The 144,179-nt window shown below is 39.0% G+C and overlaps 1 protein-coding gene across 5 annotated transcripts; it reads left to right on the top strand.

Annotated features, from left to right (window-relative positions):
* The first annotated feature begins 38,411 nt into the window (after positions 1 to 38,411).
* On the top strand, positions 38,412 to 107,827 carry TLE1 (TLE family member 1, transcriptional corepressor). 5 transcript variants are annotated; one of them, XM_030466884.1, is made up of 21 exons: positions 38,412 to 39,692; positions 40,342 to 40,442; positions 42,045 to 42,108; positions 42,201 to 42,245; positions 60,203 to 60,265; positions 61,156 to 61,230; positions 76,102 to 76,125; positions 79,763 to 79,967; positions 80,714 to 80,730; positions 87,872 to 87,988; positions 91,176 to 91,229; positions 92,660 to 92,812; positions 93,646 to 93,790; positions 94,497 to 94,687; positions 96,025 to 96,101; positions 100,194 to 100,443; positions 102,173 to 102,420; positions 104,378 to 104,525; positions 104,904 to 105,054; positions 105,484 to 105,560; positions 105,727 to 107,827. In XM_030466884.1, exons 1-21 carry the CDS (start codon positions 39,669 to 39,671, stop codon positions 105,832 to 105,834), a joined length of 2,337 nt encoding a protein of 778 aa, XP_030322744.1. In that variant the 5' UTR covers positions 38,412 to 39,668; the 3' UTR covers positions 105,835 to 107,827. The 5 variants fall into 5 exon arrangements, with proteins under 5 accessions (XP_030322744.1, XP_030322742.1, XP_030322743.1 ...); XM_030466882.1 differs by lacking the exon at positions 76,102 to 76,125 and having other exon boundaries at positions 61,156 to 61,260; XM_030466883.1 differs by lacking the exon at positions 76,102 to 76,125 and having other exon boundaries at positions 61,156 to 61,260; positions 79,766 to 79,967.
* The last annotated feature ends 36,352 nt before the right edge of the window (positions 107,828 to 144,179 follow it).

Consider the following 144,179-nt stretch of genomic DNA (forward strand, 5'->3'; position numbering starts at 1 on the left):
GCCTATACTTGCAAGCCAGCAATGTATAAAGAGCCACAGTTCTGTGGCATTCAAATTGAACTTACAGGCTTCTGTGGAAGTGAATCGAAATTTCCAGGACTGATTCTCCATTCTGGCTTATCATCATCAGACACATCCCTGATATTACTAAAAGGACTCTACACCATGTCCTTTCCCTACCCCTCACAGAAAGAGATGCAACTCTTTTCTGTAGGCAGCTCCCACATCTCCTCTCTCACTTGAACCAGCAAATCATGTGGTCAGTTTTTGTGGCTGTCAGGTACTGGCAGATTTTTTGCATGCAGTCCACAGGGTCAGAATCCTTAACCACTCATGCACTATACAACTCGTCCTTCCCACAAACTTCTGAAAGCTTCAGTTTGGAAATAGCTTAGGGAAAGGACCAGCATCTTAAAGATTAAAACTTCCATATATCCTGTTTCTGGCAGTTCTGCATCTCAGCAAAATGTATTGTATGTATGAGCTTAGTCTTGAAAGGTTTAGAGGGAATATGACCACATCCCTATGTGCACACCCAGGTTTGAGAAAACAGCAGTAAATACTCTGTCATCAGGGCTATTCTTACCTTTAATTTGAAAATTATTTAACATGACAATGTTAAATAAAACTGTATCTTTGAATTATATTTTGCCATTGAGTCATTCACTTGTACTTGTAGTTTTTTTCCTGTTTCCTCCTGAACAGTTTTTCCCAGAGTTCCTCTTTGATTTTACCTCACAAGTACAGAATTTTGCATTCATCTTCCTAGAAGTAAAGAAGTAAAGAAAAATCTCTTTAACAGAAAAATCATTGCTTTTCAGTGAGTCAATGCCATTTTACACATTAAAAGTTACAAATGACATTAACATTTGTGGGAATTTAAGGAAGCAGATACTTACAAAACTAGGTTTTAGTTGTAAGAGAGAGGAGGATGATTATTGCTTTTTTGCCAGATTAGCAGTCATATTCACTTCCCAGTTGTACTCAGACAGTTGCTTGTAATCAAATCAATGTTGATGTTCCCATATGTTTTCTACTTAACTATATTGTGCAGCTCCTGATATAAAAAGCAGACTTCACCTATGGAGTTTAGCAAAGATCTTGGGATATAAAATAGCAACACATATGATGAAGTACTTCAGATAACCTCCAAGTATACCCAGGAGACAATAAATAAATTTTTTTTTTTTTTTTTTTTTTTTTTTTTTTTTTTTTTTTTTTTTTTTTTTTGTGGGGTGCATGGTTCAGACATGTGGCAACAAGACACATACACCTCCAGTTTAAAGATCACTGGTACTGTCCACTGGGATGGACAGTAAGGGGATCAGAAGTCCTATGTGATTGCTTCTGTGACAGTATTTTATCAGTATGTCATTTATAAAGAGATGTCACAAAACCTCTAAATCATTGAAATTTAGCCAAGACAGGCTAAAAACAGATGGCATTTAATTTTTTTTTAGTCCTGAGAAGAGTCTATAAAATACTCAGAAGGGGTAAAGGCTCACAAAACTGATTTTTATAATGCTGGAAATATGGTTTCAAGAGAAAAAGGAAGGAACTGTTTTCTACTAATTTAAATGCTATTACTCATATGGATTACGTAGGACAGAGTTGATTTTAAAACTATCACAGTCCTTCAGTGTCTTAGGAGCTAACGATTCATGTGAAGTTTTCATACTTAGGACAAATGCAGCCCTATTACAACCCCAAAGAAATCCGTGACATTATACGTCTTGCATCAGGTTTGATTTTAGCATGTACATGCTTATTCTAATGAGTAGATATGCTTCTTGACTGATATTGCAGTCATAAAAATATAAACATTTTTTATCTGACATAGTGTAACACTTGGAACACCTCTTTATATGCACAAAATGTAGCCATTAGGCAGGTTTCTTCATCAAAGTTTTATCTGGAGGCTTATAACAAAATGTATTTTCAAAATAACAATTTACTAGTGATGAGGTAGACAGGAAGAGTTCAGCAGTTTTGTTAAAACAATTTGGTCAGATTCTAAGTGAACTATAAAGTTCCTCCAAAACATACATTTACATGTAGAAGGGCAAGAGACATTCTCTGAGAGGGCAGAGACAATTCTCTGAGAAATGCTGCTGTGGTTATGAAATAGTATTTCATCAGAAGATGCAGGAGTACGTTGGGAGGTTGAACTGTAGGATTTTTATTATTTTTTTTATTTATTTTTAATCTACTCCAAGGGTGGCAGGGTAAAATAATGTGAATATAAAAGTTTTACTTGAAAGTAACTTTACAGTGGAAATCCTGGTAGTCCAAAAAGGCAAAAGCTCCAAGCCAGATTTTTCATTTTAAGCATTGTGGTGTCTCTTGCCACTTTTGAACTTTGCAACTGTCTTCATTAATTGTAATTGCCTAATGTACACACTGAATGAAGTCTCATAACTTAGTGGATGGCAGGGAAAAAACAGTGTTCATTCCTACACTACAGTTTACTGAAGAATTTGTCACATAGGACTTCTAGGTCTTATGATGGAGCAAGAACAGAAAATAAGAACATCCTTGCACAAGAATAGCTTTGAATTCTTCAGGCTGAACAATTTCCTGGGAGAGTCTTGACAGCTGGAGCTGAATGGACACAGGTGCAATGCACTTAAGAAACTTTGCTTTGCCCAGCTGTTAAAAGAAAACACTAACGCCCTGGACTATGGTTGTAGGTGTTCCATGTGAGAAATATGCCCATCAGTAACCTTAATGCACAAGATAAAACTGCATTCAGTAAGGAATAAAAGGGATAAGTGCCTAAAGGCAAGAGTCTGCAGAAGTCCTAAATTCCCACATGAAACAAGGTCTCTGTTCCTGTTGTGATCATGTACCTACCCAAGTAACAAAGAATCAAGCTTCATTACAAGCAAGATTTCAGTTTTACTTGATATAGGGGAAAGTGAACTAAAAAAGCACAGGAACAATTCTTCTCAACCTGTAAGGCTCTTCAAGTTATTTTTCTTCATAGTTCCTTCAAAATCCCTGTGATTCTGGTCTTCATCTTAGCACCAAACCGTCACTGCACAGAACCGATAGTAAACTTGCCAAAGCAAAAAATAATCATCTGGAAGTCCTGGTACCGTGTAACAATGTACTTTGCAAAGAAACAGGTCATTTTAATTATGAAAAATAAGTGTAATATATAATACTGTTACTGTGTTTTAAAAACTTTAATTGCTCTCACTTTCCCTAGGAAGATCAATGACATTTTTCTATAAGAAAGTAGGTGGTGATGAAATTGGGGGGGTGTGTGCAATGAGATATAATTGTTTCCCTCAGTTCAGAAGTTTCTCTGCCTGCAGAAAATTATGAAAAATATCCAGTATCTGCCAGAAATTCAATTCCAGGTGTCAGCTTTCTGCCTCAGAGCAATATTTCCATTTGCTACTCCTCTTATGAACATGCCTCACAGCAAGGCAAGCACTGCTGCTGACATGACCCTGATAGGCTTACATCCAAACAAAAATGAAAATTATGATGTTCAGTCTCCTGTTCATTGGCCTTATAATAATACTATTCAGAATCCATTTTCCATGCTTACTATTAAGAGTGGGTGTTTGCTCTGTATGTCTTGCATAAGATTGCCAACATATTTTGTGTAATACAAAGTGATTCTCATTTTTTTTTTTTAAGTCCTGAAGAACGAAGATTAAAATTAAGAAACTATTTCTCTTCTATACTCTTACTCCAATCAAAGTTATCAACAGAAAAATCACTTTGACGGTCTGAAACTCATTCTTGTAGCTCAAAGACCACATCTGTGCAGATAAAAATGAATGATAGGCATAATAATTTAGGATATTATTCATCAGATAGCATACTATTAATCAGATGTGTGACTAAATAGGCCTTGAATGTCTGACACAGCATCTGCTACAGTAAAGGCTGGTGTTAAAAAAGCAATGACCTTGATTTGGGCAGAACGTCAGTTACTGACCAACTCTGCAAAATCATCAAAAATAGCCAGAGACAGCTAAGAATAATTAAGAAGCTCTTTCTTTCTCTCTTTTTTCCCCATTTAGAAATAATTTCTCTCCTCCATTAAGTTTTTCAAAGATAATCCACTAATTAGATGATTACACATTAGCTGGTTTTGCAACTGGATTTCATAATGTTGGTTCACCTGGACATTAAGTGTGCAGTCATTTAATTCAAAGAGCTTACTCAACATTTATTCATTAGGTGCATTTATGAACAATCCATGATAGCAGAATACAGACCTTTGGCAAGTATTTGTTTTGTGCTGTTCATGGAAAGAGGTTTAAGGAGAGCCCACCTTTCCCTTTGCTCTTCATGCACTAACTACATCTTTCACAGTGTCTAAGGCTGCAAAGAACATAGACCAGATTTTGTTTGTCAGGTAGAAGCGTAAATATTTTACAGAAGGGATAAATGCAAAGTCTAATTTAGAATCATGAGATACTGAGGCAGAAAGTGGCTTGGTTTTTTTTCTCTGCATTGTGTAACTCAAAAAGTGATCCCAAGTCTCACTTGGGGTCACTAAAATAACAAGACATTAATGATTTTCTGTGAGATATGTAGCATCACAACCACGAGCATAGATTTTGCAGCATAAAATACCTATCATACATCTAAGAATATGGGGTTTTACACCATCAAACAATTTTTGTTTTCAGAAAAGAAGAAAAGATAATGCTGCAGGAGCAAAGTAAAGCCTGCAAAATTTTCACAACCTCTGTGAAAAAAAATACTGATAATTCCAGGATAAAGGCAATTGCAAACCCATGAAAATTAGTTCCATATAATGTAAATAGCAAACATGAGGCTCTAGTAATTATCTCTAAGCCAAAGCCAAAGTTTAATTTTGCAATATTTAAAAGAGAAATATTTGAAATAATAAAATTAAGAAAAAGTATTTAAGGTAAATGCAATATAAAGAATTTTTATCTACTAAATTTTATTCTAAAATGAATCATCTACTTTCAAATACTTTCTTTTTCTTTAAGTAAATAGAACTTTAAATTTAAAGATCAATCAAAACTCAATTGTACTATAGCATAATGAAGTCTCATACTATAAAAGTGATACTCAGAACTGAACAATGCATGTGGGCATTTTTGTTTAGGTATTAACTGCAGAGTTCTCCAGGCAAACAGTTTAATCTTAAGATTCTTGCAAGTAATCAGTCCCTTTCTGCCATATCCACCTATCAACATTTCTCATTCACAGAATCACAGATTCATAAACTGGTTGGAAGGGACTTTAAAGATCATCAAGATCCAACCCCCCTCATGGGCACAGACACCTCCCACCAGACCAGGCTGAACAAGGTCACACAGCACCTGCAGGATGGGCAAGGGATTAGACCCAGCCAGCACGGGTTTAGAAAGGGCAGGTCCTGCCTGACCAACCTGATCTCCTTTTATGATCAGGTGACATGACTGGTGGATGAGGGGAAGGCGGTGGATGTGGTCTACCTGGACTTCAGCAAAGCCTTTGACACCGTCTCCCACAGCATCCTCCTGAAAAAGCTGTCAGCCCGCAGCTTCGACAGGAGCTCCCTGTGCTGGGTTAAGAACTGGCTGGAGGGCTGGGCCCAGAGAGTGGTGCTGAACGGGGCTGCATCCAGTTGGAAGCCGGTCACTAGTGGTGTCCCCCAGGGATCAGTGTTGGGCCCAGTTCTGTTCAGTATCTTCATTGATGATCTAGATGAGGGGATTGAGTCCATCATCAGCAAATTCGCAGACGACACTAAGCTGGGGGGGAGTGTTGATCAACTGGAAGGCAGGAGGGCTCTGCAGAGGGACTTGGACAGACTGGAGAGTTGGGCTGATTCCAATGGGATGAGGTTCAACACGACCAAGTGCTGGGTCCTGCACTTTGGCCACAACAACCCCATGCAGCGCTACAGGCGGGGGACAGAGTGGCTGGAGAGCAGCCAGGCAGAAAGGGACCTGGGAGTCTGGATTGACAGGAAGCTGAACATGAGCCAGCAGTGTGCCCAGGTGGCCAAGAAAGCCAATGGCATCCTGGCCTGGATCCGGAACAGCGTCGCCAGCAGGTCCAAGGAAGTGATTCTGCCCCTGTACTCAGCGCTGGTGAGGCCACAGCTTGAGTCCTGTGTCCAGTTCTGGGCCCCTCAGTTCAGGAAGGATATCGAGGTCCTGGAGCAGGTCCAAAGGAGGGCAATCAGGCTGGTGAAGGGACTCGAGCATAGACCCTATGAGGAGAGGCTGAGGAAGCTGGGGCTGTTAAGCCTAAAGAAGAGATGGCTCAGGGGAGACCTCATCGCTCTCTACAACTCCCTGAAAGGAGGGTGTAGCCGGGGGGGGGTTGGTCTCTTTTGCCAGATGACTTTCAACAAGACAAGAGGGCATGGTCTTAAGTTGTGTCAGGGGAAGTTTAGGTTAGATATTAGAAAGAATTTCTTTACGGAGAGAGTGATCAAGCATTGGAATGGACTGCCCACTGAAGTAGTGGATTCTCCTTCCCTGGAGATATTTAAAAAGAGACTGGATGTGGCACTCAGTGCCATGGTCTAGCAACCACAATGGTGGTTCAAGGGTTGGACTTGATGATCTCTGAGGTCCCTTCCAACCCAGCCGATTCTATGATTCTATGATTCTAAGGTCTCATCCAACCTGACCTCAAACACCTCTAGGGAGGGGACATCAACAAACTCCTTAGGCAACCTATTCTACTATCTTACTACTCTCATGGTGAAGAATTTCTTCCTCATATCTAACCAAAATCTATCATCTTTCAGTTTAAAATCATTATTCCTTGTTCTACCACTATCTTTCTGGTGAAAAGTCTACCCCCATCTTTCCTGTAGGATCCCTTCATGTACTGGAAGGTTGCTATAAGGTCTCCCTGGAACCTTTTCTTCTCCAGGCTAAATAGCCCCAACTCTCCCAGCCTGTATTCACAGGAGAGGTGCCCCAGCTCTCTGATCATCTCTGTAGCCTTTCTCTGGACCCTCTCCAGCGGGTCTTTCCTGTGCTGGGGGCTCTAGAGTTGTACTCAGTATTCCAGCTGCATTCTCACAAGAGCAGTGGGGCAGCACCACACCTCTTGCCCTGCTAGCCAGGGATGCAGTTGGCCTTCTTGGCTACAAGTAGGCATTGCTGGCTCATGTCAAGCTTCACACCTAATGCCACCCTGAAGTCCTTTTTCTCAGGGATGCTCTCTATCCATTCTGTCCCTAGCCTGTATTTGTGCCTGGGGCTGCAACAACCCAGTTGCAGAACCTTGCATATAGCGATGTTGAACTTCATTAGATTGGCATAGGCCCACCTCTCCAGCCTCTCCAGGTCACTCTGGAATACCTGCCTTCCCTCTAAGGTGTCGACCACACCACAGAGCTCGGTATTGTCAGCAAACTTGCTGAAGATACACTCTATCTCTCTGTCCACGTTTCCAACAAAGATGTTAAACAGCACTAGTCCCAATACTGACCCCTGAAGAATACCACTTGTCACTTGACTCCATCTGGACACTGAATCACTCTCTAGTTGTGACCACACAGCCAATTACTTACCCACTGAGTGGTCCACCTGTCAAATCAATGTCTTGTCAGTTTGGACAACAGGATGTCATGTGAGACAGTGTCAAGAGCCTCACACAAATCCAGATAGATGATGACAGCTGCTCTGCCACTAACCACCATCTCCATAGTCTTGTTGTAAAAGCCCATCAAATTGATCAGGTATGATTTGCCCTTAGTGAAGCCATGTTGGCTGCCACCTATCACCTCCTTACTTTCTTTGTACCCCAACAGATTTGCCAGGAGGTTCTGTTTCATGATCTTGCTGGGTACAGAGATGATACTGACCAGCCTATAGTTTCTCAGGTCTTCCTTTCCCCTTTTTTTGAAAATAGGGGCCATATTACATTTTTTCCAGTCTGTAGGAACCTCACCAGATCACCTTGACCTTTCAAATATGACAGACAGAGGTTTAGTAACTGAATCTGTCAGCTCCCTCGGGACCTGTGGATGGGCCCCATCAATCCCATACACCCTCAGGTTCTTTAAATGGTCATGAACCTCTTCCTCTCCTCCAGTGGGGGTTTTGTTGTTCTCACAGACCCTGTTTTCACCTGCTGTGGTCTTTGCAACATGACTGGAGCACTTGCCAGGGAAGACTGATGCATAGAGGACATTGAGAACCGCAGCCTTCACAGTAGCCTGTGTATCTAGGTATTGCCATTTCCTTCAAGAGAGAGTCTAAATTTTCCTTAGTTGTGCTTTTATTCCAAGCGTATCTATAGAAGCTTTTCTCTTTACATCCCTGGTGAGATTTAATTCTAACTGGGATTTGGTTCTCCTAACCTGATCCCTGGCTATTCAGACAACTTCTCTGTAATCCTCCCTGGGTACCAGCCCCATCTGATATTCTCTGCATGCTTCTTTAAGTTGGAGTTTTTCTAGGAGCTGTTTGCTCATCTATGCCATCCTGGAGGTTTTACCAGACTTTCTCTTATTTGGGATGTATTTCTCTGGGGTCTGGAGAAGGTGATCCTTAAATATTGCCAGCTTTCATGGGCCCCTCTTCCTTCCAAGATGTTATCCCATGACACTCTCTTGAGCAGATCCCTGAAGAGGCTGAAATCTACCCTCTTGAAGCCAAGAGCAGTAAGTTTACTGTGGACCCTTCCTACTGCCCTGAGGATCTTGAACTCTGCTATTTCATGGTCACTGACCACTTCATTCCCCTTCTCTTCACCTTCCCTCCCTCATCCTCCCCTGGCAGACAGTGAGACTTAAGGGAAAATTCAACACCCAACTGCTTTTACACATCCAGAATATATATCTATATCCGTATTTTTCAGAAACAAAAGGTAATATAGCTACAAAGAATATAAAAGAGATGTGTTATTAGTAATAAGAGACTTTGAGCAGTACATAAGTTAGTTCATTTTCTGTGAAGGCGGGTTTTTTTTAAAACACTGTATATTGCACATAGAAGTGAACTTCTGGAAATGAGAGACAAGTAATTGTTCTTTCAGTGGTAAATATGAATTCCAACTTTGTTTCTGAAACAGTTTCATATGCCCTCTAAAAGCTGGCTGGTTTGTAAGGTGAACTGCAAGATTGGAAAGAGATACAATTGGTTGTTGATTTGGAGCTTTGTGAAGACAAAGCAACAACGTAGCCATGTGTTGGCATCAGACATGCACAATGCAGGAGCAATAGTCACATAAACAAGGGAAGCTGGTAAGATTAATAAGATAAATTATACCTTAGTTATCCTTAGGTGAGAATCTGAACAAAAATATTCTACTTAAACAGCATGATCCACATTACACTAAGGATGAAAGGTGATAATTTAGCTAATAAAACAGATCTTTACAGCTGTTAGAGGTTAAAAAGGAATGGAGTCCATGCTCCTGGATTTGCACTGCTATACATCTGCCTGCCTGCCTACTGGCAGACATTTCTCTTTTAAGTAAAATATGATCATTTTCCTTCCACTAATCAAGAATGTGGGCCAGAATTTTCAGGCACCAAACTTCTGTAGAACCTATTCTGCAATTTATAGTCAGCATGACAGGATTTCATAATAGTTGAAATCAGTTGAACCAAGCTATCAAAATGTGTGCTTGCTTTCTTATTTGTCAAACTGGCACAGTTATATAATATAGAATGTGTTAACATTAGTCCATAATAAGTATATTTAAAACTTAATCTTTTTCATTTAAATAGCTTTTCTGTCAGAGTTTGAAAACTACATTTCATGTACCGTAACTGCTTGAACCTACTGAGGGCCTGATTATTAATCACTTACTTTCTACAATTTTTTGTCATTAACTGTGGCAGGCATGAGATTAATCCATGCAGGGAAATGGACAGATTTGTTTTCCATAGAGATACATACAAAAGGAGACTGTGAGAGCAGAAACTCCACAGGAAACCTTTTGCAGAGATTTTGCTAATCATTGACAGACCAGTCAGTACTGAGCAGACCATAAATTTTGGTCTCACCTTATCATGTGTGTTTTAGGAAGCATTCTGTGGACTATCTTGGAATAAAGCATTCACAGCAGAGATGTACCTGAAACCCCATAGCTCAAGGAATCTTAGCCACAAAATGGAAATTTGGCTTCTCACCTAGCTTCAACTTCTGTATAACATCTTGCCCCACCCAGTAGTAATCCTGGACTACCTGTCTGCCTGGTATCCACTCAGACAAAAGACATGTTCTCACGGATTTTTTTTTTTTTCTCTTTTGGAAAATCAGCATTTTGAGAAGAAATACTGTTTCAGTGGAAGTTTTGTAGTGAGTTCGAAAGGCAGTATCCTAATCTCACAGATCTACTACAAGAAACCAGGCTACTCATCTGTCAGCTATGTGTCTGAGCACAGGCTCTGTGGCTTTATGCCACGCCTAGGTATTCCCTAGGAGTATGAGTAGTTTCATTCCTACTTTTTTATTTTGATGTGGGATCAAAAATTTTGCCTTTGCTTTTCTACTTTTGAGGCCTGCCCACACAGTTTGCCTTTGGGACTTGCCTTCCTTCTCTGCACAAACCCTTCAAAGTCTTCCTAAAGCTGTGCTTCCATCTAACAGGCAAATCCGACAGAAGTGGAAGCCATGTGCCCCACCTTGCCCAGTCAGCAACCAAATATCTATGGATTTTAAGACTGCATTCTATTTTGCATAAACTCCCTTATTGACAGTCACTGCTTTGAAATTCTTACAGGGGTCTGCCTCTAGGGAGCTGTGACAGGGAATCATGCTTACTCAGGAGTCCTGCAAATTGGCATCACCAGAAGTAGGATTCTTCAGAGGAGCACTCAGATGTTGCTCTAGGTTCTTTGTGAGTGAGTAGATTTAAAGCAGTTTTTACAGTCTTCCAGAATTCTATACGAATTAGTTCTTTGCAGGTAAAGCCAAGTTTCAGAGACATAATGCTATGGTAAAGTACCTTTTCCAGTGACTAGAGTCTAGAGGGTCTATCAGTACAACAGAAGATACATCTGATGACATACTGGAACAAATTGGCATTTTCCACTTAAAAGTTACAAAATTTGCTTTTAAATTTATGAAGTCCCAAGGGCATTCATCATTCTCTGAGTGAGGCTGAATACAGCATGCTATAAAAAAAACCTCGATGTGCTATTTCATAAATACCTTACTTTACTTGTTATCTAGTCACTTCTTAATGTTCACTCCTCTCATAATAATTAAAAGACCTTTTTTTTTTTTTTGAAGCTTAAAGCAAGCAAGACTTCTTTTTAACTAGAAATCTTGGACAGTGGCAAAAAATCATTCAACAGAATCATACGGAAGACATGAAAGCAGCCTATCCTTCCAAACATGAAAGGCTATAGATCTTTCAACAGTTAATGCCCTTCTTGAGCTACTGTACTATAACTTCTGACTTTTCAGTGCTTGCATGTCTTTTCTTGGTATTTCTACATACTGATGTGTATCAGTGATGCTAGTATGAACCAAAATGTAGATGACTTAAAACAACATCAACACTTCAAAAAAAATTACCTGATAATTTTAATAAAAAATATTTTCCTTTAGGAAAAATGATATTTTTAATGGTAACTTTAAAATTGTAAGTGCTTTTAACCCTATAATGTGCAAATCTGCTAATAGGTATAGTGGGAATATGCTATCGGGAAGAAATTACATTACATTACAAGATGCAGAAATTTAATGTATCTTCTTTCAAGCAATTTGGATGCACCTGCATTTCTATATCAAGCCATTATGTTTTTATAGAAAGAACAAGAACAGTTGATTTCTGAAGGGCAAGGAAGTAAATTTAAGGTAATAGCAATAATATGTTAGAAACCACAGTCAAAGTCATTGAATACTGGAATAATTTTTTGATTAATCTACTAATTCCAGCTGAGAGTACTACAAAAATTTAGGTCTCAGTCCTGTGGAAATGTCATCTGTGACTGACTGAGGGATATTTTTTCCTACTAGAAAGAGTCAGACTTCCTTGGGGACAGACTAACTTTGCTTTTCCCCACTATGCTGGATTTCAGATATGGAAATGTAAATGAATGACATCTGGTAGAGATTTCAAACAGGGTCTTGGTGTTTAGACAACTGAAGCATTGAAAGATAATTGAGTTTGACTTATACAGCCCATAACAGCAACTCACAGCCATTAAGCTCTTCCCTTATTGAAGAAAGGTTTATCAATTCTCACTAATATTCATTCACAGGATTAAGAAATGTGTCGGTGCTTGTAAAATAGATAATATGAAAAAAAAATAAAATCCAGAAGTTCTTTGTTAAATAATGCATAACCTGAACAACAGCATAGAGAATCATGTACTAGAAAAGCTTTATTATTTCAAACATAAATATAAATATGAGAATATTCAACATATAATTGATTTAAAACCTAGGTTTATTTATTTATTTTTTCATTCTTTTCACTGTTTTTATCATTAAGTATACTTTAAAAAAAGAGCTTTTTAGTATACATAAACCAAACCATGCACTCTGTATAAAACGTTGGAGTCATTTAAGTAGTTTGAATTAATCATTAAGGAAGAGTTGCTGTCCCATATGTCAGTAACAGTAAATGCCAAAGAAAAAATTCTGCACTTTGACTATTGCTTTTTCCAGTGGAATCCTGTGACCTTTAGAAATTATTTTAATATATAGAATTAATATATAGAATTAACATATAATATATATGTAATATATATAAATATATATATAACTATTATGTAATAATAATAATATATATGTATTATAATATATATAATAATATATAACATTAATGCCCAGTCACATTTCTTCAGTTCTCCAACATTGTTTTGTGTTTATTCCAGTAGGTTATCAATTTTAAAGGGCTGGACTAGTATGAGAATGAGCTCTTGTACACACTTAGATGTAAAAAGAAAGTCTACAGAGAGTGGATGCAAGGACAGGTTGTTTGGAGCAAATATGAAGAACTTGTCTGAGCAGGCAGTGATCAGGTTAGGAAAACTAAAGCCTAACAGAATTAAATCTGGCCAGAAACATCAAGGGTAACAAGAAAAGCTTCTACAGGTACATCAGTGATAAAAGGAAGATTTGGGAAAATGTGGTCACTTTCCAGAAAGAAACAGGAGATGTAGTCACATCAGGATATGTACAAGACTGAAGTATTCAATGACTTTTTTGTCTTGGTCTTCATTGGCAAGAACTCTGGACACACCATACAAGTTTCAGAAGGCAAGGGGAGGAACTGGGAGAAGGAAGATCTGCCCACTGTAGAAGAGGATCAGGTTCACAACCATCTAAAGATCCTGAAGGTGCACGAGTCCCTCCAATCATCCTGGTCTCTAAATTAGAAAGATATGGATTCAATGAATGGACCAATCAGTAGATAAGGAATTGGCTGAATAGTTGCACTCAAAGAGTGCATCTTGGTCAATGGCTTGATGTCTGAATGAAAACCACTGACAAGTAGTACTCCTCAAAAGCCAGTACTGGGACCCATGATGTCTTGGTGTTACAGGAAGGCCATTCAGAGGGACCTTGAGAGGATGAACAGGTGGGCCCATATCAACCTCATAAAGTTCAGTAAGGTCAAGTGCAAGGTCCTGCACCTGGGTCAGGGCAATCCCAAACAGAAATACAGCTTGTGTGGAGAATGGATTGAGGACAGCTGTGAAGAGGAGGACTTGGGAGTGTTGGTTGATGAGAAGCTCAACATGAGCTAATAAACGAGCTCTTGCAACCCAGAAAGCCAAGCATATCCTGGGCTGCATCAAAACAAGTCAAGGGAGGATATTCTCCCCCTCAGCTCTGCTTTCATTAGACCCTACCTGGAGTCATGTGACAAGCTCTGGAACCCCGAGAAGGGTAGCTTTTGAGGCAGGTCCAGAGAAGGAAAGTCCAAAGATGATCAGAGGGCTGGAGCATCTCTCCTATGAAGACAGGCTGACAGAGTTTAGGTTGTTCAACCTGGAGAAGACAAGAACAGAAAGAAGAGGAAGGGAAGAGGAAGGGAAGAGGAAGGGAAGAGGAAGGGAAGAGGAAGGGAAGAGGGAGGGAAGAGGGAGGGAAGAGGGAGGGAAGAGGGAGGGAAGAGGGAGGGAAGAGGGAGGGAAGAGGGAGGGAAGAGGGAGGGAAGAGGAAGGGAAGAGGAAGGGAAGGATCTATAGGAAAGTTGCGAAAACACTTTTTACAAGGACCTGTAGTGACAGGACAAAGAGGAGTGGTTTAAAACTAAAAGAGGGTAGACCTCGTTTAGATATTATGAAGACATTCTTGACAGAGTGATGAAAAACTGGGCAAGCTGTATGTGCCACTTACATAGACATGTTCAAGGCACAATAAGATGAGACTTCAATCAAGCTTGTCTAGTGGGAGGCATTTCTGTCCATGGCAGGGGGATTGGAACTATGTAGCAAGATGAACCTCTTTTAGGGTACGGTGCTTCAAGGTCCAACCAGGTGTTCCAGCAGAGACTCACAAACAGTGCTCCGAGCCTATAGCCACAGGGTTGACTAGCCTGGACCGGTGCTGTTGCTCTGAGAGCAACTGATCTCTCTGCTGGCTAGCTCAGGAGTGAGCCCCACCTGTGTCTCAGGCCTCACCTTTTATTGGCCCCCTGGTCCTGCTCATGCACAGTGGGGGCCCACCCTAATTGGGCACAGGTGGGCTTGACACAAGCTCATGCTCACTCCCTGGCAATTAGTGGCACCTGGTTGCCTTGTTACACTACAGAACTAGATGATCTTTAAGGTCCCTTCGAATTCAAGCCATTCTATGATTCTGATTCTGTGAACTACCTCATCCTTACTCCACAATGTAAGCCAGTGCACTGCCAAAGTACACCCTATCACAAAAGTTTCTTCTGGAAGAAAAGCACCAAGGAGTAGTTTCCACCAAACTACCCACCACATGGTTTATAATGAGCTCTAAATGAGGCAACATGGATACTGTAAGTGATCTACCTGTGAATACTAATTGCTAAGCAGGTTCTGAACTGCACCTCTTTAGCGTATTTTAGCATGGTTACTAGTTCAAGTCCTTTTTTCCCACAGCTGTGATGAGCATGTATTTTGAAGAAAAAACTTAAATAGAGTTTGTGAAGAACAGTTAGGCTATATGAATCTTGGTTGGCTTGGTGATCAGCAGAGGCAGTAACAGCAGAAGACCAAGGTGAGCCCAGGAGCTCACAGCAAGATCATGCTGTACAGGCAGGTACTGGGACCAAGGCTCTCCATACAGCTGTCCAGAACTGCAGGAAGAAACTCATAAGCTCGCTTGCACAGCCCATCAGATGCAGAGGGGTCATGTCCAGGCAGCCGTGGGGGGGTTTAAATGTCCCTGAGGAGCATGAGTAACCCTAAGCGTGGCGATCAGGAGTGGGAAAATGGGGGCACAGCAGTTTACTCGAGACATGAGCTGAGAGAGCAGCAGGACTCTGGGAACCTGTGGATTCTAGAGGCAACTGATCCTTTGATTGTTGCCCTCTCAGAAATTTTAGTATGGTTACCACTCAGGTGAAAGCTGCTGCAAGAAAGACTGTGGGAACCCACATGGAGGTCACCCACAGACACGATGAGACAGGTGCCTGACCCTGAGATTGGTAGGGAGACGAGCTGTGTGATGTGAGCAGATAAATGATCTGCTCAGCGTGGTTACATGGCTGAAGGAGGAAGTCAAGAGAGAGGCTGTGGTACACCAGGGAGTGTGAAAGGGAGATAGATTGTTGGCATCAGGACTCAGCCTCCCTGAACCAGGTTCAACCATCAGGTCAGGCTCATTCCCCTAGCAATCCCTGCCCCCTCTCCACTTGGTTGAGAGCAGTGGACTACAAGATGCTGAGCAGTGGCAACAAGTCCCTGCACAGCGTAAACACCATGGTAATTGTGTCCCTGGGGTCTCTGTTCCACCCCCAGGTGACCTTGAATAATAAGTTCAGTGATCTGCAACGGGAGCCAAATGGTAATGAGGATAGTTCTCCAAACTTGGAGGTGCCCCTAAAGGCCAAGTCAGATTGTGCCTCACATTAAAACCTCTGCAGATAAGAAAAAACTATGGGCCCCTGTCATAGGTGGATCGGTCCCAAGAGGGTGGAAGGCCCTATATGCAGACAAAATCCACATCTTAGAGAAGTGAGATGTGTAGATGTGTTGCCTCCCTGGAGGCAGGATTAAGGACATACAGGATGAACTCCCCAAATTAGTTAAACCCACGGATTATTACCCATTACTTATATTTCAAGTAGGCAGCGATGAGGTAACCACCAGAAGTCTAGGGCCAATGAAGAGAGACTTCAGAGCCCTGGGTCAACTAATTAAGGGATCAGGAGCACAAGTCATGTTCTCCTCTATCCCCCCAGTTATGGGGAATGATGAAGGACTAATCACAATGAGCCAACAGATCAATACGTGGCTCCGAGCCTGGTGCTACCAGCAAGGGTTTGGCTTTTTTGACCATAGCGGAAAAGGGTCCTAGGACAGGAGATGGCAGGGCTCATAGACAGTCTTTTAAATTAGGTATGAAGTGGGGCAGAGGTGAAACTGGGGATACTAGAGAGGAGCCAGGATGCAACATGACAGTGCTTGTGGAAGAGGAGGGCACTGGTAAGGTCTTACAGTCTTGGTTCTCTATGCAAGAGGAGATGATATTCCTTGTGACAGGATGAACAAAAGGTTTGTTGTGAGGTTGGTAACTTTGGAGACATCCAAATATGGTCTAGAGGGTATTAGGATTTGGGTAACAAGCATGAGGAGATGGAGGTTATTGTGCAGATAGAAACTACGATAGAGCTGCCATCAGAGAAACATGGTGGCATAGCTCACAAAATTGGAATATTGAGATTGATGGCTTTTCAACTGATGCCCAACTTTTCAAAAGAAATAGGTATAAAGGAGAGGTGGTGGGGTTGCCCTTTATGTTAGGGAGAGATATGATTGTCTAGAAATTAATGATGGTGATGACAAGGTTGAAAGCTTATGGATTAGAATCAAGGGAAAGGTCAGTAAGATGGACATCATCGTGGGAGTTTGTTACAGACCATCCAACCAGGATGAAGAGGTGGATAAAGTACTTTATAGACAGTTGGGTGAAGTTTCAGTCTCTACCTCTTGTTCTCATGGGGGACTACAACTTCTCAGATATCTGCTTGAACTACAATACAGCAGAGGGAGAGCAGTGCTGAAGGTTTCTAGTCTGTGTAGCAGATAACTACTTGTAGCCGATGGCGAGGGAGACAAAAAGGGGAAGAGGGGAAGTGCACTTCTATTTGTTAATAGAGGTCTTGTGGAGGATGAAATGGTTGGTCATTTTGGGCAAAGTGACCATGAAATGATGAAGTTTTTGATTTTAGTGAAGCAAGGAGGGCAGTGTCCAGGAGGCCAGGAGGCCACCTTGGACTTTAGGAGAGCAGACCTTGATCTCTTAAAGACTATGGTTGGGAGAGTCCCTTGGGAGGAAGTTCTGGAGAATGTAGGAGCACAGAAAGGCTGGGGATACTTTAAGGAGGTTTTTTAGAGGTGCAGGAGCTGACCATCCCCAAGTCATGGAAGATAAGCCAACAAGGAAGGAGGCTGGCCCAGCTGAACAGAGAACTTTGGCTGGAACTCAGAAACAGAAAGGAAGTTTATGTCTTTGGAAGAGATGACAGGCAGCTTATGAGAATTACAAAGATACAGTGAAGATGCGTAGAGAGAAAATCAGAAGGGCAAAAGCCCAACTGGAACTAAACTTGGCCACTGTGGTGAAAAATTACAATAAATGTTTCTATAAATATATCAACAAGAGAAGAGCTAGGGAGAATCTCCATCCTTTATTAGATACAGAGGGAAACACAGTGACCAAAGATCAAGAAAAGGCTGAGGTACTTAATACTTTCTTCGCATCAGTCTTCAACAGCAGGACTATTTGTTGTCCAGGCACACAGTCTTAAAATAGAAGACAGATATGGGGAACAGATTAGACCCTATGTAATCCAGGAGGTGTAGTGGAACAGAGCGACCAGGTGCCTCTGATCATCAAGAAGTGGGTGTGAGCCGCTATCAACCCCACCTGTGCCCAGTCAGGGCAGGGCCCCTATGGAGCATGTGCAAGACCATGGGGCCAATAAATAGTGAGGCTCACACCCACCGAGGCAGCTCATTCTAGAGCTAGCTGAGAGAGTGGCTGGTTGCTTCCATAGCAGCAGACCATCTTTGCTAGTTCCACACTGTGGGCAATAGACTCAGATCACATCCTACGAGTCTATATCACCGTATCAACGCTTTGATCCCGGACAAGAGACTCCTTTCCGGCTACATCTGGTGGACCTTGGTCTAGCCCAAATTTCCGTCGGATCAAGAAAAAACAGGACCTGACCCAGGGCAAACGACAACCGGCATTCGGGTAAGAAGATCCATTATCCTTCAATTATCACTAAAAATGGGACTCTCTTCCAGCACCCCCTCTGCACAGGGACCTTCCTACTCCCCATCCGCTATCACTGCACGGGCACTTTGGAGGGAGGTCGGAGACTTGCTAAATGAACTCCACGATCAGGAGGTCCAAAAGAGTATAGCGGGGGTAGAGGCCACCTGGAAAGTGATGGCTAACGCCCTAGAAGGGATAAAGAATGAGGCAAGGGCTGCCGTCACCGCAATAGCGGCAATGCCACCAAACGGCAGCTTTATTAAAACACCGCCTCCTGAGGTAGAAACCAGCGTGGTTCCCTCGGCACCCCCACTGCCGCCTGAGGACGAAGGAGCCCAGAAGGCATTCCCTATCCTAAGCAACAACAGCTTCGCCGTCAAGGGCATGAGAGGGAAGGTACATCACACTATAGCCGAGTTCCTCTCCGACCTCGGATTAAAGGAAGAAAAGGCTCCAGACAATGTAAAGCCATCAACAAGTGACTCTAGCGACGATGTAAAACCTTCCCTACCGTTACCTCCCAGCCCAGAAAATAAGTGTGACAAAACAGCAGTCACTCCATCAGCCATACCCGTTGGGCCAGAATCAACGATAAAAGCATTATTAGAACAATCCACCCAAGCAATGAAATCCTTGGAGAAGAGAATATTGAACCTAGAACAACGGTCATCATTCCACACTTACCGAGACCCACCCTCCCTCCCCGATGATGATGAGGAAAGCATACCAGCACCACTGTTGCCAAAGCAGAACAACCAGGGCATCGGCAAATCCCGACCCGGAAGATGGTCCGGCATCATTCGTGATGCCATCATGGAAGGAGATTGGGAGCCTAACACCGTAGCCTACCCTATCCTGTATGATAACAATAGGCCGCCTATCTACAAGCAACACAGCTGGAAGACGCTCCAACAGGCGAAAAAGACCCTGAGGGAGGGGGGACTAAGATCGGAAAGCGGCCAAGCCATCTTAGACTGGTTATTCACCACGGACACTAACTGTCCTCATGACTGCCGGAATCTAGCCATGTACCTGCTTACTCCGTCCCAACAGATTGTATGGGTAAAGGAGTGGGAACGCCTGGCCTACATAGAGGCGAACCACCCGCGAGCAGCTGGTGACCCATTAGCAGGGGTAACCGGTGAAATGCTCACGGGCGCAGGACAGTACGCGGACATACAGGTCCAGCTCCAGCTCGAATTCCCGGCCGTACTACATCATATTACGGCGTGTTTGGCCCGCCAGGCATTTAACGTAGTCCCTGAGCCTACCCCGCTCCCTTCATTTACCGCCATGAAACAAGGGATAAACGAGCCGTACCAACACTTTGTTGACAGACTCTGGCAGTCTGTCACGGCTCAATCTGAATTAGGGGCCGAACAAAGGGACTCAATGTTCAAACTTCTGGCATTTGAAAACGCCAACCCGAAAATGAAATCACTATTTTCTACGTTACCAAAAACAGCAGGGGTCTCAGACATGCTGGAGGTTGCTGCCAGAGCCACCCAGATGCAGCAGCACCAAGGGATGGCTAATGCTTTTGCTGCCGCCTTAGAGCCCACCCAAAAGCTTCTTGCGGCAGTAGCGCAGAAACTAGGTGGAAGAAGAAACCATTTTAAGAAGAGAAGTCGACCGAGAAATCCCATCCCCGTCTGTTATCGCTGTGGGACATCGGGCCACTCAGCGAGGGAGTGTTCAGCCACCGTCTGGTGTGACCACTGCCAGATGGATAATCACAACAATCGGGCGCAAGGCCCCCGCGCCATGACACAAGTGGCAGGGCCAGCTTCGATGTGCCCTGTGCAATAGATATTACAATGACAACAAACCAGGTCTACCGGCTACCGTCAGGGATTCACGGACCAATCCATCAAGAAAATGGCACGGTTGGGGCATTGCTAATAGGGCGTTCATCAACTGGAATGGCAGGACTTGTTGTGCTTCCTGGAGTCATAGACGCAGATTCAACAGGGGAGATAATGATTACATGTTTCACGTTAACACCTCCCCTAGTAATCAAGGCAGGAACCCGAGTAGCGCAACTAGTCCTCCTTCCAAAAATGAACATAGGGAAGAACGCCCACACGGCGCGAGGCGACCGAGGTTTTGGGTCTTCGGGAGGCATGCTAGTAAGCTTAGTACAACAGATGAAGACTAGACCCATTATTGGTATAAAAATGGTCGCCGAAAACGAGGCAAAGACACTTTCAGTGATGTTGGATACAGGAGCCGATGTTACAATTATCAATCTCAACGTATGGCCACGTCACTGGAAGCTCTTCACAGCCCGCGACGCCGTTCAGGGAGTGGGTGGTGGTTCCACGCCCCAGCAAGCCCTGGAACTGATTCAACTCCACTTTCCTGAAGGTCAAAAGATATCTGTGCGTCCCTATGTACTAGCCTTGCCTGGACAACTCGGAGGTTTGATCGGGAGAGAAGTGATGAGTCAACTCGGAGCTGTCCTTTCCATTCCCGAGCCCACCCGATCCCTCCAGAATTTTCAGTAGGGGCCACTGCAAGAGTGCCGCCAACACCCAGACTAAAATGGAAATCAGACACCCCTGTCTGGGTGGAGCAGTGGCCTTTACAGAGAGAGCGGCTACAAATTCCTAAAAACTTAGTAAAGGAGCAACTGGATGCGGGGCACATCCAACCATCAGTAAGCCCATGGAATACACCAATATTCGTGGTCCCCAAAAAATCGGGAAAATGGCGATTAATACAAGATCTACGAAAGGTCAATAACCAGATGTGGCCAATGGGCGCCCTCCAACCCGGGCTGCCCCTACTCACGATGTTACCAAAAGACTGGCACCTTCTGGTTATCGATCTCAAAGACTGTTTCTTTAATATTCCCCTGGATCCTAAAGACACAGTGCGCTTCGCATTCACGATTCCGTCCATCAACAAAAGTGAACCCGCGGAAAGATACGAATGGGTTGTCCTGCCACAGGGGATGAAAAATTCCCCGATGATATGCCAGATGTATGTGGCCTGGGCATTATCGCTGATCTGCAATGAGATGCCAGATACATTAATATATCACTATATGGACGACATACTGTTTTGCCAAAAAGCCCCATTCCCCGAAGATTTCAGTCAAACAGTGACCAACCGACTAAAGACCAAAGGATTAATAGTGGCTCCAGAAAAAGTGCAAACGAAATCGCCTTGGAGCTACTTGGGGTGGAAAGTCACCCACGCGATGGTAAGACCTCAAAAACTGGAAGTGATAAGTTCAATCAAAACTTTGAACGATGCTCAAAAATTAGTGGGTGAACTCCAATGGGTCCGACCCATAATGGGTCTTACCAATACAGATATCCACCCCTTCTTGTCACTGTTACGGAGCACGCATCCAAGTACGTTAGTACACTGGACAGATGACCACACCAAGGCATTAAAGCAGGTCGTCCATAAACTGGCAAACGGCTACGCGGATCGGCGGGATGCCGCACAACCCATTGGGATCTGGGTATGCAACCATCCATCATACCCATTCGCGCTACTACTCCAGGACTTCTGCTGGAATAAGGAAAATGGGGAATATTCTCACATCACCGAAAAACGTCAACATGAGCAGAGCTCCCCAACTTCGGACTCTATAGCCATCTTGGAGTGGCTATTCACACCACACACTCCACAGAAGGGTGTTTGGCAGCAGACCGAAATAATAGCACTTCTGATACGGAAAGGATGGCAGCGTTGTTTAGAAGTAGACGGTCAGGAGCCGGGATGGATTAGCATCCCCATAAAAACAGCTGATTTTGACTGGCTACTACAACGCTCTGAGCCTCTACAACTGGCACTATTCGGTTATTCTGGGGAAGTCTGGTCTGCCACGGAGGCCCAAGACATAAACGTCTGCAAGCGATCAGCCAGTTCCAGTGGATCGAACGTCCATCAGTTTCAGAGCGCCCAGTGTCCGGCATTACGGTATTCACCGATGCCGGAAAAAGATCAAAAACAGCCGCCTGCGTATGGCAAGACAAAGGTCGGTGGAAACATCATCTGATTCCAGGCACTGCGGAAGACAATCTACAAACGCTGGAACTACTGGCCATTATTTGGGCTCTCACACAGTGGCAACGGGCTCCCCTCAACATAGTCTCCAACTCACAATATGCAGTCGGAGTGGCAAACCGTATTGAAGATGCTATCATTAAACCAGTACGGAATAAGCGTCTGCTAGAACTCTTTTACATGTTACAACGTGCACTAAAAGTCCGAACAGAGCCCTGCTGTATCCTTCATATTCGAAGTCATAAAACATCCCTGGGACTGGGTGAGGGAAACGCAAAGGCTGACTCCCTGGTCAGCCTAGGGATTCAGAGCCCGGTAAGCCAGTTTGCAAAGGCTCGGGACAGCCACTCCCTATTTCATCAAAACGCCAGGGCATTAAAGCGCATGTTCTCTATACCATGGGAGGATGCTAAAGGAATTGTTAGAGCATGCCCCCAATGCGCGCAGTTTGGTCCGGCCCTGGGTATGGGAGTAAACCCGCGTGGACTGCAAGCTGGCGAGACGTGGCAAATGGATGTCACCCATGTCCCAGAATTTCGACGATTAAAGTATGTCCATGTAACAGTGGATACTTTCTCTGGAATGATTTGGGCAACAGCTCAAATGGGGGAGAAAGCTCTACATGTGGTCCGTCATTTAACAAACTGTTAAATGTTAAATTTGACAAACTGTTAAACTGTTTTACTACTTGGGGGTCCCCCAAGTAGTAAAAACCGACAACGCACCCGCCTATACAGGCAGGAAAGTCCAACGATTCTTTGCTACTTGGGGGGTAAAGCACATCACGGGAATCCCCCATTCGTCTTCAGGTCAAGCGATAGTAGAAAGAGCTCATCGCACCCTGAAGACATACCTACAGAAACAGAAGGACAGCAAGGAGACGGACCCACAGATGCGGCTGGGCAAGGTACTTTTCACACTAAATTTTCTTAGCCCAAGCCGCGACTCAGAGCAACCCCCCGTGCTGTTGCACTACTCTTCACAGAAGATCAATCGCATGCCGGACGTACAGATCTATTATAAAGATCCTTCGACAGGCCAGTGGCTAGGGCCAAAACCGCTGCTGTTCACCGGGAGGGGTTATAGTTGCGTATCCACGGACCACGGACCCCTCTGGGTGCCCAGTAAGTGGATGCGCCCTGCCACAAATAGGCCTCCAAGGAACGACCAACATACCTGATTTATGACTTTTGATTATGCCCCCCCCCTTTTTTTTAACAAAACAAACAAAAAAAACAACAACAACAAAAAAAAAACACAAAAAAAACCCCCAAAAAACCCCCCAAAAAAACCAAAACAAAAGAAAACAAAATTTTTCCCTTAAAATTGTCATTGTAAAACGTGTAAATTGAAAAAAAAAAAAAAAAAAAAAGGGGGGGGGGGAATGTAGTGGAACAGAGCGACCAGGTGCCTCTGATCATCAAGAAGTGGGTGTGAGCTGCTATCAACCCCACCTGTGCCCAGTCAGGGCAGGGCCCCTATGGAGCATGTGCAAGACCATGGGGCCAATAAATAGTGAGGCTCACACCCACCGAGGCAGCTCATTCTAGAGCTAGCTGAGAGAGCGGCTGGTTGCTTCTATAGCAGCAGACCATCTTTGCTAGTTCCACACTGTGGGCAATAGACTCAGATCACATCCTACGAGTCTATATCACCGTATCAACGCTTCGATCCCGGACAAGAGACTCCTTTCCGGCTACAAGGAGGAAATGGTTATGGACCTGCTTCATAAACTAGATACTCATAAGTTGATGGAGCCAGATTGTTTACACCCAGGAATGCTAATAGAGTAGGCAGATGTGGTTGCCAAGCCTCTCTCCATCATCTTTCAGAAGTTCTGGCTAACCAGGGATATCCCATTGGACAGGAGACTGGCAAATGTGACAGCCATCTTCAAGAAAGGCCAGAGAGAGGATCCCAGTAACTGCAGACCTGTTAGTCTCACCTTGGTGCCAGGGAAGGTCATGGAAGAGCCATTATAGATCAGTTAAAGGTCAACCAAGACAATCAGGCCCAGTAAACATGGATTCATGGAAGGCAGATCCTGCTTGACAAACCTGATCTTGTTGTATGATGAGGTCACTGCTTAGTGGATGAGGGTAAGGCTGTTGATGTAGTCTACCTGGACTTCAGTAGAGCCTTTGACACTGTCCCCCATAACATCCTAATGGAAAAGCTGGCTGCCCATGGCTTGGGCATGAGTCATATACTCTGCTAGGTTGAACGCCCTCTGGATGGCCAGGCCCAAAGAGTTGTGGTCAATGGAGTTGAATCCAGTTGGTGGCCAGTCATGAGTGGTGTACCCGAGAACTCAGTGCTGGGCCCACTCTTATTTAACACCTTTATTAATGATCTTGATGAGGGGATTGAATGCATCCTCAATAAGTTTGCAGATGACACAAAACTGGGAGAGAGTGCCGATCTGCTGGATGGTAGGAAGGCTGTATGAAATACAGTAAGGCCAAGTGTTGGGTCCTGCATTTTGGTCACAATAACTCCAGGCTTGAAGAAGAGTGGCTGGACAGCTGCCTGGCAGAAAAGGACCTTGGTGTATTGATTGACAGTCAGCTGAATATAAGCCAGCAATGTGCCCAGATGGCCAAGAAGGCCAATAGCATTCTGGCTAGTATAAGAAATAGTGTGACTAGCAGGACCTAGGAAATAATCCTGCCCCTGCAGTCAGCCCCACTCAAGTGCTGTGTTCAGCTTTGGGCATCTCAACACAAAAAGGACTTTGAGGTGTTGGGGAAGGTCTAAAGAATGGCAACAAAGGTAGTGAAGGGTTTAAAAAACATCCCTTATGAGAAGCAACTGGGGGCACTGGGGCTGTATAATTGGGGGAAATGGAGGCTGAGGGGAGACATCACTCTTTACAGATACCAAAAGGAGGTTGCAGTGAGAGTGGGGTTGGTCTCTTCTCACTTGGTGACAGGTGACAGGACGAGGGGATATGGCTTCATGTTGCATAAAGGGAGTTTTAGGTTGGATATCAGGAGAAACTTCTTTACAGGAAGCGTTGTTAAGCACTGAGACAGGCTCCCCACCCTGAGACAGGGTGGTGGTTGAGTCTCCAACCCTGAATGCATTTTAAAATTGCCTACATGTAGTGCTTGGGGACATGGCTTAGTGGTGGGTCATTGGGAATAGGGTAATAGGGTTAGGAAAGGCTAAATTTGATCTTGAAGGTCTTTTCCAGCCTGAGCAATTCTATAAAATTAAATTTTAAAATAAATTTAATCATTGTTTCTGCCCCCTAAAAGCTCACATCTGATGACATGGAAGGAAAAAATAAATATGCACTACTTTTTTCAGTGTTCTGAGCCCTATCCTAAGTTCCTACAAAGAATTTACCTACAAAGGCACAATAATAAGTGAAGAGAAAACCTCAGCACTTTGCAAAATACTCCTAAGCAATTATTTAAAAATACCTTAAAAGAAGTATTTACATTTCTAGCAATATTTCTTCATTTTATTCTACTTGCCAAAGATATAACCCTACATTTAAATTCTATGTGTTTTCTTTTTGGTAAAAAAAAAAAATCAAAGGGGATGAACATCAGCATTCATTATAGTGTTGTTTCCCTTTAATAACCTTCAATACCTACAGATGTTGAAACTGGGTAACACACTGGATTGGATAACTGGAACCCTGGCTTCAGTTTCCAAACTACAAATTTCTTCCTTTTGAACTAAAAGGAAAGATTTCTTAGCATTGAGGTGTAGTTGGACCTTTTAAGTCCTTACTGAACTGAAAACAACCTACTTGTAACAAAATTATTAATTAATCCACTTGACTAAATCCTCTTTCTTAAATACCTCTGGCACATGAATATTCAGCAGACTTAAGTAAAAGTTAAGTTCTAAGTGGTAAGAGAACAGCAGACTCTTTGATCTAGACTGACAAAAGAACCCCTTTGAATTAGAATATTTTTAATATAATAAGAAAAAAAAAAACTTTTTTTTTCTTGCTTTACAGAAACATTCTCACTTCCCTTTAAAGTATGTGGGTTAGATATTGAGCCAACATTTCTTTCAATCTGGAATTACAAGACTGGATGAAACAAGGTTTTGTGACTTTGGCTGTTTTTACTCTGAAACCTGGGGGCATTATTTGTTATGCTTAAAATAAAAATAAACAACCAAAAAAAACCCCAACTAAAAACCCCGCCACAGTGCAAGTTGCTGGCTTCCCCTGATGAGCCACTAATTTTAATTTTGTTGTACAGTAGTCAGAGAGCAAGACGCAGTTTTTGAGAATGTCCCAGCTGTAATGCTTTGCAGCCTTGCAAGACAACTCGTTTCCCCATCTAACCAGTGGGCAGCAGCAGTAATGTAAAATGGGAAATGAGGGTGTGTGGAATAGAAAAAGTTGCATCCCAAACACCATGTATTATAAAAATGATACCTGAGAGTTTCAAATTAAAGGAGGAAATATAATATTATCACTATCCCACATAAACTCTAGCATGACATTCACTAAAATCTTGGTCTGATACTGAGCATAGCAGTCACTTCCACTTTGCCTACCAGACCCAGTGTGAACCCATAAATAAAGTAGCTCTTCACAGTCTCACAGTCAACCCTTTGTGTGCTGAAGGAAAGTACATCTGTTCTCATGCTCTCCTTTAACCAGATGCAAGGATGAAGATGAGTTTACAGTTCACATATTTAAAAATGGGAATGTTAAAGCCCGTCTGAGTGAAGGATATTATCGCAGAAAAAGAGAGACTAGCTAGAAAGGAAAGTGCAACAATACAACAAATACTCTAATGCAGAGCTTTGAATTATTATGATGGCAATTTTACAGCTGAGTTTGCATTTAATAAAATTAGATTCTTCACTGAAAAGGGAAAAATATACTTTTGTCATTTTTTTTAGTAAAATTTTTGGGAAAAAAGCCCCCCAAAAATGTAACTTTTACACTGCTTGAAGAATGTTTCACAATTTTTATCATATTATGAAAAGTTAAGGTCTTTGGGACTCCTAATTGCAGAATTATCTCAGATAGCTTTTTTTCTTCTTAAGCTATCATCAGATATTTGCTATTTCATTTAAATTATTCTCCAAGTACTGATTTGGTGGCAAGAGCTAAATTAGTATGTATGTTTTCATGGGTAGGCACATTTGAAAACAGATGATCTAAATGAAGGTGATATTCCTTCAGGCAGGCTGTTTGCATTTATCAAAATATCTCCAATACTTCCAGTGTGTTTTAACACTTTCTCAGGTGTTAGTTGCAGTTTGCCATTTACACTGAGGAACAGAAGGTACAAAATGGCAAAAGCATGAAACAACAGCATTCCCTGGCACATTCTTAAGCATTCTGTATTAATTTTCAATAATCATTTGCAATAGGGAGGATAAGAGAGAAAAAAACCCAAAACAACAGTGAGGTTACATTGGTTTGACTTGTAAATAATCACAGCATGAACTGAAAATCATACGCTTCTGGATCAGGTTTTCTCTTTCCAATCTTTTGTATTCACTGAACTCCCTTGCTGGTAAATTGAATGGATGAGCTGCTGCCCCACGCTGTAGTGTATGTATGTGTAGACATAGGTATACTACCAATCTACCAATATGTATGTACGTAGGTATATATAATTTCTTGTTTACCAATGAATATTTGTCTTTTTTTTTTTTTTCCAAAATGATCAAGAAACCCTGTATCATGCCAGCTTTTATATCAAAACTGTAATTTTGTATATACCACATTTAGTGCCCTAAATTCCTGTGAGTCTCCCTTTCTTATCTGATGTAAAACAAAGATCAGAATAATATCTATATACTTTTGCTATTGTTTTATTTCTACAGGATGTTTTTAAAATTGTGTTTTTCAAGAAAAATTGTGAACAGATACAGATAACACACTTTCTCATTCAACTAACACATTAAAAGTCATCCGTGTTATTCACAAGTGGGCAACTAATTGCCACATACTAGATAGAAAATGGAGTCCAAGCATATGCTTATTTCAATACAGTCTATCTTCTAAAAAAGAATACTCTTTCTGGCTGGGACCAATGCTAGAAGACTAGATTTTTTGTAAACATCTTCCACTCATTAAGGAAATATCTAACTAGGCCCAAGACTTCATGTAATGGTTTGTCAAATGTCTTCGGTGAAAAGAAAAATCCAGTAGCACTTAAAAATAAGTTAAACTTCATTTTCCACTGTCTCATGCTGAAAAACTGATTATCCAGATAAATGTGTTCTTTGCTTTTACTGGAAACGTACTGTGGAGTTTCAACTTGTTTCAATGACATAACAATATTCCAGGTGACTGTTGACATAATAAGCTGGCTGGTTTGAAGATTTGTATTTCTAAAGCTCCACTACATTACCATTAGAGATTACAAAGGTGGCATTCAGGCAGCGCAATAAAACTATGAAAGCCCTTAAGATTAGAAAGAGTGGACTAAGATGGACAATTATTGCCTACAGTAAAATTCTACACTCAGCAACATTTCTGCAGCTGCAGCGGGTTTCTTGAGAAGAAAGGTTTGCTTGGCAATAGGGTTAAGATAAGTGATAATGTGTGGTTGCTTTTCTCCATCCTCACACATCCCAAGCAGGAAAACTTGTGGTATGTCTGGTGGTATGACATTTGTGTGTTTTACTAGACATGTCATGTACCTGAGACTAAATCCTACCCCAGCTGAAGTGGGACCTGTTGAATTCATAGATCAAGATACGTACACAGATGGTATTCCTACAGTTAGGTCTGTACTCTTTTGCATTGAGAGTCTCCCATGCTTTATGCCCCAGGGGAATGAGATGTACATCAGCTTGATTTATGGTATTAAAGAAGACAGGGAAATGTATGGGGCAGAGAAAAGGAGGCTGGGCTTATGGCTGTGCTGCAGCCACATTCAAGAGAAACCGTAAGACAACCATCCTGGTGCTGTACCCCTTCCTCCTTACATGACCTGTTTTCGTCCTATGGCCTTCTGTGAGGTGTCTCACAGCTTGGGACAGAAATAATTCGGGAAATATGCTCCCCATCCCTATTGTTTCAAACACAGGGGCAAAATACTCCAGGCTTTGTTGAGTAATTTGCTTGCGGGTGTTTTGCTCAATTGAAGATTCAGAATTTGTCTTGGGGTTTGGCTGGCTAGTAGGGATAGAAACAACCAATATTCAAAAATTATTTAAAAAGATGTGTGACCTTGTCTGTACCATCTGGCCAGTTCAGCAGGAGCCCTGTGTGAGCCACTTAAAAGACAAATGGTTTAGAACATGGCCTTTTCCCTTTCTGTAGTATCTCAGCCTGTGACAGACCTTGAGTTGAACACTGACCTGGGATTTGTTTTTTCTCCCTACATTTTCTTGCCTTTCTTTCCCCAATACAATTGATAGTATAAGAAAATAAACTGTGCAACCCTCTAATTTAAAAGAAAGTATCTGATTTCTAAATAAAAATATCTACTTATTTAAATGCCAAATTGTGATAGATGTTCAGATGTCTATCTACGTTCAGACATACCACAACTTGTAAGAAACATGGGCACAATCAAGCTGCTGAGAAAAGGACATAAATAAAAACCCAAAATGTACGAAGTTTTACCAGATTAATCAAATGAATGAAATATCTCCATGCTTTTAGGGAGGAGTTGTATTGAAGTAATTGTCCTTCACGTCAGGTAGGATATTTCTCTTCATAATTAAATGACATATTCTGACTGCAGAATTTTGCTATGCAGAATGTATGTAGAAATTATCCCTAAATTCTTACCCACTTCTTCCTTTCATTAGACAAATATTCCCCAGCTTTCTTGAGGAAAAAAAATAATCTGAAATAAAATAAAATAAATTATAATATTGTTGATATGTTATGATGCAATAGAATGTTTTTAGAAAAGGTGTCTGACTTCATGGGACTTCATTAATAATGGTTTACACAAGCAGTGGCTTTGGCTTTCTACAAATCCCCAAATACAATTCTTGTCTTCCAAAGACATCTCACAAGTGTAAACAGCACTGCTAAAAATGCTTTTGTATTGAACAGCCTTCAGAAGACTAACCTTATATCTCTTTCATTTAAGTCCAAGTCCTTAATTCAGCACTAAAACACTGACACTTAACTGCTATCTGTCCATACGGGCAATATGAAAACATTTAATCCAATGTATAATTATGCTAAATGGTGTATAAGTACATCTGTATGCTCTTTGCTGCTCACTCTTGGCTTTTCATGCCATTGGTGAGATTTGCAAAGTATTTTATTGCAAAATTAATGATATTATGATTTCACTTATGTAATCTAGTTTATTCCCAGAGTACTACTCACTGCCAGTTTTAGAGCATAGACATTCTCCTGAACTATGCTCTGGGGTCATATAACATCAAGAGTTTCTCCTGCATGGATGCTACTTGACTCAGACAGCTGAGCACCTGAGTATGCATAAGCACATTAACAGACAGTAAAGTTACAGCAGAAGATGTGGGAGGCTGAATAGAATATACACTACTACCAATGGTTTAATTTATAATGGTAAATTGTGGATGTACACATATTTTTAATTGCTTTTGAGCTCAGGGAGATAGATGGCAAAAATTCTTGTGCAAACCACAAAACAGACAAACAAACAAACAAACAAAAACAAAAAAGAAGCCCCAAAAGAAAAAAAAAAACATACCCCAAAAAACCTTCACAGCTATTTCCTCTATCCCCAAGCAATTTAGCATAGAACACTTCATCTCTTCAGTACTCCTTAGGCCTCTGTTTTCACAAAAAAATGTCCTTTTGCTGAATTTGGCTTCTCTGTCCTCAACAACAGGTATAACTCTCTAACACTTCATTGTGTTTTCCAACTGCCAAATATTCAGATTTTTAGATTACCAGTGCATAGTTACTCTAATATCTGTGTAGCCATCACATGATTTTCTGCAGTAAGTTTATTGGCAACTTAGAGGCAGTATCATACAAGTGAACTATCACATGATGTATCTATTTTTCCTCGGTTTTACACTGGGTGATGCCACTGATAACAAGTAAACCACTCTATCAGGAAAGCCTATGCCAAACCATGGAATTTATTATTTAATATTTTGCAGGGTGGATATGTTCTGTGAACCATCACAGTTGTCATTGAATATTTGCCCTTCAGGACATAAAATGAGACACTTGTATTCAAAGTAGTGGAAGAACATTAAGTTTAGAGTGAGAACTAAAACACAGAAGTGGATAGTGCTGGATGGCTGTGACATTTAATTATTTTCTTTTTATGCTCTGAGCAACTGTAACTGTTTACAATCTTGCCTGAAGTTCAACGGTGTTTTTTTAAGGAAATTTCCACATTTGTTATGAACTGTGTCACACTGGTACTGAAATGTTCCCTCCCTGTGTAATTTCTTTCCCTCTTTCCCTGTCCAGAAATGTCTTTTTTCAATCTCTTCATTTCTCACTGGATCCGAACAGATTTATTGATAAATCCATTCCCTCAAGAATCTGGGAGCCCAAAGCTTTTATGGCATGGGGAAAGTTGGAAACAGACCTAATGCCTTCATGCCACCAGTACTGGAAGAGCATCTTCACAGATGTTGCAGCTGTAGCATGCCAGCACATTACAGCATCTGCATTATGAAGAGACAGCAGGACAGCACAATCTGCTCTCATCTGGACTCCACCAGACTGAAATCTGAGGTCTGGATTGGAGGCTGGTATGAGAACAGCTCATATGGGGTTTATAACCTCATTGCAGGCAGGAACTAAAATTCTGAAGAATTGAGAGGCAGAAATATTAGAGAAACAGCTGCCAAACTTCAGAGAAGTTTTAGTTGAACCTCAGTCCTACTGGCTGACAGTCATGATTCTGCACACAATAGTTCTGCATCACATCTGCACTTAAAAGACTTCTGAAAGCTGTTTCTTTAGTACACAGAGAACAGATACTAGGGAAAGTGACAGGGCTTCATGCACCTTTGAAGCAGCAAGCAGTTGCTTTTCCTAACCCTGAAGTGTCAGAGCACTTGGAGCTATGTCTTGCTCTCAGATAATCCCTTCCTTTTTGAGATTAAACTTCCTTCATTCATTTCAACAAATACTGTGGATTTCCACGTGACCATTTGTGTCAATACTATTACCCCTGTGGTTTTAAGTCTACAAATATTTGATAATCTGCATATCATTCTAAAATGTTATTGGCATCTTAGAGAAAAAATAAAATTTAAAAAATTAATTAAAAGAATTAAAATCTTCTATTCGTGTCAAAATGCAATATATAAAGAACCCTAACAGGCTGAAAAAAAGTTTTAGGATTTTGCAAGTCAAGGAAAAATAGTGTACTAGTCCACTGAACTGAAATGGTTAACTGTTCTTCTGTGACACCACCCCCTCCAATTACCCCGCCCCTTTTAGTTAACTCCCAACAAAGGAGATAAAAAACAGTATTCTAAACTTGCATAGCCTCACTGATAAAAAAAAACATGTTTTGCATACATATATCCCACACAACCTACATGTTCTCCATATGTGGCCCTGATCTGGTGAGGTCTGACACAGAGATATCCTTTTTTTATTGAAGTGTTGTCATTGACTTCATAGGGACTATTTCCACAAGTAAACTTAGTCATGTGTGTGATGACAGGATCAGGTAGCAGCTATGAGCATGTGTCCTCGCTAACTGTACAAAATAGACACACATTGCTCTTTTTGCTATCATGTCTGGTGTTGGAGATCTCATTCTACAACAGACTGAAGTGTGATATACTGGCAAGTGGTCCTTATTACGAAGGTCATTGACATTGTCAAGCATCTTTTGAAAGGTGACAGTCTTCCGAGAAAGTTATCAAGCCAGAGCCACAAAGTCTAAACCAATTTCTCTGACAATATTGTAAACAGGTAGTATCTCCGGCCCCTTTTTAGACTTAACAAAACAGAGGAGATTAAAGTTCTTCTGTACCTCTTTCCTCCCTGACATGCTTGTATACACTTCCCCTGTCCTTTGTCTTGAAGTACCCTGCAGAAGTAGTGAAGTTGTGAAAGAGTTACTTTAATTACAAGTACCAGAGTAATGAATTCAAGTACACTCATTTATCAAAAAGGGCTTCCTCATCTGTCTCTAAAGTGTGCTCAAAACCACCGTGTATTTGATAACATAAAGCTTGAGAATTTGACAATTTTTAGTTTTAAACACTTCATCTTGGTTAGCTCTTTTTAAGATCGTACAACTGCATTTTAAAGGAAAGAGCAGATTTGGGTGTGTGCTTGTGTGTGCGTGCGTGTGTGTGTGTGGTCTCTTCCTAATTTATTTGCACTTCAACCCATTGGGATCAAGCTGCAATCCCTGTAGGCAAAAGAAGATTAGGGAAAGCAACTGACTGTTTTTTCCCAGACACAGAAGGGAAAGCGACTTCTCAAGTACCGCAAGTTTTTCTGGCCACTGTACAAATTGTTCCTGTGTATGGAGAGTTTCCAAAAGACCTAATTAGCAACTCGCTGCAAACATTTCTTTGCATTAGCTAATGATCCGGCTACACTTGTAAGCAAACAGTACCAACATATCTAATCAATGCAGAAAAACCAACAGAATGCCTATTAAACATCTGGATGTAATTTTCTAGTTAGACTTAGAACAAAATGAAAACATATGCAAGTCTCTTTGATCTATGCCTCAACAAAGAAATTGTCGATAAAAAAGAAAACCACACTGGCTAGTCACTGTGTCATTTTCATAAAGCCTGGTCATTTCTTTTCAAATGTTCCCAGTTTAATTTTGTTGGTTTCCTGCAATCTCTAACTCTACCACATTGCATGAAACCACATGGGATCCTTTGGATCTGTCTGATTTTATTTGAGGTTTTACTGCTGCACGATCTGCTACTGCCTTTTTTTTTCTTTTTCTTTTTTTTTAATTCGACTCAAGGAATTTTAAAGTGTGAAAGAATGGGGGAAGAGAACACAGACATGATGGTAAAATGATCTAGTGCAACTTTCCGAACATTCTTGCCTACAAGGAAAGGTACTAATTAAAAAGAAACCAAATTACAAAGAGGGTATGCAATGGCTATTAGCCAAAAGATAGCAAATAATTAGAAATGTAATTACTTTACCCTGCTGACATAATTTGCACTTCATAAATAAAGGAATAATTTAAAAGTGATACTGTTTTGCATGCCCTCACAATAATTACTATTATTGTATCTGTATAGTATACCACATCCACTGTATGACTCAGATACTCTTTTTTCTCTATTTCACCTGTGTTGCCCGGCCTTAAAAAACCCAACAAAACTAAAATAGAACACACACACACGCACACACCATGCACATAGACACAATTTTAAACATACTCTCTTTCTCTTTCAGCTGAAAATTCAGTGAACCCTTGACATTAAACTCTGAAAGCAAAAAATCTATTGAATTTTATAATTGCTTCTTCCACTAATCTGCTCTCACTGCAAGGTAGTAGAGCAGTGGGATAAATCACAGATCTGCTAAATTGTTTCCTACCCACCTCCAGCAAACTCCTATCGATTAATAAGCATATATAATATTATACAATAATGTATTCATCACATAATCAATATTTTTATCATATGTGAATTATATGATTTTATTGCATGTGGGAAGCAAAAAAAAAAAAATATTGCTTGTAAACATTACTGTCGACAGTGAAGAAAAAAATTATAAATGCATAGTAAACAGAACATCATGCAATACATCATTTCCCTAAACAGCAGATGCTACATCTGAAAAACTTTGAGAATAGTGAAACTACATTCTAGAACCAATACCGCCTATTTTGTTTCAAAGTTCCAGCTGTTTCTAGCTTGAGTTTTCGGTACATAGTCAATGCTGGATTAGGCCTTTTGAGGTAGGAACACTACATTAAAATGCTGAAAGTAGAAACAAATTGATTTCAGACAGCGAAGTCAAATGGATGATTAAACAACGGTTAGGGGATGTTATATACTGAAGGCAATCTACTGTATCTTTAAACCATGCAGTGGAGGTTTAAACAGAATTATTTTTAATCCAGTTTGAGAACTATGAAGAGCATGTACAGTATTGTGGCATAGTGGCCTGGTATAAATTACTACCTTGAGCTGAATGCAGCTCTCTGCAACACAACCGTATTTTGGCCTGTCTTTCAGTGGTGTAAATAGTGAATGTTGCCATGGAATGAGGATACTCACTTTTCTGAGCTACTAGGTACACACACAAAGTACATAATAATAGATTGCATTTTATGGTATCTTTCATCTAAAGATCTAAGCACTCTATAAGCATTAATTAATTAAGCTTTCTAAGGTCATGAATGGAGCAGTGAATCGGTTTGTCCAAGACTACAAGGAAAGAGCTGGGAACAGAACGCAAGACTTTTTTAGCTTTACGTATGTATGTGGAACACCAGACAAGTTTACATTCCTGTTCTGGGAACCTCAATCTATCAAAGGTCACTATTAAGGGTATTTTGCTTTCTGTCTTAAAAACACATTTAAAGTGCTCACATTTATTTCTGGAGTCACAAAGATGTATGCACCTGTTCATTATACATAGGGATATGAACACATACATGTGTGCCAGACTGCATGGGGCTTTGGGCAACCTGGTCTGATGGGAGGGGTCCCTGCCCATGCAAGGCAGTTGGAGTTGGATGATCTTTGAAGTCTATCCCCAAACCATTCTATGATTCAGTGATTCTATACATATGTATAGGTACAGACACCTCTAAGTACAGACACTATTGCATGTACACATATATACACACAGACACACACAAGCAGACATACATGCATCTGTTTTCAGTGTCAAAATTTTGTAGTTCCAGAATGAAATCCAAATTTAATTGCAGGAGACTGAGGGAGTTTTTTCTTTTGTTGTTTCTATGTAAAAATTGGGAATAACACAGCATGGAAATCCCCACCATGAGTAAAGCTGCATCTTGGTATTTGCAACGTAACAAATTTCCTACCCAATTTTGAATGTAGACTGTTCTTTTTTTAGGACACAACATGAAGCACAGTACAATTACTTATAAGTGTATCTACTAAAAATTAATGGCGAATTGCAAGAAAATGCAAATTATAAAATGATCCTTAGTGTTTAAATGATGCAATACAAATTCTAAAGGCCCCTTTTCAGGTAGTATACATAAATTTGTCTTAAAGCATTTTTTAAAGTCTGAAGGCACCAGTATTTAACACTTTAATGTATAATTATGCCATGAATAAGGTGGTTGTTAATAGAGGATATGTTTTGAAGTTTACTTCCCACTGCAAGCTGTGTCACCGTTTGTCATCTCAGTAGTCACACAGAGTCTGTGGAATTTGACCCACATCTGCCTTAAGTGGGCCTTTACACGACTTACAACAGCAAAGTGCTTGGCAGCTTTCCCCTAGCAGACCCCTTTTTAAAAAAAAGGAGCCAATTTAGTCTAAAGGAAAACTTCCCTCTGATCAGAGCATTGCTCTAAAAAGCACTTATTCAGCTTGGGGTGCAGGGCTGAGCAGCACCTCACCGAAGCCCGTGGGACCAGCCCCTCTACACTCAGTAACTATACCCCCGCCAGCTGCTGCAGCTAGACTTTTTCATCTCAGATTTTCAGATGATCATGATTCACAGATAACATTGGATTAGTAAAGTTCTGAGGTCTTAACTAGGCGGGCACTGGTCTCTTCTGCCAAGTTAAGAGAGAACAGAACCAGAAAATGGCCTCCAGTTGTGCTAAGGGAGGTTTAAATTGGGTATTAGGAAAAAAATCTTCACTGAAAGGTTCATCAAGCTCTGATACAGGGCTACCCAGGGAAGTAGTGGATACCTCCACTGCCCCTGGAGATATTTAAAAGATGCATAGATGTGGTGCTTAGGGGCATGGGTTAGTAGTAGCCTAGACAATGATAGAATAATGGTCAGACTTGACTACCTTAAAGGTCTTTTCCAACCAAAACGATTCTATGATTCAGTGATACCGGAGCAATGGAAACAAATGTGAGTTTTAATCCTTCTCTACGGTATTTTCTGCATAGCTGAGAGCAGTGCCAGCTGCTGCTCTAGCACACACCAGGCCACACAATGTAGACGGGAGAGGTGCCGTATGTGCCCGCCCGCGTTACGATGCCGATTCTCGGGACAAGGCGTCTTGTCCTCTTCCCTCAGCGCCCCGGACCAGGACTGCTGGGGGGCGGCTTCTCCGCCGGGCACGGCAGCGGCGGCCCAGAGACGGCAGCTGCCGCCAGCACCCTCGACACAAGCCCTCCGTGAACCTCCATGGGGGTGTCCTGCCCCTCTTCTCGCAGCGCTCGAGGGACCCTGAGCCTGGCGGAAGGCGCGGAGCTCCGCCCCGGGCAACTTTTAGCCACGGCCACCGGCGGCGACAGCAGCTCTGGGGGGGGGGAGGAACACGGCGCGCGCAGGAAAGTGGACAGGAACCCCGGGCAGCTCCGCGTGGCTCCCGCGCAGACCGGCTCCACGTCGCCGGGGGGCCCGAACGGCCCGGCTCCGTACGGCCCGGTTCCGAACGGCCCCACCCCGCTGCGGCGGTTCCTGCCACGGCTGCGGGCACGCGCGGCCCCAGAGCGCGCAGGGCTGGAGGGGAAGCCCCGCCCCCTTTTCCCCGGTCCCCCCCGTGCCCGTCCGTCTGTCCCTCCGTCCGTCCGCCCGCTCGCCAGACCCACGTTACTTTGATTGACAGCTCAGCCTCTCCACTCTCCTTCCCACCGACCTTCCCCTCCTCCCCTCGGCTCCGAGCACTTCGCGCCCGCCTATTGGGTGGCGCGGAGGGCTCCTGCCTCGCCGCCAGAAACGGTTCCCAGCGAAAGGCTGAGAGGCGGCGGTACTCGGGCCCTCACCATTGGTTCGCGGAGCCGGGTCGCGTCACGGCCCCACGTTGGTGCCGGAGGTGGCGATTGGACGTCGGCGTCTGCGGCCTCCCTCCCGCGAGGCGGCGTGGCGGGGCCGGGCGGGTGGTTTGCTGAGCGGAGTGTGAAACCGCGTGCTAATGTAAGCGGGGCGGGCGGGCGGGAGAACTCGCGCGTCCCGCTCCGCCTGGGCCGCGCACTCGTCCCGCCGCGCCGCCTCGGCCGCCCCGGTCCCTCGGCCGCCGCGGAAGGGAGGGGAGGGGGGGTGAAGCGAAAGGGCCCCCGGGGGCTTCTCCGGCCGCTCGGGTCCGGATTTTTCAGCCGGAGAGAACTTTGTATCCCCGGCCGGCGAGGAGCGGTGGGGCGGCGAGCAGGAGAGGGAGGATGACGATGCTGCCGCGATGTTTTGCGCTTGGGGGGCTCTTGTGAGACGCGCAGCTTCCCGATGCGCTCCCGCCCGGAGGAGGCTGCAACCAAACTGTGGCACGAAAGAGCTTCCAGTCTGATTTAGCCGAGAGATACGGACGATTTCGTCTTTTTTGAAACATTTTTTTTCCGTGTGTGTTGTGTTTTTATGGGTTTCGGTTGGTTGGTTGGTGGGTTTTTTTCCCCCGACCCGACGGGGCAGGCGGCTTGGCTGGTCGGGCCAGCGGGCAGTTTGAGAGGTTTTGTTTTCCTTTTGTCCGAGGAACCTTTCTGCAACTAACGGAAGAGTCTCCGCTGCCTGTGTGGTTCCCCCTATGCCCTCCTGCGTTTCGTGCATGTGCTACTGGAGCTGCTCCGATCGGGGCCGGCTGTGCGGATTCCCCCCCCTCCTCACCCCCCGCCCCTTCATTCTCCTCCCGCCTTCTTCTCTTGTTCTTCGCTCCGTGTCTTGCCGATGACCTGGCCCCTCCGCCGACGCTCGGGAGCTGCGCAGCCCTCCCTGAAGACTTTCTTTCGCCCCCCGGGCTTACGACGGTCCCGCTGCTGACACCGCGTCCCGCTCTCTCGGCTGGATTTTCCCCTCTAGGCAAGAGGCAGAAGTGGGGAGAGGAGTCGGCTCCGCCCGGGGTTTCCGGCCTTACGATTGCATCGGCAACTTGAGAGCCCTAGAGGGGGATTATTCGCGGCCGCGCCTCGCGCTCTTCCCCCTCTCTCCCCCCCAAATACTCCCATCGGGTCTCGTCCCGTCCCGCCGCGCCCGGGCGCCCTGGGCGCCTCCGAAGGAGCGCGGACCGGTGGTGAACGTCCCGAGCGCGGTCCGCCCGCCTGTCCCGGGCACCCCCAGCTCTCCCCGGCACAGCAGCAACAAAGGACTCCGCTGTCGGAGGATGTCCCCGCAGCGGGGGCACTGAGCCGCGCCTCGGCCCCGCTCCTGCCCTCGGCGGCGGAGGGAAAGCAGCCGACGGGTGTCGTCGCTCCTGGCCCCTCGGCGCCCCGAGTGTGAAGCCGGGACAGGGCGAGGGGCTCTCTGCGAGAACCGCGCTGCGACGGAGCTCCGCCGAGGCCGGAGCCATGTTCCCTCAGAGCCGGCACCCCGTAAGTAAAGCCCGAGTCGCCGCTCCGCAGGGGTGGGGGTGGGGGCTGGGCGCTCCGGGCGGCACCCACGGCTCCTCCACTCGGCTGAATGGGGGAAGCGGGCGGGCGCTTTCTCAAGTTCTCCCCCCGGGAGGAGCGGCCCATCCTGCCTGCCGGCGCAGCCCGGGAGGGAACGTGCACCCTTCCCTCTTCCGACCCCTTTTGTTTCGTGGGATACTTCATTGCCATGGGAATGACGGCCGGGGGGTCGCCGCCGCCGCGTCGGGCAGCGTCCCCTTCCACGCGGAGCGCGGCGTCCGGGCCGGGGTAGGTCGTGCCCCCGAGGCGGGAGTCGACAGGGAGGAGTCGGCACGCCCCGCTTTTAGGTAGACAGCGGCGGCTGGAGCGGGTGGGTCGGGGCCGGAGTGCGATCAGCCTCGCCCCTCGCAGATGAGGGACGGGAAGGTGGGTAACAAGTGCGCAGCCCCTCGGGGCAGGGGCGGGCCGGGCCGGGCCGGGCTGGGCTAAACTAGGCTAGGCGCTCCCTACTTGCCGATATCCCCGCTGCCCGGCTGTGGCGGGCAGTGCCGCCCCAGCTCCCCGCGACGTGGGGCGGCTGCACTGTGTCTGAACGTGCCTCTCTCTCCCGTGCCGGCTGCCGCCGCACCAGACCCCGCACCAGGCTGCGGGCCAGCCTTTCAAATTCACCATCCCGGAGTCGCTGGATCGCATCAAGGAGGAGTTCCAGTTCCTCCAGGCGCAGTACCACAGGTGAGCGCCGGCGGGCCACCTCGGGGCCGGGGGTCGTTGCCCCGTCCCCGGCCAGGCGCGGGGGGCTGCACTGAACGGCGGCGTCCAGGCGGTGGCGTGCGGCATCGAGGCTGAGCCCCGCCGCGGAACCCGGCCGGCTTAGTACGGGGCAGCACGGGCAGCGCCGGACCCCATCCCCCTTGGCGGGGGATGCGCGGAGGACGGAGCACGCAGAAGGAAGCAGCCCTGCTCCGTGCGGGTCCTCCTGCCTATGTGCACCTGCGGGTGGCAGTGTCGAAGCCGGAGCGGCTCGGCAGTTGTATGCATTAAAAAAAAAAAAAAAAAAAAAACCAAAAAACCCACCCCAGTTCAACTTTATTAGGTGTCCTTACGCGGAGGATTTTTTAACATGATACCGAGAAAAGACCTGCGCAAATTCTGTAGCACAAAACGCAGGGAGGCTAGTTGTCACTCTGTCATGTCATTTGCATTTGGTTAGTGTAATATTCACGTGCCGTGCTTAAAGAGCAAAAAGGATTTTTAAAACGCACACAGGTTTCGGAGTACTAACACAAACTTGACGTGAACGTTACTGAAGCTGCGGCGTGCGTTTCCATTGATAATGCCGCCCCTCAGACGTTCTTGTTGCGTTTGTGTTTTCTGCAAAGATTTGCGTTATGGGTTCTTGTCTACACAGGACTACTGGTGTTAAGGGGCCTTCATCTTCCTTAACTTTGTACTTAAGTTTCAGCTGCCAGATCTGGATAGCTATAAAAGGTTTTCAGGTTTCCCAGTTCCAAGTCTTGGTTTTGATTAGGCTTCCTCTTTCCTACCGACGGTACAGTAGTTGTACAACCACCAATCTAAAATCATTAACTTCTTGATGCCATTTATTACTTCAGAACTATAAATATTTGTATTGCAGCTACAAGTGAGAAATGCTGGTTTACATACTAACTGTTCCGTATGACGTCCTTAAAAAAAAACAAATCAACAAAACCAAAACAACAAAAAACATCAGTTTGCCGGAGAACAAAGGGAATGTGGAAGCACCTCTCAATGAAAGTAGTCAAAATTATACCACTTCTAGAGAAATGCAAGTGCCAAATGCAAAATGTTTTCATTTACAAAAACAGAAAACAAACTTCCTAGTAAATGATAGGCAAAGTTTGCTATGGGCAAGTTAATAGTAGTTAGAGCGTACTTCAGGTTCAGAATTACAGACATACTCTCAATTCTTAAAGTTAGTGATGTTACCTGGCATTAATTTACAAAGTGTCATCTACAAGAAAATGCATCCATTTTACTATCAAGTGGCATGTCAAAGAGGAATTCAGATCTTGCAAGTTGTAGCACTTCATGGCAGTGCTTTGCAAAGGCATGAAGACTGGGTATGCTTGAATACTGGAGACAGTTATAATTTAATACAGCACCCATAAAATACCAGTTAAATTTACTTTTCAGCCCTTGTATGTAGGGTATGAATTAAGTTTTCTTTCTGCATTTGCATGTTAGTTTTTGAGGTTTTTTTTAATTAGCTGCTTCTGTCAAAATACATATTAAGTGGTTAGATGTCAGAAAAAATGACACAACAGTTACATTAAAGTGTGATCTATTTTGTAGCCTTAAATTGGAATGTGAGAAACTGGCAAGCGAAAAGACAGAAATGCAGAGGCACTATGTTATGGTAAGTTTACTTGGTTTTAATTTGTTTCAGCAAATACTCCTTGTACAATGTAAGCCGACATAAGAAAGTAATGTGTACTCCTTTATTTGCAGTACTATGAAATGTCCTATGGATTAAACATTGAAATGCATAAACAGGTAAGGCATTTTGTTTTCTAAACCACAGAATCTGCAGTCTCTCTACTGTATTCAAGTGTAGTCATTCTTTTTATATTTGGATGACTGTGTTATATGTCTGAATCAATAGGCTGATTTGTAGCTGTGATAAGTATACCTTTGTCTACCTGCTGTCAAATGAGGTGTAGATTAGGTTGAGTGACAAACATTTCTTGTCATTGGTCCTGAAAGATGTTGGCAAAAATGGGAAAGTTCATGTGTCTAATTTCAAAAGCATAATTTGGTGCTTTACCTGGTTTTATTTTGGTAGTGGTAGAGTTTGATATGTAGAACTGGTGTTCCTCATGCATAAGGTATGTGATAGTTGCTCAAATCTTTGCCATTTAAAGGAATGAAAAGATTAGTGACTTGGAAAGATCTAGTTATAACTATGAGCTTGCAAGTTCCCATAAAATTCACACTTATGGCCACTGTAATGGTGAATAAAAAGAGTATTGTACTGGAACAAGACACTAAGGACCTCATAAGAGAAGAAAAGCTAAATGATTGCTCAGCCCAGAGGACCCTTGATTGAGTAGTCATTGTCTGCCAAATAAAGCATTAGTGGCAGGGTGTAAGTATTCTGTAGATATGCTGACATACACTTTTTCATCAAGATGCTGGTACAATAAGTCTTTCAGAAATCGATGGCCTCTTAAAAAAAATTATCATTAGAAGAAGTTGCACAGTTGGACACATTTCAAAGTGCAACAATACAATTCTTTCTTGATGTGTATGTGCTATTTCATCTAAAACTCTTGTTTCATTAAATTAAAGAGCATGGCTGACCGGCTAGGGCACAGCGAAGAAATTGATTAGTTCAGGCTTTGGATTTTCAGTATATTCAAAGACATTCATTAAGCTAGTGGACTGCACAGTTGAATTTTGGTTTTGTAACTCTGAACTCTTTGATTATTTTGTTTGTTTGTTTTGTTTTCCCCTAAAAATATTATATTCAATAAGGGGATACTGTAATTCCATAATAACTTCCAGTCTGCAAAGCTGGGTATTCTCTTGGATTGTTTGAATTAAAAATGCCAGTAAAAGGAGAAACAATATGGCAGCCTTGGTTTTTTGCTTGGGTTTTTTGTTTGTTTGTTTGGTTGGTTTTTGTTTTTTCTTTTAATAGTGCACAGAATGGGTAGATGAAGTTACTAGAGCACTGCTTGACTTGGTTCTGTACTGTAGCTGCATTAGTCTTTTTGTGTTGTTGAAGAATGTTAGCTTTTCTGTGAGGTGACTTTTTTAGACTTTGTAATTTGGAGAGTTCTGTCTTGAATTCTTTTTTTCCTCTCCTAAACTTTCTGGCACACTGTAACCTGTGAGGAATCCATCATCTCTGCAGGTTCGTCGTTTGGTGTGGAATGGATGTTGTTTTCAAGAGATATTAAAAAAAAAAGAATGTGTGACTTGAGTAAATGTAGTAAAAATGAACTTAGCTTGCAAGATTAAAAAGACAGTTAGAACTGAGGTTTGCACTTTGACCTTAACATCTGTGTATTGCAAAGGCTTAATGTTTTTTAAGTACAGCAGCTATAACTACATACCAAGTAGGCAGTGATACTTCAGGAGGTTTTAAGAATCATGACACGATTCACTGTGTGGGTTCTAACTGGAGAGAGTAGAGCACACTTGCTCTGTGTGTGCTGTTAAAAAACAAGAGTAACCTTTTGAAGGAATAAATGCATTTCCCTGAGTGGGTCTCAGGTACTGTGCTTTTACATGTTAAGTAATTTTAATGTATATTAAAAGTTGCATCTTTATATTAAAAGCTCTCCATTTAGATGCCTGCAATGAGGATGGTAAATGGTGTTACAGTTCAGTATGTAGGTGGTCTTGGATGACAGGAAACCAACAAGCCAACAAACAAAAACTACCAGTGGCATTCGTCTGAATTTCCACTGCTGACGATAAGTTCTGAGGAGGCTTTTGGCAGATAGTAATCATAATTCTTATTAAAACTGGTGATGTCTAGCCCCAAGGGGGTGTAGCCAGGCTCAAATTGATGCTTTTTGCTGGCTGATCACCAGCATGGCCTAAGTGCTCATTATGTTGTAGAGAGGGCCTTTGGAGCTCTCATTACTTTTGAAAGAAATTCTCTCTAGGGGAAAACTGGGCATTAGCTAGACTCCTGACAGGCTGAAATTATTCCTGCTCCATGGCTTCTAACCAAATGCTAGCAAGGCATCATCAGGGGACACGAAAAATTGTCATTTCTGACAACATCTTTGTTACTGAAAAATGCAGTGATGGGGAAACTTTCCACTGAACAAGCTTTAACGTGTTTAAGGCCTGCCTCCTGTGTGGATGCTCGCTTACTCTGTGTGAAGCCCTTCTGAATGTTTGGGCTGTTGATTGAAAACCAAAAAAACCTACAGTGCAACAGTGTTTCTTCATGTGGTGTGTACCTCACTGTTCAGGCAAGGTCACTTGTATAAGAGGGAGCAGTTGAAGTTTTCTTGAGTATGAAAGGGTTGACTTCTTGTACTGATACAGTTGCATCAGCAGTTCCCTTTTCATTTAATTTAGTAACCTGTTGTGTTTTGAGTAAAACAAAGTTAGTCAGGACTTAAATGTCGCTACAAACAGACTTAATTGAGGTGAGATTTCCATACACAAACAGTTGTACTGCAGAGCTTTCCACTTCAATGCATTGCCTTTGAGTCCAGAAACAGCCATAGTAAGGCTTCCTTCACAGCTTCATCTTTGGCATTTTGCAGTGTTTAATTGCATCACTCTGTGCTTAAATCAAGGTACTGCTGCTGCGTGTAAACCTGCTGGCTAAGAAGTAGTTGGCACATTGTAGCTGGTGGTGTCGATTTTTATTTATTTATTTATTTATTTTATTTTTCTCCTCATTTCTCAGTGAGTTTTTAAATTACATATATTTTTAAGAATTTTAGGTCTTTGTTCTAAAGAGGATGATAGCGTGCAGATTTTATGGTGTTTTCAGATAAAATATTTTAAGGTGAACGGTTAAAATTTTTCGCATACCTGAAACAGAAATGGATATCTGAGGATAGCTTTAGGATAAATGCGCTTTGTTCAGATATTGGTTTTGTATGCATCAAGAAGACAGAATGAATAAGCACATTTTGTGTGATCTTAGGTTTTTCTTCTGTGTTTTGCTGTCCAAGTCAGATTTTCCCACTGTGACATCTGTGGCTGGCAAAGCAGATGCAGCACTCAGCACAGTGCTACAGTGCTGAGATGTAGCACTGATAGGGTGTTAAAATCCCACTGTACTTAAAGGGTTGCTGCCCTTGGCTATCAGAGCAGTGCCTCTCTCTTTTCACGAGATCTGTCTGTCATCTTATGTCATAAGTCAGAAGATAAGACTTCCTGTGTCTAGATTGTTTAGGTGCAAGATTAGCTTTTGTTCCATGGCATACAGCCAAAGAAAGAAAAATTTATCACTATATAAACGACTACAGTATGTGGGTTTCTGCTATCCCAAGGGTGACAGCTAGGTTTCCTTCTCTTTGGGTGGGTTGTTATGATCACTGTGACCTGCCTGGAGGTAGACCTGTCATTCACTGCCACGCCTCTTGTAGGAAAGTATATAAACTCCCAAACTGCATTATGTTAACCAGCTTACAAGAGTTAAATGTCTGCTTTAACTTGGACTGTTTTGTTGAATAATTTTTAATGCTTTATGGCAAAGGACAGAATTTCCTACTGATATCTCATTAGAATATCAGATTTCATGAGTGGGCTAAATAGAAGGGAATTAAAGAGCTTAGCTAGCTTGCTGCACCTCCTGAGCAGGATGGCTGTGCTGTTGAAAGAGATTTGAAGACAAATTAATTTTTTTTCTTCTTTTCCTACTTGCATTTTAATTATAGGAATGAAAAACTTAAGGTTTTGGTAGTTTGCAGTGAGTGTTTCATGAACATTTTATTATTGGCACTGTCACAAAAGATATGCAAGACTTTGTTTTATTGAACAAAAAAATGGTAGGGTTGATTTGGATATTTTTAACTCAAGAAGTTGTACCTATTCTGCAGATACTTGTTTTCTGAATAAGTGTGGTTGTGTCACCAGTGCACCCATTTTTCAAACCCAAATGGAGTTGTCAGTTTGACCAGAGGGAAAGGACCAGTGTAATGGCCTCAACTTTCTATACTTTTGAGCCACATTCAAGCTCACCAGCAGGGAGAGTGAAGGAATTACCTGACAGATTCAGGGCACCATGTGAAATACATCTCCATGTAACTTTTTGATAACCATATGGTCAGATACCATCTGATATGTCAACTCCATATGCAACTTAATCTAAAAGTGTGTCACAGTGGAAACTCTGTACATATGGTGTATGCATCTTAACATAACATCTTGCATTTTAGACCTGGTCTACCAGAGTTTGGGTTCCTGATGTTGAAGGGAGAGAGGAAACATATATTTCCCAGCCACACTGTTAAACTCCCCTTGAACTGCTGAAACTTCCGTTGTCAAATGTCCATTTTCTAACTTTATGGATTGGTTTAAATGGGCCAGAAAAGTGAGAAAAGTGTCCTGGTAGGACAAAAACTAAGAGGGAAGGTGCTCTATGAATGTGCAGTATACTTCTCTCACAACAGATTCCTTGGAAAAAGTCTTAACACTTTTCCTCCTTCTGTTTGTTGTTTTATAAAACCTAGCTGAGCATTTGGAATGGACTTCCCAGTGTTTGACACACCCTCATCATAAATAACTTTTTCCTTTGTGAACTGGGACTTTGTATTTCTGTACTTGTGACTATTGCCTGCCTTCTATTCTTCTGCTATACCCCTCTAAGAAGAGTCTGTCTTGGTCTTCTCCCGCATGACCTCTGTCAGCGATCAGCTCTCTTATCTAATTCATCCTCTTCTTGAAACTAAACAAACTGAACTTTTCCCTCCTATGTTGTGAGCTCTGTTTGCCTGATCATCCTCCTTGTGTCACTTCGGCTTGCTTCAGCTTGGCAACATCTTTCTTTTTTGCCAAACAAAGAGAACATAAATGGGAACAAGTTATTATAATCAGTCAGCTGGTTTCAGTCATACTACTGCATCCTAGTATGAGGTGTATCCTTCATCAGGACAAGGTTGTGGGGCTGATGTGTATTCAACTTGTCCTCCAGGACACCTGTGATCTCTTCTGAAAATCTTCTGTTTCCTCCCTGGTGCTGCTGTTGTGGATAGGAAGTTGTCCCAGGTGTTGGTCAAAAATAAACCTTTCTTTGCTTTGAACCTGGTTTCCACAATCTTGTTTGTTCTCGGAATAGGTACAAAGTCAATGCACTTAAAATTTTATATCTCTATCATAATATATCTCTGCTGACTCCTTTGCAGGTTGAGCAGTCCCAGCCTGCAGAATTGTGTAGCTTGCTTTGATTATTTTCCTTTCTTTTCCCACAAACATTTTTGGATTAAACTTAGCCTGTTGAAATGATGGGGACTAGAAATACGTGCAGTTTTCAGGGTGCGGGTAAACCAGAGATTTCTATTATTATGCAAATCTGTTTTCTGGATATTATTCTTGTTTTGTTTATTTTTCCCCTCCTTTCAATTTTTTTATGTTTTATTATGTAGTAAAGTTCCCAATATCTGATTTCTCATGTCTGCCATGAAATGCTAGACTGCTGGAGTCACATTCCACATTTGAGTTCTTGTTCATGAATGATGATTAGAAGCTCATGAGCCATCATTTTACAGTGAGGGTAGGGGTGGCTACTCCCAGTGTGCATAAATTTTATTTATATAGATTTATAAGGTGTCTTTGCAGTTCTTCAGTCACTGTTCTACTTTGAATTCTCTCATGGAGCAGGCTTTTTTACTTGCTTGTTGCCGTCTTTTCCAGGCTGCTCTACTGAACATGTTCATAAAACAGATTGCAGTAAAGGCCCCTGTGAAACTCCACTGGTCACCTGTTCATGGTATACCACTGGAGATGATCAAAGAGTGGGTTAGAGCTTTGTTGAAATAGAGTTTATTCTTAACTGAACTATAGTTTAAATCTGACCAGGTTTAAAAATTAGTTGTTTGGCATTGTCTCTTTCAAAAGAAAGCCTCATGATGCATGTACTTTGATATTTAAAAATGCAGCCCACCATGTTGCTGTGTCAAGGCTGGTACAAACCAATGTTGAATTGTCTTGCTTGGAACCATAAACACAGCATGTTTAAGTGAGGTTAAAATAGAAAAAGGTTTATAGCATTATTTCATAGGGTAGTAGTATTTTAACTTTGTAAGTGCTGAGCATTATTTTAGTTGTTTGCAAGCCTAGTTATACTTTCCAGTATGGGAAAAATAGTTCAGGAAATTATTCACTTTGGTATGTTTCACTGAACTTTTTGTAATGATAATAGTATTGTGTGGCTAATGCTAAATTGCACAGTGTTTAAGAAGAGACTGACCTTTAATTGGGCTGAGTTGCTCTCACCTTATCTTGTTGTTTGTCAGATCTGTGACTAACTTGGCACAGATAATTAAATTACAGACTAAAACTCTTTGAGGGGTTTTGGGTAAGCTTTGTGTCAGGCCTGCTTATCTGGAAATATTCTACTTCTTTAGTGATCTGAAGAGTTAACTATCCTTTTAGCTATGTGATAACAAAAGTGAAAACTGAAGTTAATCTCTGTTTTGGTGTAGGTTTTTGTTTTGTTAAGTTTTGTTGTTTTGGGGCTTTTTTTGATTCTGTTCCGTAGTAGGAAGGATGTTCTTTTTTTTCTGTTTAGTCTTCTTTTTACTCCTCTTGAAGGTTTTTGATGTTTGTGTAAACAGTTGGTCAAAGCAACTAACTTGTAAGGTGACCAGTCAGTGCATTGACAAGAACAGACACAATAGAAAACTGCACTAGAAGGCAAGCCGTTGGGATTTGCAGTAAATATATTACAGAACACAAGTGAATTGCCAATACTGCTTGTTTAGCAGTTTGCAAGGGCAATGGTAGTATGGATTTTTGAATTAGAAGGGAAGGACTGTTCTTTCTCTGTTGGAACATCTAGTTGATGGCTGAGGATAAAATTGATCTAGAGAACAAAATGCTGCTTTCTCTATTTGTGCCATTTAAAAGGCTTGTATGGATTAGCAAGCAGGACCAAAAAGATGGCTTTCAGTTTTGGAGAAAGGAGCAAGAATAGGTACGGTTGTTCAGCTGCATCTTGAATTAGTATTAAGTTTATGAAGAAACCTACTTTTGTTAGGTTAGTGAAAGGATAGGATACCTGAACCTGCTGGGGTTTTAGTGGAAATCTGCCTGTTTATGAAATTGTCCTTCAGTGTTCTAAAACCCCTGAATTCCTATCCTGTCTGCTTCATGGTGCGATGTTCTGAATTTTTTTTTAAACTTAACAGTTTGAATTAAATCCCTGTGGGGAGAGTATGCAGCGAATTTCTTGGGAAAAATAAGTAATAGGTCATTCTTTTGTGCTGTTGCCACTATAGTTTCCATTTAGAACAAACTATGAGTTTTTTTGTTTTGTTAAAAAACAAAACCAAAAAAACACAACCAAAAAACCAAACCACACTTTAAACTTTTATCACTCTCTTCATATGCAAGTTTGGGTGTGAAGTAATTCTGAATTTCTATTTTTGTATCTGGTTATAAGGTTTCCAGATATTACTTCACAGGCAGCTAGCTGTCTGTGGCCTCAAATGATGGACATAGATTGCAAGTTAAGCAAACACAGAATCTTTAAGTAACAAGACCTATGGGAAGTGTTTAGGTAGTTTCTTTAAACTGAAAAATGAAGTGTAGACTCATAGCACTAGAAAGGACCTAGTGCTTCCCTGTGTCCCAACAGGATCAGCTGTACCACTTTCTGGTAGTTTGCTTGTCTTTTCTGTTAGGAAAGTCTTCATAGTTAGTGGCAATTTGTGAGCTCTCCAGGTAGCAGAGTACTTTTAAAGTGCTTCTTCAGTTACAACTTGAATCTTTTTGTTTGTAGTTTCAGCTCTTTTCTGTGCACTTTCCTCATTCTGGATAGATAAAGCTGATCATTCCACTGCCTTGCAGAAGCATTTTGTATACCTCTGCAATCTAATGTTGATTCTCTGAATGTTGTTGTGCAGTTGAAGTACAGTGCCTGAGATAAGTGCAGTCCTCCAGGGGAGGAAATGCTGAGCTGAGTTGCATAGAAGGTTTACTTAGTGTATGGCTTACTGTGGTGGCAGCCTTTTTTACAACAGCATGCTTTTGACTTGTGTTAAACTTCTGATCTGCTGTGACCGAGAGATTCCTTCCTGGCCCATTATTTCCTTTTCCTTTATGTTCCTGCTTAGGCAAGCTATGGTCTTTTATCCCTATTTATCCCTATTCTTTTTCCTTTATAGTCCATTTTTCCATTCAGTGCAAAGTGAGTTCTGAAGCTATTCTCCAGCATATTCTGTCTTTCTCAGCTTGAAGCTCTCTTCAAATTAGGGATTAGGGCAAATGAAGAGATCTTTATGCTTGTTAGTGGGAACTACTGAAAAAATACTGGACCTATCATGCATGTAGAACTTCCTAATTTGCAGAAGAGAAGGATGTATTCATACATGGTTAAATCACCAAGCAATTTTGTACTTGTCCCCATGAAGTTTTAGTTGAGCTGTGCTTTTTGTGTTGCTCTGAATGTCAAATTCTTTGCAAAGACATTAATGTCTACCTCTCTGAGCCATAATTACATTACCATTTTGGACACTGAATAATTCAGGTATTGTTCACTGCTGAAAAATACTTCTGAGTTGTGATTTATGTCCATGTTTCACCTACATGTTTAGGGACAAGAGTTTTTTTTAATGCCCTAAACCTAGAAGAATTATAATTAAGCTGAAGTGTCCTTGGTCCTTAAATTTGCTATTTTCTGTCTGTAAGACACTGTCCTTTCATAGTTGCCGATCCCTTTGACATTTGCAGGTCTGCAAGGTGTCCACCAGCTGCTCAGTCTCATTAATGTGCTCTTTTTACTTCAAACCTAATGAATTTGAAGACATTTTACTTGGAATGCTTTGATCTGTTCCTTTCCTGTTCAAGCTGCAGTGTTGGCCTTATGAAACTAGTAATTTATATTTATTATGGGGTTATTAATGATTTTGCATAGCTAAGGTGGATACAAAAATACATAATGTTTTTTTGGCCTTCTTTGTGTCCTTTGACCATATCCTCACTTTTCTAATTCAGGTATTGAACCTTTTTTGTTGCTGTTGTTGTTATCCTCTGGCAATTTCAACCCACAGAGCAGTAGCTTTATCTATCTATCTCTTATTAGCGGCATGTGGTTACAAAAAGAGGTGCTTGTGCTGTGTGAATTTGTACTGCCTCATCTGACCTCCTTTCCACTTCCTGTATGTTTTGCTCATCTTCTTCTGTTGTCATATGTATTAACACACATCCTTGTTGCTTATGCTGTTTCATAAAGAAAATGTCAGGTCTCTGTAATGCCATTTTTTCTTCCTTCTCAGTAACAGGTCATGTAAAGATGATCTTACCAGTTGGCATTTGCTTTCCTCAAGTCTTACTGACTTTTTCATTCTTTCTTCCTGTCCCAATGATGGTAAACTGCAGTAATTGTCAGTCTCAGTCAGATTAGTTTCTGTTTGGAAAGATTCAATAACTTTTTCTTTCTTACACTGTACTTAGATGGTTTCTTTACTAATTTTTTTTCTACTGTGAGCATTAGAATATTGTAAGTGTTTGTGTGTTTATATATTTGCATACATAAAAAATAATAAGATTGGAAAGAAACTTAAATGACATGTGCCGAAACTTCTGTTGAAAGTGTGTGTGGTGAGCAATTCTGCTAGCTGCTAACAAGAGAGTTGTTAATTAACAACTTGTTGTTCATTAGCAAGTCGCCTGATGGCACCTGGCGCATTGATACAGACACCTTTTAAGACCTTAAATTGTTTCTCTAACTTGACAGATTTTTTTAATATGGTCTGGGAATATATTAAGTATTGTAAAATGGAATACATGTTAAATTGTAACATTTAAGATACAAAATTGCACACATCTTCATAAATTTAACTTAGCAGTTATTTCTGAAGTCCTGTTGAATGTAGCTTACTGAATTTTTCCCCCATATTTCACACTCTTGTCCTAGCAAGTCTTGTTTTTGTTGGATGATATGCCTACTGTTCTAATCAGGTCCAGATTGTAGTCATAGTCCTAGCTGAATGTTGGGAAAGATTGAATCCTGACAGTGAGCTTTGTTGTTAACTTGCATTCTGTAAACATAAATGCTTGGCTTGAGACACTTTATGCTGTGATTTTTAGAAACTGTGTGGTTTGAGGTACTTCTCAGGCTATGCAGGATCTCTGACTTCTACTGCCACCTCAGTAAAGTGGCTTAGTGTGCAATTTCTTTGAGGATGTATGCAGAGATTTGGATGTGGCTTGTAAAATAGGAATCAGTTTTAAAATAATGTCCTAAATTACATGAAAAGCCATTTACATCTGATAGGTATCTAGCAGTTACAGATAAGCTCCTCTTTTTGTGCCTACTTTCTTTTTATCTTTTTTTTATTTCCTCCTTGTTCTTGGGTAGTGTTGCTCAGTTGTCCAGAGTAAACTAAGCTCTTAATGTTCTTAAAAGTAAGAATACAAACTGCTGGATGATTTTATAGACTCTGGTTCTTCTAGAGCATCATAACAACACACAAGAGTACAGTCTTTTGGGAAGAGAGGGAATTCATCCATGTAAAACCTCTTAGTTTCCACGTAAAACCTCTACTCTCAGGGAGGTTTTCCTGGTATTCAGCTGGTTTGCTATCTGATGGATGCCTTTGGTCAGCCTATTTAACTTGTTGGTGTGGTGGCCTACTAGGCTGGCCCTTTCTCTCCTCCTTATAGTGATGTTTTCTGCTTGACCAGTCAGTTGAGATGTTGGACAGATGTCTCCAACCTGGCTCAAAAATGTGTGCCTTTGTAAGCGAAGTTGGCAAGACCTCTTCTGGATTGGAGTCAGCTTCTGACTTCCTCAGCACCTCATGGAATCTAAGTAAAAGTGGAAACTTTGCTGGAAAACAACTTTAAAGTAAAATAAAGCTTTGTTCTTACTTCAGAGATTTAAATACTTCTGTTTGTATTGAATGTTAGCTTATGCATGAAAACTTCTCTGTGGAACTAAAATTTGGGTAAACACACTTTCTGTTGTTGTGAGTACTTGACCAAGATGGGCTCAAGTTAGATTAAGGGAGAAATGTGATAACTGTCCTCTTTAGCCAAGTTTAAGAAGAGTCTTGACACAGTGAAGATATGTGAAAGGAGCACTTAGAGGTCCTGACAACAGCTTCTTTGTTGCCAGTTGGCTTTGGTTCAACAGGATTTATAGCTGCAAGTGGGATGGGCACTTGTGTACAGTGGTTCATTGAGAGCTACACAGCAGCCTCTCTCTATTATTACAGAAAGCATTGAAATTAGACATCTGAAATATATCCAGTCATTTCACTTTACAGCTGAATGAAGTCCAAATCTGTAGTAGATGTTTGGCAAATGTAGCTGTTGACTTGTACATCATATGTAGCTTATGCTTGCATTATTGTGACCTTTCTGTAATTTAAACTGTCATCTGAGAGGACTCAGATAAATGTACTTTAGGTACTGAATTAAAAAAAATACTAATTTCACTTTGGAAGCTTTCTAGCATTATGTAGCTTTATGATTCTAAGCTTTTATTCTGCTAATATTTCTGGTACTTCTTCCTCTCTCCACTCCCACTTACAATATGGTGTTGTTTTTGTTTTGGTTTTTTTTTTCATAGCTAAAGATTTTTTTATGCCAGTCTTCTGGGATTTTAATATAATTTTCTTGTGGGTGGCTCGCCTCGTAACTAAAATGAGTGGTACAAATGTGAGGCAGAGGAAAAGCTGTGTTTGTTAATGATACATCATGTTAAAGATACATCATGTTAAACTGACAGTTACGCCCAAAATACAGAGATAGTTCCTCTCTCTGAAATGAACACTACCCGTTGCTGCTTGTCAGATTGAATTTCATGTATCTTTTGTGAATAAACCTTCCCACTCCATCCTATTGGTGAGAATATCAGTAATGACAGTGTTTATGATTTAAAATAGAGCTTGAAGGCCAACTTCCACAGTTGTTGCAGGGTGGTTAAAATGGCACTAAAGAGGAGATGAATGTGGCTACTTGTGTGAGTCTTTTACTCGGGAGGCCTGTAAATTTGATTGGCTGCTGCAGTGCTAGCAGAATTACTCGATTTGAGAGCAATAGAAAGATAAGATATCCAATTACCCAAATGATTTGCAGGGTTAGCCAGCGTTGTCATGGAGATGCGAGTTGGAACAAATTAAATTTTGAGCAATAAAATAATCTTAAAGCACGTCTGGGAACAGGAATATTTGGCAGTGGCACTTACCTGAATTGAATCTTAGCTTGACACACTGTTGTTTGACATTGATATGCTGTGGGGGCCTAAACATTTAAATGGCATGTTGCCTTTATTTTTTCCATTTTGCAGCCATTGCCAAAACAGATTGTAGCTTATTAGTTTTAAATAAAAGGGCATCAATAATATATATGTATCTTGTTGCTCAATGTGGATTCAATAAAATCCATTGAATGATAGTCTTAATCATTTAATTTAAGGCGTTTGAATATTTAAATACTGGCATTTAATTATACCTTCAACTTCTGAATTCTAAGTGACAAATTTTAGCAAGTGTTTGAGTCTTTCTGTAGTAAAGTTCTAACCCAGCGTGTAGACAGCTAACCACAGTGAAATGTGTCTTTTTTTGCAATTGGTCTGTGAACGTGTACTTTTTGTTGTCCTAGAAGATCTCAATCACAAAAAGAATAATGGCTTCATCATTGTACATGTACTGCTTGTTTCAATGATTCTGCTGGAAAAATGAAAATCTGAATATATTTCGTTTAATGGGTACTAATCTTGGCTCAAGATGTAGAATTCAATTGATATCTGGTTTGCAACAGGGGTTAAAAAAATGGTGAAGCATGTCCATAAAGGGGGCTTTTATCCACATATCTGTTTGACAGATGGAGATGAAATTGGTCTGAGGTCAAGCCATTTGCAGCATTTTCATAGCCTTCAATTTTCTTCATATCCCATGATTCAGTAATGACCAAAAGTGCAACATTGACCTTTGTTCCCCAGTGGAATACTGTGTTACATACTGTAAATGGCAGGCAGTCCATTCTGTTCTTGCAGAAGGAGTTCAGTGTTTTGCTTGGCTTTCTACGTGTTGAAAGTGTAAGTGTGAGAGCACTTAAGAATTAATTTCTAAAGCTTTTGTGAATGTGATTTAACAGCATGGTCTTTTTTGTACATTAAGGGCTGATTCTCCGATTCTTCTGCTTTAAATGAGTGGATTGGGGCATGCTGGTTTTGGTGGTGTTACAACTTTGAGTTTTCTTACTTGTTTTTTAATTGTGTTATTCCTAAAAGCTGTCTTCTTTCCAACATAATGACAAAAGTGATTCTCATAATTGGGCTGAAATAACTGAAGAAAATAAAAATGTAATGAATGAGAATACATAAGCCAGTGGTAATAGATTGCTTTCAGGTACTGATCTACCTTAGTGATACAGAAAAGTGCAGTTTGCAAAAAAAGAGTTACAAGCTTTTGACTTAAAATGGACATTTTTGGCTGAGTATTTTTTTTATAGTTAGGTCTGGACAGCTTGGAGAAATAATAGAGCAGTTGTCACGATACAACTGATTGTTAAAAATAATGTGTCAAGTTTTAATTTTTGCTTTAAATTACCATGGATGCTATGGGTAAAGTCTGTACTGGGACATGTATAGTACACACTGGAGCAAAGTTGAAGCTGAAACCTCTGAATCTGAAAGTTGATTAACTAATTTTCTCCAGACAAAGGCTATGTTCTCCACTTAAAAGTGAGAGTGCTGGTTTCTGTAGGTTAGATGTTCTAGTGTTAGTATTAAAATTCTCATGGCATTTTGGTGTGGTGAGAAATACAGTTATAGTTTGGATACTTGCATTAGACATCCTTATTTTCAACCTAGTGCAAAAAATGTGTAGTTATTTAGAAATTATGTTGATTTAAGTATGTTATCTTACATGGTGCTTTGGACAGTACTGGCAGTCAATGCAAAATAGTGCGGAACAGACTACTGTAGGAGAAAACACTTCAGCACTTTTTTTAAAAAATGCAGAAGGGAAAAAAACAAAATGCTATATAGAAGCTCTTTCTTAACTGGTTAGTAATATATCTTAAATGTGTATTCTATTTAGTAACTAGTCTGGCTTCTTTGTTTTTTGCCATTAATGTTAAGAATTAGCAAGAGACAAACTTAAGTACCAGCACTTGAATTTGGCAATGATTAGGTCAAAATATTTAAATCCTTAATTAAATGGAATGGAGGCAAGAAGATTACATGATTGAAGAAAAAAATTCATTGACTCAACTTAATTTTACAAAATGCAGCTGAATTCCTTCATGTTAATTTTTAATGATACTTCAGAAAAGAGGGCTGCACTTCAGTCAGGGGTCTGACAAGCTCATCATCTGCAAATAAATCAAAAGACAATCATTACAGCAGCAAGAACCAGTGAATGATGTAGTTTTGTCATTGTTTGATGGGTCCCACACTCATGTCCTCTATTAAAAATGAATGTATTCAAGAGGCTCTGCATTAAGAACACAAGCAATTAAAAGCACTTCAGATGCTTTGCTAAGAGCTGCCATAGAGCTAGGAGGGCTTTCATAAGCAATGCAAGCTTCTACAGTCTGCTTTACCACAGAGCCAAAGAACGTGGGCAATTAGCCATGTTTGTCTATACTCCAGCAGCTTTAAGCAAAATTTTCATTGTTTACTGATTCTTCTGACTGCTTTACATGTGTCAAGATGGGTGGTTAGATAATAACTATACTATATTGGGTGGCCTCTAGAAGTAACTGGTACCTCTCTTCTAAGACTTTGAAATATATGAGACCCAAATGTGGAATATTTAGCTCAATCTAATGACACCAATTACTGATGTCTAGTCTTTATTAACGAAGCTCTCCTAGACTCCTCCAGAAAAGGTTTTTTCTTTCAAGAGTTGATTTATATATACACACGTGTGTACATATATACTCAAAGATATTTTGCTTGGATAGGTGAACAGACATTACCTTTTGAGCAGGTAGATTTGTACTTAAAGGGATGAAAGTTCCCATTTCTCAGTTCTGCAAATAACCTCTTGCAACTCCGGATAGGAAGGATTAGTTGAATTATGCATTAAAATCTTAGTTGAGAACAAAATTAATTTTTAAGTGTTTGTGACTAAGGATAGTTTTAACTAAACATACGAGGACAGCAAACAGGAGATGTACGAACTACCAAATTAGATAAATAATTTTCAAGTACTTTTAAAAATTATGTATGGGAAATAGGCTAGTTGGCAAAGTATCTTCTAAAATATAAGGCTTTTGCTACAAAATATGAATACTCTTCAATTTTTGTTCATTTTAAAGTCTCTTAATTTGCACTTTTAGCAGTAGTGACAGATGTCAGACTTCTGGCATGCATGGTTCAGGTTATGTAGCATTGTGTATGAATGTTAAGGATACTGTTCATATATGGTCTTTAATGTTGTCCTTCTTTGGTAAAGACAAACTCTGAAGAATCCTTTTTTTTTTTTTTAGTTCCTATATAAAGTAAGTTATGATAGTATAGAGACAATAATTTTAAAATAGGAAAAAGAGAAAGATGATTATGCCCCTTTTTTCAATAAAATAAGTGCAAATTTAAATTCTAATTGACCTTCATTGGGACTGGTAGTTACTGTGTGACGTTGTGTTCTCTTGTCTTACTGTGTGCTGTCCTGTAAGCTACATTATTACAGAGAAGCTCAGATACATACTGCAGAATAGGGAGATTTATGTGTAGGTCATACAGTCAAAAGAACTTTTCAGTAAAAACCAAATTATTTTATTTTACTTCTTTCTTTCCCCGCTATGTCATACTATGATTCATTGTGGCTTCTGTCTTGAAAACAAAGGTAATCCCATTGTTATAGGGCATTTAACTTTTTGGACCCTAAACATCTTATTTTAGCATCAGAGAATTACATTTTTGAGGTAAAAGACTTCCTTTCCATGTCTGATATACCTTACTTTCTAGAGAGACATGCTAGGTATGTGAAAAAATGCCCTGTATTACATAAATCCTCAAAATTGTGTTTTCTTGCTTTTTTTCCCCCTTTCTTCTTGACAGACACTGGAAATACCAATGGATTTGGCAATAGTTAAGTCTGATAAGTTGTAACAGTTAAGTGGATTTCCTTGTATTGCCTTTGCTGATATGTATATAGCACCGGTCCTAAAGGCCACTCACAGAATGATGGGTATTTTATGGTTGTTGCCCAAACAAAACAGAACCAAACTGCTGTGAAACTGTCTGAGATCATAGCTGCTTGTTGCTGTCTATGCTTATGTCCCTTGTTGCAGGGGCAGAGGGGTTTACTGTAAAGCATCTGTCATTTTGTTTCCCTTATAGAAGGGGAACATCTTTGTCCCAGGAAGAAATCATACCAGAACTGTTTCGGGAGACTCTTGGCTCTGTAGAATTTTAGAGTGGGTGTTTTAAACCATCAGATTTGGGTCCGTTTATATCAGAGACACCTGGTGATTTTACAAGTATCAGTTCTACCAAGTATTTCCTCAGTGTCTGTCAGAGTCGTTAAAGCTTGCCACATGTCTCCTGAGACACAAAAGATCAGAGGGTGGCTTTTGTATCCTGATTGCTGCTTGACTGATGTACAGAGATTAGCATGTTGTGGTGTCTTCCTAAAACATAGCATGATGGGAAGGCTTGGCAGTTGAGTTAGCAGTCTTCATCCGATTTCTTTCAAAGAGTTTATCTTTTCTTACGTTTATGTATGTAGTTCCATGAAAGATTTTCTGATTTTCAGCAGCAAAGGAGAAAAACAAACAAACAACTGTACAACACTAAGAATAAGCCCCCCCAGAAGTATCAATATGACTAATGATGTGACAGAGACTGACAAGAGCTGTTCAGAGTGTTTTGTGTTTACATCTGGATGCTAATCTTGATTTTGTGCAGCGGTGCTAAGTGCAGAAAATGTTTCTAAGGAAAACTGTAGGAGCTGTGCAAGTTTCTTGAGGGTTAATTATAATGGTGGGTCTGAATGGTAGATACATCGGGCTGAAAAGCTGTAAGCACAGGTAAGACTACATAATGAGAGAAGAAGGTCCCTGTACACCACCTGAAATCTTGTGTTCAAGTTAGTGTGCCTAAACTGGGAGATAAAGAAGTGGGAGATACATAAAGCTGTCAAAAAGTGGAACTCCAACACTCTCTCCTGCTAGAGACTTGTCTGCTGCTTTCAGTGAAGGGTTGTTCTGTCCTCTGCTGGATCCCAGCCTTATTGTTCTCCTGTTACTCATGGTTTCACTAATTTGCTGTTACTGAGTACCCATTTTCTGATCCAGTTCTTTCCCTTGTCTGCATTGCTTAAATTCTCTCTGAATATGGATGTTTTAGAAATCTATACCTTTTGCCTCCATTCTGCCTTGCTTTTGTTTCGGTATTTCTTTTGTGCTCCCAATGGTGTGTTTCTGTCAGTAAAACTAATTTTACCTTCTAATAGGCAGATAAAATTGATCATGAAAGAAACATTTTTTCTCTATGCCTGTCATGTTACGCTTCTTGATAATCTGAGTAATAATAAATGTATCTTTTAAAAGGATTTATTTTGGAGTTAATGGTTTTCAAGAATGCCTTACCTGTTAATGAGCTATGTACGAGGACCAGATTTGTGCCTTAATGTGTATACAAATTAGGTGCTTTAGACATGGCAGATGTTCTAGGGCAGCTAACTAAATCTGTCCTCATATGGGTTTACATATTAACTATCTATATTTGCAGTAGTATTAGGATGTGGATTTTTTGTTAGTTTCTTTACTGTGGGAACTTAATGTAATTCTATATATTAGTTGATATACAGCACCAAACCAGTTTTAATCACAATACTTTTCCTCTATAGACAGAAATCGCCAAGAGATTGAATACAATTTGTGCACAGGTCATCCCATTTTTGTCTCAGGAAGTAAGTAAAACTGTTCAGCTGTTAAAGTGCAATTATGTTGCTTTTCTGTTTGCAAATTAGCTAGCTTTAAGATGTTAATTTTATCACAATACACATGTGTAAGGAACATCTGTTACAGCTGAAGTATACAAACCCCCTGCTAATTTGGTCTAACAAATCTGAGTTCAAATTAGTGACAATGGTTCACCCTCATTCATTGCCTGTGAAGAGTCGGAATCTGTAAAATATTACCAATGCAACAAAATACTTTAATTTTTAATAATGGTGATTAATTATTAGATATTCTCATGTCGAATACAAATCTAGTAAAATAAGGATGCAGGTTTTTTTCTACATAACCTGTATCAAGTTTTAAGTGTAAAAGGTGAGTAGTTAGCTCAGACGCAAAACTCTGCTTAAGGTTACAAACCTTTATCTGGTTTTAATGGGCAAGCTGCTGTTACATTTTGAAGCCTGCTAGTGTGGATATACCTTTTCAATCTGCAGTTTTCAGAGTATTTGTAATTCCTGTTGAGTTCAATGAAGCACTTCTTTTCCCTCTTTGAAATTTCAGTAGGTTGTGCTGTGTGTGTGTAGAGTGTATAAAAGTTAAAATTGGCAGTAATGTGAATTTGACATTATTGTCCTGTCAACTTAATTAGAAACTCATTATTCATTTGCCAGCAAATTAATGTTAAAGTGGCATGTAGTAAGAGATGAGATGGCTCTTGTCTGCTTCTGAATAGGTGAGAAATAGAGCACTGTTACCTTTTACTTGAAAGATTCTTACAATAGGTAGCCAGAGCTTCTGCAGACAAACTGGTCATTCAGCTGTTTGTAAGGTTGGTTTGATTTGGTGCAGTCAATATTTTAATACAAATTAATCCCTATACCCCTTTTTCTTTTAATAGCATCAGCAGCAAGTGGCCCAAGCTGTAGAACGTGCCAAACAAGTGACCATGGCTGAACTGAATGCCATCATCGGGGTACGTGGCCTTCCAGGTCTACCTCCTACAGTGTGTATAACTTGCTTTCATATATTTCTGCTTTTCTTTTTTTTTAAAATGAGCTTAATGTTTTGATAGATAACACTGTTTTGATGCCCAGTGCTGCTGAAGTGCTTGTCTTGCTTCACACAGATTTAGCAGAGATAAAGATAGTAGTTTACTTTGTTATAACATAATTTTGTGCATCAACACCATGTGGAACAAAACTTCCCGCAAGAAATATAATGGTTATCAGAGTTGCAGATTTGTACGTATTGTATGTCAGTTGTTCTCATTACCTTTGCCTCATACTTTTTGTGACACTTAAGTTCTTGGAGCCTGTACAGCTATTCATTGTTCTTTCTTTCTCTTTCTTGTGAATCTTTCATGAATTTTAAATTAGCAAGCTACTGAAAAGAAACTTCACTTGCCTTTGAAGTAGTATTAATTGTCTGACACAGTGTTCTAATAGCCTTTCACCAAGTATGTAGTTCTAAATATGCTGAAATAAGTTAATACTATTTGCCTGTGACTGGTTGTCAATCACAAGTCATTTGCTTTGTATTAATGAACTTTCTGAACCATACATTCCTTCCCCTACATGAGTTCATTTCCCCTGCCACTAAGTCTAGAATATTTCTCCTGTTTTCTGCCCTTCCAGACTAAGTGAAAGAAATAGCCGAAACAAAAACCAGTCCTTTCTGATTTTATTCATATGTGAGCGCCTTGAGCGGATTCAAATTACTCATTTATCAATTTATGTTAATTGGTTGTGAGAAGATGCCCTGCTGGTCTTTATAGTTCTCTCAGACACTTTGTAATGATAATTAGACATGCTGCTGTACGGATTAACAGTGCCATAGTCCAATGACGTCTACAGACAATGGAACCAGTTAATCCATCTGTGCTTAAAATTACATCCCAACTGGAGATGGAAAAAAAAAATAGGAGTGAGGGAGGATTAAAAGAATGAGCCTCAGCTTGAAAACTCCTCTTTCATCAGTTTCTCAATTGCAGATCTGCAGTTGGCTTGCCTGTGGTAGGCGATTGGCAGTCAATTAGGTGAAATAAACTGGGAGGGTGACCTTCATTTCCTTTTAATAGCTTTTCCTCTCTGAAATGGGGATCTTCGGTGGATTTTCAGCTTAAATTTTATTCAAGCTGCTTTATTACACTTGACAGATTAGCTTTGCATAAACATAACCCCCCTTCAAATCTGCTGGTTTTTCCGTTCATATCAAATTTTGACTGTTACTTAGTTGATTTGCTAATCACGTCTTAGAAACCCACACAGTTGCATCTGTATTTGTCACAGTCTCCTCTATGCTTTGCTTGTGTAATGAATTACTTTATGAATACCTGGTTTCATCTTTGAAGTACAGCACATGTGCATTTTTAGTATTTGATTAACAAAGATTAGAGAACTAATTGTTCTTGCATTCTTTTTAAAAGTTGTTACTTTTTAGGGTGAAAATGGAAAACTCTTTTTCACGAACTAGTTTTAAAGTATATCGTATTCAGTAAATGGAAAAGTGTGTTAAAATGTATTAACACATTCTTGCTGGACTTGACAAAACTGGTTGAGGCTAAGTAGCACATCCTGTCATGTATCTCTTTTTAAAGTTTGTGCAGTATAGTCTGTCAAAAGCAATAGGATCTACAAGACCACATGCAATTAAGAACTTTTTTGGGGGGCGAGGTACAAAGCTCTTTGGAAGGAAGAATAGAAGCTACCTCCTTTTATTTTAACTTATTTCAGATTTGCCAGAAGAGATCATTTCCCATGTTTTCTGAAAGACTTCTGAATGGTGCCACACAAATCCAAAAGTGCAAATGAGGAAATGAATGTGTTGGGCCATGTAGATGCATGCATATACATAATGTTAAAATTAGATGTATGTCACAGCAATCTTTTACAGTCTTATGTGATCAGTAATTATCCTGTGCTGAACAGTAAGTTTCATACTCTGACATATGCTTGATATTGTTCAAAGGGGATGGTATGCATCCTGGAAAATCTGAATGGCATAAAATTGGGTTGACAATTCAGTGGACCTTTGCTTTCCCTCGCTGAGCACGCAGCATGTCAAGCCCTCTCCCCAGAGGGGAGGACACATCAGAAGCCTGTCTGTTGCTACAAGCGGCAGCTGCACTGAGAGGGAGCACAGCCCAGTTTGATAGCAGCTGTCAGTATTGTTCTGGGACCCGACTTAGTGTGAAGAACAATGGAAGGGCCATGCTGTTAAAGGCCAGTGTCTTTCAAGATAAGAAAAGAAATAGTAATTTAACGGTTTAGACATATATTATGAGCAAGAAAGGTCGTGGAACTTATTTTCAGAATGCAAACAGGCTGCAGCAATCTGTAGCAGTAGAAGATGCAGTTAAAGTACTCCCTTGGCATCATAGTGCCAAGGATTTTTATGTACAGTAAAATTTGAGGGTAGGAGGGAGGTTTCATCATTTTCCTAGCTGATGGTCCAGTTGAGGAGTTTCTCTTGATTAGATAAAATCTGCATTTCTATCAGGGTTTGACTTCTTTCCCTCCTTCCTTTCTGCCTGTATGCCATTGCTTTCTGACACCAAATGATTCAAGAGTTTACCAATTAACTTGCCTGAATCAGAGCAATTCCTGTTTCTGCAGGGCCATGTATGAATTCTGGAAGGGAAGTAAGCTTTTAATTAGCAGCAATAACGTTTTGAAATACAAGATGACTTTGAACTAACTTTATTTTATACTTTCATTTAAGGTTGAAAAGGTGGAAGCTTGTTAGAGGACAGACTGTGAGGGTAGGGACTTGGTCTCACAGAACTGAGATTTTTCAGATAATTTACCTGGAAAGTCCAAGGCAAGGCTTTGGAATCAGTGTGCATTAAGCCAATGCACAAAAGAATGAATTGACACATTTTTTAAAAATAGTATTATGGTTGGACTCAGAGAGCTTGGAAACAGTGCTAATCCTCTGCTGATTAAAATTCTCATTTCAGGAAAGAACTGTAGATGATACTTGGTTATTAACAGTCATATGTGTAGCCTTATGTTTTTCTTGTATGTTCTTGAAGGCATTAACTTCCAGTCACAGGGTAACAGTATGGCTAAACAACCTTCTTCCTAAGTTTTTTAAATAAAAATGTTTAATATTTGTTATACTAGAGTTGAACGGAGGAGCAATTTTATTAAGTAAATAGTAAAACAAACCTTTACTTAAAAGTGTACCTGTTAACTTCTTAGCACAGCTTCAGCTCCAAGCAGTGTCCACCATTGAGACTAAGGGATAATCCAAATGATAATATGAAAGCATTTGGTAGGTTATAATTTTTTAACTTAAACGTTTTGTAGTTTGTGGTTTTTAGGTTTTTTTTTTTTGAGAGATATGATCTGGCTGAAAAAATCAAAGGTACTCAAAGTTCATGCTAGGAAGTATAAGGGACAGTTAAATATGTCTGTGTAGAGGTAAACAATGCCAAATTTCAAAATTTGTTAGATTTACTTTCTAATCAATAACTAGGTAGTTTTGTGAGTGGAATATGCAAACACATTAATTTGAAGGGCAGGTCATGCCTGACCAACCTGATCTCCTTTTATGATCAGGTGACCCGACTGGTGGATGAGGGGAGGGCTGTGGATGTGGTCTACCTAGACTTCAGCAAAGCCTTTGACACCGTCTCCCACAGCATCCTCCTGAAAAAAATGTCAGCCTGCAGCTTGGACAGGAGCACCCTGTGCTGGGTTAGGAACTAGCTGGAGGGCCGGGCCCAGAGAGTGGTGCTGAACGGGGCTGCATCCAGTTGGCGGCCGGTCACTAGTGGTGTCCCCCAGGGATCAGTGTTGGGCCCAGTTCTGTTCAACATCTTCATTGATGATTTAGATGAGGGGATTGAGTCCATCATCAGCAAATTCGCAGACGACACTAAGCTGGGGGGGAGTGTTGATCAACTAGAAGGCAGGAGGGCTCTGCAGAGGGACCTGGACAGACTGGAGAGTTGGGCTGATTCCAACGGGATGAGGTTTAACACGGCCAAGTGCCGGGTCCTGCACTTTGGCCACAACAACCCCATGCAGCGCTACAGGCTGGGGACAGAGTGGCTGGAGAGCAGCCAGGCAGAAAAGGACCTGGGAGTCTGGATCGACAAGAAGCTGAACATGAGCCAGCAGTGTGCCCAGGTGGCCAAGAAAGCCAATGGCATCCTGGCCTGTATCCAGAACAGCATTGCCAGCAGGTCCAAGGAAGTGATTCTGCTCCTGTACTCAGCCCTCGTGAGGCCACACCTTGAGTACTGTGTCCAGTTCTGGGCCCCCCAGTTCAGGAAGGATATCGAGGTCCTGGAGCAGGTCCAAAGGAGGGCAACCAGGCTGGTGAAGGGACTCGAGCATAGACCCTACGAGGAGAGGCTGAGAGAACTGGGGTTGTTCAGCCTAAAGAAGAGGCGGCTCAGGGGAGACCTCATCACTCTCTACAACTCCCTGAAAGGAGGGTGTAGCCAGGTGGGGGTTGGGCTCTTTTACCAAACAACTTTCAACAAGACAAGAGGGCATGGACTTAAGTTGTGCCAGGGGAAGTTTAGGTTAGATATTAGAAAGAATTTCTTTACGGAAAGAGTGATCCGTCATTGGAATGGGCTGCCCACTGAAGTGGTGGATTCTCCGTCCCTGGAGATATTTAAAAAAAGACTGGATGTGGCACTCAGTGCCATGGTCTAGCAACCGCAACGGTGGTTCAAGGGTTGGACTCGATGATCTCTGAGGTCCCTTCCAACCCAGCCAATTCTATGATTCTATGATTCTATGAAAATATAAGCAATAAACCAAATCTTTTTTTTAGTATTGCATTTTAGATGCATGATTTCAGTGTACTGATGAGTAGTAAGGTGTGTCTTATTTTTGCCTTATGAAACGGGTGGCAAATGGTTCTGTGAAATATGTATCTTTTGGATTGATGGTACTCTTGAGACAGATTGAGTTGTAGGCCTCTGAGAAGCCTCTCCACTGTTGCAAGAGGTGATTGGCTAAAGGATTAACAAAATGTGGGATTATTTTTTCTCTCCTGGATGTGGTTTCCAGCTATCTCTGGGATTGTAGTGTGTGAATCTTAACAAGATGAGGTTAACCTCTTGAGGGTTTATTCTTATGAGCGTGTAGTTAATCCTTAGAAAGCCTATAAATAACTAGGCTGTATGTTTCGTTATAAAATAGAAATGCAGACTAGACCAGAAACGAATGCAGAACTTTGTGCAAGGGAAGAGCTAAGCAGCTGTAGCATTACTTTAGATCCTCCTTGGCTATAATCTGTATTATGTGCTGAGGGAGGGAAAATTGCCTAGGTTTTTTAATTAATTTAATAAAATGAGATGTAGTGAGCACAAGAAACTGTGTCTCCACTTTTAATATGATCTAGCTAACGCTAAGTCTAAATTACTAGATAGACTTTAAAATAGGAACTTTTGTGTAGCAACATCTTCATATTTTTTGTTATTCTTCATATTTACTTTTTCAAACTATATTGTAGCTGTAATTAAATGGTAGAATAATGGTGTTATTTTTTCTTTTTTTTCAGAATACTTGGTGAACTACCAATGTTGATGTCTTGTATAACACTTAATTTCCTGAGAATGTCCACATCTAGATAGATGCTTTTAGAATACAAAGGCTACAGACTTAGTTTTCAAGTTTAAAATGGGTAACAAAGTATGAAAGGTATTTGTCAGCATGGCACTCAGTATTTTCAAAATACTGATAACCCCAAAATGATCAGATTTTTATTGCTAGTGCCACTAAGTTTTGATTGGAAAAAAAAGTGTTCTTAATGTGTTTGGGCAGTTTGTTCTACTCAAAACAGGTAACCTGGGAGGAAGGTATGTAAAATGTAAAAAAATGTAGTTGATAGTATCAACCAAAGATGCTTTCCACATCTAGATGTAATATCCAAGATAAGTCAAAGATGAGACCCAGTGTACAGTTACACATTTGTGAAGCTAAACAGCTTTCAGGAATGGAGTGAAAGGGAGATGGCTGAGCTCTTGCTAATGACATTTTTTTCCAAAACTGAGGATACATATCTGCAACTGCAGATGGAGAGAGAAGGCAGATTCTGATGAGTTGAGTATGTGAGGTAACAATATTTAGTTGGTAGTACTTTCTAGATTACTGTCTACTGAGCAGGTGCTGGAAATAGGGACTGTACATGTTGAAATGGTGTTGAGCTGTAAGTCAGTCTGTTCTGCATATTGACTGAGGTGCAGTAGGGACTGGCAAGATTAGAAAAACCTGTGTGGCTGGTGGAATAGTAAGCAGAAGACCAGGAAAGTTAATGGAGAACATGATTTCAGGAGGGGTTAGGTAGAAGCAGAGGAAAATAATGTGCTGTGAAGTAATGATTCCTTTTTTTTTTTGAGAACTTGGCTCCAAATGGGTCTGTTAAACAGACTGGTTCAGAAAGAATAGTTTTGGTGGAATGGAAAGGGCTAAAGATGGCTTGAAATGCTGGAATAGTACGGTTTAAGGCATGGATTTACAGCAAGTGTTTTCGTGAGCTTTAATAAATGGAATGTGGAAAGTCTACCAGAAAGTCAAGTGGATGTTAGTACTGGTTTGCTTTTGAAAGTGGTTGAAGCAGAGGAGAATCAATACATAGATACAAAAAAGTAATTGATACAAAAAGGTAAAAGGTAGGTCTCTTAATCCCAGAGGAGAGGATTACTTCCTCAAGAGGGTGATTCAAAGCACCTCTGTTGGGTAAAGCATGTACAGACGCAACAGCTTTCTATGTCTGAGGATAGATTTTGTTAATGTTCACTTTTTCCCCAAGTTATCAATGAAGTAGAAGAGACAAGCTGAAAAGATGAACATATGTTCTCTTACAAATGTATTTTTTTAAATTCATACTTTAAGGGAGACAAGTATGGGAATTGGGGTAGGTGAAGAGTCATGTAGGCTGAGATAAAAATGTGGACCTTCAGTGCTCCTGTTGAAAGAAGTCTATCATAGGTTTCCAAGAGGAAGGAGTTGGACAGGAGGAATGAATCAGTTGGCCCAAACAAAAGAGAAACTCAACTAGGACTACATGAGTCAAAATCAAATGCAAAGAAGTTAGTTAAATAAGCATGAAGCAAAGCATGGAGCTATGCTGCAGTACAAATAGGGATACAGAAAGGTGTTGGGAGTTTATATATTGAATGATGTAAGGGTGTAAGTTACTTAGATTTAAAAGAGAGAAACGCAGAGAATGAAACATACAGATCTGAAAGAAACTAAGACCTAGTTTTGAGAAGCAAAGATACGCTGATGTTAGTTACCTGCCAGTGTGCTGGCAGGAATGATAAGGAATGCACGGGCAAAATATACATGTAACTGAGTGACTGTGACAAAAAGTAGAGTCACTGGGAGTAGGAAAGTGCAGAGATGCTGGAGGAAGATATAGGAGGATGTGAGTACTGTAAATATTAAACACTGGAAATGTGTGAGAAAACAGCAACCCACTATGTTTTTCATGGGGGAAGAGAAAGGCAAATTGTTGATTATGGGGGCTGTGTGGGAGGATGGGAAAAGAATGGAGAGAAAGTTAATTTCCTTGGTTTTGAACAGTATTCTTTTTCTGAATACTTGCTGATTTACCAAAGTTGCTGTCTTGTATAACTTAATTTCCAGCGAACTATTGTTTTTAAAATGTACTATCTAACTGAGGCACTTCAAATTGAACACTTGCAAGCAATAGCATTGAGGTAGTTAAGGCAAGGATTAAAAAGTGGATTACTGAGCATATGTTCAGAAGTGATCATCGTTTGATAGGCAGGGTGTATTACAGAATCTACAGGTAATTACCAAGAATCTGGTTGTGACTTGGAACAGTAAAAATCAATTTAATGTTTTTCTCATGATTCACATCTTTCATTCTTTGATATATCTTAAATTTTTATTTATTTATTTTCTTTAGTTAATAGCAGCTGGAATGAAAAGGTGATGATCATGATTTAAAATACTATACTGTACTTCTGGATTTTAATTTACCAAAAAGCCTTTCGGCTCCATTATTACTATCTTTATGTTCACCAAGTCTGGAGTCTAAAAGAGCCTCGAAGGAAAATAAATACCTTTTAAGATAATCATATGCTAGTAATAAAATCCCCCAGACTAATAACTTTTAAGTAATTTCTAAATTGGTGCATGCTGGAACTAGTTGTTTTTTGCTATTGTGGCAGCAGGAACAAGCTTTTGGAGTGTCATTGGATGGCAGTAGCATACTAACAGTAGCTAAAAAGCCAAATAGGCAAATTTTAGGTTAGAAGGTGAGTAATAGCAGGAATTGATGGTTGCCTCAGAAAAAAAAAATGTGCTGGCAGCTTCTGCAAACCAGAAGCAGTGTGTGCTGACAGCTTCATTCTAGAGACCTGAGGCTAGCATCTGAGTCTTCAGAGAAAGCAATATGTACTTGTCTAAAATTAAAGGAAGGCTTTGTTCTTGAACTGACACTGACAGTGTTCAGAAGAATGTAACTGGTTTTAGAAAAACAGCCTTTCTTGTCTGGACTAAGAGAATTTAAGGTTGTCTTCTGTAGGACTTAGAATGTGGTTTTGAATAAAAATGTGGACCTACTTTCCTTTAAAGTCTGGGAAGTCCTTTGGGGAAGACATGTTTTCCTGCATAAGCATAATTTTTTCCACTTTGTCCCTCAACTCCTTCCTTCCCTGTGGTATCTGTCCCTTATAAAGGCTTCTCTGGTTCCTTTGTTGTTGAGTCTTTCTCACCCAGTGTAAATTCAGCTTTGTTCTTTGTCTCTTATTTCTTCAGAATTTAGCCTAACAAAAAACACTCAACGTAAGGAAAAATGTTAGTGTTATTAATACAGAGAATCTTAGAACTTCTGACTTGTTTCTGTTTTCTTCTTGCTATAAAGCCCTTGAGACAGAAAATGTTCTTAAGCCAGGCCTATAATACATATTTTCAGATGGATAGCTATCAGTGAAAAAGTTACATATAGAAATACACAGAAGAACTTTTGTATATTTATATATATGTGTAAAAAATCTCTCTATGTAATACGTAAGAGTAAATAGTAAGTGTATGACTGTATTAATGATATCTACATGATACATATCTTAATCCATGATATATAAAATGTTATATATGTGTGTGTGTACATAGAAGGTTGTGCCAGCAAAAGGGCTTTAGTTCCTTGGCTCCTTATTGTGATGCCACCAGAGATGCAGATATAAACATTAACCATGCTTCAATGGATCTGCACTTGGTACAAGCTACTAAGTTTTAGTTTGATTGGCAGTGTCTAAAAGCATTGAGGAGGGAAGAAAACTCCTGTGTTGGCAAAAGCCCTTATTTGGATGCAGCTACACCAGCAGAGTGCTAATGCACCTTGGGGAGCCGATGTCACCAAACTGTAAGAATTCCATCTGCTGGTAATACCCTGTGTCCTGACTGCAGGGCTCTGCTGGTGTGGGATGATCTGCAGAGGTTCAACAGCACAGCTAGGCTGCTAGTGCTAGATCTGCTCTTGTGAAGATGCCAGTCATGATGGCAAGTACCATATAATTATTTTCTTTATGTCAGTGGGATGTTAAAAATCATACCGTTTAAACAGTTATCACTAAACTTTTGCTGAGTTGCTGGTTCCTTTAGAGGAAAAACAGCTAATATGCTCATGCATTGAGTGTGGAGACAAATCATTTTGGTGGGGTCACCCAGTTCTGTCATTACTGTTTATAGGAGTGGACTTTGTGAAGAGCCCTGAAGTATAATGTCTTTGTATATTTCTAATGCTGGTGCCTGGGTATGCCCTCCAAAATGCCAGAAGGAAGGGTGGAGAAGCCTAGCTGTTTTAAGTGAGACAAAAAGGCACAGCAAAGATTAGAGCTGCTGCTCAGCTTAGTGCTTTTTAGAAAAAGATTTCTCCCTTGCTGTCTGTGTATCTGCAAACTGTAGTGGGGATGTGGGAACTAATGAATGGTTAATAAGCTACTCTTGGAAATAATTTTTATGGTTGCTGTTCACATTACATCGGGGAGCACTGAAGATCTGTATCTCAGTTCTATAAGTACAGAACTAGATGGAGTATTAAAATTAAAAATGGGGTCTTGTGATTCAACAACAATACTGTACTTGTAGGTAGGCTGGCACTGGTTATGTAATTCAAACTGATAGAAAACCAAGCCAAACCAAGTTTCTCGTGTTGAAAAACTTCATTTTCCTTGTTTAAAAGAAAATCCCCATGAACTACAGAACATAATCTAAAATACAGGCTAAATATATATTCAGTATTTCTATATCTTATGTAATGACTTTGAGGAGCTTTCAAAATTTTTTTCTACTGTCGTAATGAAAAAATTAATACAGAGTTTTGCTAGGTAGATCCAGGCTCCAGTATAGCTGCTTTGACCCTTGCTGGCTGTCTCAGTTGCCTTCTGTGGTCTCTTTGGAGGTGACCCACCTATGCCACCAGTTTGCTGGTCCCACATCAAAATCTGTCATCTTCCTGTGTTGTGATTTTTCTATGGCATTGGATTATATCTTGAACTACAACACCAATCAATAAATATATGTTTTTGTTTCAGAGAAGTTAGCATGACAGCTTCATGACTGCAGCTAGTTTTTCTTTTCTTTCTTTAGGCAGAAACGAACTTTTATCCTTATAGAGCAAGTATATGGAGAATTATCCTTGTAAGTGTTTATGCTAACTTTCCTTACTTTAGAAAGATTAAAGAATGTAGTTAATCTCTAATGCAAGGGAAAAACCAACAAAACAGTCTTTGGAGATGGCCAGTTTTAGTATTCTGTGACCAAACTGTGTAGCATAAATCTGTACAATAAATATGTCTTATATTGAAATAGGCATATGTCATTGGAAAAGTGTAGTGAGAGCACCAGAGCCTGAATTGGTCTCTTTATTTATTATTAATTTTATTTTTATTTATTTATTTATTGGTCTTTATGAGCCAGTTGAAATCAGCATTGTTTCTCCTATTTTGAGGCTTCTGAAGAGTGAAGAGGAGACAAGACTTTTTTCTGAAAGAAGGATCCTGTAGCACAGGACTAAAAGTGAATTCTGAAAAACAGGCACATAACACAGAGAGGATGGAATCAAGTGATTAAACGGAAAAAGAGTTAAGAAAGGAGAACAGATAGGATTCTACTGGAGAACCATAAGCTTCATGTTTTGCAGTAGATTCATGGAGTATTATGGACATGCTAAGGGTCTTGTATCTGATTCAGGTTTTTTTTAATTGCTAAACTGAAAGAGGGGCTTAGTTTGTTAGTGTTCTTAAAAATCACTGTATCAGTGGAGTGGGGAAATCAGCCTTATTTCATTTACAGTAGAGATGAAATTAATTTGTGAGAAAAGGATGCTGGGGACTGCTTGTGTGGGAGAGCTGCCTTTATCTCACTATAGTATCGATTTTCTGGTTTATATGAGGCAATTTATGCAACCCGTTAGTCCTTCAGAAAAGTTGATGTGCAATTGAGACTTACTAGCATGGTTCATGTTTTTTAAACAAGTGGAAACAGGAACTGTGAAACATTTGGAAGAGCCTTCTGTTCATAAATTTAATACTAGTTTAAAACAGATTCTCATAATAGAAAACAATAACAGAGAACAAACTTAAGATAACGTTTTCATCTTCGGACTTTGATATTTACTTTCTGACATTGGTTTACACAGTAAAAAGTTTCAGGGTTTTTTTGTGGGGGTTTGGGTTTTTTAATGTTTTGATTTGTTTTGGTTATGTGGGAATGAAGAACAAATAAAACCTACAGATGCTATTTGATGCTATACTAAAGCATGAAAAAGTAACAGAATTTTTCCATGAGTTAGTTGGATTTTTAAATAATGCCACTGCTTCACAAATGTTTTATGTATGAAATATATGGCTTTGGATGGCTTTTCCCAGTACTGTCCTTATAGGGACTTAAATCTGTTGTACGTAGAAAATGACATTTCCCATGGCTTATATATAGAAGAGGTTTGCTGAAGACCGTTTCTTTGTTCTGGAGGTACATTCTCTTCCTGTACGCCAGGTATGACTTGCTCACAAAATAGTTTTCAAACAAATTCTACAAAACGACCAAAGATCCATTCTCAGCTCATTAGATAGAGATGCAGTGGTCACCACTTACAGGTTTGTTTACTGAGGTGTAGTCTAGCTTCCTATCTATCAGAATAAAATCTGAGCATTTATAGGATGTTAAGAAGAAAATGAAGGCATAAATGAAAAAAAAGAAACATGTTTCAAAAGGAATTATGTAGTAACTAAGGTTGTAGTAGTTAGCACATTTTTAAAAAACAAAATTGAGAGAAAATAGTAAGCAACTGGAAAATCACAGAATACTTGTGGTCAGAAGGGACCCCTGGCGATTATCTGGTTCACTCCCCTGTCCAAGCAGGGCTACCTAGAGCCAGTTATACCAGGGCTATGTCTATATTGCTTTTGATTATCTCCAAGGTTGGAGACTTCACAGTATCACTGGGCAGCCTGTGCCCTATTGGGATCTGTCACTACCACAGTAAAAAAAAAAGTGTTTTCTGATATTCAGGAGGAACTTTCATTTTTTTGTTTGTGTCCACTGCCTCTTTCCCTGACACTGGGCCATCCAAATATGGGCCACAAAGGTGGTGAGGAGACTGGAACCTCTTGCATGTGAGGACAGGCTGAGAGAGTGGGGACTGTTTAACCTTGTCTAGACTGACTGTTGGATGCTTGCCAGTATGTCCATGTCTCATGTCCAGGGGGCCCAAAATCAGACACCAGTATTCCAGGTGTGTCCTCAACAGTGATAACAAGAGGTGAAGGATCAACTCACTTGACCTGTTGGCAATACTTGGTCTAATGTAGTCCAGAATGCCATTCACCTGCTTTGTCACCAAGGCACATTGCTGTCTCATGTTCAGCTTTGAGTCTGCCTGGACTCCCAATTTCCTTTATTTATATCTGCTTCCCAGGTAGGTGGCCCCAGTACAGATCAGCCACTCATCCCAGTTCTATGCTGTCAGCAAAAGAAAGCAACCTTGGAGCTTGATTTTGCAGATTGATAGTATGGTACTGAAGACTAAGGTTCAGATAGGTAAGAAAGAAGTGTCTTGCAGGGACTGCTAACATACTTTATGTGATTAGCTATTCTAATAGTTATATTACCTAGGAAAAAAAGAACCAAACTAAAAAGCATCCAAAAGCAATGGAGAGGGAAATGCAGCTTCTGATGCTGTATCCAGTTTAGAAAATGAAGTAGTAAATGATCCACACTGGGTAGTTCACGTATCAGTCTGTTTGACCTATCATAGGATGGTCTGGATTGGAAGCAGCCTACAGAGACCAAGTCCAAACCCCCTGCCATAGGCAAGGGAACCTTTTACTAGATACAGCTGTCCAGCCACTTCAGGGATAGGGCAACCACAGCTTGTCTGTGCAGCCTTTCAGTGGCTCACCACCCACACTGTAAAATTCTTCATTATGTCCAGCCTAAATTTTCCCTCTCTCAGCTTAAATTCATTACTCTTGGCTTGTTGCTGCAGGCCCTGGTAGAATGTCTCTCACCATCTTTCTTACAGGCCTACATTATAAGCTCAAATATTGCAGTGAGGTCTCCGAAGAGCTTTCCCTTCACCAGGCTGAATAACCCCAACTCTCAGGCCTTCTTAGTAGAAGAGGTGCTCCAGCCCTCTCTGATCATTTTTGTGGCTGCCCTCTGGACCTGCTTATCAGGTCCAAGTCTTTGCTGCACTGTGGTCCCCAGAAATGAATGTAGACAGGGGTTTTATAACAGTGAATATAGGGGGAGAATCACCTCCCTCGACCTGCTGGCCACACTCTTGTGCAGTCCAGGATACAGTAGGCTGTCTGGGTTACAAGTGCACCTTGCTGGTGCTTATCTAAGTTTTTCATCCTCTGCATATCTAAGTTTTTTATCCTCTGGTGCCCCTAAATTTGTCTCTGTAGGGCTGCTCTCAATCTCCTCATAACACAGCCTGTGCTGATACTGGGGGTTGCCTTAACCCATGTGCAAGGAACCTTACACTTGACCTTGTTGAGCCTCCTGAGGTTGGCATAGGCCTCCCTTCCTACCAGTAAATCAAGTGTGCTACTCAGCTTGGTGTCATCTGCAAACTTGCTAAGGGTGCACTCAATCCCAATAGGTATGTCATTGATAATTACAGAAGTTGACATAAAATAGTGCTCTTTACATTTCAGGTCTCTAAAGGAACTCCCTGATTGAGAGGTTTGTTTTTTTTTTTTCTCGGATATCTCTATTGAGTTTGGGGGAAATCTGTTCATAGTATTACTGGTGCTAGCACTGATAAGGTTTTTGAAAACTTTCTGCTCCCAAATGCTTATTTCTAAGGGCACAAGAGAAGACAGCTCTTCTAGTTTGGGACAAGTTACCACCTTTTTTCCATTTTTGATGTACGATCACATCTGATTTTTAATTAATTTCTTTTCAGCAGATGCTGAGTAGTACATCATATACCTCTTCAAGAACAGAAGAATGCTCTGTTTAAATCTAGGAATTCAAAACTAGATTTTTAAGCAAGCCATAGGTGTTTGTGACCTCATAGAGGTACATCAAAGAGGAAAGTGGGATTGTTGATGCTCATGCTCTGTTGTGAAAAGCGAGAAGCCTAAAGGAGACATATTTATGTTTACATATAGGAAATCTGTTTCACAGACACTTACTAACTGGAAGAAATTTAAAATTAATGTCCAATTTTAAGTCCTAGTTAATCTTTTTATAGCTGGAACTTGCCTAGGATGTTGAAGGTGAATAACTGTACTACCTCTAAAATGGTTAGGAGTTGCTTACACATAAGCAGATAAACAGATAAATGTTTTTCATGTGTTCATTTTTTTTCCTTTTCTCCCTTTGTAAATATGAAGAACCTGTGTTTTTGCAACAAAATGGTACGTGAACTACTGATGTTTTAAGAATCACTGCTATAGCTAATTATCTCAGTGCAGCTGCTTATGTATGCATCATTGCACTCTTCTCTAACTTCCCACTTCCCTCTGAAAGTGGACACAGCCCTTGCTCTGCAAGTAATGATCATAATTGGTAGTAAGACAGACCTGTTACTCATCTTCTTTGAGCACATTTCTTATGGCAGGTGTCTAGTTTTTAATTAACTGCTAATGAACATGCCTAGTAGACCATGATACTGCTGCCAGCTTACTCCATCTCACTGCTGTTAAGCTCTTAAAAGGTGACAGAGCAGGCATTAATGTCTTTGAAGTGATAGGAAAGTGATTATATGCATAATATAATTATTTCTAGGATCTGCTATGGCAAATGTCTAGTTACTAAATACATCTTGTGAGTGCTGCTGTTATCCATCTCCCTAGTCTAGTTTCTTCCTTTGTGTGCAGCACATAGTCCCTTTTCTCCTTCTAGAAAGACAATATAGTATACTTTTAACAGCTCAAATTATTTAAAGAGCATGAACTTCTGGAAAGGATCATCTTCATGTGTTAGGGAGAACTTTAAAACTATTATAAATCAGTAATATATAAACAATTAGTATACTTCTGTCTTGAACAGCTGTGAGCCTCAGATAATAAGCATCAAATCATTATACACCTTTTTTGGCTCAGAAGTTTTAAGCCAACAGGTTTAATTAGGTATTCAGTTAATCTGTTTAGCTTAGTTATCTATTTAAGCATCTTTGCATACCATTTTCCTCTACTGCCCTCGGTTACTATTTTGCAAAGCTACTAAATTGTTATGTAGGTCCATTTGCTGTACAATCCCATATTTCATCATACAACCTACAGTGTCATTGCTCCCCAACATTTGTATGTGGGTCCTAGTAGTGAAACTGGATATAGCTTTTCTCATCATATGGTTTCAGCTTCACAACCTGTTAGAGGGTATTAATCTGTTCCTCATTTCTGCGACTTAGAAAATACATGCAGGCTGTGGAGCAGAGCCAGGGAAATTGTAGGTAACATCTCTCTAGGTTTCATTTCTGAAGACTGTAAGCTATACTTCCTGAACTCATGCAGGTTAACTTGTTTGCTCATTAAACTAAGCAAGAGAGGCATGAATAAAAGAGAATCTACACAGGCTTCCTGAAGGGAACAGGGACAAGTATGGAAATAATTTAACTTTTTTTTCCATGTTTTGACCTTTTCATGCTCATAGCTAATGTGAGCTCACTGTTGGAGAAGGGGGGAAATTTTTCTCCATTAAACCAATTTGGAACTTTTTGTTCTTTGCCAATTGTGTGCCACAGCTAAGTACTCCAGTGTGATAATGCAGGCGAGTACAAGTAAGACCAATACCATTAATGCAGTATGGTACTGCTGATGAGTGTTGTCTCATGGCTAGACTGCAGATAACTAACCTGGCTTAAGTGGTCAATAAGGAAGGGAAAGACTAAGATAACATCTCTCTGAGAGAGCCTACCAAAATACCAGGTTATATCCTGATTTGAGGAAACATTATGGAAATTACTAATATCCTAATAAAGACTGGATCAAATAAAAACAAACAAGCAAAAACCCACACAAACAAACAAACAAAAAACCAAAAACCCCCAAAAAGCAAACAAAAAAAACCAAACCAAAAAGCCCACAGACAAACCCCAAACCCAAAACAAAACAAGAAAGGCAAAAACTCTACAGACTTTTCAGACTCTACAGTGTTCTTTAGCGGTAGTTCCTCACTTAAATGAAGCTTCTGTAGTTTGATTCTAGCTGCTTGATTTTGTAGCTGGTGATCTACTGCTGTGACTACTTAAAATAATTTCCTTTAAAATGTTACTTTTTGGGTTGTAGTAAACACACTAAATAGTACAACATGAACTACTTTCATCTTTGCTTTTTAAACACACTGAAAAGTTGGCATAGATACTGATCAGATGTACATATTGCGGTAGAGAATAGGAAGTCTTGTGCAGCTCTTGAAAATAAAATCCTGATACACAGTGAGAGATTTAGTAACTTGTGGCTTCATAGAACTGACTACAGGGATTGGGCTCTGATCCATAGTTCTTCAACATCAGTCTACTATGTCTTCATCACAAGACATGTCTAGGGATGGGGTTATGGAAATAATGTATGGGGGTACAGTAGTTATCTAAAGAATAATAGATGAAGTCATTCATATGCCAGTAGATGTTATACAAGTATTGTTGAGAATTTTCTTGAAGAGTCTTGGCATACATACAGTCAGACAATATATTTTTGGATCATTTTGAATTATTTTGGATTAAATTGTGAAATAATGTAAACGGTAGTCTTAGATGTGATTTCAGTAGCTCGGCAGTACTATAACAGTTTTGCCTGCTATTACAGGAACAGGCATACCACTAGTATTCACCAGGTCGAACTCTCCCATCTAGCAAAGCTAATCCTGTTCAGACATTCATTTACCTGTCTTCTCTCTGATGAGTTGGGTGGTACTTTGGGTTTTTTCATAGGATCTGTCTTTAGTAGAGGGATGGCAAAGCATGGCCAAGGTGGAGAGATCTGTTCTGTCTACTTTTCATATGCCCAGGCTCAAGGAAGCAGGAAAGAGGCAGAAAATCTGCTTACATTTAGCAGACTGAAGGGGAGCTACAGCTAAGCTAAACATGGTTTTGAGTTTTAATTTCCTAAATAAATCTGTCTTGAATATTTTGGGAAAATTAAATTGTTAGCTGGAGGTGGAAAATACTACTAAAGCATAACAGGTTTAGGTAGAAAATATCTTAATATTTGAACTGTGGAGAATTCATTCCATTTTAAAGATTCTGTTTCTAAAATTATTTACAAGTTAATTTATGAGATTGGTTAGAGGGTTCTATGTGCATTGATTGTGATACTGAACTTGCAAGCTGCTTCTGAAAGAAACGGAGGTATTTTAATTTATACCAGGTTTCGTGTTGGAAGTTCCATGACCTTACTGATGCTATCTGGAGTACCTGGATTTTAAGCTCAAATTTATTTCCTAAAATGTTAGCTCATTATTGTTTTATTTGGTAGTTCAGTTTGTAGGTTTTTTTTTTAAAGCTTGATTGAGTAAAGTATAAATTTAACTACACTAAATATTAAGTTCAGTAGTGTCTTTTAGGGATTTTAATATTCAAAATAGAAACCTACTCATTATCTCCAAACTGGGGGAAGAGACAGGGTTGAGTTGAAATCACTTTTGCTAGTGAAACTTTTTTTTTTTTTCCCCAGAGCAGTGATACCTCTTTCTATAGACAGGGAAAAAATACTTGGAGCTTCTGCTGTCATGTGTTTGTCACTGGTGAGGCTGTGGCCCCAAGTAGCTGCTCCAAGGAACCTACAGTAGTTGAACCTTCTCCACAGGCTGCAGAACTAGTACCCAGCTAACCTTTTTTGGTTTATGGGCCATGACCACAGTGTTCCACAGACAGCATGATATCATGTAGTATGTACACTCTGGTAGGACAAAGAGGAGAGGCTAGATTTATAATAAGCAAATGAAAAAAATCCTCTGTTGATTCTCAGTAATTAACCAAACTTCTCCTTCTCCTTCCCAAACTATGTGCTCTGCATTGTGTTCTTCTGGGGATGGTGATACTGCTGGGAATAGCAGCAGCAGTTGCAGGCTCAACATCTCTCCCATGGCCATGGACCTCCAGTGCCTCTAACACCACATCCATCAGGACTTCAGCCTCCGGGAATCCCTCCACTCGGAAGCAGTGCTGGCCTTCTTGCCCTTTCTAGTGCTTTGGGTGGGCAGTCTCACTTGGCAATTAAAGATGACAAGAAGCATCATGATGCAGAACACCACAGAGGTGAGAGGCATGGCAGGCCTTATTAGGACATTGTCAAATTTGCGCATTACCGCAAATTATGTGCATCTCTAAAGAATTTCAGTTACATAGAATGACAAAAAAAACCACAAACAAACAGTTGGCAAACTTTAAAATGTCTGCATATATATGACTGAAGCAAAATTCAGCTTGGAACTTTTCACTATTTTAAAAGGGGATCACTAGGTGTCAACTGCTCTATAGTTTGCAGGGCATTTTGACATCCTAGTAAATGCTTAGTTGTAACACGAGTGGCCTGCAGCGTATTGTGGAAAAGTGTTAAACTACGTAATGGGTAATTTTTTCAAAGAAAGTAATGTTGTTAAAAGGGTGGGTGGGAAGGTAGGGGGAATGGAAGTTAATTTTTGAAATTAATGTGTTCAAACAAAAGATTTAGATAATTGCATCTGTTACTTTAGTTTCACAGGCTTGAATTCCAGTATGCAATTAAATATGGGGCAAAATTGCACTTGACTAATTTTTTAAAAGAAAGTAATTTATTCTGTCATGAAATAAAACTAGGCTTTGTGTATGGTTAAACTGTAAATCATGTTTACAAAACACTGTAATTTTCAGGAAATCACTGTATTAGGAATGTGCAATGACTTATATAAATAAAAGCCATTTTAAAACTGTTGGCGGCTTGTGTTCTAATTTTTTCCCCCCTTTTTTATTTCTGTTTTTGCCTCTGTGTCTGAACGGGGATGTCTTGATTACTGCGGGAGCAGACAGAGAGCCGGGCACAGTAAGTACCAGTGTTCTTCTATGCTTACACTTCTACATAATGTAATAATCACTGTCTGTGTTGTCTTCCTTTTAGTCAGTTTCATAATATTAAGCATGTGTGTTTTCTCTTACAATATCTCTTGCTTTTTGCAGAGCAACAAGTTATATAGAGGACTGTATAAATCAGGTTTCTTTTGGAGCTGAATGAATTTGGCAAAGCTTGAACTTTATTTTAGAGTTGGAGGGGAAGCTCCAAATCAAACAGAATGTGGATTGCAACTTAAAACAAGCCGTTAGTAATTAAAGATTCTTCCTTTAGGATCTTCAGGAATTAGAATTGCAGAGCAGGTGCTAATCTTAAAATTCAGGTGTCTTGACAGTGTTTTGCCATAGGATTTTGTCTGACAATTGTCTGACAAAGAAATTTTCTAACTGAATCTGTTTTAGCCATACTAATGTCTTTACCATTTAGTTTATGCTTGAGGTATAATTTCCATAGCACTATTTCATTTTCCTTTAAAAAATCTGTAGTAGGATTGGTGTAGACAGTCTTATCTGAAACCCAGCCAAAAAAAATTTCTTACAACTTTGTATAGTGCTGTGTTCTGAGTCATCTTGTTGTATTAGTCTGTTGGAGGTGGGCATGTGTGGCTTTCACTTCATTTCAAGTAACAAGGCTAATTTTGCTGGTTGATCATAGATAAATTTAGGCTTCTTTTTTTGTTTTATTTTTCTTCTCTGTGAGGAAAGATATAACTAAAACGTGTTATTTGACAGATATATTTATGTTACTAAACTTCTGATTTTTGTTGCTGCTTTTGTGGCTTTGGTTTGTTTTTGGTTTTTTTTTTCAATGCCAGAGCTTGACAGTTACTTACTGGAAACTATCTCTGCATAATATTTGCAGAAGTCTTTTTTGTTTCTAGATTACTAAGAAAGAAGCATTCATTTCAGCTTGCTTGATGTTATTAATGACAGTGTAACTATGGAAATAATTTAAAGGTATTTTTTTTTGTGAAGCCCCAGACTTGTTAAGGTCATTTTTCTTGGAGTGGGACATATCTCCTTGAGATGTTAGTCAATTGCAGAATTCTCAACAGCTTTTCTTAAGAGCTAAGGAAGGAGGTTTACAGCCTCTTTGTCCTTGTGCACACACACATGCTCATGTGGGAGCGATAATTATATATTTAGCTTTGGTTGTTACATCTCCTGTTCTTCCTCTCTTCCCATCCTCCTCTGGCCTGTCCATCAAGTTCAAATCTGTGGTTAAAATTATCAGCTGGGAATGATTTCCCCTTTCAACTTCTCTAATTGTCTCTTTAATTAACTTCTTTTTAATTTAAAATAAGTTTTTAAGGATAATGTAAAATTGGTCATAAGCACACAAAGCATGCCAGCAGTACTGTCTAATTATTGCATGTGCTTCCAACTGAGCAATAGACTCTTATTTCGCAAATTGCTTTGTAACATCTAGGTCACCAAGATAAGATCAATTTGATTTTCAGAATCATTAAGTGTTGGGGTGCTGCCAGAAATCCTGGATTGCTTTCTTCATATAAGATGCCAAAACTTGTGCTGTTACTTAAGTTAACCATGATACTTGATATTACTCTGCAGTTCTACAAGGGCTGCTTTTTTAATATACATATATATACTTCATACATAACTGCTAAGAATACTTTGTCAAAATTATATTACAGGACTACATGAATAACAGCAGGTGGGGTTTTTGCTGCTGTAGTTCTTTACTATCTAAAACTGGGTTGTGTTATTCTGGGAAATCAGGCGTCCCTACAATTTTGATGCAGTCTGGCTGCAGGTATTGAAGAAGGCAAAGTAAGCAGGTTTTGGAACTTAAAGTTTTGAGAGACATCAGTATGAAAGAACTTTGATGTCTGCATTTTCTTTTGTGGGAAACGTGCAGTCAGCATCTTACAAACTAAACTTAGGTATCTATTTGACTTTTCCCATTGCTGTAGTGTTCTACAGTTTGGACAGTGAGGAAATGCAAGTGTTCTGAAGCACTCTATCAATAATGATTTTTGACAGTGAAATTGACTTCATTATGCGTTTGGGATTTACAGGAAAGATAGCGTTTATCTTGTATCTTCATGAAAAATGTTTATCTTGTTTTCTAGGACTTAAAGAGTATTCTCAAGTTTTCAAAGACATTTTTTTTTGCCTTCACGGTGAAGTGTAAATGTTGCTTTTGTTTTGTAAAACAAATGCACTTTTCTTAAAGCAGAAAACCATCCTGTGTCCTTTGCCCTCTGTACTATTCTTTCTTTCCCAGCCTTAAAGGAAGAGAGCATTTACAATTGAATGCTGTTTTTTGATTGTTACTATATGCAAGCTGATTTTGTGTTTTAATTATTTTAAATGGGGAAGGAGAGAGAAATAATAAGAGGAGTTATATGAAAATGTAAGGTACTCCTAAGCATAGCACATGTACAGCCTTTGTGAGGAAAGCATTATTTTAAAGCATTTTGTTATATAGATTTTATTCAGAAAACTTGAATTTCTTTAATCTTTTATTTGTATTGGCTTTGTGGATGCAGAAGCAGTTGCTTACACAAATCTGTGGGATGCTGCTTTGCAGTTTAGTTTGCAGCTCATAGGAGCAGCCTCATGAGACTTAAGACAAAGGTCAAGAAGATTGGGGTAGTCTGACCAATTTTATAGTATCTTTAAAAATATTTTTATGGACACTGTGATTTTGACAAACATTAGGTAGAATATACTGAAATCACTAGAAGCCTGTCTATTAACATGTCCTGATTATTTATACAATGTGGAGGATGATTCAAATGCATTTAGGCCTCTAGATTTTCTTGGTTCTAATGTGCACCTACTAGTCTAAATATAAGCCAAAATGGTGGGTGAGAAGAGGGCAAAGTCAGTAGCTTTCAGTCACTGGTAGTGTAAAACAAAACCTACTGAGTTTATAAGTCAACTTTGGTCTTGTTGACATATGTTTGCTAGAAGTGTATTCAAGAAATAAAAGTTAATGATTCTTGAGTAACATTGAGTGCAATCTTTTTGTGCCTAGCTGGGGGATGGTTAAGCACTAGTCCCTCTTTCAACTTTTATTATATTCCTGTCAAGAAGTCCTGACTATGAACAGTAGGACTGCTGAGCAACTGATGTTTTGATTGTAGGTATACAATTTGGTCCTGTTTTGTGTGCTTGACAAGGGGTTGCATTTATTTGTGTCTGCATATGTATAACTGCAGATTGCATTTGTATGTGGTGCGGCAACATGGGTCCAGTGCCATTGTTAAATAAAACACAGCAGCCCTTAGAGATGAGGGAAAGCACAAGTCAGCTGTAGTAACTAGCTGTAGTGGGAAATGGGCACAGTTGGTTTGGATGTAGAGCAAGTCAGTGAATAGCCAAACAAAGTATGTGGGTGTCTTTGGGGGAGAAATAGAGCACAGCACTAGAGATGTTAATTGGGACCAGGTGTGGTAGAACCATGTGCACAGATGTAAATTCTGTTACTTAATTGTTGTAATGATCAACATAGAGTTAAATGACAGCTCTGTATGTTTTAGTGAATTGTCTGTGCTGTATTATGCTGGGACTAAATGAGACAGTGGACACTCAGCCTGTTCCTCTGCCACACATATTTGTGGTTTGGAAGTAATTCCTGTGGGGAATGGTAAGGCAGTCAAAGAACTGCTTTTGAACCATGTATGTTATATACCTAAAAAGGAACTTGCCTTTCTGTGTGCATCATGACTACATTTTCATTTTACATTTGTTGCTGGTAGTTTTAGTTTTTAACTTTTGCTGGCAGCAAAGTTGCATTAGGTTCCCAAGTTGCCTGTTATGCAGCTCCTATGAAACTGGTAACTGACAGGAAGTGATGCTACATTAGGCTTTTTTTAAATCTTCTTTCAGGACTTAATAAAAGGGATTCATGTGAGTAGATTTTCAATTAATCAAAATAAAACCAAAACATATACAGAAAAAGCATTTTTGCCCTTTGTTTTGATCTGAGGTTCATGATTTAAAGATGTTGTGTTGGTAATTCTGAATAAACTGAATTTATTATTGAAGCAGAGATTATCTTCTGAAGCAGGGGGTATTTAGTCCCTTGAAATTAAGACAAACCAAGACCAGCATCATGCAGTTTGTCTTTAGGATATCTAGTATGCATGTGTTAGCAAAGAGCAATCCAAAATGAAAATTTCTGTATCATTATGTAAAAAAAAACTATCGCTAAAATAAAAATGCTTCATTTGCATCTAAAAATAAGTAAGATGTCAATAGGCTGGGTAGAAGAAAGATGATTAAATGCATTTTTTTTTTTTTAAGAGAAGCTTGACAGTGAACATACAGAAACCAGAAGCTCTACCAGAGATGAAATAAGGAAAAGTGTTTTTTAGTAGGCTATCCTCACTGTTCTCTGAACCTTAAAATTATGGCATTAAGAAATGCCCTTGGCCCAAGGCTAGCTCGGCCATCTCATTCCCAGTTCTTAGTTGTATTTTTGTTTATTTCCTTTGTTACTTTGGTGTTCTTGATCTACCATATTCTTAAAAAATGCATCATTTCATACTGTTAAATTAAATCTTAGTGTTTTTTATTATGGTAGTAAGTTACAGTAGCAAGCTATATTTCATCAGAACGTATACTTTACTGATTTAGTCTCTGTTGTTAGAGCTTGCTTGTACTCCTAAGGGAAATAAAACAGTAAATTTGTAGTTATTGAGGTTACTACTAAGTTTTGCTGGTTACAGCATCCTCTTACTGTCAATTGCCAGTATAGCTATCGTGAAGTAAGCTGCTCTGCAACTGGTTCTAGCATGAATGCTCTGATTCCAGAGAACAGTGCTTTAAAATTAGCATGGTAGGATAAGAGAAAAGCAGTGTAAATATGACCATAGGGAACATGTTTTGTAGAACAAGCTTGTGAGGAGTTTAGGTTATTGTTATATATTTATTTGATAAGGAAGCCATTAGTCTTTTAAGGAGAAGTCAAGTTTAATAATACATGCTTGGCATTTAGAACACAGCGGGAGCCAGGTATGCCTTGGAGTTCCTTGGTATATATTTCACAGTTTTGACATTCTACAAAGCAAACTGTATAGAATATTTCCAGCATTGTTTAGAAACTAGAATAAAATAAAATTTGCCGTTGTACTGAATATTTGACGTTAAAATTTGCAAGCTGTTCCCCACTTCTGTGTAGTAACTTCAAATAGCAAGGTTGCTAAATTTTTCTGAGTTGTTGCCCCATTGTCTTTCTGTTATTCACACTTATTTTTCACAATTCAAAATGAGAAACTGAATTTATTCACCTTTGTTTGCCTTCATTGTTTCATTTGAAGCTTTTAAGTAGTAACTTTTCAAAATTATTTTAAATACATCTTAACTAAGACTTCCCTCTTTAAGAAAAGGTATTTTCAGTACTCAAATCTGTTGTCAATTATTAATTGACAGATTGCTTTTTAAGATGTTCCTACTGTTACAGCCACAATGGATTCAATATTAAAATGCTGAAGATGGATTTAAATGTTTTTCAAACTAGTTAATCTCCTTGAGTTTGTGTGCATGTGGGAGGAGATGAGGAGTTAAATTCAGGCTGCATTTGTCAAGGCAATTAGTTCACTGATCCACCAAGCCCACCTTTTAGCTGCAAAACATTTCGGTAAAGACATTATTTTGAGCTTCTTTATACTGAATTTCATCAGACCCTCCTATATGCTTTATGTAAGCCCCTTGGCATTTGTTTAGCTTGAATAGTCATGAATAAAAGAGCTTAGAGTTGGCTTTAAAGTGCAGCATCTGAAGCGGGGAAAAAAGAGGATTCAGATTGTCTTGTGTACGCAGTTCTGTTTTCCTTTTTCTTGGGACTAAACATTAATGTCTGAGCAAAAGCAGCGCGGTGTCCTCAGGTTTGAAAGAGGAAGCCTTTCACTGCGCAGTTCATTTGCATTTAGTATGCGTTTATGGTACATTAAGAGTAAATATATCTGGTTCTTGGATAGATCTTAGTATCTTTATGTTTGAGGACATATTTGTGGGTATTTGTCTCTTCTCTTGTGAGAGGTACGTGTAGGCATGTAAATACGTGTTTACTTGTATATTTATGTGAGCATGTATTTATCCACGTAAGCATGTACTTGGCTTTTAGGAACTAGGCTTACCAGGTCTTTGTGAAAGGAGATTTTTCTTCTCTGCTCATTCAGTATTGTTCACGGCATTAACACATCACTGAACAAATTACCCTCTTGCATATGCTAATCCTGCTTTTAAAAGAACTCATTGTAACACGTTTTAATGCTTTAACTGGAACGGAGATGGAGATGGGAATCGCAGGCACGTCAAATTGTCATGTGACTGAAAAATGTCTAAAATGCCTTTCTCTTTGGGTCAACAGTTTGTACTTAGCATAATTTAGCATGAATGAAAGCAGTCCATGTAGTTTTAGGAGGAGATTAGTCTTTGCTTTTGTCTTTTGTGTATCTGTGTTGGCCTAAGTTTTTCAGATCAACTCTGATTAAACAACACTTTAGCCTTAATTTCACGCTAGCAGTGAATGTTATGCTGAAAGTAAAAATGTTTGATCTTTGCTATGTGTTTGTTGTAGGTATCCAATTGGAGTTTACTGCACCTAACAAATGGCTGCTGCATAACTTTATTTCGTAAATAGTTGTTATTTTAAAAGTTAAATCAAGTTGCCATATATCTATTCATGCCTGCAGGCGTAGATGTACCAAAACCTCATCTATTTTTTATGATCTAGAAATGGGAAATCACGTTGTATTTATTAAGTCTCTTTTTTATTATATTGATTATGAATATTGAAAAAAATATAAAAAAGATTAAAAAGTCATTGTTAGCTGCACTTTAATACAGTATGCCTGCTTCTCCCAAACAATAAATTAAATTGAATTAATTAGTTAAATAGATGGTGGTTGACAAATGAACTAAACTTTTGATAAGTGGAACATTGAAAAGCCAAGCTTCTTGGAATGCATGGAGTTGTACATGTTTGCCTTCAGGACTTTGAGTTTAATTAAATGGGATGAAAGTCTATGTAGGTGTCACATTTCTAAAGAATCTATCACATTTATTTTGATTTTTTTTTAAGCATATATGAAGGAATCTTGAAAGGAATTTTTGATTGACCTTGTTTTTTGTCTTCACAGAGTAATTCTCTGTTGGTCCCAGACAGTCTGCGGAGCACAGATAAACGAAGGAATGGCCCTGAATATACTAATGACATCAAAAAGAGAAAGGTGGATGATAAGGATTCCAGCCATTATGTAAGCAAATCTGTGTCAAAGAAATTATTAATTTATTTGCACATACTGTGCTGTATGAGGAGTAAAAGAGCTGTGAAAAACAAGGCAATGTGTTTCCTATGGCTGATGTAGGACATGAATATATGTGCTAGAGAGACCATTATTCATGTTGTGGAACTTATAGTTTAGGCTATGCTCAAGTAATACTACTCAACATGGGAATAATGACCGAGGACTAGCTGTTAGGGATTCTCAAGTGTTCTGGGACATTTCTCATAATCTGAGCAAGAGATTCTTTCTCAACTGCTCTAAAACTCACAGGTTTGATTGAAATTGGATATTTTGTTAACTTGGGGGTTTTTTTATTACATTTTTCTGATGGAAGGTGTTACCGTGTTGAATAATAATTACCATTGCAAATTGCATTTGTTATGAGGGCGTACCAATTTACCGAAGTTTGCTTTTGGTTAATATAACAGTTTCAGCAGAATGCAAATTGAAGTATAAAATGTTCACAGTATGTGTGCTGCATTTCTTATTCGCTTACTTGTGTGGTTTTCAAGAGACAGTTTGGCTCAACAGTGTGGCATATTTGAACCTCAGAAAGTTCAGATAGGCTATAATTTCAAGTTTTAAATGCTAAGCCAAATCACAGAATGATACTTGAACAGGCTGTAGAGTCCTGGAAAGCAGAACATAAATTTAACAGAAGATACAATTTTTTGATATAAGAGTAATGTAGAAAATGATCTGGTTTATTAGGATATAATCACTAATTACTTCCTCATTTACTGAAGGCCAAGAAAAAATCAGGTGCCACTTTATTTCCTCAATATTTCATGAAGGAATTTATTTTGGCTTGGACACATAATGTCTCTGAGCAACTTTTGGCTGTCCCTGAAGCTACTGACAGTAGATGAGTTTACTTTCCCATTACATTGCGGTGTTGTAGTACTGTTATGGTTTTGCAACTGTTATGGTATTTTCACTACTTTCTAGTAATCTTACATTAATTACAGAAGGGTTGAGCAGACTTTCCAGTTACTCCCTCAACTCTGAGGATCTGATATTCTGTAGGCATTTTTCATATTAAACATTTGAAGATCAGATGTTCTTAAGATACATTTGATATTTAAAAAATAAAAAAAAAGGAAGATTAAGCTTAATTTGCTTGTTTCTGTTAAATTTCTACTGGAAGAAAATGGAAAGGATATAATTGCACTGTAGAAGCAGTTTGTTTCAATCCACATTTTAAGTGTGTGGTTCTGTTTCCTATTCACTTAAAACGGACTTTACAGATAAAGTAAGCATATAAATAAAGAATTTAAGGGATACAAGAATTTGAAAGTTCCAGTTTCATTCTAATCTGGAAGAAGATCTCTCCTTTTAAAAGTTCCCTGATTCAGCAAACAGAGTTGCTGACTTCAAGCTCACTCAAGTGAGGCTCTTGTAGGGTCAATGAAAGCACTCCTTTTCTCAGAAAGGAGATAAATGTTTTGTAGTAATTGTTGCTTTTGCAAATAAGATGCAAAATACAATTTTTTTCTTTTTTTTGTTTTTACTTCTGACTCATTTTCATGTTAGGACACGTATAGTTTCAACCTGTGGGTTTATTTGGAGCAGACACTCTTCTGCTATCAATAGTACCTGCAGGAGATACGGTTTATAGTTCCAGTAAACTTCTGTTTCTTAAGATGACAAAGGCAGTGAAGTGCATGTAATCATTGCTTAGCAAGTATTTTTGTCCTCCTCAGGGACGGTATTTCTGGTGAACAACTGTCCCAACTATTGTGCTCCCACATGCTCAAATGTGTTCTAACTTATTCTTGCCTTCTGGGTGCTTCGTCCTTTTTAAGAAGTGCCAGATAACTGGAGCTGAAGTTTTCCTGTTCCTTCTCCTTTTGCACCCTTTGGCTGCACAGCTTCCTGAGGGGCAAACAGAGCCACCATTCTGTCTTTAGTGGCACTCTTGGGTACCTAATATCTTTGTGGTATTTCTTGGAGCCATTTTCAGCTTTTAAAGCAGAAGGGAAGCATTAAAAATAGCATGCTGTGTTCTTTTGGGGTATATTTTTTTGTTTTGTCTTGGGTTTTTTTTGTGTGTAAGGTTTTTTTGTTGTTTGGTTTGTTTATGTTTTTTGGTTGGTTGGTTGGTTGCTGGTGTTTTTTTAAAAAGCACACAACATTTATAACCTTGAGAAGAAGGAACTGGTGTTTTTCTTTTTGCCAGTGTTAAGTGTCATACCCCGGACACTTTGAAAGGAAGAGATGGTGGACAGTTTGGACATTCGGCTATGTCTGATTTGTTTGCCTAGAAAGTTTTTAACTAGAAGTGTTTTTATAGGACAGGCCCATATGAAAATTCTTGGTTTTGTTGTTCACTTTGTTTGTTTGTTTTTTTGTTTTCAAGTCAAGACTCACCTTCTGCTTGAACCATTACAGTCCACTGTGGAAATCACTAGGTCACTGTGCTTCATAAAATGTGTCTGCTGAGGCATCCCAGCTCATTTTGTAGGTAGGGACCAGGAGGTAGTGGAGTAACAGCTGTTATGATGCACTAGAGAAGCTCAGGTGAGCACAGATTTATGTGAAACACTCAAAATACAGCTTGATAAGCCAGAATAAAAATTTCTTTTTAGGAATGTGAGAATATTTTGCTTTTGTTAGGCAGAAATGTTGAAATGCCTTGGCATTTCTGGAGGTCTTTTATTCCCCGGAACACTTAATTTCAAAACTTTCCTTTCTGGAAAAGGAGGAAAATTTTCCTATCACTTTGAGGTAGCTGATTCATGAAACATGCCAAATTGCTCCAGTCTTCTGAGGTCTGGTGGTTTTTTAAGTATGCACAATCACTTATTTCCATAGGATTAACATGTCAGTTAGCATATGAACAGAATGAGTTTCTCTTTTAGAAGCAGAGGTAACACTGTTTATGATGATAATAAGGCGGCACATGGGACCATCTCTTGCTGATGGTGAGATCACCACCTTTCAACTAGTTCTACCTTACTGGGGTTTTACTATTGAAGCAGAAATAAGGTGTTGTGTACCTATTTTCATTGTTTTCCCTGTTGCTAATAAGTCAATGAAAAGCTGTGTGCTTTTCGTTTAGGAAAAACAAAAAATGTCTAAGTACATACATAGTCTTTTTCTCTGGGCTCTTAATGTACTAATTGAAATGAACACTATATTTATTTATTTTTAATAGGACAGTGATGGGGACAAGAGTGACGATAACTTGGTTGTAGATGTTTCCAATGAGGTAACTTTTTCCATTTTTGTAGTCTTGACATTTGCCCAAAGATTAAAGGAAAAGTGCATTTAGATGTTAGAGGGAAAAGAATCATCTGTGTGAATATGCTAAAATATTCACAACTTCTCCTTTTTCTTAGTACTGCAGTTACTATGTCATCCTTTATCTGGTTGCCCTCTCGGCTTTTCCTTCTGCTGCTTTGTCTAGGTCTGTTCTCTCTGCAGTTACAATTTCACATGTTCTCTTTAGTGGAGGGAGTTATGGTGGGATTCCTGTGGAAGGCTGAGGTTTGCAAACTTCTGTCTTCAAATGAAAAAAGAAGACAGAAGGGGGAAAAAAGGGGGAAAAAAAGAGACAATACATTTTTGCTACCTGAAATATTATTAGTATTTTAACATCCTGTATTAAATACAGGATTTTCCAGAAATGTTTATTTTTAGAATGAAGTCAAGTGAAGTCAGAATTAAGTCAGTCAGTTCACAAAATTTTCCAGAGATTGTAGCTGTTTTTTTTATTTTCCAGGGCAGAGATTTGGAAGTTGCATCAGGGTGAAGGGATGGGCCTCTCTTTTTCTTCATTTTTTTATTTCATACAACAAAAAGATTTAGGAAGCCTGAAGACTGTAGTGAGGTTATTCTGCTCTATGAAAAGCACAGGGAGAGAAACTAAGAATTGTCTTCAGCAGCTCCAAGTGCCCAAATGAAGGAAGTAGCCAAATAGAAAAATGGCTGTCAAACTACAGATTTGAGAAAGCCATACTTACAATGAAACTGATCAATAATGAATCTGTAGACAACATTTTTTTATGGGGACTGCTTCCCCCCTGCTGCTGTTCTCATGAACCAAAGGAGCATGGAGGACCTGCAGAGCTCTGATTGCATTGTACCTTGTTGGGTCAGCTGTTTCAGGTTGAAGTAAATGCAGAGACTCCCTCTGGAAAAGAGAAGGTTGAGAGGATGAAGAGATCTCATGAGATAAGATCCTTCAGTTTTTCCTATAGATTTAAGTGGCAGGGCAATTACAGATGGCCTACGACTGAAATGTTTGTTGTCACAAGCAGCACATGGAGAACATGAATGGAAAAAAACAAGTTTTAGCTTACTGCAGTTACTGTTGGTCTTGTTTCTATCATGTGTTATTTGTACTTGCCTTAGTTTGTACTTGGGCATACTGAGATGCAACGTCTATGCTTGAAAGCAGTTTATGGTTATATGTAGTGTAAGATAAAACCAGATTACTTTATGAGCTTTTGTCTCCAAGTGAAGGGATTTCAGCTTTTTTTTTTCCCTATAGACATAACAGAACATCTTTTCATTGGAATTTACTGCTTGAATTCTTTGAGTTCTTCTCCCATAGACTCCTTAGTGGTGTGTATGTGTGTATGTGTGTACCAACCCATGACATGGTTCTGTGCTGTTTTTCCCTTCCCATTGTTTTAGGATCCTTCTTCCCCGAGGGCAAGTCCCACTCATTCACCACGTGAAAACGGTATAGAAAAAGCCCGCCTGCTAAAGAAAGATGCCTCGAGCAGTCCAGCATCTACAGCCTCTTCAGGAAGTTCCACTTCCCTCAAATCCAAAGAAATCAACCTGGTGGGTAGGAGACTGTTGGCCAGATAAACATTCTTCCTACTTCTGAAATTTAATTCTGTTCTCCCACAACTGCTTGTGGCTGAAAGCACATAGATTTGAACAACTGAATCTGAAATAGGCTATTGCTTTTCCAGACTTTTATAGTATTATTCAGCTTTCCTCTTCGATAATATTTTGTACTTCATTTTGATTTCCTGTGTTTCCTACATTTATGACAAATGAGGTGCAGATTTATTACAAATCACAGCAGTTGCTTAAGCACTACTTATTTTTTCTTGAACAGTAGTTTATGGTTTAACATAGTCTGTGTATAGTCTGAAGTAGTTCTGTAGGCTTTTGTAAAACTCTTCTAAAGAACTTGTTACTCTTGAACAACTTTCCTTGCATTATCAGTAATAATTTGATCAGATCCTCTGTAGTTTTTCTAGCACAATTTTTTGATACTATCAACTATGGTGGTATTTTGTTTTTGTACTTAGATTCGCTGTGTCCAGTAAAAATTGAGACAGTAACGAGTTCATGCTAAAATTTTGGTGGTACCTATAGTGGTTTCCTGAAAGGAAGATCAGTTCAGGCGTTTTTATTTTTTTTCATGCCAGTGAAAGATGAAACATAACTTTCTCCGTTTCTTTTCTTACTTTAGTTTTGGCAGCAGTCAAAAAGGGCAGCATTTCTCTCTCACAAGTTAATGTCAGCTATGCATGGACTTACGAAAATTGGTTGGGGGTCTGTCTAGGTAGTAGGTGCCCACTGTCCCAGCTGCTGTTGTGATAAATTGTATAATATGGCCTGGATGAAAAATAATACTCATTTAATTTGTTTAATGATACCAGCATGAAAAAGCCAGCACGCCTGTTCTGAAATCCAACACACCAACTCCTCGAAGTGATGTGCCAACCCCCGGCACCAGTGCAACTCCAGGACTTCGTCCAGGCCTTGGCAAGCCTCCAACAATGGACCCCCTGGTTAACCAAGCTGGTAATGCATTACCTCACATGTTTTTATGGTTCCAAAATTAATCTTTTTTTATGTATGTAGTTTTGTGTGAATGTTAACTAGATGTATTGCTTTGTTCTTGATATCAAGAGAAAGCTTGATGAGAAGCAGAAGTTTGGATTAAAAAGAGTTTGAATATCTTTCTATCTCTTATCCATCTTTGTTTACTTTTTGTATTTATCTTTTTTGCAAATAATCCAGAGACTGAATTCAATATTAAAAGACTTCTCAGAAGTTTCTGGTACTTATTCTGAATGCAATCTCTTCTGTAGTTCTTTGTCTGAGTCTGCTAATATTTGCTGCAATGTAAATCTTGACAAATACAGGGGGATGTTTACTTTTGCTATTCAGGCTAGTACAGCACAGTTGCTTCAGGCATGAGCTGTGCATACTATGTCTGTCAGCTTTACTGCTTAATTTGGCAAAGGAGAGATCAATGTAAACAGGGAAATATTACTGAACTGGAAATAGGTAATGCTAGAAGAGATTGTTAGAAGAAATCTGCAAGTTCAGACTTTGTTAAATGTTATTTGCAGTGAGACAAAAGAGGTGGTGATGCTGTTAAATTATGGTAGTGTTTCTTGGCAGTGTATGTATGTGAGAGGGGAAGGGTAGGTCTTGTAGACACATTTTCTTCTGTGCATAAAGGAATACATAAATAAAACTACTTGTTTTCATTATTCTGTAGCTGCAGGTTTGCGGACACCATTGGCAGTACCAGGACCATACCCTGCTCCATTTGGAATGGTACCTCATGCTGGCATGAATGGGGAGTTAACCAGTCCAGGGGCAGCTTATGCCAGTCTGCACAATATGTCACCCCAGATGAGTGCTGCTGCTGCTGCAGCTGCTGTGGTTGCCTATGGAAGATCTCCTATGGTAGGCAGTCTCAATTGTATGAGTGAGTTGTGGTTCACTGAGAAAGCTACATGCTTCATTTAACATTGTTGAATTCCCAAGTTATAACAGTGCCAGAGGCTTGACAGCTTCACTGTGTGCTACACTTTGCTGTGTGGCTGGAGAAACAAATTTACACCTTGAAAACAAAGAATCTTGGTGTATTTATGTATGTTTCTTTTTTTTTTTTTCTGCACCTTCATCAGTGCTTTGGCTGATTAATAAATGCCAAAAAATTATTTTATACTTTAGATGAAAAGGTAGTTTTAGTAGCTGTGAAGTATTTCATTGGTGCTGCAGACACCTGCTTTTCTTTCGCTCACCCATGTTAATGAATATTCTGTACAGACGTACCAAATTAATCTTGAAGCACCTAGAAGGTGATTTTGTTTATGTCTATGTCCTTGTATTGTGTTCTTGGTGGAAATCAAAAGGAGAAATTGGTCTGTACATATCTTGGAGTTTTGTGATAACACGTTTTGAACAGCTGCTGTGGTGGACATAGTATGCGGATAGAGCGTAGTAGTTAAAGCTGATGTTGTGCAGAATTACCAAAGGGCCTGATTCTGCAAATATGAGCTTGATGGAAGCTTTATGCGCAGATTTACGTGCTTATAAATTTGATGATTGGACTTAATTATGGTAAATATGGCTACATTTTTTTTAACTGGTAAACAGGTCTTTTATGTGAAAATGTGAAAATTCTAGTTGCATACCTGCTTACCTATTCAGTAAAAATTAAAATATAGTGTTCAGAAGAAACCAAGAATGCTTGGTCCAGAATTTCTGTTTTGATTATTTCATGTACATATTTCTTCAGGATGTAAAATTTAGTGGAACTGCAGTATGTAAGGGAAACATAGTATATCTAAGCTCTAGACAAATATCTCCACACCTTGCACTATAGGTCTGGGAGAGATTTCTTAGCTGATATGCCCACACAATGCTGTGTGGAGCTATGCAAAGGTTCTAGCCAGAGCCTGAAGCTGCTTTCTGAATCACACTGTGCCTGCATGGGTATATGCTGTCAGTCTCCAAGCTTAAGAGCATTGGTCTGTGCTAACAGGGGACTATTTGCACTCAGTGGTGTGAATGCATGATGTACAATATTGGCTTTCTATTCACATATGAACGCGTCTAGCAGAAGTATACCTAGGGGAAGCTTCATGTTTTACACCCCCTAAGAAGGGACAAGCACTTACCTTATACTGTGGGTAAAAGCCACAATTTGGTTAAATGCATAATGTCTTGGGGTGAAGAAAAGCTGGTTACTGAATGAGAAATTGCAAGCATCAGATTAATTTATTTTTCTTTGTCAGGTTGGGTTTGATCCTCCTCCTCACATGAGAGTACCTGGAATCCCTCCAAATCTAGCAGGGATTCCTGGGGGAAAACCGTAAGTAACTTTTTAACATTTTGGTAGAGTCTGCAGTATTTAGAGACATTAAAGTTATCTTTTGTCAGTGAACAAGAATTCCAAAGGAAATTATTTTTGTAGTGTCTGGTTGTTCCCAAGAGATTGTTTGAGACTCTTCCTGGTAAGAGGTGCAGTAAATCACGTGTACATATACTTATGTATAAGAAAAAAGCTGTTGAAGGTATACTTTAAGGTATTTTTATTTCCTTCTTTCAGGGGGAAGACAAGGGGATGACAAACTGGTAGACAGTGATAAAATATCTAAGATAAAAGAATACTGAAACTAAACTTAGTACTATACTGAGCATAAATGTGTAGTGCAAACTTGCAACGCCTTTTCTAGCACTTGTTTCATCAGGCATGAGAGTCTGCAAATGCTGATCACAATGGGTATACAAAGAAGTTACTTTAACAGCTGATGCACACCTTGCATAATGGAGCAAGCTCTTTAATACATTTGTGCAAGTGTGTAACTGGAGAGCAAAGGATGATGAAGCAGTTGTGCAGAATGTGATGCATAAATGCAGGGTAACTTTCACAACAGCTTATTTTTATTTAAGTAATTATTGGTGAAGAGGTAATTGAATAAAATCTTTATTTGGTGCTCCGGCTTATCAGCATTTCAATAGAATAAATTAACCAAATCAACATACATCTGTTTTTTCATTATTTGACTTTGGTTGAGACTGAACTTGTCCACATGCAGTAACATGTATAACCTCCTAAAAAATGTGATGATTTTTAAAGTATTTTAGGACAACTTAGTCTATGCTGGTACAAATGGAGCATAGACTGCAAGTTTGACTAATCTGTTTTCTTGGAGAGAGTGGCCCAGAGAGAAATATAACAGATTTTTTTACCTTTCATTTAAAACCTGTTCTTTGTCCCTTCAGTGCTTGACACTCAGTCCTGTCTTTTCTTTCAACAGAAAGCTGTGGTTAGAGTAGTTTCTCTCTAGCTAAGTGCTCACATAATTTTGAAACTAGCTTAAGACTTTGTGCTTCCTGTGCTGGGCATTCTGATATATACTGTCATCTTTATTAATCTGTCATGGTTTAATTCTACCTTTTGCAGGACAAATTCAGAAACTATTGCTCTTAGGACACCACCTAAGTTAGGAGTCACTGTGTTGACAGTTATATACTCACATATTTGTGTTTGCTTTCATCTGGGGCTCCTGTAAATAGCTAGTGGTATGTTGTAATGTCAGTCATGCAAACATACCTAAAATTACACCAGATTTTCTAAAATTTCCTTCTGTTACCTTCTACTCTTATTTCCTTAATGGAAATATGGAAGAGGAGACTTAGATTAGGAAAGCCTCCTGGAATGGAAACAGCTGTCTGCTACCAAGCATCTGCCATGACCAGCTTCACATCACCAACTCGGTCAGTGGCTTTTGCTATCTGTTGGTAGTATGAGAAAGTTGATAAATCTTGAATTTAATTGAAGAAAAGTTAGTGATAAGTTGAAAAGTCCCAGATGTAGGAGGGTAACATGATGAGAGAGGTAGCCAAAGACAATAGCACCTGAGGAGCAAATTTTTTGCATTGCTGTCTCCAGTACTGTGTTCTTCTGGAGACAGAAACTTCTTCTTTGTCTAGGGAGTGTCAGTCTTGCAGCTGATGCAAGTTTTTCTAAGTATAAAGTAGGTGTAATGAAAAGTTATAATACCTAGTTATTAGATCCACATGAGTATGCTGACAGTGGGTGCTAGCATGACATGTTATGCATCTCCAGGCAAACAGAAGCATTTAGGTTTTTGTGTGCTTGTCTTGGCAGGGGGAGAGGGATTTGGCAATGTGTAACCATTTCTTTACACAGTGGATTGCTGATAAGTTGTACTGTAGAAAAATCTGTCTTGGCTTCCAAGAAGCTTTTGCTGGACTGCTTATTAGGCCCTCAAACTTAGTCATGCTGAGTCTTCACCAACCAGTCTTGGAAGCAAATGCTTGTTCATGATGATAAAAAAGAAAATCCATACATGTCTGACATTTCAGAGCATAGGAGACATTGTAATTCTACAGTTTGCATGAAGCATTTTAAAGATTTCACCTCCCAGCCTATCTCAGTAAGAACTGAGAATCTGTGTGTACATACAAAAGCATTTCAAAACACCAATTACCTAGGTATTTTGAATTTAATAGAACATTTACACTGCAACCTTCCGTTAAAAAAAAACATGTACAAGTGGATTATTCATCTTAAACACATGGCAAAAAATTGCTTAATACTTGCTTAATTGTTTTTCTTCTCTCCATGAGAAGCAAGGGCAAGCTTGAGACTTCAAAGTTGTAGAGTTCTGTGAACTCTTACTGCTAACAAATATTCTGAAACTGACTTTGATCTGGAGCCCAGGATGGGGCTCAGCTTTTGAGCCTCTTAAGTGCTATGACTCTTTATTTGGATTCTGTACCTGAACACTCCCATCATATATCTCATCTATTCAGTGAGTAACTGCTTACAGACCGTCCTGTCTCTACTTCTCATAGTAGAAATGATACAGATTTCTAGGAATATCTTCATCATTACTGTAATTCTTCATACAGAAAAAGAGAGTACCATGGGAAGAAATACATTCAATTTACTGTGCATCATGTATACATGTAAGGGAGAGAGCTTTGCACTTCCTTCCTTGTTTTGCATTTCCCATTCTTGAAATTTCCATGGCAAAAAAGTTTTGGCATCTTTTATATTCAGTCATCCTCCATTTTTATGTATTTTCTGAGCAGGCTTTTAACTCACATGTTCAACATTGAGACAGAAATTGCATGTATATACCTCTAATTTCTTCTCACTGTTTAAGTTTAGGCTGTTACAGTTAAGCAGTTTTTACTCTTCCCTTCTGATAAAATTGTGGCATTGCATGAGGTGACTGTTCCCACTATCATCTTCTGTATGAAAGGACTGTGGAGTTCTTTATTTCTCCACTTCTCACATTTTTAAAGGACTTTCTTCTGCTCTGCTCTTGGGCATATTCTATTGCTTTGTGATGTCTATTAACAATCCAGGCATTTTGCTTGTGTCTTCCTTTGAAACTGTGCAATATTTGGAAACACATAATAAAATTTTGAAAATACTTTCTCATTCAGAGCTCAGAACTGGTATTGTTGGGTCCTTGGAAGAGGCATGCAATAGTAAAACTTGAACCGCAATGACTGAAAATATCTGAGGAAGAAAGTACATTTCGAAGAAAAGAGTCAACACATTTATTAGCTGCTATTTGTGCCTTTGTCCTTGAGTATCGCAGACTTTAAAAGTTACAGTGGATGTGAAGAAATAATTTTGTGTACTTTCCCCAAGAAGCGGTGTTTGTATTCATTACTGGGATTCACTTCCTTATCCCTCAGTTTCCATAGACTCAAAGTCATGCACTGAATACGAGTACAAGGTGTTGCAGAAGTGTGAAAACTACCTGGGAAGCTGAACCTTTCAGCTTTTCCAAAATACTTATTCAAGAAAACATAATTATTACAAGATGGTGGTATATTTCTTATAAATTATGTGTGCAGCCACTCTGCACAGCTCTGTTTCCTGTTTAAAGAACTAGTTACCAGCTGCAAGGAGAAGCATGTGAGCACAGATGATGCTTACATTGAAGGTGAGGTGCAGAAATGGAACAAAAGTGTAACTTTGGCCAGTGCAAGGCAAGAGGTGCAGGTCTCATGGAAGCTTCATGAAGATGTTTGAAAGAGTAGTGCCTGGTAAGGGATTGCTGCTGCTGAGAGTTTGAACTGCAAGCTAGTAACCAGGGTCTGAAAGATCTTTTGATTACTCAGGTGATTGATGGATAGCATTCATGACCTTGGTCCATAGAGTAGTGATTAGAATTTAATGTGCTTCCTCACTGCACAGATCTTTTAGATGAGGCAAGCTGAAAATATCTCTTGTAAATCCTTGTCTCCCTCTGAGGTTTCATGCACCTGTATTACTTGTCACTGTAGTTCTTATTTTCATGAGAAAAAAGATTGGCAAAGAAATGAAAAAACTCTGTGCTTTTCATGTGCTGTAGCACTGTACCTGGCTGATTTTTTATTTGTTTTGTTTTGGTTTCTTCTCCTTCCCCTGTAGTGCCTATTCCTTTCACGTTACTGCAGATGGTCAGATGCAGCCAGTTCCTTTCCCTCCGGATGCCCTCATCGGTCCTGGGATCCCTCGCCATGCCCGTCAGATCAACACTCTGAACCACGGGGAAGTTGTGTGTGCAGTTACCATCAGCAACCCGACGAGACACGTGTACACGGGTGGGAAAGGGTGTGTGAAAGTCTGGGACATCAGCCACCCTGGCAACAAGAGCCCTGTCTCTCAGCTGGACTGCCTGGTAGGTGAACAGGAACCTTGTGTGCAAGGATAGCTTCTCCTTGGAGACTCAATAAGGAAATAGGTGTCCCTTGTCTGGATTTTGTTCATATTACAAGGAAATAGCAGGAAGTTCTGTTTCCTGCTTTACATATTTAGCTGCCTTTTTTTAACACATAACAAGTGGAGTTAGAAAGAGGAGTTATGGTTTGTTTAAAGATAAATATCATAAGTAAGGGTCAAAAAACAGATTATAAAAGATCTCAGGGTAGTGAGTGGACTTGATTATTTTTTCACCAATCTTTTTTTTTTTTTTTTTTTTTTTTTCTGTGCATGAGTTTAAATGCAGTGTACCTTCAATTATGCCAGGCTGCACAAAGCTTTCTTAGGTGTTTTGCATGTACTAGGATTGACAACCTCTTTTTTTTTAACAGTGAAATAAAGCTACAAGATAGCAAGTTCACTTTAATTTTAAGTATGCTTTTTTGGTGATTCACAAGTTACACATTTTGACTGTTGGTTTCATGTCTGCAGAATAGAAAAGGGACTGAGTGCATTAGTATACATAGCTGAAAAGCTAACCCAGAAAAGTTAATGACTTAGAAAAAGATGATTCTCGTGGTCAAAGCAGCAAAGACATTTGTGAAATGTTACCTGTGAAGACAAGCACAGTAATTCTTATTCTGAATTAAAATAATTCTGGCTTCAATGTTGATCCAATTAAATATGGTGGGTTTTTCTGTTTTGGTGTGGTGGTTTTAGTCTTTACACTTTGTTTAGTTCTACCCTTACCTTAGTTGTCTAATAGTAAAAGCATGGTTTAGTATATATTCTGTTTTGTGGCAACTATGTGTCTGGATGCACAGTCCTAGATGCTTTCATTTTAGATATGTAGCAGTAATGCTTACTAACTAATCCAGTGTTTCCACTGTACTACTTACTGCTACTTTGATGCGCATTAAATAAAAATGTAGTAGTAGAAGGAATGCTGTTGACTACTTCTTGAAGTGTTGTTTTATGTCTTTTGAGTTAGAGATCTTAACCTTTCATTTCCTGAGAAACTGTTAACATGATAATTTGGCCACTGATACTGAGAAATGAACATCCAAGATGGTTAAGGAGCTGAGGCTGTAGTAAGGGAACATTGAAATATTTTCCACCTCTAAGCTCCGTGTCCTACCTCTCAACCAGCAGTAGTGTCACAAATGTGAAACTAGTACCATAATTACAGTAAGAATAATGTTGAACAACAAAGGACCATCTAAATCCAAGAGAAGTATGGGAATACTTAACTTCTAAATTGTGCATGCAAAATAGTATTTAAAAGAAAACTCCAAAACCTGAAGGCATGACACTTGAATGGCATTTTCAAATTGGGTTCCCTAGGTGCCAAATGACAGATAGATTTGATTTTTGTGTTGTCAGTGACCTTATTTGATGTTGTGCACTTGCAGAAATGCAGGCTTACATTGGCTATGCTTTTGTGTAATGAAATGGAAGACTTGCTGTTTGCCAGGTTTGAAACAGAGTAGGCTATGGCAACAGGAGTCTGCAGTTTAATTTCTGCAGCTGCAGTCTCTGGTTAATGATAAGAAGTAGGCATCTGAAACCCCTTAGGATCTGCTGGTTCCTTCTTAGTACTTTAGGAATGGAAAAAAATAGCATACTGTTCAAAACATGGATGCAGTCAGAATCCTATTAGTAGTCATTATTGGCAGGCACACATAACTGAGGTGATTTTTGTTGTACAGAACAGAGATAACTACATCCGGTCTTGTAAATTGCTGCCTGATGGATGCACCCTCATAGTTGGTGGGGAAGCCAGCACATTATCCATATGGGACCTGGCAGCACCAACTCCTCGTATAAAAGCAGAACTGACATCCTCAGCCCCTGCCTGCTATGCTCTGGCTATCAGCCCTGATTCCAAGGTGTGCTTTTCCTGCTGCAGTGATGGGAACATAGCAGTGTGGGATCTGCACAATCAGACATTGGTCAGGTGAGTCACTATTTGTTTACAGAAAACCTTAATTAAAGTTGCTCTTGGGGCAACTACTTAAATATTTATGTCTGTTACTGACAGCAAGTTAAATAGTATTCCTTAACCAAAGAATGTTGTTTTCACTTCCGTTGGGCAGAAATTACTTTCAGTGGCTTCAGCCTAGTCTTGGAAATAGGGCCTAAAGGGTTGGTCCATACCTACTACAGTCAGTGTGAGAGTTCTTTCTGGTTTTGGTTACTTGAGATTTGTCTGCAGGGTTTTGAAAGCAGCATTTATGCTGGTTTGTGATTGATCTAGACTGAATGTGCCTATAGGGAACTCCTTGAGGTTTGTTCTTTTCATTTACCTTAAGTAATTGAGTTTAGTAATAAATTTTCAATTCTCATTTTACAATGAGAAGTAATTAAATTAATTTTACAAAAGCAGTTGAAGGTATGGATAAATTCTTTAGGAAAGCATACAGGAGAGGTGTTTGGTTGTTCATGAAAGAAATGTCTTTGAGTTTTTGGTGAGAATTAGATCTCTAACTTTTAGAATGGGTGTTAGAATATAATAAATGGGTTGCCATGTAAATTACTTTTGAAAACTTTTGTTAAAAAAGTTTTGTTAAAACTTTTAATTAATGTAGTAGAAGACTAACGTGTCTGGCAGGTCAATTTGCATCATCAGTGTGATGACAGAGAAAGAAAGATAGGGCCACGTGTGAAATGGCTCTTAGCAACTTATTGCATGGTTTACTAGAAGATAAAATTCGGCTTACGCTTACCAAGGTAGTGTGGCTTACAGTATCTCAAGAAGAGAGCCTGAACTGGGAAAGGCCATGATATTTTAAAAGTTACAAATGCTAAGGAAGCTCCTTTTAACCTGCTGTGTTTCAAATGAAATTCCTGTGTATCAATAATGAACCTAAACTTATGTGCAGAGTCACATTAATGTGCATGTAAATTTTATTTTATGTTGAAATTTTAAGTCAACAAAGATTACGGTTATATGAAATCTTCAGTTTGCCCTATGCATGCATACTCTCCGTAAAGCATCTCTGTCTCTGTCTATGACTGTCTTGCCTCTTGAATGTTTGCTCTAAGTGTTCCCATCGCTGACTGGGTGCCTGCTTTTGCTAATTGATAATATGGAATTATCAATTCTGTGGAGAACACCAATATCTGTGGAGACCAGAACTACAAAATAAAATTTGCCATGTGACCTTTCTATGGCAGCTTTTTGTGATTCAAACCCTTAATGCCCGAGCTAGTTGCCTTTTTCCCTACAACCACCACCATTCTCATTGAGGCATACAAGTTCTCTGGATCTAGTTGCTGATGAAAAATGCAGGAGCCTCAGAAGGCTTTTGCCAAAAGACTAAGGAAAACTTGAGGTGACACTCTGGTTGCTGAAAGATGTGGGTTACTAATGAGAATATTTTAAAATAAATTGTACCATTTAGATTTTTGTGATAGTCTGCCATACAGAATGAAACTTTGCTGACTCAACAATGGTTGTTTTTAACCATCTGGATCTCTGTTTGGATCCTTTCCTTTTAATATATCTGCTTATTATTTATCATCTTGACTTGCTGTCAAAGAAAAATACAGAAGCTGTTTTCTGAAACTGGAGGAGTTTTGTTCCCTCATCACTTACTTTAATCTGAGTCATCCCTAGTGCTTTTAGCTACAGTTACTGTAATTTAATGTTCACACAAGCTTTTTTCTTTTGCTTTTCAAAACCTGATAGGAAACATTTGACTTTGTGCTTGCAATTCATTTCTCTAGCACCTGGGAAATGTTTTTGTAATACTGTTACATTTCATGCTCAGTAAGAGGGAGGAGCTGATTTTTGCCCATCAGCAGACACAGAAGAGATGACACACACATACAGAGTCCAAAACTAACACCACAACGGTGTTTACCTTGAGCTCTGGCAGGAAATCATTATTCAATCTGGTTTGTTTTATCAGACAATTCCAGGGCCACACAGATGGAGCCAGCTGTATTGACATTTCTAATGATGGTACCAAGCTCTGGACAGGAGGTTTGGATAACACTGTCAGATCCTGGGATTTGAGAGAGGGCAGACAGCTACAGCAGCATGACTTCACATCTCAGGTAACTGGATTTTCCTACTGCTTGTGAGGAGGTGCAATGAGAGGGAAACATTTTAGGATGAAAGCTGAGATTGAGCCCCGTGCAACTGTCAGATTGTTCTCTCTCTTTCTTTTGGCTGCTCACAGCCCAGTATTTTGGAGCTTTCATATTTTTAGCTTCCAGAACAAAATAATGACCTTTCTTTTCCCATTTTTCTAATTTAATAGGTGAGAAAAGGGATTATTTAATTACTTCAGTGTTGAACAGCAGTCCTTCTTGGTATTATGTGAATTTTATTTGGCCATTCTCTTTCCCTCTCGCAATTAATTTAACCACTGAAGAATAAAAAATTGTATCTTTAGGGAAAAATAACAAGTTTAAATGTTGTTCAATTTTCAGATATTTTCCCTTGGCTATTGTCCTACTGGTGAATGGCTAGCTGTGGGAATGGAGAGCAGCAATGTAGAAGTGCTACATGTAAATAAACCAGATAAATATCAACTGCACCTTCATGAAAGTTGTGTATTGTCGCTTAAGTTTGCTTACTGTGGTAAGTTGCTCTGAACACAGAACCAGAGGGCAGGGCTCTAATTCATGCTTTGCTGACTAGTTATCACATAGACATAGCCCGTGTGATAATCAAAAGATACTTATCAGCTTCTTAGGAATAAGTGTATATGCTTTAATAATTCAAATTTATGTATCTACAAACAACCATCCATTCTTCTGAAGACGGCTGTGAGGGTTGATTTGTGTGTAAGAAACCATTTCTACTTACAAAGCCTAGGGAACTCCTAATATGCAGCATGCAATGCCATGGGTGTCCACACTGATTGCTAGCAAAAACACTATGTTGAGTAATGGTGAGAGCTTTTATAATGGTAATTAGTTAACAGATTTCATAGATGCGGGTAAAAACCAGAAGTCTGTCAGAGGTCGATTTCAGGTGTTTTCATAGTCCTTCTGTTTTTAATTCTAGGTAAATGGTTTGTGAGTACTGGGAAAGATAACCTTCTTAATGCATGGAGAACTCCTTATGGAGCCAGTATCTTCCAGGTGAGGATGATGATGATTTTAAAGCACAATGGTAGAACACCCAGAGTCCCAAGAGTGGATTCCCATATCTTGACCTATATGATCCACCCAAAGTGGGATGGCAGGATAAGGGTAACGATTGTTTTTCTTTTTAAAATGATGCAATATATTTCTATTTTTCTTCTAGTCCAAAGAATCTTCATCAGTGCTTAGCTGTGACATCTCTGTGGATGATAAGTACATAGTCACTGGCTCTGGAGACAAAAAGGCTACAGTCTATGAAGTTATCTACTGAAAAAAAGATGGGGATACAACTTTTAGAAGTTGAACTGGGCCAAAATTGTACTTAACAGTAGAAATAGGAAGGGTTTGCCTTTTAAAAAGGAACAAAAGTATTGAAGTACCAGACCTGGTGGTGAAACTACTCTGATTTTTTCAAAATAGAAGACATCATCCAGCAACTAAATATTGACTACATGGACCAAACGGAACACAGAGGCAAGATGAACAGATGTAGCCTAGGTTTTTGACATAGTTTTTAAAAGCTGAGTCTACTGAAGAATGTTGGAGCCTTTTTTTTTTTTTTCTTTCTTTCTTTGTGACCTCATGCAAATTGTTCTCATTGCCTGAATATGGGGGATAAATACCTTTCTGTTCCTAGAAGTTAAAGTTGCATTCTGTCCTGTGTAGAGCAGTGGTGTCTCAGATGAACTTGTTTCCTGGTTCTGCATCTTGTGATATGTTTTTGTATTTTTGTTGAAGGTCAAGCATTTGTATAAATTGTAAATATATTTAGTTTATTACAGTAAAGGTTTTAGTAACAACAACCAATCTTCCCCCCTCCTCCTCCCCTTCCCTACTCACCCTGCTTATTTAAAACTAAAAACCTTTTGGGGATATAAGTAACTTTTTAGAAGAAAAAGAAAACACTATGTATAGTTTGAAAATGGTGTCTTATTCTTTATAATTCTTCCTAGATTCCTTTATCATACTTCGAAGTAGATGTTTTGACTTATTAGGGTATCAAGTCCAGTAGATACTGTCTTGTGCTACAGAAAACTTAAAAGGCAATTTTGTACTAATTATAGTGTAAATACAAAAATTGAACATTTCATACAGTTGTGCAGTTTATTTTAAGTTTATTCTGATGTCCCATATATGTGTTCTTTGGCAGATACAGTAATATGTGCCTGATTATAAGTCATTTGATCATTTAGGTGACTTCCTTTCCTTTGTCCCCCAGCTGAACAGAATTAATGCAAGACTACATTTCAGCTTAGTACAGGAATGGCTATGATTAAACAAAGCGAGAATTTGCATCCTTCATATTTTACACAGAAGTGGTGATTAATGACCATTTGCTTTTTAATGTCTCATCTGTACTTAGATACTCAGGTAAATTCAATTAAATTACCAAAAGCGTGAGTTTACAGGGGATCACTTCAAAAACACTTGCAAGGTTGCAAGTGGAGTGAATTAACCTAAATGCAGTTAAACTTCTTAATTTCTTGTCAGAATATTGACAAAGGAATATTTTGATTTTTAACTAATCCACTGTACCATTTAATTAGATCTAATTTTCCTGAGTGTCCCATGTTATGCAGGCCAAAGGCTCTATACATTCATACTGAGCAATCCTTAAGTCCTTTCCACTGTCATATCAGTGTATGACATGTGTGAAGAGCCATGCTAAGCACCCAGTTACCAAAGCTATGCATCTTCAAATCAAGTTTTCTTGATGTACTCAAGAGAAATGGATGAGCCGAGAATGTGTACATTTTATTGTGTTTTCCAATCAGCAAGTTGTACAATTGTGTGCTAGACAAACCTTGCACCAGTGAGGGCATACATTTCTTACATTTTACCATCTAGTTAGAATTTCTGTTGCTGATGGAGAGTATAGATGAACAGAAAGATATCTTTGAACAAACAACTCAGATTATACAAACTGGCAGAAAGGTTAAGATTCATCTGTGAAGAGCTGCTTTCTCATTTTCTAGCATTTAACAATGACCTATATCACTGCTCTTTCAAACACATGTAATTAGAAAGAAAAGTTTGACAGCTAGATGCATTGGCTAGATAGGGAATTTCTCATATGGGTTCAATTTTTCTCTGAACTTCCAGTCTGAAGGGACATCAGTTTTATTTTCAATTTACATGACCATTCTACTGAAACCATTTTAGAACATCTAGAATTGTAATAGCCTTAATGTATTAACTTCGCAGTTGGAATGTAAAATGCTAACAATTCAGGATAATATTATTTCCTAGACATTTAAAATTAATATTCTATACGTATGTATCTATATCTTTGTCTATTTCTGTATTGTGATTATCCATCTGTATGAAGATAGCAGACCAGTTTAGGTGGAGGTCATGTTCCTTTCACACATAGTGAGGCAAAAAACAGAACCATCAGGCTTTTCCAAGAAATAATTATATTTGATACATTGAAATACTGTGAAGTGTTATGCCATTTTAAAAAGGAAAAGCTTAAACCAAGAGTAACAAGGTTACTTAATTTTTATCCTGTTTCATATTGAAGTTTTTCTTTATGTCTGACTCCACCAATGATCATTGACTTTGTTTAGAGGCACTGTAAAATTTGCTGTATTTAGGATCATTTGGGTGTCTTCCAAACTGGTATCAACTTGGCTTTTACTTTGTAGATATCTATCTTAAAAGTTAAAATTAGACAAACCAAGAATGAAAGTATTTTAATCCCAACATTCATGTAACTTTAAAAATGTATACATGTGTATGTAATGGATCTGCTGTAAGTTCTTAGTAGGACTTGCCATAATCTTGGCAATCAGGAAGATCAAAATCACAAAATCAGTGAAATAATTAAATACCTTGTGTTTTCTTGTTAGCTTCTAGAATGCAAATTGAGTCAGAGCAGTTGTGAAACTGCATAATAGTAAAAGAAAAAGCACTGGGAAAAGCACAGGAGGAAAAAAGAGGTAACAGCATTAACTATGGTGTAGGTAGTTAATATTTTTTTGTCAGTTTAATTACTATCCTAAAAGATTCTTTTGATTAGCCCCTTTCTGGGACAGTCTTTGTTTGCTGGGTGGCCCTCAGTATTCAGAGATGTCTGAATGCCACTCTGGCAAACACAAGTGCCAGAAACAAGCAGGCAGTCCTTACAAATGACATATTGGTTGTCAGTAAAAAAAAAAATGATGAAGAGGAGGTTTGTGGTAATATCAATTCAAGAGAAAAATCCTTTGCAGGTGAGGGGGTGTTTCTGTTTGTTTCTTGGGGGGTTTTTTGTTTGTTTTGGTTTTTTTGTTTTTTTATGTGCACTAAGCATCGCCTCTTATAAATCAATTGTGCAGAAAAAAATTATATTATTCCACACAATGCATTTGTCAGTGTGTCAGAGTACCTCTTTTTTATTATCTTTCCAAGCAAAGATAGTTCCCCACATCAACGCATGAACCACTGGTCCTTGAGAAAGAATTTTTATCTGCATTAATTCTTTTAAAAGCATTTGTCATTTCAAAAGCTTTTGCTGTTCTAACAGAAAGAGGGAGCACCAAATTAATATTCATAGTTCATAGACTTAAAATAATTGTATTATTTTTCTAATGTAAATATCAATGTAGGATCTATGATCTTGTCACATGCATACTTTTGTTTATAAATGATTGATAACAATTCTGTCACATCTCTGCATTGGTGATGCAGGTAGAAATTTCAGAAGCATCTAAATTACTTAAACACAGACTGAAAAATTAATTTTTTTTTCTTCTTTTTGTTTGTTTTGTGGAAACACTGACTCATGCATGGGCCTGTGGGACTACATATAATCTAGACAGAGTAGTCCTTTATTCTTTGTATTTTCTATTATATTGCATCTTTGAGTCAATGGGGAAGTTCCACCATTCTAATGATTAATGATGGATTTTTATGTTTTCATATTTCACACTATTGGTAAGGTGATTAAGCCCTTAAACCAGCTCACTGGAGAAGCTGGACTGGCTCAAGTGCATACAAGAATGTGAGAATGTATATACAAGACTGGAATTATGGTGTCCTGCCAGAGAAAGAGCTTTTAGTATAAAATGGGAAAGGTGAAACTGCTCTGAGTAGGACTTGACGAATACCAGAGTAAAAGAAAGGGCTCATGGCAGGGAATACATGGAGGGACAAGGGAGAATGGGAATTTAAACCTATACACATTTTAGTGGTAGTCTAACATGTGATCTACAAAATTAACCTAGCATGAGATTCCAATATGCAACTTCACTGACTTCTGATTCTCTGTAAAGTTGTTCAGATTTTTCTCTGTAGTAATTCAAGGACATCTGGAGCTGTGTATTGGAACTGCTGGAAGCTGGCATTTCTTTGACATCCATAAGCAGTCATCTAATCCTAAGAGGAAAGAAAGTTAAATCTCAGCTAGTTCTCAACATTTCCCATTACCTAATATTTTTGTAGCTCAAGATCAGCTTTCCAGGACTTGATAATCCTGTTTTCAGCAACATGCCCCCAGATGTCTCATTTTATTTTAAGTGCTTAATGCAGTATGGTAGATTTTGCTAGGGAAACCAGACATATAGGAACTGGGTGCTTTAAAAATCTCCTGTGTGGGGTCTAGTTAAATGACATTTCTGGAAAGTCAGTCAGAATTTCTGCTCAGCTCAAATTCTCGCCTACATTATCAAACATTATCAAAACCATCAAAACCTATGGTTTGAACACATTTTTGATCACATGGATGTGGGGTAGTTCATTTGCTTTTTTTTGTGTTGATATATTTCATTTGTTTTCTTAAATGATTTTGTAAAAATCAATAAATTTAATGCATTGAATGCAAAGGGAAATAAAATGAATGAATGATTAAAGAAGCTATATCATAAAACAAAGGAACCTATTGCTTCTCAGGTGTATTAATTATTGAAAGCTAGATTTTTATTTTCCATGGAGCTGAAGTGCTGTAATCCAAAAACTGCATACCAAAAAAATAGTTGATGTGGGGACAAATGTTAGTTATAATTTCCAAATCTGAGAAGAATTTTGGGGTTTACCTCCCATATTCCTTCTTGCCAGGCCCCACAGTTCAGTCCTACAAGCTAAACGTCAGTCTGCCCTTCCTGGTTCACACACTGGTAAGAATTTTATTTCTAACAAGTCTCTTAGTGAGATTTTCCCAGTGCCTGTAGAAAATTTAATTGAATCTTTTAGTGGATAGCTTCTTAGATAAAATCAGCCAGTGTATATTGTAATAATTTCCTTCACTAAAGCAAGCACACAGAGAGAAGATAGGTTGTTGTTCCATACTCATACTTTCATTGTGGAATTGCTTGTTGGTATAGTTGACTCAGAAATCTGTCGTCTCCTAAATTTTCACATGTGTTTTTGCCTACAGTAAGATTATGTAGATTCATGGAAATGATCCTGCAAGAAGCACTGCACAGTTGTTATTGCCTAGAGCTTGGCAAGGATTGCCTTTGCTATGTTCACAGTGCAAAAGAATAGTATCTCTTAAACCTCATTTCTATCTCTGTTTTCGGCCAAGAATGAGATAGAGGTGAAGATAACACATAGTTTGGAGATTAAGTAATCAAACATTTTGTTGTCATTATCCCTTTTGTATATTCTGTCATTAGCATAGAAAGTGGACAATGATAGCTTGTAACTGCAAATAATAAATGCTGCTTTTCCTTCATGGATTGATTTTATTTGCAGTTTTAAAAAGTTAACAAGCAGAATGAAGGTGTAATAAATGGAATTTAAATCAGAACACTGGAAAGCTTAGAAATCACTTGTTACTTTCCTGGTAGTTAGCCTAATTTGTTTAAAAGAATATGCATCTGTTCATTTCACAGTCTTTGTACTCATTCCTTACAGAAATCCACAGTGGATTACCCCATTACTTTAAATATTGGCTGCACTTATGATAAGCTAATAATTCTTTTATAAGTTTTTGTGTGTGCGTGTGGTTTGCTGTTGCAAGATATCTTGGAGAGCAACAAAGCTTCCTTTTATTCTTAAAAAATAATCAGCTATTGTTATTACTCAGTTGGACCTGAGTATTTCCTTCATTAGTTTTCAAATAAATATACAATCTGGTGGCTTACAATCTGATGTTTTAGCAAATTCAAAATATTTTGGATTGTTGATGAATCAGCCAAACATTGCTGTTAAGTATGTAAATTACCTTAATGTCAGTTTGGTATTTGCTTAGCATGCCATGCATGCAACAAAACTTTGGAGTAATTCAACTTTTGTGACCACATTAAATTTTCATTCTGGAATAAATTTCCTATTCATACAGGGACCAGTTTACTACTGTGATCCCATGTGTTTTCTTTTGAATATGTATTAGTCCTCTAGATATTTTTTATTGTGTTATACATAAATAATGCTTCTACCTTTCTCTGTCTTTCTGACTGTTAATTATGAGATGTGTATTTCTGGCAGTAGCTGAGTAAATATTCACTAATCGATGGTAAAATTGAGCTTTTGAATGTATAGACTTGTATAGAGAAATCATTTTTTTTCATTTGTTGAATTCAAGAATCTCAAGTCCTGATACTCTTGTGTTTCTATTAGTGAATCTGTTTAAGGAAGTACTTCTCCTTTTTGAATGATTTTCATAGCTTTTTTGTTTATAGAGACACTCTTCTTTGTCGACTGCAAGTTATTGACATGGTACTCTTATTTATAATTCTTACTGGTTCTTTTTTATTTTATCCAGCTGTAACTTATTAAAAACCACAAATATGAATGGGGATATTAATGAAAGTGGTTTAAATGTGAGACTTTCAAAATGTGTGCTTGAATATTTCAACACTTTGTTCACTGTAATATTACATTTCTTCATTACTTAAATAATTTTTTTAAATCCTTAGGGTTGAGTTATAGTAAAAATTTATACATCTCAGTACTAATTTTTTCTCCCAGTGGATAGCAATAATTTAGGGGATTGTTTTTATTCTAATTTATTCTTACTGCTGGGTGGCAAAATACTAACCTTGCAAATTTTACTAATTATAGTAGTTTCCTGAATCGTGTTGGTTGTTTTTAATAATCTTCATGATTTTAGAAGCTTGTTCTTCTATATTTTGAAGGAAAACATAGAGATATACAGGACTGTATAATTGAATGTGTTTACAGTATTTATCCCCTCAGTTTGCTATAGTAATAAGGGGAAGTACAGTGACAGATAAAACTTGCAATAGTTGCTAGTGTTATGTGCCTTTGAATTATTTTCTTTCATGCATTTTTTTTAATATACCTTAGGTAAGAGTTTGCAGCTTTAAATCTGTTTAATTTCTATTAAAGTGGCTATGGTGATATGTTTACTAGTTTTACTCACTTAAAATAATTTTAAATCCGTAAGGTAGATGGTTGTATTGATGATTTTGAACTTATTGTAGATTGTTCAGTTTACCTCTTAAAGTTTCAAACACTGCTAGAGTAAAGTAAGACTTTATTTGTCATATCTGGCTTTTTTTTATGCTCTCATTTTGTACTCTTATATCTGTGGGATTCTTTTACCACAATAGTTGTGCTCACTGTAGTAGCTTTTTTAAAGTATTCCCATAGTATGCGCTGTGATTCATTTTAATTTAGCTTACAAATCAATCCCTTTCTGCAGGCATCTGCTTTGTACCTTGACAAGCATGAAAGTAATCAAAAATATCACCGTTTGACAGTGAGACTGTATACTTCTGGTTTTTTTGAGTGTGAATAGTATTTAGCAAGGCTTGTCTAGTGAAAAGGCAGTTAAACCAGTAATCATACATGATCTGTGTTTAACTGTCATTTGTAGCAAAAGTGCTACAAAGTGATATGTGGGGATAACAAATTCAGAAGGAAAATAATATGAAATTCAGATAGCAGCTTGAATGATTTGCTGTTAGCATGGGGCCCAGTGACACTACAAAGCCATAAACTCTGTCTTTCTAGATTGCCCAGTTAGGTGGCAGAGATTCAATTTGTCTTTTCTGAAGCCGCCTGCTGCTTGCTAGCTCCATCTCCTGTCACAGCCTATTAGCTCGCTAAGAAAATTGGTGGGGAATTGCCTGCAGATTGTAGGAAATTACATCTCCAGGCCCTGGAAAAAATGTAGGATAGCACAACACTGATCCTCCCAGAACAGCTATTAATACAGCAGAAGCTGACCTTCGGCATGGTGTGAAATGACTTTGCTATTTGCTGAATAAAGACTGTATTGTGTGTGGCTGAAGGAGGGTACAAATTATTATCCTAGCTATGCTTATAGCCAGCCTTCTCCAGGAAGCTTAAGCACTAGTGATAGGTTTTGGTACCTCCCACTCCTTCCTATTGGAAGATGGGAGCAGAGATGTTAGAATCTTATCCAGAAATTTCATAGTACAGATGGGCAAAAGTCACCATGTATTTATGTGATGTTAGTACATACAAAATTAAAAGGTTTAGTAACATAACTGAAACACTATGAAGTTAATATTAAAAAAATAAAAACGTGTATATCCATATTAAAAATTTGATTTTGGAGCAGTTACGATGAAATGGAGTTAATTTATATCATAACAGCTGAGTGTAAAAGTCAGAAGGCACTTTCTAGTTCTGATAGATTTTAGCTTTAAATTCCTTGTCACTAGGAAGCTGTCTGGTTTAAACAAATTCCCCTGTGTTCTTTATGGTGTGATATGCAATGAGTTTCATCATTTGTCATAATTAAGAGCTACCTTTCTAACCTTGGACTTTACCTTAGCTTTATAGGACCTTTCAATTAGAGTTTTCCATGTATTCTGAGAGAGGGGATATGTAAAATTTGCAACATAAAAAATAAACGCCAACATTTTCTTTAAACTTGCAACCACAGTTGGTTCAGAGTTTCCTGAGGAAGATATGTGTGCGAATCAGAGTGATGTGATTGGAAGTGAGTGTGAAGAGGGCAGCAGCAGGGAAAAGTCATTTTGCATTGGTGTTGTCAAACTCATCTGAGATCTGTTGGTAACTGCTGGCTGCCCAGGGATCTGAGTGAAATCAATATGTTCATCTCCTATTGTATTAATGTGTACTGATACATTCGCACACCTGATTAGAGAAAATTAGTGACCTGTTTTCTGTGGCTGAGACAGAGGAGCTGAGCATAGCGCAGCATGACAGAACAGGTATAGCTGAAGGTGATCAGGAGCACATCATTTTACAGGGCTCTCTGTGCCTGTTTTGAATTCTTATGAACGTGAATACACACATGTCAATCTGAAATGCTAATTTGTTGAGTCATTGTCTTTCTAAGTTAGTTACAGCAACTTTTATGGAAGTTACGCAGTTTAGTGCTGTGTGTCTTTTCTTGTAAAACCCAAATACAGAAATAGAAGAGCTATGGTGCTTGAGCCTTTATTCTGTATTTGCAATAGCTGTTCATCTTCCAAGGTACTACAAACTAATTGCATTCTCAAAATAAATCTTGCCATTTAGTAACAAATACGGTTTTTGTATGGTGCACTATCTTGATTGGAATGAGTAAAGAACATTTAAAGGACACAGAAAATCTGCCCCATATAGAGGACATAGAAAATATGCCCTGCCTAATTGTGTCATTTCCTTTCTCTTCTAACAAACAAACTAAATTGAGTGGTATAGTATTCAGAAATTCACCTCTCCTGGCTGATATGGTCATGAACACCGTTGTCTACATGCCTAATCTGGCTTTAACAAGAGCAAACCCATTATTCTAGGCAGAGAAAGGAGGTAGCAATTTTTGTACAAAAATCAGAAGCTCCTTGTTGTAAAATTGAAAGCTCTTATATTGTTATAACAAAAACTTAGACTGGGCTGTGAGCCAACACTTAATGACTAGAAAAGACGTGAAAGCCATAAGTAGCACCCTTCATCCTATAACAGTTTATGAGCTCCAACAAAAGACAGGGCACTAAACTTTGGTTGATTTCATTTTTTGTAATTTTGTAATCTAAGGTCTGGTCAGTCAGAGTTTGGTCAAGCCAGGTTTTACATTTTGCATAAACACAGCCAATAGCATATCAGAAAAAAAAAGTCTGAGTTTTTTAATCAGTTAGTCTTGATTTATTTTTTCTTTCTTTCATTAATACCTTCCTGTATAACACTTCCCACTTGCCATACTAGAAAAATACAGCTTTTATTGCCTGTCTTTATTCAAATTTCCAATATTCCAAATGTCATAAAATGGTTCTGAGTTTCTGCTGTATCCTGTTGAATACCAAACGTTTTGCTGGTATCATTTTTTTTGCCCTAGCAGAAGATTTTCAGCTGTGAATTTTTCATTGTACCTAGAATCAGATCCATGATCATTTGTTGAAACAATTTGCTTCCTTTTTTTTAAGCTGTCCATGAGCAACTTCTATTGAGTATTTGATTTTTAAGCAACAGTTAATCTGAATATTCATGGGCTCTACCAAAATGCCTTTTTTTCTGTACCATACCTTTCTGAAAGGTACCAGCTGAAAGTAAACCAACCTCACCCCCACAATCTACACTTAAAGAACCTAACGCTATGAGACAAAATCCAGTAGGGCTAGGTCCAGGTAGCCAAAGATCTTATTTCTCTATTAAATATTTCAAAGCTTTTTTTAAAATAAAAGTTTCCGTTTTCTGCTTATCGAAAGGCACTAAGCAGGCATATAGCAAGACCACAGCTTTAAGTGCTGGTGGGCAGGCTGAAATAGGGAGAATGGGGGGAAGATGAAAACCAAAGCCTCCCTTCTGACCAGATTTTTGTCATTAGCACTTGTCTGTGATGTGGCAGAGGCTGGTGAAGCACATATCCACGTATTCAGGACAGGGTCTGCAAGGGTTTGGATGCACCCAGGTGCCAAGGATGTGGTGGGCCCCCAGTAATATCGGAGGCTGGGTGGAGCAATGATGTCCACACAAGGTGGTGGGGTACAGTATGGCCTCCGACTGGCCTAGCCAGCCCCAGTGCTGCTGAGGAAGTGGCTGTGTTTGGGGTGCTGCTCAGAAAGGTGGGGGTTGGGAAGGTGAGAGAAGAGGACTGTAATTTGGGGCCTGCTAGGAAAAGGCTTGGTGGGAGGAAATTTAGGGGAGCAGGATGTAAGCAGTGGGAAATGGGCATCAGAAGACACAGTATAAATAAAATCTCTTGTAAATGAGGATGAGCTAACAAAATTATGAATGACAGCTCCATCACTAAGTGTTGTCTGGGGTCCAGCCTTGTCAAAGATGGCTGAGGAAGAGGTGAAGAAAAAGACATGGAAGAAAAGGGCTTGTGGGGTGGCATCAAATGTTTGGTTTGTTGTGGCTGTTTCTACTTGTAGGGTGTCCACTAAATTAACAGTGATATTGTCATCTTCCCTCACCTCCCTACAGCAAGCTGCTCCTCAGCAGCTTTGAAGCTCCTGAGGGGAAGGAATTGTATCTCTACCTCCTCACTCTAGCCAGGGTGAAGAACTGCTTTATCTGGTTGTTTACTGAAAAGGAAGGTGACTATGGATTGGATTGGATTGGAAAGCAACATTATTTTTCTGCCAGCAGGGAAGACTTTTCCATTTACAGAGGAAATGAAGATACGTTAGAAATAGCACACTTGGGCAGTAATGAAGTTGTAACACCAGAAAGGTAAGCCAAGACTTTATACTTGATAGAGGAGATCTGGGTGGAATATTATATTTGTGTTATTGAACCAAATACAGCAAAGTCAGGACTTGCTGTTGATTGTTCTGATTTTTACTTTATGCCCTCAGAAAAGAAGGCATTGGAAGAGCAAGTAACCAAGCAAATGTTTATCTTTGTGTTTGATAATCTCCTGCAAAATGGCCTCATCCAATGAGGCAGTGGCAAATGTGTGATTAAAGTGTAATGTATATTTGGCAGAGACCTCAAGATTATGGTCTGAGCCAGCTTCCTTGGAATTGTTCTAATAAAAATAGGCTGTATATAGATACCTGTAGAGGTACTCCTTTTATTCCCAGGAAAATATCTTCCTTGTAATGAATTTCATATTTCTGTTTAGGAACATAAGATCTAGAAAAGAATGAAAATTCCCAGACCACTGTCACAAAGTGCTAAGTACTGTATGGCATTTACCTCAAAAAACCCCCAAAAAACCCAAAAAACAAAAAACAAAAAAACCCCAAAAAAACCAAAAAACAAAAAAACCCACAAAAAAACCAAAAACAAAACCAACAAAAAACCCAGCTTTGGCAGTCCTACTGAAAACTTTTTGCTCTCTAATATTTGCAAGCTGGCAAACAATACAGGTATCATTCAAATCACTGTCGTTTTTCTAGGGCTTTTGCTACAGAAATCCATAATATAACCCACAAAAATATAAAAAACACTTTTCATCTCATACATAGTGACAGAACCTTCTTCTTTAAGGAGCAGAATGGTGTTCTGCCGTGTTGCTTTGAAATGTTCCACAATATGTGCTGTTGCAAAATGTCTCCCCCACTACACTATTTGAAGTCTGAGGCTTATCATAGCAATTTCCCATGCTTTCATCCAAAGCCTGAAAATATGCCTCAAGCAAGACATTCAATCAAACGTAAAACATTGCCAGTTATTTGACTGTCTCTCCAGCTCCCTAGGAGGTAGCTTGCTGCTATGCCTATGTGAAGAAACTCATGTTACAAGAGCAGAATGAAAGGAAACAGAAATTAAACAATAAGAACAGCTTCAGCTCTGAGCAGTTTTCTGAGTATCCCACAGCAATCAAGTTTCCCCTTCCAGAAGGAATTTAATTTGATCTTGACTTCATTGATTTTTTACTTTCAACATTTTCTGTTGCAGTTTTGAATTTTTAAAGGAAGCATTTCCTTTTGGAATGTCTCTAATCAGAGATGGGGAGGATTTGAAAGGCGTGCCTAACATCTGTAACTCTGCTACTCTTTTTTTAATTTCTTGTTCTTTTTTTTTCCCACCTAGTTTTCTGTTTGGTTCGGTATTGCACATAGGCAAAATATCCATTTTTTTTCTTATCTGGTCCTAAGGAACCAGTGTGGTATGGTTCTTAGTGATGAGTGGACCATGCTGCTGGACTATTCTGAATAAACCAGTAAATCAGGACTTGCCTCTTTAGATTAAACTACTTAGAAATGGTACTAAATCCTAATTTGCTGGGATATGTCAGTTTAGGAGGCTACAGTGTTTAGTGTTTTGTATTGGAAGAAGGAGACATTTTGTTATTTCATTTAGTTTGGCAATGAACGTCATGTTGTGCAATCAATATGTGCTTGATTTCCTGCTGTGAGTGGAGAGAGGTTGTCTCATAACTGGCAATTCAGGCATCTAGTAGGAAATCTAATGGGCAAAAAATAAATCATCAACAATAACAAAAAATCCTTTCACTTAGAGTAGTAAATCTATTTGGGGAGCTATGCCAAGGAGAGCATGACACACAAATTTACTAAAGTCCTCAATTATACATGTATGCCAGCCTTTGCTAAAATCCAGTTATTTTTCAGCCATTTCTGTTGTATTTTTTCCATAAAACTACCCTGTTTATTTAGTGTAGACCTCTAGCTTCATATCCTCTTGTTCTTGCTTCCTAGCAAGAGCTAGTGCTCCTTCATGAGCACTTTTATAAAACTAAGAAAACAGAATTCTTATCTTGGTATTTCTGACCCCTTGATATCTTGTTTTCCCACAAAGTCTGTTCTTACCAAAGATACTGATGTAGGTTGGAAATTCTCAGTCTGCGTCATAGATCACCAGATAAAATTTAGGTCAGAAGAAATCTCTGTATGTCTTGCTTAGAGAGGTCCAGGTTCAAAGTTAAGTTGGGCTGCTTAGGACCTGTCCAGTTAAGTTTTGCATAACTCCAGAAATGATAATACCACAGGTTTTCTGAAGAACACATTTCAGTGCCTAACTGTTCTCACTATGGTTTATATTTTTCTAAAGGAGCAGAGGACTTCAGCCTCTTTTCCTTTACTTTTGCAGTGCATAGAGCTGTATGCTGTCCTTACAGACAGAAATAGTTGGATGGGGCAGAATAATTTGTGGTCTGTTCTTTCTACCCAGGACTCTGCTAGAAGAGAGACTGTATTCTTCCTTGTCGTTATTCTACTTGAAATCCTTGCTCAGCTTTTATTATTATGTATTTCTTGTCTACTGGCGTAGAACAAGTGGTAACTTGCATTCACTAGTGATGGCAAGGTGTATTGCCTGCCATCATTGGTGCCCTGAGATGAATGGAGTGAACAGGAGAAGATTAGACAGGCAGTGAAGGTGGTAACCAGCTGGGATAAGAGGAGCTGGAAAAGACAACCTTATGTTGGGAAACAAGAAATGGAAATTTTAACTCCTCCATGGGGATGACTCAGTGTTGAGTGGGCTGTAAAATCCTGCCATTTTTTTCCCTCTTTTGTTATATAAAGAAGGAATTTGTACCTTAAAAAATTATCATTGTGGTTTTCACACTTGAGAACTGTTAAAGCTCTTCTGTATATAAATCACTCCCTGCCATGTGGTAGCTGAGATGACTCCTCCTTTACTGCAAGCACAGCACTTGCATGCAGCACTGGCTATATGGAGAAGGACTTATTCTTGGCTGAACTGTAAAACTGCTAGAAATATGTTATGTGGTGTTATTGTGTTTGACTTATCCTAAAAACTCTTTGCATAACCTGAACAGTCACAGGAACACTATATGCACTGGAATGGCCTTGGCTTTTGATAATAATACAAAATGTAGATTCAAATGGATAGCAATCTTTGCATGATGGTCTTCGTCAAGGCATGCTTCCTGGGAAAATTCTGGCAGCACTCAGCTCTACTGTTGTTGCTATCTGATACTTATATGTGTCTTGATGCAGTGTGATGGACTAGAGAAGATCCTAAGAAAGCTACTCTCCTCCTACTCCTTTCTCAGCTACTTGTACATACACTTGGGTTACAGCTTTGATGAATAAGAGGAGGGCAACACAAGTCATCTACCTGTACTTGTGCAAAGCATTCAGCACATCATCCTGGTCTCTAAATTGGAAAGGGATAGATTCAATGGATGGGCCACTCAGTGGATAAGGAATTGTCTGGATGATCATGCTCAAAAAGCTGGGTCAGCAGGTTGATCCCCAAATGGAGACCAGTGACAAGTGGCATTCCTCAGGGACTGGTACTGGGACTGGTGCTGTTTAACATCTTTGTTGGCAACATGGACAGCGGGCAACATGCATCTTCAGCAAGTCTGTTGATGACACAAAGCTGGGCAGTGTGGTTGACAAGCTGGAAGGAAAGGAAGCCATCCAGAGGCACCTTGACATGCTTGAGAGAGATGGGCCTGTGCCAGCCTCATGTAGTTAAGTAAGGCCAAGCGGAAGGTCCTACACCTGAGTCTGGTCAATTCCAAGCACAAATACTTGTTGGGCAGAGAATGGATTGAGAACAGCCCTGAGAAAAAGGACTTAGGTGTACTGGTGGATGAGAAGATCATCATCATGACCTGGCAATGGGTTTTGCAGCCCAGAAAACCAAGCATATCCTGGGATGCATTAAAAGAAGTATAGCCAGCAAGTCAGGGGGAGTGATTCTCCCCCTCTACTCTGTTCTTGTGAGACCCACCCTGGAGTATTGTGTCCAGTTCTGGAGCCCCCAACACAAAAGGACATGGAACTGTTGAAACGAATCCAGAGGAGGCCATGAACTCATAGCAGCCTTCCAGTACTTGAAGGGAACCTACAAGAAAGCTGGGGACTTTTCACAAGGCATGTGGCAATAGAACAAGTACTAATGACTTTATAGTGGCTTTAAACTGAAAGAGAGGGTAGATGGGGGTTTGGAACTAGATGATCTTTAAGGTCCCTTCCACCCCAATCCATTTTATGATTCTTTTGTAAAGCCACACTCTCTACTCGACCAGTTAGACACCATGTACTGTACCGTAGCATTGAGATACATGGATTGTATTTGCTGATTATCAATTTTAAGGCAAAGTTCCTGTGAGACAGAATCACTGTTTTTCTAGTGTAATGACCATAAGCCAAAAACTTGTGTGTGGATAAAGATAAAAGATAAAAAAGATAAAAGATAAAATGTCACCTACCAGATGAAATCTAGTGCATAATGTGGCTTGTAAACTCAGCTGAACAAATTGCTCCAGAAACTTCAGGGGTCACTGCAGTGTAAACAGAAAGCAGGGGGGACCTGTGCTGTGTTCTCAAGACATAATAAATACATTCTTTGTGCTGCTGCTTACCTTCTGCTGAATCAGGTATTTTAAAACTCTGTGGGATCCCTTCTCTGGGCAAAACTTGGAATCTCAGCTTCCTATATGTCAAATAGATTTTTTTTGTCCTGTTTATCTTAGAAAAGTTGTGTGTCTTAGAAAATTTAAATGTGTTTGAATTTTCAAAGTCTTTGTGTAATACAGTGTAAAGTCCTGCTTGTAGAATTCCTACTTTTGTGGTTGGCAATTCCGTTACCAGTTCCAGAAATGAAAGTTAAAGGGTTTTCAGAGAGATGAGCCTGATCTGGCTGTAAAATACATGCTATGTTGCTGAATTTGGTGAAGAGCAATACCTTATACTTAATGAAGAAGTGAGCAACTCCAGTAGCTGTTGAAATTTTTTTCTGAGTCAGCACTTCTTGCTGTCTGAATACTTTTATTTGTTGTTTTTTGTGCTATTCTAATACAAAAAAATAGCTTGTCTGTTCCTTCTTTTCGCTGAGTAGGGATGAAAACTGGAACATGCATCCATCTTGCGGAGAGTGAGGAAACTGATGAATTCAATTAAGTTTCTCTGAACCATGCATATTTTGCACTCCTAGGAGCTTGTGCAGGTGTCTTATGGGAAGGTATTCATTTTGCCTCATTTTTTTCTTGGTGAAAAGCACTCATTTTAGACACTAACTACTCTGATATACTGACTTGACTGTTAGTAGGTGCTATTTACTGCATATATGTTACAGCATCAAGTAAAGAGTAATAGTTGTGGCTATCCCAAGCTACTGTAAAATGAGGCTTCTCTTTACTGTTTTTTATCATGATGATTACCCTTTGCATTCCCAAATTTGGAGCAGGTATCATCAGGCTTTCAAAAGATCCATGGAGCCTATCACAGGTTACTGCTGTGCCAAATATGATGTTGCTAGACATATACGTGGGACTGAAGGAAGAAAAATACTCAGCAATCTGCTGTAACCAAATCCAGATGGTCAAGTTTATGTTTTCTTTAAAATGCAAACTGTCTCAAATGAATTCATTAGAACCATATTGTAGCTTTTTTTTCTGATATAATTTTAGCTGCTAGGCTAAAAAGCTTGGGATTGCCAAACTAATCTCAAGTGTCTGATTATTTTCTTTCAGAAGGATTTAAACTGTTCAACTATTTTTTCTTCTCTCTACGTTCCGGCCTCGCCCTCTTTTCCCTCCTCCTCCCCCCCAACATCTCTCTCTTTCTCTCCCTCTTTCTTGCTTTCTTGTACCTCCTTCCCACTTCTATATTTTTGTTTGTGGGGTTTTTTTGTTTGGATTTTTTTTGGGGGGGGGGTGTTTTGTTTTGGGTTTTTATTTTATTTTTTATTTATTAAACCAGTGTGCATCGCTGTTAATCATTAGTTTAGGTTTCCAGAGACAGCTCATATATTGGTTTTGTCTAAGATTGATATAGATGTTCAGATAAGAGGAAGCTGTAGCTTTAATGTATCTAAACAGGACTTGTGCCTTGTTCTTATAATGGATGGGTTACTTGTTGAGTAAGAAACACTGATCTTAAATATGGTAGATGTCTTTGTCTACCTTTATTTCCAAACTATTTCCTTCTATACAATTTTTGTTATTTTGAATTTTTTTTTCAAATTTTTTTTTTTAAGATTTGGCAAAAAGTACCCAATATTTGGAGCAGCTGTTCTTATTTACTACTTTAGTTAAAGTAAGTTAAAGCTAAACCAGTTCTACCAGTTTTTATGCAAAATATTTCTGATGAATTAGATTCTTAAAGAAACTCTAGTGCCTACTACTAGTGATGTAAAAAAATTTTGTCTGAGTAAAAGAACAAGGAAACTCAAAACTATCAGCCCTTTCCACCCAAATATCTGATGGAAGAACACAAGGTGTTATTTACTGATTTTTCCTCATAGTGACTTTACTGAGAAACCAGGAAATCAAATGTCTAATGAGACAGAAACCAGCATATACTGGGACAAAATACAATACTCACTGATTCATCTGTAAAGAGACAGTGTCTGTTTTTAAACTTGGGAAACAGCAGGGTAGAAAAGATGGTTCTGAATGTCACTATATTCTCTTGGGTTTGGTTTTGTTTCTTGTTGTTTGGGGTTTTTATTTGAGGGGGGGTGTTGTGGGGGGTTTTTGTCACTTTTAAAATAAACCTAGCTTTCATCCCTCTTGTTTCATCTCTCATGAAAGATAAAGGAACTAAACTCTGTCCAATTACAAGGAGAAGAGCTCCTGCAGTAGGAAGCTCTCAGTATGTAAATAAAATTGTATCCCGTTCTTCATTACTTTTAGCAACTTACTGCCTATGCTGCTTTTAGTAAATAGTATGTCTGTTCTTGAATGTATGGGAGTGGTGCTGACATGAATAAGCTGATGTTGTCTAATGTAGCATGGCAAAGAAGTTAAGGGAGCAGGTTGTATGTTTTTTACTTCCTTATTTTTGTTCTGTTGTGAGGAAGTAATTTTGGAGAGCATTATGACATTCAAATTGCACGTGTTATCTGAACTACCAATACTAATTAGTTAATGTATTGACAAAACATCAAATAAATGCATATAAATTGGATGTCATGTGATGATGTTCCTGATGAAGTTTCTATTTGCTTACTCAAGTAATCAAATTCTAACAAATGCTGTTTTGTGCTGGGAACAGAGTTGCTTTCCCATGCTAAAAAAAAGAGCAGCAGCTGGTGTAGAATGTCCTCTTCAAAGGTGTGTGGCAGCCCAGTTCAGACTCTGGCTATTGTCTACTATTTTTTCACACCAAATGTTTTTGAATATATCAGGTGAAAAATTGTGGTCCCCCATAGGCATCATAATAGTCACACAGAAGAGCACCATCTTAAGACTGTTCACATCCCAGTAACAGGTCAATGTCTGATCTATTTCTGTTGCAGAAATTGCATTGTGTTTTCATACCAATACCACTAGAAAACAAAAGGATATGGGCAGTACCCAGGAGCATATAAACTGTCTGCCATGTACTGCGTGGTACCAAAACAGCAAGTAAAAAATCAAAGGAGAAGCAGATTATGGATGGAGTAGGGGTACTGTGGTGATACTCAAAAGTACTAGAACAGTGAGTATGCTTGGTTTTGTTATCATATATTCAGTGATTATTAACCAAAATCATCCCTTCTAAAAGGCTTCAATTTCTACATTGAATTTGAACTTAAATATATAGAGACTACTGTTTTCATGTGAGACAGTGAAATGCAATTAAACATAATAGTGTTTGGACCATGTTTGCTCTATCTGGTACAATAGACTTCCTTATTTTTCTGAAGTGCAGCTTTCAGTATTTACAGTATTGTCCAGTAGGAATCAGCACACCATTAGTTTCCACTTGTTAAATAGAAAGGAATCCTATGCTAAAGACCACAGGATCTGTTTTAGAAAAAATAAATTAAACAAACTGGGAGAAAAGTAAAGGGGTGACATAGATTAAACATATTTTAGCACTATACATCCTTCTTTCTGCAAAATAAATAAAGATGAGCTTCTCTGTAACATGAGGGAAATAGGCACCCTTGTATGCAAGATGTTTGATCTTATTTTAAAGGTAGTGAAACATCCAAGAGAACGTGACAGTGTTGGTCCAAGAAAGTGTTGTAGCTGAAGAGATGTAACGATCCAGCCTGCTTCTGGTAAATCTTTTGTATGAGAAAAGGAGAAGGAGTGAGAAGTTAGAATCAAGATGCTTAAAAAATTGTCACTTCTCCCAAAATGTTTACAAGTGCATTTCGAATGTCATGGGATAGAAAGGTCTGAGATGTTAAGTAACTTATCTCTGCCAGGAGATCTAGGAGCACAAGATAGGCATGTAGTGTAGGTTCCTGGAATCATTATAGTAAGGCACATTCCCAGAACTAAGTGGGATTCAACCAAAGAACACTTGATGGAAAGATGTTTTTTATAAGCTTGTTAAAACATGCATATGTTGAAACTTGCAGATATATTGCCATCTACTTCAGTGAACTGGGAATTTTACCATATTTTCAATGTCATGTTTCTAAAAGCCAGGTTTGCCTGACAAAACAGTTGTATTTACTGTCTCTTCAAAGTCTCTTAGGGTTCTGTTGCAGATCTGCCTGAAATATTCAGGACTGAATCCCAGAAGTTTGTAAAAAGACATCAGAAACTTTCTTCTCTTACAGGACTTCTTTGGTTTGTCAGAAAAGGAAACGTTTCATGATGATGAATTACCTGAGATGGTTTAAAACTTTTGGAACTCTTGTCAACTCACTCACTTGACTTCCTGTATCTCTCTTTGCTGGGGTTGCCAGTGTTTTCCAGGTCTTATGGGAAATGAGTGGTAAAACAAGCTCTTTACACACTGAGCGCTACTTCTAATTTCAACAAATCATACTTATTGAAATGTTGGACCCAGCTTCCAAGAAGCAGTACGGCTTCTGGTGAAGGATTTTTCTAGTAAAACATGAGGAGTCTTCCTCTAAGAAAGTCACTTCTTTCATGGGACTTGTTACTAAGAAGAAGCTTAGTTAAGATGAGAGTTACTATATGCCAGGGGATGGCCTTAGGCAGCATGAATGCTTTTCTCCAGAATGGTCTTCAGTTTTCTCCCTGGCAACTCTTTTGTGAAACAACATTATAACAAAGACCATGACAGCATAGTCAGTGCTTTTAACTTAAAACTGTACCCCATACAACTTCATCCTTCTGCCTTTTTTCTCTTCTGCCAAGAAAAAACCTGAATAGCCAGAATTAGTGCTCCTTGAATAACAGTTCACTTGCCTAGCAATTTTATTCAGAAAACAGATGGTTCAGTATGTGAATGAGGGCTGGTAGGGACCTCTGTGTGAGGTCCTTGGCAGGGTAATCTCATTCCAAAGATCTAGGTGGCTGGAATTCCCTCCCCCGTCCCTTTAATACAAATCCTTAAGTGTTAAGTCAGGCAGAAAATGAGTCTAGTCTACATTTATCTTACTGAATGGCAGTCAACTCCCGCTTAATCTTTCAACATATATTTGTTCAATGGATCAACAGATTGTGTAAGCAGCATGACGAACGGGTTTAGAAATGTGTCTGCTTATGTTTGGTTTGTACTGAACCATTGACCATTTTGTTTGTGAATCCATCATAGATTACATCTGCAGGTTACTTGGTACGAGTGAGGAGGGGAAATACTTGTTCTCACTGTGTTGAAAGGCATCTTACACAGCTGTCAGCCTCCATAAGGGAAGTAGAATTGCATCAGTACTACTTCAGATTTATTTTGAAAAGCTGGATGGATATTGCCCTGCTTTCACAAGCCTTTTGCAGTTGCAACCATACTTCTCACTGAAGATATAAGAAAAATGCAAGAACTGTAATTGCCAAATAAATACATAATAAGTTGAGAATAAGGCTAGGATTGTCATTGTGAATGTAATTTTAACTAGATCTGACAAAGGCAAGGATAAGTAATGCTAGAAATATATGTGGCATTCTTAATAATAGAAATACATTTAAAGATACCATTGTTACAACCAGTGCAAAAATGATCTAATGGTTTGTATTTAGTGATCTCTGAAAGAAAGTTAGGAAGGTGGCACTCCTAGCATTGACAGGAGTGTGGACTGTGTAAATGCATCAATTAACTCTGTCTAATCTGAAGACTGTTTTATACATAGTCCTTACGTGACTGGGGTTGCCTCATGTGTGAGATGAAAGAACAGGAGGAAGTTTCAGTGTCCAGAAACTGGTCTTGTGTAAACAGACCAAGTTTCCCAGGAAGCAGATGAAGAGAAGAGGATATGGAGGTGACCAGAGTTTTGCCAAACATCCTTTCCCAGAGGCCAGAAAGTCCCGGAGACTGAATCTTGATGTCTGCAACTTTTTGCCAGTGGCATTTGCTTTGACCTATTTCCTACCAAGGGAACATAGGCATATATGGCACAAATTTTCCTTCCCCATATGCATCTCTTTACCAGGAATGGGGATGGGCTGAACAAAAACCAAACAAAAAAACAGTCAGAAAGGAAAAGCTGCAGGTGAGTGGCTGCTTTTGGCTACTTTGCTATTTTAGGCGGTCACATTCTCATGAAAGCAGGTTTTTGGATTTTGGACTCATGGTTCTTTGCTTGATTTCTGTTAGCCTTTTCATGCATGAAGACTGAAATTGGTAGGAGCTGAATGAATTGTTTGTTGTTTGAAAGCTTAAGCTTCAGTGGAAAATATTTACTGGAGGTTTTTGGGTTTTTTTTAAGAAAGCACATGAAAAAAGTTACTTTTGGCAAACTTATGGCCCTTAATTATGTTTGTCTTTCTTTGTGGTGGAAAGTAAATTTGTCCCTCCACTATGAAAAAATTCTTCCAATTTTTAGTTCAACTGAGAAAAATAATTTCTTTCTAACCACCTCTAATGGGATTTGAGCAAACCGGTAGTGAAAAAAGATAAGAAGGAAAAAAGCAGCCTTGAGAGCATGAAGAATAATGTAGGAATGAAAAGTTGAGGATTTCTATGTAACTAGAATTGGGGCACTAAAAGAAAAATTGAACTTGTAACTCAGAGACTAGATAAAATATTATCCTCTGAGCCAGACAACTTTTTCTTAATGGTCATCCCCCAAGAGGAAAAAAAAAATCTATTCCGTATAGTAGTGCCTGGAGTATGATTTTACTAATTTTATTACTTAGTGTAATTTTTTAATACGGGTTAAGATGCTGACTGAAATTTCCCTTCTCTTCTCCTCTGTCTTAAGAAGATGTAGAGTGCTTTAGGAGTTGCTTCTAGAATACAGTGTTTTCCAAATATTTGTTCAGGGAATAAGATGGTGATGAACTCCCATGTTTACTGGAACAAATAATCATACATTGTCCTTCTGAATACATTTGCTTTTTTCCCATTCTGTCTTTGTGGGGTTTTTTGTAAAGTAAAGTGTTGGGATGGTTTGAGTACCCTCTTACTGGCCATTAAAACCTCTGAATATCACATTTTTACTTTTGTCTTTTGTTCAAGTCTTCCTCTAGACCACCTTTCTTACCCAAAACCAATAGCATTATTGCCAGTTTCTCATACTTTGGAAACAAATTAGTTAGATGATGTTAATCAAAGAAAAAAGCCTTCAATCTGCAAATATACTTACTAATGTACAGATACAAATATAATTGATATGTTCACTACTTTAACAGACAGATCTTAATATGAAATACTTGGTACTCTGCCTGTGAAGTTTAAGTGGGATTTACTGAATTATTCTACCTCTTTAATGCACTTATGTGTATATATAATAAAAACAAGAGAACAACATAATTACCTGAGACCAAAATTCATAATTTTCTCTTGGTCTACACTATCTTGCAGGCTGTCAAACTGAATTTTATAGTACAAGATATATATTAACTTGCTCATTTGCACAGTAATTCCTTTATGAATGTGTATTGCTTCCATATCAGTAACTAACTAGATCATTTGTTATTTGTTGATATAATGATTAATTACAGAAATTTGAACACCTGCTGGCTCTCTAACAAAAAAAAAGAAGTTTGCTGTTTCTAATGAAGGCTAACTGAAAATCTGATTTTTTTTTGTCAAGAAATGTGTTACCTTCCCCGCAGAAAATCTATTTTTATTGTTGAAAATGTAATTTTTTTTTCTCAGATGCTGCAGTTTTCCAGCCCCTCAGATTTCTCTCCTTCCTAGTTCTCAGAAGTCCTGGTTGGGCTTCACTGGGGGTGGCTGAGGAAGGGAACACAACCACTGTGAGCTACAAATGATGTATCACAGGAGAACTTGGTCTAACTGGGAAGAGTGGTCTGTACAGGAGATTGTGAGCATGAAATCCATAAAGTAGATTGTATTATCAATTTATTATCATTGCAAAATATATTTTTTAATTTTTTCCTTCGAAAGTTTATCTTCTTGCTCCTTTCTTCCTAATATACACGGAGTAGCTTCAAGTGGATAATGAGTTCTGTTTTGAATACTGACATTGCCATGCAAGTCCAAAATTTCAAAAGTAGATTTTAGTGTTTTTCACTTTGTATTTTGAGTGTTGTACACTAAGTATGCAAATTAGAATTTAAATTCATACTCCAGCTACTTCTAAACCATGTTATATGGCCAAAGCAACATGAATCAGCCCTTCAAACTGAGCAAAAAAATAGAAGAAGTGGCAGAAAGCAAATGCTGTGTAGCACCAATCCCTTTTCCATCCTTAGTAAGTGCTTAGGTGTTGCTGAGACAGAAGAGGTGATACTGAGGCACTAGCACATGAAAAGATGTTAGATAATGCTGTGGCTGTTTCTGAGATGCCATCTGAGTATTCTTCAAACAAATCATGTAGGGTATTCAAAGCTGCATAAGCATGGTCATCTATGCATGATATGCATATCCTTCCTACTATAAGTGGACAAGAATTTCAGCTCTAGATACTCAATTTTGTTTTTTAGGTACTGGTATTTTGTTTGTTCAAGTCACAGTCTTCAGGATGGTTTGAAATAAATATCTAAAAAGAGTTGGACTTTTCAAAATTAGGGCTTCTATTTTGATCACCTTACCTCCAAACAGGCATAAACTACCTTTGTTGTATTCTATGAAAAGGATGTTGAAATATGTTGTTTTGGTTTTGTTGTTGTTGTTTTATTTTGGGGGTGTTTGTTTTTGTTTTGGCTTTTTGTTTGTTTTTGTTTTGTTTTTTGCTTGTATGTTTTTTGTATTTTGTTTTTGTTTTTTCTGCTGCTTATCCTGTCTTATATCAGTGCTAGACTGTGTGACTAAGACAAGAAGCTTCAGTATGCTCTTTGAGGGAAGATACAGTAGAGCACAGCAGATAAAAGTGACTGGCTAAAAGCCAGCTTGATTGTAATCACCTGCTAAGAAAATGTATTGCAGACTAAAATGGTATATCCCATTTTTATATGGGATCACATTTTGATTACAATTTTAGCTTAGTTTGCAGATATAAACTAGAACAGTTTCTAGTGGTTTCAGCAACAGAAATGGGTTTGATTGGAGTCTCAAAATACGGTACTGGATTGTGCTAAAATAGAAGAGCATTCCTTGTGAAAAATCAACTTAAAGAAACATTTTAGGAGAAGACCAGTCCATGGAAATGGATTTGGGTAGTAAGCCTTGTGCCTCTCTCTGTTGCACCAACAAAAATTTGAAATCCATAACATTTTATAGAAACTATAATCTTTGGACACGATGCTGAAAGGCATTTCTGAAGGTTTTCAGGCATGCAGGGGGGAACCCTGATTCAGGATGTTCCAGGTTCACTGTCCAGGAACTGATTTCCTGAGCAGTCTCTGGCAGACTGTTTCACCACACCATCTCTCAGTCATTTCTGTCTGCTAAATGGCATGTTGCTTACCAGTCTTCTGTAGTGTGTTTTAAGACTTGCAGCTAAAATGCCATGTGAAAGCTAGGTGGTACTAATCTATGCTGGCAGCTTGTTAAAGTGTCGTTGTTTTAGTGATGCTTTTGTAACCACTCTGATATAAATGTGACAAGTGCTAATTCTAAACACCCACATTACTGAAACTGAGAACAGCTTAGCTAAAGCACTTTGAATTTCCTTTGAATGAGGACATCTGAGTTCTGTAGTTACAGTGTCTCAGCTCTTCCTTTTACCTGAAAAAAACACCTCACATTAAAGGTCTCAGACTGAAAGACAAATGGTTGTTTTTAAAAGAGATTGGGGGAGAAATACTTATGCATGTGTTTGAGATCTGCAAACACTTTTCATTCTCTGAAGGAAGTGAAGGAATGTGCAGGGCAAGGATATTATTATGTCAATATAGGAAAAGCTAATGTCCAAGCACCAAGACTTGTGCAGTAGCACAGCTTCATTTGTGAGGGTCTCTCACCATGAGATTTTCCTGATGAGTCTGTGAAACGGACAAGAGAAAGAAATTCCTGTGTGAGAAGGAGGCCAGCTACAGGGAGGAAGTGGAAACTTACCTTTGACTGATGTAATGCCCATATGAAGTAAGTGATGCCCTTTTCTTCCTTAAGAGGGAAGAGCTTTACACAACAGTACTTGAAGTTGACACCATCAGTGTCCATTTTAAGCAGTAGCGTTAGTCAGGATTTGTAAAGAAAATGCATAATTTTCAACTGACTTTTACTTATGGGGCTTTGTGTGGTGAAGATGGGAAAACACTTAAATGCCTGGCATCAAATTACAAGAAAGTGCAAGATGTCAACCACATTCTCAAGAATCATTTAGCAAACAAGCACCTTGCTAATGCTGGTGATTCTGAGAAGGTCAAAGGCCCCTGTATAACAAACAGCAGAAAGTGTTTGGAGTGGTAGTAATGTTGTGCACCTGCAAACAAAGCCTGGTATAGTGAGAGAACAAGAGGTGAGTGAGTGGTCTTCAAACCACTAGGCAGGCTCACAGCTATACTTTGAAAGTTTTGCAGATTACAATATGGCTGCAGCATAACTGTCAGAAAAGAGTGCAGAGAAAGCTGTTTCGCACAGGAAAAGAAGGAAGCTTATACCAGGGAAGTGTAAGTCACACCATCTGGGTCGTGCATTTCTGCAGATACTGCAGAACTTTCTTTGAACAGTAGAACTGCAGAGAAAGTGGGATTCCTTTTCCCATCACAAATCTCTTCATCTTAAACAAGATTAATATAAAAATACTCACTGAGCTGGCAGTGATTAAAGTGAGTTTACCATTATTATTTCTAGGCTATTATACCATGAAGTTCATAAACACTTCAAGGTGGTCTGTGAAGAGACAAATTAAAAGAAGCAAGGAGAACAGTAATGAAGCTTTATCCTCTTTGGCAAAATTTTCACTTAGCCTAGAAATATTGTTTATGCAGTGTCTATCTATCTATCTATCTATTCTCTATCTATCTATCTAATTATTTTTAATTTTTTTTTTCTTTTAACCTCTTAGCCCATGAAAATATCCTAAAGGGAGTGTATATTTTGGTAGAGAACACTATTTTGCTTTTGCTGTTTTCTTTTTCTTCTGAAGAATGTGATGCAGTTATTCTGTACTCTTACAGCAATTTTCCCTGACACTCCAGGTAAATCTTCCTGTGTTTTTTATTTCTTCATGTGATATACAGTTTTGTTTTTGCAGTTACAATTAATTTATCTCCATGAATCACTAGAGATCAGCCAGACTAAACTATCAGCATTAAAGTCTACCCAGCAGTGGCACTCTTCAATATAATACAGAATACTGAACATACCACCTCATACAACCCAAGTGAAGTAATAACTATGTTAAAGTGACAGATCTATCAAAATAATTTACAGATTTTTATGTTAGAATCTATAAATGGCCAGGTTATTTTTTCCTCATGTAGCTCTTTTATAATTAAAGTGTTGTGAATTTTTTCCTGAAGTACTAGTTATATTGAAAAAAAATGACAAGTCATCCCCTTTAAAAATACAGGAAATTATTGGATTAAAAAATCTGAGGAACTCATTGGAATACAGCATAAGGAAGGAAAGACACATTGAAATCCTTCTGGTTCACTTTTAATGCATTTTTCTGTAGAAAATAGTTTCACAGTTAGGAGTTCTTTTGGGAACTAGTTTGGTTTTGGTTTTTTTTTTAGGTGCTTAGACTTGCTTTTTTGAGATGAAAGCCATACAGTGAGTTGGCATCTTGTTCTTCTGAACTGGGACATGTCTTACAGAAAGACATGTACTGTCAAGGACAGGAGTGAGAGCTGGGGGAATTTGAAGCAAGAGGAGCATACTCAAAGGCCTCAGTCTCAAGCTTCTCCTCAGGACTACTTTTAAACTCTAGAGGAGTATGGAAATTCCCCTATGATATCTTCAGGGTAACTGAAGTATCTTAGCGAGACTTCTGATAAATACCTCTAAATAAATTTATTTGTAGTTCTTGGCCACAGCTGTCCTTTTGAAGTATTTTTCCTATTTCTTTTCTACTGCAATTTATACAATGTGGTAATTTCTTGGATAATTCAATGAGGATTTATTGTGTAATTAGTCTGCAGGATTTTATTATGCTTATAGATAACTTGTTCTATAATATTTACTTTCTCTTGTTCTACTATTTGCAAATCTGGGTAATATTCACTGAGGTCAGGGAGAGGCAGTGTAACCCTCATGTAGCATCAGCTATCAAGGAGACAGATGATGGGTGACTATTTTTCAGATTGTGGGATTTTAGGTTTTATGACTTCAGCTGTGCTCTCTGCTGCTGAATCTCGTCCTCTGTTAAACAGTTATAATGATTCCTTGATGCATCAGTGTTATGATGAAAATGAAGCAGTGATTCTCAATAGATGGGTAGGATGGCCATGAGGTCAGGCAGTGATAACTAATCCAATTGCATTCTGATCAGCAGGCAAAACGTTCTTTAACAGTGTAATGCTAGTCATTGAATTATTATGCATGATATGTCCAACTGTGTGCAGGGAATATGGTGTATTTGTAAAGTTGTGGTTCACTATGGGTTTTAAGTGAATGGAGAAGCCAGAGTGGGAGGGAGGGAAGTGATGGGGCAGATTCTAAGGCTGCATATGGAGGAGAGTACTGATTAGTCATGTCTAGTCGACAAGGAGACATGTGCTTCTCCCTCCCCAAACTTGGATTTATTTTTATTGTTTTGGGCTTTGCAATAATCTTGATCTCTCTCCTTCTGGCACTGCTTGTACCTCTGAGTAATGCCTATCACAGACATATGGTCATAAACACCAAAATGATCTTATGACTAAATCTAACTAGCCCTGGATCTCTTCATCTATCCAGATGGCCACTGCTGGCTGTAAGTCAGCTTGTTGCCAGCTGGCAGCTCTCGCATCTTCTCTGGGACGCACAGTGGACAGCAGAGGTAGAGCAGCATAAAGACCTTTTGCAGAAAATAGTCTGAGTGCAGAGTATGTAGGTGGATGACTCTGCACACTGTAGTGAGGTGACCCCTTTCATGAGATGACTGCTCCCTAAAATGTCCCTTCTCAAGATATGCATACTGGTTGCATCAGCTTGGTGTGAGCAGGTATGGGAGGCCACAAGGACAGCTGCCACCTTTCCCCTGAGGCACCAAAGGAGGAGTAAATAGTGCAGCCAGACAAGCTAGGTGCTGCCTTCAGCAACTGAGCTGTGCAAGTGATCTGTGGGCCCCCCTCTGGTTATGGTGCTGCTGGTGGCATATCCACTATTGGCCACCAGAGCTGCTTGTAGTGCTGCTGGCCTGCCTTGTACCAGGTCACCTAGACAAAATCTGTCTCCTCTCTAACATTCAGGGTAGCAAATAAAAAGGTCTTAGTTCCCTCTTGCATCAGACATCTGACAGATCTTAGCTGCCTTTACCAATCCAATAGCTTTTAGAAGAAACTGAAGAAGATCACAAAGGTGTGATCTGACCCCTGTGTTAAAATTCTTATGTAAAGAACAACAAATGGACCAATGTGAGAATATGAGTAGTCTGCACAGGGAGTACTCTTGTTTCCCCATGGTTTCCATACTGTGGTGATTGTCTACTTCAATAGACAACAGGATAATAGAGCTGGTCTAAAAGTCAAAAGTTCTGGCCCAAACAGTAAGTAGAGGTGCCAAAAATTCCCACAGAAAGGCTTGGTATTTGGACCAGTTTTCTTTAATGTCTTTAGAAATGATCTGGATGAAAGGATCAAGTGCACCCTCACTAAATTTCCAGATGACACTAAATTGGGAGGGAATGTTGATCTGCTTGACAGTATGAAGTTTCTACAGGGGGACAAAGAGAGGCTGGATGGGTAGGCCAAGGCAAATTGTATGATTCAACAAGGCCTAGTGCCAGGTTATTCACGTGGGTCACAACAACCTCATACAGTGCTACAGGCTTGGTGCTGAAAAGCTGCCCAGAGAAAAAGGACATGGACATGAGTGCTGTGTTCAGTTCTGGGCCCCTCACAACAAGAAGGACATTGAAATGAGTGAGTACAGAGTGAGTACAGAGAAGGGCAACGAAGTTGCTGAAGGGTCTGGAGGACAAGTCTTATGATGAATGACTGAGGGAACTGAGGTTGTTCAGCCTGGAGAATAGGAGACTGAGATATGACTATATACCTGAAAGGATGTTGGAGCAAGGAGGTCTCTACAACTACCTGAAAGGAGGTTGGAGTAAGGAGGACATTGATCTCAAGTAACAAGTGAGTTACTTGTTATTCACTTGCTAGGAGGAGAGGAAATTGTTTTGAGTTGTGCCAGGGGAGGTTTAGGCTAGATATTTGAAAAATCTTCTCTGGGAGGACTGTCAAACACCGGAACAGTCCAGGGAACTGGTCCCTGGAGTTGTTTAAAAGACACATGTATGATGCTGAGGAACATGGTCTAATGGTGGAATTAGCAGTGCTGCATTAACAGTTGGACTTCATCTTTAAGGTCTTTTCCAATATAAATGATTCAGTGCTTCTCTATATATACTGCAATCCTCTCGTGGAAGTTTTTTAGTGCCACAGAAAGGGTTGGGGGCTTGGCATATTGTTGAATCATTGGAAACAGGAATGCATTATACGATTAAAATGATGTTTACATCTTACTAGGACGTTCTGAGAAAATAAACTATTTATAAATACTTGATCACCCCACCATGAAAGCTAGAGATATAAAAAGTAGTAAGAATATATATTGCCCATATATTTATTCCTTTGGAAATGCCTCCTTTCTTTGGCAGATGTGGCTGAAGAGCCACTCTTTTCCCAAAGCCTAAGTGTTACAATAAGCAAATAAAAAGATGAATGCTGAATTTTACTGCACACTGTAGTTATAGGATCTCATGTTTCTAGAATGTTATGGTTACATGATGTAGATGTAGATGTAGGTTATTGTGTCTGTGTTCAGAGAGAACAATAGAATGGTGTACTTTGAGTCCAAAGGTCAACTGGAGGAGAGTTGGAGGAGAGTAAAATGAATTGAGAGAACTTCTGCAGCATGCTAGATACTATTATTTCAGAATTTTCTGTACAACATCAACTGTTCTAATTTATGAGATCATTTAAGGAAAAGTTTTTGAGGTGAGTTTGCACATTTGGATTTTACAACTAAGTTATCCCTACCTAACACACCATACACAAGTGTGCACAACAATTTATATTATGATGCATTGTCTTTGCTGATATGATTCTATATCTGATATGATTCTATAGTTCTGTGATATAATGGTTTTATTGTTAATGGTACTTATATTCTTATTCTAGTAGATTTTTAGGTAATGGGTTCTAGCTATCTGAGATGACAGCTTTCTTTAGTTAGGGCTACAGCATTTTGTGCATTTACTGAATTTTGTGCCAGTTTAATCTGAAGAATCAATCAAATACACTGAGATAAAATATATGTTACTGATTAAAGCAAGAATTAAGAACAAGTGTGAGTGATACAGACATCCATGTTTTTCTGGATGAAAAATCAGCCTAAAGAATAATGGAGGAGAAAAGAACATAGTCAGACTTCTAATGAGTGCATTCACACTTGCAGGTATTTTTTATGTTAAATCCTATAAACAACATCAAACTTCATTTCATTGGAGGTAGGAGAGCTGTCGGAGCATATTCCAGTTTTGAAAATCAGATTATCTTTTTCCCTGTGACTAAAATGTGAATTATTTTGAATTATTTTGTACCTGAGGTTATAATTTTGAATGAGCAAGAGGTACAAGAATTACATGCCTGTTGTTGATGTTATGAGAATAATTTTTTGTTGTTGTTGTTAAATGCACAGTAGTTTTATGTATGCTCTATTCACACACATAATTATTTAATGTGCCAAAAATAATAATAAACACAATACCATAGTCAAGTATGCAGTCATGGAGAAAAAGCAAAATAACTACCTATACCCCTCGCCAAACTGTGCATCTGTAATGCCCGCTATGAGTATACTGTTAGCCTTGCAAAAAGATATTTCTGGCTTGGCAAATGTTTTTACCCATTCACCTCTCTTGTCACCATCATTGTGTTCCACTGTGGATTGCCTGAAGAAAAAACACCTAGTAATACAAAGGTTAACACCTAAAATCCAATTTTGCCCAGGCCTTAGGACATACTGTTATTCTGTCTGATCTCTGTTACTTGTCTGTCATGCTAGGGAAGCTTTTAGCTGTGCAAACTTTCGTAGTCTAATGGAGAGAGAAGCTTCTCAGTCTGTTTCCCCTGTTTTTTGCTATTCTGTCTTCTATTCCCTCAGATTTTCATGCCCCATACTTGCTGTACTCTCCCAGTATATCTACTTGCATCTGGTTTCGAAGGAACCATTTGTCTACTTTTGCAGTATAACTTTGCATAGGAAGGGAGTACACATCCATAAGTACAAAGGAACTAAATAGTTCCCAATTTTAGTGGGGAAAAAAAAGAATACTTTACGGAAATTAAATCTTTAACAATTTCTATGTCTAGTTTTCTGGTTTTTGAGGATAAGTGAAAACTGTACTTTGCAGAGGGCAAATTAAATTTAATTTTGCAAGTGGATGTGTAGAAGGCTTTTGGAAAGAACAGGGTTCCCATACCTACCCTCCTAGTGAAATTCATCATCTCTTCTGCAAGAGATTGAAAGAGGCACATTAGATGTGAAGGCCTTATAGTTATGCCAGTTTTTATCCCTTGCATCCTTTAACAGAGTGTAATACACTATGAATGTATGTGGGCCCAAAGTGTTTGTGCACTGAGGACTACTAATAAGGTGGCAGTATGACCTACATCTGATTCTGTAATATTTTTTCACTTTATCCTTCCTACTAAGAAGTATAGGAACCAATGCTTGTTTTACTGCCTTCTGAATCTAGATTTTTCTTCTGATGTGTGATACAACACTTTATTGATTAAAAAAAGTCATTGTTCTGGGATTTGATGGCTAGTAGACATAGGAAAACAAACCAGAGTACCCTCTAGAGAAAATGCTAAGATCCTTCAGCACAGAGTTTGTACCAGGTATTTACTGCTCCTTCAGCATTAATATTGTTATTTTTCCATCCAGTTGGATTATTTACCATCCAAACTTTGCTGTAACATTACATATGCTGGATAATGCCTTGTCATATGACAGCAGCTGTAGAGTATGAGAAAATGAAGTCTTTAAACCTAAAGGTAAGACATTGCATGTTTTTTCTCTTCTGTGTGAGCTTGGGTTTTTAGCCCATGCTTGCTGGATATAGTAAACATGCATCAGAATTCCTTGGCCTCAGAAACAGTGAGGATGGCCACAAGAAGAAAAGCTTGTTTGTATTTAAGTGTCTCATTCTGCAACCAGTACTTTCTTAAACTAAGGATGTTGAAGAACCCTGAGCATGTTGTCCAACTGAGCAGTGAACTGATTGTGGAAGCATGCTTAGTACCCCTCTGATTTAAGACAGATGGAAGAATCATCACTTTTACATCTCCAGGATGCCCTGTAAATGTCCTCTGGAAATAATCCAAGTGGATGTGTCTGAAAGAAAGGACATTTTCTCACTTAAGAGAGTTTAAAGGAGTCTGCTGGCATGGTACTATCAACAGGCATGAGGTGTCATGAGGTGTCATCTTTGCCACGTGAACCAGGCTTCCCTGGGAAAGTCTGTTCTCAATAAGCACATCAGAAACCTGTTGATAAAAAGAGCATTGAACTTTCTTATGGTACAAATACTTGCTGGTTAATTAATTTCAGTTATGATGTGCCAGATTAACAAGCAGAGAGTTTGTCCCAAGAGAAATACTGTGTTTTATTGAAGGTGACTTTTTGCTATGACTCACTGTGGGAACTGTTATTGGAGAGTGGAGAGGAGTGTTTTTTCTCACTTTTGCTGCAATGAACTTCCCACACTTTGTTTGACCAGTTTTGTGAATCACAAAGGTGAAATTTGTTATTGTTCTGTTGTTTGTTTTTTTTTAGTGTTGCCAGAAAGTAAAATTACTCAAAAACCTGAACTAATTCTTGGGAGAAGAATCATGTGGGTATGTGAAACTGCTCCTTTTATTTACTTTCCAGGTATTCTTTGCATTGATAGATGGCCAGTAATGCAATGGAAGGAGTCTTTGGCATTTTGTGTAAAGGAATAAAAAAAAAAATTAGCTTATACTATTTAGAGTGGCTGACTACATATAGTATATACTGAATGAGTTACTTCTAGTCTCACAACTGAATTTCACACCAAAATCTAAAATGTGAAAACTCACAGATTTTTAAGAGAAGGGAAAGAAAGAAAGGGAAGAGAATGTTAGATCGTGTATTTTAATACATACCCAATGGAGTGTTGGTGTTTTTCTGTGCTGTTCATTTTTTACATTTGTATATATTCTAAATGTTTAGAAAGGCAAACATTATATGATCATACAATTTGACGTTTTTTATAAATGCAGAAGAGCAGTCATTTGCTTGAAGGTATACTGCTTGTATTTAATCCTGTTCTTAGCCCTAAAGTGGTGTGAATGTAAGTTGACTGTAAATAAATGTTAATAGAATCATGACCACATTGATATTAGTCTGTAAATTATTGTACATGTAAATTGCCTGGTGTAGCAGTTAAAACAAGGTCAATGTCAAATCATACTCTTAAGAGTTCTTTAAAAACCTAAATATTTAAATGACTGAAAATGTACTGTTGGTTTATTTCTTTACTATGGTAAAGTCCTTATGTTGATAACAGTTATTCTAATTGTTGCATAAATATAGGAACATAAGTTTCAATTAAGGATGTGTGTCAGAATAGAAATTATAGTTACTGTGCAAAAGCGTACAGAGATGACAGTAGTATATGTTGTTTATCTGTTAAAAAATCAACACATTACTCAATGCGATGTGAAGCTGTTTACTGAAGGAAATCTTCTGTGCTGCTAGCACTTAGCAAAGTTTCTGGTTTTGATAACTTTCAATACATCCAGTTTTAGTGATGATATTACGTGCTTAGTGCTCCCCTCTGTTTTAAGATCATAGCTACTGAAGTAGGATTTGACTGTTTTATGCAAACATACATCATATTTGTGTTTTCCCTGATGTGTTTTATAGAAGACAACTCAAATTTTATTTCTAGCATTTGGTTTGATTCTAATGTTATTTTAGTCTTCCTGGTAATTTCACAAGTGTTAACATGATTACCCTGTAGTGGATGGATGCAAATCCATCCTTATCTGTTGCTATATTATTCTTGAGAAGATGAGGTGCCTGATAAATGTCTTATAGCAAACCTTAATTTTTAAAAATGTTTAAAAATGTCTAAATGGGCAATGGAGGAGCATGCCATGGAGTTTATGAGTGTCAGTCTAAGTTAGGTTATGAATATTTTTCTGGTCCTCTTTTTGCTATGGTGACGGCGAGGTAAAATACAGACCTTCTCCTCCATACCATAAAGTACAAATGCAGCTGTGTAATATACAAAGTCAAATGCCAAGGACATAATAAGATTTTGCTTTCCAGAATTATAAATAATTTAATCAGACTAATGACATTGCTCTACCTGAGGGATTCTATAATTAGTAGATTATTGAAACAGCATGCAAGTTATCTACCATTAGCACCTGGAGGAATTCCTGTTGTCTTAAACAGTGGAATCAAATTATATGAATATTCCTTTCATGCAATCTGTAAAGATAATAAGCCTCTGGCATTTTGTAAGCTATATAAATCCATGGATTTCACATTAAATATTTAAAGCATAGGAGGTGGTATTTGTTAGAATACTGATAAAGAGAGTTCAACCATTACAGCTGCCTTTTTCATTTGGTAAATCCCTTTTTGTTTGAGTTGTTTTTAAGCTCTTTAAATTTGTTTTTTCTTTTATCTGTGTATTTTTCCAGTTTCTCTGGAGGTGTGTGGGTTTTTTTTTTTTAATATATTTTGTATTAAAAACACTCAAAATATTTTTACAGAAATTTTATTCTTTTGATACAGTGAAGGATATTCAAACCAGGCGTGTATACAGATGTGAAGCTGGCAGATTTTTTTTTAAACATGAAAGAAATCTTGCTTGAAATACTTAGAAAAGAGTGCATATCTTCTGAGTGTATTTGCAAAACAGAAGCTGCTTCGCTGATGCATTCTCTCTTCTAAGAGTTTGTTTGGGATAATACTGGGGATGGAACACATCAGGGTCAAATATATGTTAACATAACATAATGAAGATATTGTAGAGTTCTTGAAAAATACAGGACATAGGGAACACGGCTTGTGTCTCAATAGAATGCAGAGTTGAACAGAAATTTATGAAGGTTATAAAGATCTGGTGACTCAGTCTGAGGTGGCCACTTAACAGTTTCAGTCATCTGGCAATTTAAAGTGAAAAAATTTGGTAGGAGATGTCCCTTTGTTTTTAATAGATTGCCTTGTCAGGCTGGAGCTGCAGCCAGGATTACAGATGACCTCTGAAGTTCTTAGAATAGATTATGGTTTGTGTGCAGGAGATGATAATGCAGTTAAAAAAGATTTACGTAATAGTTCTTCAGAGAGCTTGAGGTATTAACACGGGGTCATAAATTGGTAGGATTTACAACTAAGAAATTACTGTACAGGGAGAGTCCTTTCATTCCAATATGTTTTTCCCCCCAGGCACTTGCTGATGTTTAAGTGAAGAGATACCTGATGAACCTGCCAGGCAGCTGAAATTACAGTGGCACCTGTGGTGTTAACAACTCATCTAGCTTTAATACAAGCCAGGTATTTCCCATGTAGATAACTGAGCTTCTACTTATAGGACATATGTCAAAACTTTGTCACAAGGAATTTTTAGTCTTCAGGATAAATAACAAACTGAAAACTATTTTTACTCTTCTCAGCTTTATGGGTGGTCTGAGTAGATGGTTTCTAGTTATTTGAAAGTATATTAAAAATGCCAGATGACCTGTCCCTATCAGTGCATAGATATTAAGTCTCTGTAAATATCCCATATTTAAGTTTTTACAGTCTTCTTTGGGAGGTCCTTGACACCTAGGTAACAAATGCATTATAAATTATTGTATTACCACTACTAATAGACATTTTTCAGTATTTGATTAGAAAGATTTAGATTTATGAGGAAAGAAAAGAAAGGGACTTCAGTGATGGTATCTGAGCATCCATCTCCTCAGCACAGTTCTCAAAGAAATCAGAGAAGGAATTTTTTTTATTTTTTTTTTAATAACCCTCTACTCCCACCCACCCCAAACCTCCACAAAGCTTTAGACTGGAACACCATCTATCGTTTCACAGACTCTTTCACTGACGAAAGTTTGTCTTAAAGTATGTGCTGTTTTCTGGTGAGGACAACCACATCAGAGTCTAAAGCTTTAAAAGTCCTGGAGCCCAAGTATTGGTTTCTTTAAGAGTGTAGAGAAAGAGGGGTACTTGAGACATTTGGATTGTTATGTCCTGTCACTAGTATTTGTTAAAACATTTAGAAAACACACATCATACTTCTTTTTTCTCCTTAACCTACCTCTTTAGAAATAATATTGTGGTAAACTTAAACTCAGTAAAATGGGGCACTCTCTAAGCTCACTGAATTCTTATTTCTTGATCTCACTGTGTCAGCAATGAGATTTTCCTAGATCAATATATACATCTATGTTATTTTGGTTTCCCTTTCTCTTAGCCTGCAAATTCAATATGCAGTTCACTGAGATCATTGACTCATGTTCCACTCTCCCAGTCCAAGGGAAATTGAATTGGGCTGAAGTACCAAAGTGCAGATTTTGTAATCCCACAAGGACTGTAGAATGGTTTAGATAGGAAGGGACCTTTCAAAGATCATCTAGTTCCAACTCCCCTACCATGCCAAAGCCACCTCCCTCTAGACCAAGTTACTCAAAGCAAATTCAACTTCTTCCTTCATAAGCAGGCATTTACCTGATTCAGCCAGGTTTAAAAATGCATCTGTGGAAGAGAATGAAGACTATGACTCGATGATTTTGGATGTTGAAAATGTAAAGCTAGTTTCTTGCTGTGCAGCCTGTAATTTGGCATCTGCAGAAACAACAATTGAAGACTTTTCTAAAAGAAAGTTAAAAACATCTCACTAAAGCTTGTTTCAAATTTCATACAAAGGATGAATTTTGGGAAATGTCACATTATTAATCAGAGCAAATTAGACAAGTCTGTTTTATCAGTCCTTCTAATTCTAGCTGAATGAGCTTTGGATGCATCACTGCAGTGGGTTATAATGTATCTGTCTTAGCTTATTATCTTACTGGTTAGATAAGCCCCCTTGTTACATCTACTGCCCAGATGCAGTTAATATTTTTCCTTTCCCTTGGGTAGCCAAAGACTGATATTTCATGATATTGTTCTGATGTCTGAAGCTTCTGACTGTCAATTCAGACCTTATACACTTTGTAGGAGAGAGCTTATTCGTTATGAGGCTATGTCTATTTGTGGATGCTCACAGGGATGTATTTATATGGCTTTTCTTGTAAGCTTGTTTAGCAAGTATGAGAGCCTGATTGTTGATAAAAGGGCCAGTTTTACAACTGGCTTTACTGGAATATCTGTTCTCACAGCCACAATTTGCTGATGAAACTAACCTTAAAAGTATTTTTTTCTCTGCACTTCATTTTCCACTTCATCATCTAGCCATTCCATTTCCTGATGTACAGTGGCAGTAATGTATGTTGTCATTCACCCTTTCAAAGACACAAGGATGCAGTGCTACAGG

Source organism: Calypte anna, chromosome Z (genome assembly GCF_003957555.1).
Source record: "Calypte anna isolate BGI_N300 chromosome Z, bCalAnn1_v1.p, whole genome shotgun sequence".
Lineage (NCBI taxonomy): Eukaryota > Metazoa > Chordata > Aves > Apodiformes > Trochilidae > Calypte > Calypte anna.

What these genes read in the sequence shown, in the direction of transcription:
- TLE1 (XM_030466882.1), top strand. Translation starts at nt 39,669, where the DNA reads ATGTTCCCTCAGAGCCGGCACCCC. An exon ending in TCCCATTTTTGTCTCAGGAA is followed by an intron (nt 60,266 to 61,155) that starts GTAAGTAAAACT and finishes TTCTTTTAATAG; the next exon opens with CATCAGCAGCAAGTGGCCCA. An exon ending in AGCATGACTTCACATCTCAG is followed by an intron (nt 104,526 to 104,903) that starts GTAACTGGATTT and finishes TTCAATTTTCAG; the next exon opens with ATATTTTCCCTTGGCTATTG.